The 104,585-nt window shown below is 37.2% G+C and overlaps 3 protein-coding genes and 1 long non-coding RNA gene across 5 annotated transcripts; 2 read left to right on the forward strand and 2 right to left on the reverse strand.

Annotated features, from left to right (window-relative positions):
• The first annotated feature begins 1,642 nt into the window (after positions 1–1,642).
• LOC122844695 lies at positions 1,643–14,444 on the forward strand. The gene is made up of 2 exons (XR_006372923.1): positions 1,643–1,778; positions 14,194–14,444. It is a non-coding gene; the product is annotated as an uncharacterized LOC122844695 (long non-coding RNA).
• On the reverse strand, positions 11,702–23,167 carry LOC122844687 (synaptotagmin-4). Its single transcript, XM_044140392.1, has 5 exons — positions 23,080–23,167; positions 17,626–18,629; positions 14,213–14,384; positions 12,452–12,618; positions 11,702–12,349 (listed from the first exon to the last, which is right to left on the reverse strand). Exons 1-5 carry the CDS (start codon positions 23,096–23,098, stop codon positions 12,200–12,202), a joined length of 1,512 nt encoding a protein of 503 aa, XP_043996327.1. The 5' UTR covers positions 23,099–23,167; the 3' UTR covers positions 11,702–12,199.
• A 2,044-nt stretch (positions 23,168–25,211) lies between these two features.
• LOC122846784 (semaphorin-7A) lies at positions 25,212–42,027 on the forward strand. Its single transcript, XM_044143950.1, has 14 exons — positions 25,212–25,351; positions 26,939–27,072; positions 27,173–27,211; positions 27,287–27,379; positions 27,604–27,688; positions 27,965–28,072; positions 28,849–28,991; positions 29,092–29,270; positions 29,840–29,939; positions 31,098–31,278; positions 33,437–33,552; positions 33,722–33,867; positions 36,584–36,666; positions 40,000–42,027. The coding sequence occupies exons 1-14, from the start codon at positions 25,267–25,269 to the stop codon at positions 40,332–40,334; spliced, it is 1,827 nt and encodes a 608-aa protein (XP_043999885.1). The 5' UTR covers positions 25,212–25,266; the 3' UTR covers positions 40,335–42,027.
• A 3,360-nt stretch (positions 42,028–45,387) lies between these two features.
• Positions 45,388–103,730, reverse strand: LOC122846791 (AT-rich interactive domain-containing protein 3B-like). Of its 2 annotated transcripts, none has more exons than XM_044143973.1 (9): positions 103,377–103,730; positions 100,708–101,340; positions 71,934–72,008; positions 71,725–71,797; positions 54,159–54,342; positions 52,246–52,505; positions 50,239–50,514; positions 48,399–48,491; positions 45,388–48,308 (listed from the first exon to the last, which is right to left on the reverse strand). In XM_044143973.1, exons 1-9 carry the CDS (start codon positions 103,410–103,412, stop codon positions 48,109–48,111), a joined length of 1,830 nt encoding a protein of 609 aa, XP_043999908.1. In that variant the 5' UTR covers positions 103,413–103,730; the 3' UTR covers positions 45,388–48,108. The 2 variants fall into 2 exon arrangements, with proteins under 2 accessions (XP_043999908.1, XP_043999898.1); XM_044143963.1 differs by having other exon boundaries at positions 50,224–50,514.
• Between the last annotated feature and the right edge of the window lie 855 nt (positions 103,731–104,585).

Consider the following 104,585-nt stretch of genomic DNA (forward strand, 5'->3'; position numbering starts at 1 on the left):
CGTAATTCAGACTGCACTGCACAGCTGTGTGGCCTGGGAGAAATATTGCAACAGACAGTAAGTCACACTCAGAAATGTTGATAGAGCACTCTTAATGGGAAATGCAGGCTTATTCAACATTTTATTTCAACACACATTCAGAATCAGTGTCCACAGTGCTGCCAGCAATACTGATAAATCACTGTGCTTTAATTAAAAGTGCTTCCTACAGATCTGATGTTAATCATATCAGAGAAACCCACAAACAGCCAATTATAGCTGCACATTAAATCTCATGCCCCATGTGAGGTCTTTCTGCAACACAATGTGACCATGTGTTCTGTATGTGTGTGGCAGAGCAACGCAAACAAGGTAAAGTGCTGCAATAATCTGTAACTAGTGCGCTCGGACATTTTTGCAGTTTTTCCTGTCCAGATGTATTATAGAAACAATACTATGCCGTTATTCATAACTGCATTCTCAGATCAAAAGAAACGTGAAACTGAGCAGGATAGTATTTTGATTGAAAATTGAGAATCGTGTAACAGAAAAATAAATAAATAAATATTTGGTGAACTGAGTGCTAGTATAATAGCGTGACAGATTATCAACTAAAAACAATAACATTGAGAGCAAGCTGGAGATAAAAACATGTCCTGCTCTAGTTCTGACCAGCATTTTTACTGTGGTGTTCTCTGGAATCTATTGTGTTACCAACATAGTCTAGTTTAATTTAGAAAAAGATAATGGAACTCTCTGACATTAGCTAAAAGTTTTCACAGAGAGGTTGTAGGTAAATATTTGATGTTCCTCTAAAACCAAACTCCTTCCACACACCATAACAAAACACTGAGCATGTGTTATAGCATGTTCCCCCACATGCTGACATATAGTTACACAGATATACTACATTCCCATAGAGCTTTGCTTAAGGGCTAGAAAAGTAAATCAGTGGAAGATCCTCTGTTAAAGAATGTAGACATATTAGTTTATTTTTATCCAGTGAAATAAGGATACTTTCTTCGTTCAAGTTACAGTTCTTATCCATTCCTAAATTGAAAAATAATAAAAAGAATGAAGAAATAAAGTAAACTTAGCAAATCAATCAAAAAGGCAATCTTAATAAATCCATAAAATTAAATCTGGTCAATAAACATAAACCCAAAACCTTGTTCTAAAGTAGAGAACATAAATCTTCTATTTTTTTTTCAAATAGCAACTAAGATCACACCATGGTAGCTGTTTTACAAACCAACTCAGAATTTGTAGTTACCACACGATTTGACAAGAACTCCTTTTTCTTATTTATTAAGCAACACTAACCATGTTTATGAGGGATCAGCACTAAGACTGGAGCATGTCTTTAACCAATCAAAGTGCTTGTTTGAAACTTCCCGTTGTTTTACAGTTTCCTTTTACTTACACGGCAACCAGCACACATGCTAAACACAAGACAGACCAACAGTGTTCCCATGATCACTGACCCAAATAAAAGGCAGCTTCTCATATTTTTCTTGACAGCTAAGCATGGGTAACCACAGTGTCACAGGTCAGACCTGGTAGGTATGCCCACCACATGGAATGCAATTTAAACAAATACTAAGAACACAGAACCTATGGTAACACATAATGTGTGCATTAGTTTTAAAAAGGTTGTTTTTTTTGTTTTGTTTTGTTTTTTTGGTTAAAAATTGGCAGTTGGGTAATAGGAGGAAACATAAAATCATAAAGGTAAAATTAAGCAGGAGCAGAAGGGGACAAGAGACAAATCTGCCACGATGTGCAGGCCACAACAACATGTAAGTGTTTAGTTCTGCTCTTTGGCTGTTTCCACAGTTCTCTGCAAATGCCGTCATCACATTAAAACGAGGAATGCAAGTAACAAGGAAGTTGTGTCATTAGCAAACAAGTTTGGAATAGATTAAAACCAATCAATTTTCTTAATCAAAACCATAAGATGAGGAGCGACAGTCGGTCTGCTGCAGGGAAACAAAGCTGAGAAGGTGACTTTTAGCTTATGAAACCCAAAAGGCATAGTTTGTATTTCAACAGGACTTGCTTTCTGACTCATATCTTTGAAGTTAGAAAGGAGAAAACTCCCAACCAACCTCAAATTCTCTTACACTAAAAAAGATTTCATGATAATGACCATCAGATTCTATTGTGAAATAATTGTGTGTTTTTAAATAGTTTTCTGTACTCATACTTTCTGTATTTGTTAATCATTTATATGGCGGTGAACATCAGCTTTGTCATCATAAACATTTTAAGCTTAATTAGAATCAGTTATCAGAGTGTATCAGTTCATATTAACGCTAGTTTTGTTGAGTTAATCTCATGAGATATATTTGGGAATACCACTATTTAAAATTAATCAAACTATGAAGTCGATTACACATCTTCAAAAAAGAAAGTAGGCTGGTAATAAACATTAATTATTACTAAAACAGTAAAAAAAAAAAATAGGCTGACTGGCTACTGCTTAATCTGAAATAATGTGTATTTAAAACAAAAAGTCCATTGAGTTAGTCTCCAGGTGGCTGCAAATGTCTGGATCTGTTTTTAAGGCTCACTCTTTGTTACAATGCTAATTAGCTTGGATTCAAATCAGGAAAATGTGTCCATTTTCAACTGCATTCCAAATATGTGCATGTAAGCACCACATGGCTTATAAAGCTTGTTTTATTGATTTAAAATTGTGCGTTGGTCACTAAACCAGGTATTAAAAATAGCAGTTTCTCATATCAGTGGTTGTTTGTGTCCCTGTTTTCACTCCAAATTAAATTTAGCACCACTAAAAGGTCTTGCTTTTGTCAAACAAACCAGAGAAAAATTACCCGATCAGCGAAACTGAGATAAAATTATCAAGTGTGGATTGCTGTTGTGTGAAGTTTCCAGCATAAACATAGTTTGTGATGAGAATGGGGAGTGCATGTGGTTAAAAATTTGTGTTTCTGTGTTCAACAGACCTGTATGTTATGGTATTCTGGTCCTGTGATGCTGCTCTTTGTTATGGTAATAGATACTGGCTAACTTGTTTAGCAGAGCAGTTCATTAGGATTAAAGCATCTTGAACTTTCTCACACACTGTTTGATACAACCACAAACTTTAGGGCGTTTTATTGGGATTTTATGTGATAAACCAAATCAAACTAGTGCAAAAATAATGAAGTGGAATAAATACTGCATTTGAAATAATATATTTACATACACTGAGTAAAAAGACACAGTGGCGTGTTTTTCTCACTAGTTAAATCTCACCAAACCTCTCTTGGTCAGAAATACCAAAATTATATCTGTTTCCTAAATGCCAGAAAACTTAGCAAGAACATTTTTTTGGAAAATTGTTGGCAACTTTTCTTGAATTCAAAAGAACATACAATGCACACCATTCTGAACCAACCCCAACTGTCAAATATGGTGGTGGCAGCATCATGCTCTGGGAATGCTTCTTTTCTTCAGGAAAGGGGGGCGATGGTCAGAGATGGTTGGAGCCAAATACAGGACAGTCTGGGAAGAAAACCTGATGTAGTCTGTAGAAGACCTGAGACTGGGACAGAGATTCAGCTTCCAGCAAAACAACGACCCTAAACATGAAGCCAGGGATAGAATGGAATGGATTAAAGCAAAATGTATTAGTGTTAGAATCGCCCAGTCAAACATAAAGATCTGAAAACTGCTTTTCAAAACGCTCTCCATCTAAAGTGATGTTGCAAAGAAGATGGGCACAAATTTTAGACACCAGATTTGCAAAGCTGGTAGAGAGAAACCCTAAAAGATTAGCAGCTGTAATTGGAGCAAAAGCAGTTTCCACGTAGTATTGAGTCAGGGGGCAGAATACTTTGGTTGAACTCCTGTATAATTTTCTTTCCAGTTCACAACTGTATACCATTTTGTGTTGATCTTTCACATTGAATTCCAATGTAATACATTTATGTTTGTGGTTGTAATGCGACAAAATGGAAAAGTCCAAGGGCTATGGATACTTTTGCAAGCCACCGCATGTAAAAACACTATGTGACCCAAAAAGCTATTGATGTGTGTCAACTGGAACATAACTTCCCAACACTGAAGCATAGTGATGGCAGCGTCATGCTGTTGGGTTTCTTTTACAGTGATGATAATCTCTAAACTGCATTGGAGGTTCATATTTCTGGATGATTGCAACCTTAAACATTCACCCATCCCCACTTTTTAAAAATAATGGAATGTTGTCCTGGAAATATGAAAAACCTTAAATGGTATAAAAATCTTTGCAAGGCATCCAGTTTTCTGTCTTTGAAATTCAGCCTCTGCGTGTTTTACATTAATTTGGAAGGCAGGAAACCTGTCACAGGTTTGAACAAATTAAAAACATATTGTGGTCAAACTTCATGAACCCTTTAGAGTTATGATTCTAATTTAAATTCAAAGTAATACCGGGGGACTCTACAACATAAAATATCTATTTCCTGCAAACTGGAACTGTTTTGTTCAAAGATTTCAAATCTAGAGGTTTTATTTTCTCCTCCCAAATCAACGCATAATGCTCCCATCCAACTTGAAATGTTTCCTTTAACATCATTGTCACATAATCATCTGACCTGTATTAAAGGTTTGGACCCGTTTGTTTTATTCTGTCCCCTGGCAGTCGAGCAGAGCTGAAGTGACGCAGAGTCAACAAGGTCTGCAGAGTCAGAGTGTTGTGTAAATATAAACAGCAGGCTGTTTGCCTTAATTCAGCAGTTTGGAAACAATATATTAATCAAACAAGCTGTAGACACAATATATTTGCTCCAACAAAGAGGAGTTAATAAATCTATTGCTGTAATTTGTATTTCCTTTAGGTTAAAAGTTTATTCTAAAATGTAATAATTGCACTTGAAAAAAAGGTTGATTAGGTTCTTTTAGGATTAAGAACAAACACAACATTTTGCATATATTTTTAAGGAAAAGCAATACATGGTTTTCATTTATGTCACAAATAAAACTTAAAAATTGTGGCTTGCATACTTTTGTATCATACTTTTATTGTGATACGCTTCAGTACAATTTGATGCAACTGATTGTTTTGAGAGGTGACCAAACATATAATTAAACATTTGTGATTAATAATAATAGATCAGAAAAAGTTGTCCACATGGTCATTCTCCTATAGACTGACTGTCAGTTTCCTCTGTAAAGTCAAATCTTTTGATGTTTTTATGGATTTCCAACAAACAAATAAATGGGAAAACAGCAGAGAAAAAAGGAGAGAGGAGAAAATAAGTCATATTCAAACAGCACTTTATAAGAGGAGTTCTAGTTCTGCATTACACTCCCCATTTTCACAACCAGCTAAAGAGAAACTTGCTGACAAATACTCAACTATTGTTTATTTTTAGGGAGGAGGGGCGCCACACAGCATTTGGGCTTAAGGCACCCAAATGAACCGGGTTTGTATGAGAGTACATTAAAAGGTTCAAAGGCTTGTGAATTGCTTAGAAAAACACTGATGTTCAACCCAAGAAAAAAAGTCTGAGAATATCTGCCCAAATAATATTTTCTAAAAACTTTGTAGTCACACTCTGGTGTGCCCTTATATTTCTTCTGTAAATCCGCACAATGTGGTCTTTTTCTATTGAAATGTGGTCTTCAAAGCATTTGATATTCTCTGGGGGGGAAACACCACTAATGGCACCCTTTCACATTGTTCTCAAAATTTCACAAGATTCTTTGAGGTTCGATAATGTGTTTCACGCTGATGGGCTTGTCAGAAAACACAATAGCTTTGGGTGAAAGAATCTCATGTGTTTTTGATTATGTGCTGCCTGGTCCATTGTTTACGCTGCGAGCAGAGAAACACACTGAGTCCAGCTGTTGTGGAATATTTCTGCAGCTGTAACCATGCACCATGCCGTCCCACAGGTTGCACAGCAGGGGTCATCCACGACTGATTTGTTGCCTTTTCCATCGTCCTATTCTACATTTAGAAGTCAAAATGTCGAAAGGTAATAAAATTATATTTTTAGATTTTTTTAAAGCTAAACTAAAATGATAGTAGCATTAAGTTTTAAGGAACATCCCCAAAGAACTGTCAATATGCTTTCATGTTTGGCATAAAGAAAACGGAAACTGGATGGTTTTGAATGCTAAAATTTAAAGAAGCTCAATTTATTGATACCTACCATTGGAGGCAGGCATCAACCCCGCAACCCTGCAAGGACAATCAGAAATAGATCATGGATGGATGAATTAAGAGTGAAGTTTAAGCATTTGTCTCCTATTTTGTATGCACAAATAGTGCTTATTCTTAGGCATATGCATAAACCATAAATTTAATGAAAGTTTATTTTTAAAAATAGAGAATGAGTTAGCACGTATTAGGTTGGCTTCAACTGCTCCTTGTTAATGATATGTGGATGTTCCTTAAGGCTCCCTAAAATCCCACACGAGTAAAAGTGGCAACATGTTTATATGTTACCTCCACCTGCCGGCCTAGGTCTCGGTCAACTTAGTTGCACTCTGTCCACTTTCATCAGGCTGACATTTGATCCAGCGCAGTTGAACCCGAGACCTCTGACCGGGCTGCAGTATCAAGGGCAACAGCAACCTGAGCCATTAAGACGGGAGGGTGAAAACTTGCCAGATGATGATGACAGAGCAACCATTTATCACAGTCACAGAAACATCTGATAATGGGAAGTAGGAAGACTGATTTTGCTTGTGGTTCTCTGAACCTCTTTAAGTCTGCTGTGGTCTACAGATGTGGAGTCTGACTGTGAAGTTAATCACTCACACACACTCAAACATCTCAACAAAACTTCACTAAAATACAATAGTAAAACCCCCTGCTACTGAAAGGCTTCTGCCTTTCAGTAGCAGGGGGCACAGTGATGCATATGTGCCTATGTCTTTTAATCAAAAGTGAACAAATGTAAATAATTACCGGTATTTGCTCACCTGGAAATGCCTATTAGCAGTTTCCTCTGTCTACAAACTTTTTCACAGAGACACATGCACACAGATGTACCTAATTTTGACTCAAGCTGATGCAATCTCTAACTTAAAGACAAAGTCATACATCTCAAGTATGGTCATATTGCATAAAGTAAAGTGTTATTTAAAACCTTATTTATTCCGGTAACTCATTTCACTAAGTGAAACACATTCTATGGAGTAATTAAACACAGGTACAAAGAAATGTGGGTTTAAAAAAGTGCTGTTTTTTTTACATAAATAAAGGCTTCTGTTTGTAAAAGCTACTTTTAATCTGACTAACAAGATTCAGATGCATAATCTGACTTTTTGAATATGACCTCAGTTTCGGTCCATAGATGCTATGTCTTTGATATCCACTAGATGTCAGCATTGAAATGCAGTATGAGTACACAATGATTCAAAGATTAATGTTAGTGTTGAAGAAAATATTTGCCTTTTCAGTTTGTAGGATAAAAGTAAATATTTATGGAAATAATATAGAAAGTATTTATGTGCATACAGAGTGGATAAGTGGATAAGCTCTCAGAGAAATAAATAAGCTTTATGGGCGACAGCCTCTTAACAGGTATATTTTGTCTGATCCTCCTTTGTGGAGAACCTCTGAGGATTCCTCTGTAAAGTCAGCAATCATTTTAACCCTATGATACAAAATGATATTTCAAACAATCAATATAGCTTCTAACACCTCTGCTTTTCTCACCATTTTCTCAACTAAAAAACATGTATCAATGTTGTTGCTGCTTCAGAGCAAATTGTTGACAGAGCACAGTGTGTCTGAATTAGAGATGAAATTAAACTGATATGCTCACTTTTAATTATTTTTGCTTTGCTAGACAGAAATGGCTGCATCTTATGCGAGGCAGAAACTATGGCTTTCCAAAGGTTTCCCCTTGAACTTTCTTACATGCTGCAACCAGAAATGTTCATGTTTTATTGGGCTTTTAGGTGGCAAGCCAAAACAAATTAGAAAATTTCTTATTTGTACTCAATTGTCTTTAATCTGTCATCCCTATAAAGAAAAAGTTAACAAATTGACTTTGCACATCTCTAAACTCTGCAAAGCTATCACAGCTGCTGTTGACCTGAACAGGCTGGGTGACATGGACAGCACTGATCAGAGAAGCAGCAAAAATGTCCACTCCAACTCTAATGGAGCTTCAGAGATCCAGTGGGAGAATATGATTACATGAAAACTTAATGGGGAAGCTTGGAAACTGCAGCTCAGAGGAGGAGCTGCACCATCAAAGGCCTGTTAGGTCCACTCAGACGTTTCGTACAGCTCACCGGCTGCCACATCAGGTAAAGGATTTCTCAGAAAGAGTGAAGACAACACTCCAGGTGTGTTTTTGATGAGGGGACAACATTGTAACATAATGTAAAGCTCATTAAGGTACTTTTTTCATAATACTGTTCCATTAAAGGAAGATGGATGCAGTTAAACTCATGGGGGGAGGGGGGTTAAGAAAACAGTTGGAGACTATCCACAATGTTTGATTTTATTTCTTTTCAAGTGTTGTTGGTTTTTTTTTTTAAATCTTTTACAACATTTCTAAAATGCCTGCGTTTCTCATTTTCCTTTTTGGTATTTGGGGCTAAAGTCTGACGAAAATCCTATGATCCTATGCTAACATGTTTGCCACCCCAAATTGGGTCCTGGCCCCTAACTTTGAGAACAACTGGTTTAAATAAAGGAGAGCTGTAAACAAATAGATTTTACAGTTGTCAGATGATTATTTTTGTTGGACTATCCCATAAAGCCTCAGAAAAAGGCTTTATGGGATAGCCTAGAGCCTAGGGATAGATTAGAGAAAAGCTCTTGACCTCAAAGGTTAATGCTTTAATTGCTTTAATGAGTTCATTTTAAAGTAAACCTTGTTATTTTTCCTAAGAGCAAAGCAAATCAGAAGGCTTCCTGTCTAAACATAAACTCACAGCAATTAAAAATGTGTTTTAACATCAAGAAGTTCACAGTGTCAGCCAAAAGATACCGAGTTCAAAATGTCAGACTAAGACAACTTGAGTAAATACAAGCTTAAAAAAAAAAAAAAAAGCTAAAGAAAAAATTTGACATTCAGGTCAAATAAGGCCAAAATTGAATGTGTGATGGATACACACACATACCATTTTTACTGCAAACCAGCCAACTGCAGTATCATAATTCAATTGGAAACCTGTATCTAAGTAAATATGGAGGACAAAAATGCTAGTTGCTAATGTGACAAAATGTAAATAAAATCAAATGTAAATAAAATCAAATGGCCAAGTTTTATTTTGGTTTGGACAAACTTCCGAACACATTTTTATGTCTTGTCTTTTTCTCATGGTCAAGTTGACACAAAAACACACACAAAAAATATTTAAGACTGTTGGGAGAAGTCTGACATGCAATTTTGTGCATTACTACAGAGAACAACATGTCCCCCCTTTCTTGAATAGAAAAACCCTGCTGTCTCTTCAGATGAAAGCACGTATCCACTGACAGTCAGAAAAAGAAATGAAACAAAGGAGTGAGTCACTACCATATATGCCCTGCAGTATAGAGTAGAAGATGTTATTAAAGCTGTGAAACTGCAGATAATTTTTGATCAATGATCAAAAATAGTGATAGATTTCCCATCCTTGGCACAATCTTCCACCAAATTATGATTTTTTCCTACCATGTTGTGCATTTTGAAATACCAATAAATACTTGGAGTTCAGTTAGATGATAAACAAGTTGTGGATCAATACAGCTAATGTGGATGATGTGGTGGCCTGAGATACAGACTGCTCTTGTGATTTGAACCTGACATAGCTGGATGTTGGATGTTGTTTATTTTCTTGAGTCCAACAGAGTAAATGTAGGGTTTTTTCTAAATTTCCTATAGTTTTTCTTTCTTTTTTTTTTCTATCTCAAGACAGAACTTCTGAGGGACAGAATAACGTTTTCATTTTGGATTTATGATATTTGGGGCTTTCATTTAGGCACACAAAACAACCGTTAAAGGATGTGCAACATTACATTTTTAATAAGAAAACTTTCTTGTTCTTTTCTTTGATGTTTTCAGTGAGAAACTTTAATGTTTATCCTCAGAGAAAATTATGGAGTGATCTGAAATGATTGTAGCAGCAGCCCCACTGCAGGGCCACACAGACAAAAGACTGCAGAGGCATCAGCAACATCTCATTTAGTTTGTCTCCCACAGAAGAGTGGGAACATCTGAGGAGTCAAAACAGAGAGGAATGCTAGTATCAAATGCTTTACAGCCTTATGCCAAGACCACAGCAATTTTATGTAATGACCCATGGATAGGGAGGCTCTCATTAGCGAGAACATGTTTAATATAACTAAATATGGTTTCGTCAGTTATTAAATTAAATTGCACCACTAATGTTGGCAGCCTGGAGTAGCTCTGTTAAGGAAGTTCTGATTACTTACTTTTGCAGACTTCATCTCTTAGTCTTTTTTTTTTTTTGGTTGAAGCATTGAATGTTTCCTCTGGTTTTGGATGTTGTGCAGCTAGAAAGTTTTTTCTCTTGTTTTTGTGCTTTTAGACAGTTTTTAAAATGTGTACCCGTGGCAATAATGCATTGTTTTTACAACAAAGAACAGCTGATTCTTTGTTGGGAATAAGCATCCCAAATGTCAGAGGCTTATTCAGATTTGTTGCAATACTGAGTGCTACCAAAGATCCTTTCTCCTCACAGCATCACCATAAACAGCTAATTTTTAAATCTTCTTGGATGATATGAGTTATGACAAAATTTTATTTGCCTTTGGGATAAATGAAGTAATATATTTGAATATGGAGATTTGAAGACACAAATACAAGGATGTAATGTAACAGGGCACGTACATCATGGATGTGCAGCACACAAATCTGCAGCAACTGTATGACACTGTCATGTAAATATGAACTTTCTAAGACATGTTTCTAACTCCTTCTTAAATCTCTGGCAGGAATAGTGAAGGCAGTTCTGAAGGCAGTAAAGGGTCCAACCTAGTATTAATGAGGTGTACCTAATAAAGTGGACAATGACTTTGAAATTAGTAACTACTTTTGCTTTCTTGCAATTTATAGTTATTTAATTTCAACTTGTCAAAATAATATGTTACATAGTGTAAATCCAAATTATTTCCTAAGTTTTTCATCAGCTGTCATTTGTCAAGTGATTTCAATAAAAAGAACAGAGCATCATCTCTATTCCAAATGGATAGAGAGGTGGTTCTACTGACACCTGTTGGCCCACTGCAGTAATGACATAAAAAAATATGCTCTTTCTCAAGATTTTAAAAAAAATCTTTGCAATAAGCAATCTGGGACCAACGTGACTTTTCTGTTTGAGGAAATTTACTATTTTATGTCTGCTGTAATTTTTTTTTTGCTGTCCATATTTAAGAAACAAATCCAATCAATGTCAGACATTTTGGCTTTCAGTGAACCTTTTCTTTAACGTAAAATATTTAACCTGTAGACACTTGTAGAGTAGAGATCTCCATGTGCTGTGTAATAATGTATCTTTAATTATTCCCATTATCAAAATCTTTTAGGACCCTAAAAGTACAAGGTTTCTTGCAATTCCATTAAAAAATAATCAAAATGTGGATGATTCCTCCAGTTTATGGAGAATAAAAATTTCCTAAATGCTGAGTACATGCACACACCTTCTGAGATGACATAGTGGTAGTTTGTTATTCCTTCTCATATGCAGTGTCCTCTGACAGATTAAAATCATTGTGCAGAATAGTAGTCTGTACAGAAATCCTCCTGACCAACATGTTGTAGAAGTAGAATTTTATTTATTTATTTATTTATTTTCCCCAGGTAAAGAATAAAATGATGAAGAATTAGCAGGCATCCCAACCACAACAATTAAATTTTAACAGCTCTGTACAGAATGACAGATATAAGAGTGTGAAAGAGGGGCATTGGTACAGTTGCAGATGAAAGAAAAAAGTCACACACTGTCAAAGATGTAAAATACACACATGCATGTTAGCCTTTTTGTCCAAGCTTTGAAATGTGTAGTTTCTTGGCATAAAATAAACAGTTCTACCACGTTAGTATAAGTTTCACAGTTTCACAGTACATCCAGGTTGTTACAATGCTACAGTATTAAGGAATCACAGTGAAGTAATGTGAGGGGGTGGGATGACTGCTATACTTGACAAACTTGTTACACATCATTCCTACCACCTGAGTGTGATCAGCGTTTCACCTTCTATAGTCCAAAAGATAAATGTGATCCTATTCCACCTACATTTTACATATAGTTAGTTCTACACTACATCTGACTGGATGGCGTGCCAGCGGGTGGTTTCTGTTTGTCCTGGACCACAGATTTCCCTCCAGTGCTCCTGTCCTACATCTGAAGCATTGCCGCCAATCAGTACGCGCCCCAGAATACTGTTCTTAGTGTAGAGTCGGCCCTGTAACAATGAATCCGGATTCAGTTACTGGATGGAGTATCACAGCTTTCATCGATAAAGTGTAATTTTAAAGCACACGTTTCATTTGTCTAAAACTCAAACCTGCATCACGATGAATTCGAGTGCCAGTGGCAGCTGGGTGATGTCACCAGGTGGAAGGTCGAACAGGAAGGGAGCATTCCAGGTGGGGTTTGGTCCACTGGCCACTTTGGTCTCCTTCGTGTCAATTATTTTACCATCCTGATGTAAGTTGATGACCACATAGTGATCTGTTAAAAGAAAAAAAAAAAGGCAATGTTTTTGCTTGCTAGTGACACACACCTCTTTAATTTGACCTTTGAGTTAAATTTTATTTTCACCTGCCAGTTTGAGGTGACTAGCTAGATTATATGATCTAGCTAAAAACTAGTTCCTCCAAATGGAAATCAAAATTGGGTATATTTCCTCCTCAGTGCACTTGTCACAAAAAATTGCTTCTGATTGGCTCATCATTTCCATGTGACGACTTAGAGTACATTTGATCTTTTATTCAGTTGCACATGGCAGTGCCTGATACAAAGTTTATTAGTTTTTCAACAGTCTAATGGGTCTTAAATTATTTTTACTTGAATTATTTTATGTGCTTATAGTTTCAGATGTACTTTTTCTGAGTTGATTTAAGAAAATTGTTAATTTTTTATTAGCCTTGCATTGCTCATATACTATAAAACAAAAGAGTGCATCTTCTTTGGGCGGACAAACTGTTTTAATATTGTTTTCAATGTTAGAACTTATTTAAAAAGATAAATTAGATTGCATTGTTTCTATCTATAGTTTTCTTCTACAGTAATCAAATGCAATTATTTATCTTATTATTTGCAGCGAATGTTTATTTACAGAAATCTTCCGTTGCTACACTCCCATAATCTAAACAAACTTGTTTATTTTCCTGTAGTTCCTGCTTTTCCATATCTCCAACATGACCTGTAATATATAATCACTGTTGATAATCCATTTAAGAAACCTGATTAAATTTACTGTAATAGAAAAACACTATGTCTCTAGTACATATGTTTTGAAAAAAAATTTCTTTGTACATATTTTTCTGCTTCCTCCAATCCTAACCAGCAGAAAATCAGATGCAGCAAGATATGGCATAGACAGGAGGGGAAATGACTTCTGGGCTGATCAGTTTCTGATTTAATTATGCCACAACGCCAAACAAGGAACTGGTCTGCCTGTCTGCAGCTGGACTAAGCAGGAGACTGACACACATTCTGACAAATTTTATTGTTAATATTAGCCTTACCAATTAAGGGAATGAACCCAACTTCAAACTAATAGCGGACTAAAGGGATGCAGGCCGATTTAGCTCTAAAGTGAATGTTCCTTGCCGATAACTTGAAACTGACAAAGAAACATTAGTGGGAGAAAAGATTATGTTGAAGCCTTCCAACCTCACAAACTTGAAGCTCATTATCAAAGCTAAATCAGTAAAATACAATGTTTCAGATTTATACTGCAGTATTTTATCTTTTGAAAGACCTTTGTCACATTTTTTATGCGAAACAAATTTTTTGGGTGAATGAAAATAATTTTAAATCCAGATTTGTCAAGAGCTTGAATAATTATGAGTTATTATGAGTTATCAATAGACTTAAAAGGTCTATCAATTATGTTTTCAATGGACTTTGTGGAGGCCATTAGATATTATACAAAAAGGTCAGATCTGGTATGTTCATTAAACTAAGCAAGTCAAAAATTGTTTGATTTTATTTCTCTCATTAATCTTCCCTACAAAGTAACTAAGCATTTGGATATTTACCCAGTTAAAGTGTAAATAACTTATGCATTTTCTTGTTTAGATGTGAATTGGATCTTCACCTGGAGTTCCTGGGATTCGTGTCAACTTGATCAAATTTTCAGCTTTTCGAACCATCACTTTGATTCGCTGAGCCAGGGTCTGGTACTGCAGCAAGATCAACAGGTGGCCCAAAGTCCGTGGCACGCAGACTGAGCTTTTCCTGCATCCCAGAGTCTCCTGAGAATTGAAACTCTGAGGACAAGTAATAGGGAAGATCAAGTTAAAAAAATAAAAATGTCATGACTCTCCTGGGAGGAAGAACTTTTTTTTTTCTCCACAGATGTGCAATTTATATTCTTTGACAACAGAAAATATATAAACGACAAGCAATATCTGATTCAAGTCATAAATAATAAAATCTTCCCATTCTTAGCATATCTACATTCAGTTGTGAGCCACTTAAAGCTAACAGCCATTATTTTTTCATTGTTCTTGTTTTCATTTGACTACCTATCAAAAATAATAGATGTTTATGTTCTTAGTCACTTTAGATAAAAACAACAACTGATGTGTGCTTCTCAGTATAATTTCCATCTGATTTTATGTCAACTCTGATCAGCTTGAACTGTGAAAGGTCCAGTGAGTCACTTTCTGCTGTCAGATGAATGAGCTTATGCCCAACAGGGACTGCTTGTCTGCTTGGCGATTTTATTCAACAAGTGTTTTTCAGCTCACTGCTGCTGTCACTATCATTTCATCTCAGATAATTTCACTCCAATGAACAACAACTTTATGAGTAACAGTTCTAACTCAGCATGGGCATGCTTACTTTTCACTGTGAATGTAAATTCACTTAGTGTGTTGATCTCAACAGTTACAGCATTTACATAGCTGTCACTGAAATAGTGGAGCAATGGCTAAAAAATAAGTGCAGGCAATATTATGCAAACACTCTACTGCTGAAGATCCACTCACCTTAGCATGTGGAATGCTTGAAAATGAATTTGACTGCATATCCTACTTTTAGATAAATAAATGGTTATCTGCATTCTTGGAGGCAGTCAGAGCATTGAAATTTAATTTCCAGAGTGTAAGTTAAATATGCAAAAAATAAATAAAAAGCAAAGTTTCAAAAGTAACTTTTACATTCATATTATGCAAAGCATTGTGATTATCTAGCATATAAAATTTTAATAATCTGTCATCTGTGTTGAAAGCTAACTGTGGTTTTGCTAAAACTGTGACTCTATATGTGGACAGTACAACTCCCTGTATGTAAGCGGGTGTTTTTTTTTTTTTTAGATAAATAACTGATTGTTTAATTTTCAAAAAATGCAAATTTTTTTCTCTGCTGACTGAGATAAACATGACATTTGCAGCAAACCATCACAGGAAATTAACAATTATTGATTGGCCTCTTCTCAAAATGCCTGTAATCTCAAAACCTTTTATTCCAACAAAATGTCAAAACAAGAAATGGTAGATGAATTATTGCCAGCAACCTCACCGGTTACATTACAATGATTACAAAAGTGATGTAGTAGTTCATATTCAGAATGGGCAGACATCAAAGCTGGAGCCACAGAGCCTTGACCAAATTACACATCACTCTTTCTCTATTTTCCAGGAGGCAAAGTAACCTTTCTTTTTCTATAGCCAGCCCACATGCACCTGTTTACATTCAGCAGCTGCTCTTACCGAGACTGTGGAAGATGATGCTGTGGAATGGAATCAATAATCTATAACGGGGAAGGGGACAGGAAATGGACTTTCCAAAAAAGAACAGTGGTGCTCGTGAGTGAATACAGTCCATTGAAGCCTCAGGCTCACCCCCCACCAAAAGGCTGTTATTAATGCCTTTTGGCAGCGTTGCAACTGAGTCACAGAGAGCACTGCGTGGGCGCTCATCCAATTTGTTTCACTCGGCCTGTTTGTTCTGCAGTCACTATCAACAAAATCCCCATGACTAACATCTATGGAAAACTGGCTAATGGCCTAGCTGATTAGATGCTGGATGTGACCTTAGATTAAATATGTTATATTACAGGGTGCGAGAAAACTTTTCCTATCCATTAAAGCAGCTGAGAAGACTTTGCAAAGACCTTGGGAAGATTTTATTTTATTTTTTTCAATTAATCCATGATGCCTTCACTGGTACACAAAGTAAACAAAAGCAAGAATCAAACAAAAACCACAGCAACTCACAAATATTTTTCATACATCTGTTCAAATTATAGCTTTTTATTGTATAAAAAATATGGCAATGAAAAATCATTTTATAAATCATTTTGTTACACTATTTATAATAATGTGATATTTAAATTGTGTAATTTAGTTGAAAAGAAATATGTTAGATATGTTTTTTAAAACTGCGTCTAATTTCATTTCAGCATTCAGTCTATTTTTGTGAGGGCATCAGAATCTTTTTGTTGATTTGTCAGAAAATTAACAGGATTGTCCTCCAAAGTTGTTTTTCCCACTGGGAAAGTGGGAGCAACTCTGACTATCCCAGTTACGACTTGTAAGGTGGATTTTGTGTTTCAATATGGCCACTCCATGCATCAACAGTAGGAAGATGTAGTGAAAACGTGTTTATGTTACAAAACACACACATGCGTCTATGACTCTAAACTGAACAAATTAAAAGTGGTGTCTGTTTAAGGAAAGTAAAACTTAAAATTTTGTTTGTAAGAGCTACTGCAAACTATATTTATGGGTCTCTCCATGTTGAAATTCTGATTTCTGAAGAAAGCTGTTACTTCAGATCTGACATCAAACCCAGCTCCATGTTCCCACTTCCCAAGCAACTTGATGCAGCATATTTTCCTTTCACTTCTCAATAATAAACAAGTTCAATCAGAAAAAAACAGTAAAATATATTGATGTTTGCAATCATACAGTTCAGGAGATATAAAAAACGTTTTCAAAGTGTTCTGTTGCTCTGAGTAACAGAATCAATATATAAGCAAAGTACTTTTTTATTTTTTCACTTTTGTGAGAGAAAACGACTTTTTTGTAACAGTATAGGACTCAGAAACATTACAGCAAAAACACAAAATCTTAGTATTTTTGTGTAGTTTCTAGTGCAAATATCTTAAATCACTTAAAATAAGACAATATTAACTTATAAGTATCTTTTCAAAAAGAAATAGGATCTTGTTTAGACATCAATATTTATGAAAAAGTACTGAAATAATCTGTCTGTGGAATATGACATCTTTCCCATGTTACAAGTGAAATAATCTGCTAGTGGAAAAGTACAGTTATTTTCATTAATATTAAGAAATTACTGACTTAAAACAAGCTAATTTCTTGCTGAGAAGTTATTTGAAAGTTAATTTTGTCTCATGTCAAGTGTTGTAAGAGTTCCACCAGAAACTAGACCAAAAATACTAGGATTTTGTGTTTTTGCAGTATGTAGGAAACTTGTAATTTTGATATCTGTCTCTAACACACGTTTAGGACAGTTTTTTAAAGCTATTTTTCTATGTACCTTTTTCAGCTTGATTTTGCTTGGGACGAGCTGCTTGGAGTAGGTAGTCTTGGAGTCAGGCTCCCACTCAATCTCTTCACAGGGTAACTCCACTTCCCCCAGAGCGGCCTCTCTCAGCCCAGAGAAGTCCCTGCTGTAGACAGCCAGCCTCAGGGTACAGGTGCAGAGCTCCTCCACAGAGCCCACCTGCAGCACAAAGGTCTGGCTGACGAGGTCTGGGCAAAGGCTGCGCCGGCGTGGGGCTGTCTGATGGAGAGAGGGATGTAGTGGAGCGAGGCTGGCGCGAACAAATACCCCACTGCGTCTTCTAGTGTCCCCAGAAAGACCCAGGATGTTGACCACCAAGGTGCCAGAGCTGGAGCTAAAGAGCAGGGAAAAGTGCAGAAGAGGAGCTGGTTTGGGTGAGGCAGAGATGGAGTTGGAGCCATACTGAGGGTGACATGGCTCCCCCTGCTGGCTGTTAACGCTGGGAGCACCTGCTGTAAGCCGACTGCTCTCGCTGAGAGCAAAACTTTCTCCACTAACAGTTCTGCGTCTGCCTATCACCCGGCAGGATTTGGATACAAAGCTGAGTTTGGTGAGGGAGGGCAAGGAAGCCCTGCCATGACTAGCAGCTTTACTGGGAGAGCAGGGTAGAGCAGAAGTACTAAGGCGCCGCATTGGGAAAGTAGCACTGGAAGACTGCGCCAGCTCAGCTGCTCTGGAAGGGTTGTTTTTGAATGGGAGAGTGCTGAGGTCATCTTCAGATGGAGAAGGGCTACTTTTAGAAGAAGGGCACTCCAACACATTACCATCCAGCTCTTCGTACTGCTGTTTCACAGGCTGAGTACACGGAGAGTGACTTAATGTCACAGTCACACTCTCAGTGGGTTGAGGGGACAGAAAAGCTGCTTCTTTGTCTTCAGAGGAAAGGCTTTTCTGTTTGCGACAGCAAAGGATGCAGCCAAGAACCAGACAGTAGCAGAACACAGCCAGACCCACAGCCAGCACAACCTGCAGGTGGACTAGAAAACAAAAAGTCACAAATAGGCATGATAAAGGAGGCTAAATATTTATTTGGTTTAACAAGTTAAAAGTATTACAGTATTATTTGGCACCAATTAATAAATAAACATAACACTTATATTAGAAAAATTGTGGTTCCTAATGAAACAGACGTGAGAATGCAAATCTGCAGAATGATTGCTGAAGAATATGCAAGAAAAAGCAGAACAAAGCATAAGAAGTAGAGAAAAAGTAGAAGCTACATTTTGATATATGAATTAGCACAATTTAGTAGAAGTAGTTAAACGCAGTATAACGCACAAACATTGAATAATAAGAAGAAAGAGAAAAAGGAACTTAAAAAGTGAGAATGCATTCATGCACTCTCACTGATAGTGTGACCTAATTTATGTCACAGAAAATCCAGCATGATAAAACACTAACTGTTGTTTGTACGATTGAGGCTGCAGGAAAGGAAACACAAGCATTAGGATGGGCATAGACTAACAAATGAAATTGTCTCCAAATGAAGATGAACTCATTGTAAGAGGATCTTGCTGAAAACCATTATCTTGTTTCATCTGCAATCTGTGTGCTTGATGAAATCAAAGAGGAAATGTTGAAATAATTAAAATGATATAGTTGACCACTCTACAAGACATCTGCGCTTGTTTTTTGTTTTGATTTATTGATTTTTTGTAGTTTCAGTTTACATTTTCAAAATCATGGTTGAGTCATCCATGAGGTGTCAAATTAAAAACCGTTTAAAAACTAAGAATAAAGACCAATATAGCATTGATGTGTTTTGCATCACAATCCCTGAATTTATTTTACGCATTTTCACAGTCATCTCTATTAGCATGTAATTGTAAATTTCTGTTTTAGACTGAAAAGAGTTTGGAGCCACATAAGCTGCTGCGGTTATTTAACGTCACACAGCGGGGGTGTATGACTCATCCTCCATAATTGGATTTTTGTGAGAATCACATCAGCCAGCGACCATGCCGAGATCAACAAATACTAAAATGTTTTCTCTGTCAACAGTAAAGTTAAGAAACCTCTCCATGAGGACAAAAAGATTAGCTGTAAGCTGTTGTAACCTGAAGTGTGTTCCTACTATAAAAAGATCATCGCATCAGACCGTAAAAGCTCTTGAGAATGAAATCAATCAACATCCATAAAGATGAGATCACTATTCAACAAGAGAGCGTTAACTCTCCCAGCACAGCCCCAACAGCCCCATCAGAGAGAGTAACTGGAAGCTCCTCTCCATTAAGAGATGAATCTACTGAGAAGCAATGAATCACACTAATAAAACATAGTTTGAATCTAAATTAGCTGTTAGAATGATAATAAAATAATACAATTGGTGTACAAATTTGAAATCGTTTTATTTAGGAAGACTTGAAACATACCCTTGAGAAACTAAACTATCTAAAGCTTTATGTGAATTTAAGCACGTTACTTTAAAAAATAATTAAACTGATTTTACATTTAGTTTATATTTAAAAAAAAAGTAAATAGAATATTCAGCATCTCAGTTTGTTTTGTTGATTTTATTATAAATGATTAAGTAACTGGATAAAATTAAACCTGAAAAAATTCTTCTGAAGGCTCTTAGTTTTTAGTGGTGCATCTAGAGTGCTCAAAGTACATTTTAGTACAAATACAAGTACACCTGTTTGTTTGATTTTTGGTGTCTTGCTTCACATGTTGTTCTTCAGTGGTAAGCAGAAAAACATATAGTCAAAACACAAAGGTTTCTAGATTATCTGACAACAAAAAATATGTAGGAGTTTATGAAGAGAACCAGGATTTTCCTCCTCTCATGACTTGTAAACCAGCTGCATCATCTGCATACAAAGCCAGGAATGACCATAAAGCATAAATGCTCATGATGTCTCCAGTTTAACCAGTTAACAACAAATAAAATGCTTTCATTTGAATGATCAGAAAATGTATAAAATTAAGACTGAGATACAGGTATGTGACAAATGCAACATTTAAAAGGTAGCATCCCATTCAGCATCCCATGTACAAGTGATAAAATTGACTCCTCCAATATTTTTATGCACTTTATAGAGTATTTTATATGTTCTACATTAGATTTACATGGCATGGTAAGAGTATGACTCCAGTTGATGTGACAACAGCGAAATGTGGTTCTCATGAAAACAAATTAAGAATTTCCAAAAAGGAAAACAGGCTAAGAATTTGTGGGCTAACATCTATATCACCATTTGTTCAGCCTCGACATCCATATCAAAATCCACAAATTCTTGCGAATTCTGAGTCATATTCTGCCTGAAGCGTAAAAGGCTGAACTCCTGTCTGACCGTTGTTCTGCTCTTAGGATTACTCCTCAAGGAAACTATTTATCAGGATAAGAATAAGTCAGAACGCATGCCTGATTCTATCATGGAGGGCTCATCCAGTATGAAAGTCCAAATAGATCCCCCTGAAAGATTTCAAGACAATACTAGTTGTTTATTACAATTCTTGGAGTTTAGTAACAATCTTTGCAAATACCATTGACACGAGGTGGCTCAGATGCTCACTACAGTTGTACTGCTTTATAAATTATAATTAAAAGCATCATATTTTTGTTCAGTTCTGTTGTGGAAATGGTTGTTTTTTTGTTGTAATTGTACAGGTTTTGAAAATAAAATGCATCATTGGCCTGTTCTTTTACATTCTTGTACAACCAGATCATTATTTCTTAAGCAGTTTCAACCATACAAACACAGAGTCATCATTACTGATGAGGTTTGTGCACAAAGAATTTGATTTCACACACTCAGAATACAGATATAGAGTCTGCAATAAAAATGAATTTTGTAATAAAAGAAAAGTACTTGTTTTTAATATTTTTAAGAAATATTGAAGCTAATATTCACTTTACTGCAAAATGTATTTTTTGTAAATTTTGTGCTATATATACTTTTAGTCTACAGCTACTATATTCAATATTATATTGATAATTGCCTGTAGATGGGTGGCAGTGCGGCACACACCCTAATCACCATTAAATGTACCGTATCATGCCAAACAGTTTTTTCAGTCCGATCCCTGGAGAGAGTTTTGAACTTAATTCCCTGTGATCAAGACCAAAGACTTTAATCTTGAGTTTATCTTTGTGCCTTGTAAGTGCTGAGATCTTTTCAGTTACATGTTGTTCTACTTTGAAGTTCTAAATTAAAGTATAAGGGTAGTTGTCGGTCTTGAGTTTAACAAATAAAATGCTTATATTATAAATTCAAGACCTGCTTATAAGTGAAGTGTGCATTAAGTGTGTGCAGGCTGGTGTGAATATTTCCACCAAAACATAATCGGTGAATGTGAAGTGAACATCATAGAAGCAGATAATGTTTGTGCTAATATTGTTGGTAATTCGGTGAAAATAAAATGTGTTTCATATGTTTAATAACCAGTGATTGTGGTATGATCACATGGTTTCTGGTGAAAGATGATTTCCCATAATACCTTAAAAGGTTAGTCATTTACTCCTATCTATAATGTGCAGCAACAAATGTGATGATGATGTATGTGTGTATATATCAGATATAAACCATGTGATCAGAGGGAGGAATCAGCAGCAGATCTGAGCAATTAGGTAGCTGCTTTATTATAAAAATCTTTACATTCTTAACAGATGTTCTTCATATTCATTCCACATTAATACCTTGGTATGTGATTAGTTTAATAACTCCTTGTTAAATTTTAAATAAACAAGAAAATACAACAGCTGATCACTTTGTTTGCAGATGTTGATATAGCAAGGCTAATATTTCCCCTCTTGTCCTTATTTGCAGAGACTCCAGTTAAAAGGTTTCCATTGCGTGAACAAAATTTGCCAGTTCAGATTCTCTTGGGAGAATGGCCGGCTGATGTTACATCTATTGAAAAGACCAACCTGACTTTCTACAACTTTAATGACACTGGGGAGGTACATCTGAATAAAACTGAGAAACTTAAACCGTTCAAGAACTATTCTATCAGTGAAATTAATTTGGAAACATATCATCCTTCACAAGATCCTAAACACATGAAGATCCAGTGGAATGGTTGCTCCGGCAATGTGAGGATCACAAAAGTTAATCTTTGGGAGAATGGGAGAATTTTGTCAATTTTGTGCTCTAAATCAGTGATGTACAAAAACAAACTGCTATCAGGGCCAGTCAATGAACATTACAGTAATTTCTAATCTGAGCAGTGCCAATTCAATCAGTATGGATACAGGCATTTACTTTAAGAGATTAATTAAGAAGTTGCAATAGCTATTATGTTAACGAAATAACATAGTTATTAATTATATTTATTTACCCACTGAAGTTTATTTTTCCATCCATCCATGCATGGATGGATGGAAAAATAAACTTGATTATATAGTTGGAATAGTCTCCTTTCTATGCTTTAGAATCCGATATTAAGTAACACGTGATAAAGTCTTACATGGAAAACATATCTTACCTCCCAGAGAATACGACATTTTCAGCGTCTGAGGAAAGCTGGGTCAGAGTCAGCGGAGCATCCCGAGTGCGCAGCGATCTGAAAGCGATCTGACAACCATCCAGTAGCTGCTTCATCTTCTGAGGGAACCTGCGTCGGAAGGATGCGAAGAAGCCCCACCTTCTTTCATTTTAACCTCACAACTCTTCTACAAAATCCTGTCGGGAACGCGCATCGCTTCCTCGGAAAAACGATTCAGGTCAATGTTCAGTTTAAGTGACATTTGCTGTTAAAAACAACAACAACACTCTATGTTAAGTAAATAAGTAAACCTGGTCTTGTGTGGTGTTCTGCATTTATTTTTTAAATTGCATTTATGTTCAACATAGTTCTTCTTCGTATCGTACTTCTCTTTTCTCCTTTCCAAAGAAAAAAAAAATACTTGTAAAACCATTGGATATAGAATAACCAATCATCTTGAAATTTAGCAGATCACTCTTGCTCTTTAACCTCAAAATTATCCACCAAATATTTCAGCTTTTTAAAAATAATTTATTCCCCCTCCATAATACGGAAATAAATTCGTTTACCTGTCTACTACTTACTCATACAACCACACAATTCATTTTATTTTATTATGACTTTTTGCAACACAAAGTGAAAAAAAAAATAACTGTGAAGTGGAAGGAAATGAACACAATTTTTAAATATGTTACTCAATGGAAACAATTGTCATTGCAAGTCACCTAATTAGTAAACGTTCTATACTTGTGTGTAATGTGGGCAACAGAATAGGGTTGTGGAGATGTTTATAATACATCATTTTTTTAAACTGAAACTGCTGATTAATTTCCCCAAATTTAGAAAATTTAACAAAGGTCATCTAAAAACAGGAAAAAATATGACACAACTGCAAAACAAGATATCTTTGTCCACCTAAATTTACTGGCTGACCAAGGAGATCAGTTATCAGATAAGGATTAAAGAGGCCCAAGCTAACTCTGGGGGTGCTGCAGATATTCACCGCTCAGGTGGAAATATCTGTCAACTGGACAACTACTATATGTGCGCTCCACAAATCTAGACTTTAATTGAGGCCATTTTTAAAAAAGTTTAATAAGTAAAACCACATAGGAACTATATATAGGAACACTATAAAGGTGGGGAAAAAGAGGAACCAAAACTAAACTTTATAGTTTATATGCAAAACATTGTGTAGAGAGACAAACTGACACTGCACATCGCTCTAAGCACCATCCACAAGGTGAAACATGGAGGTTTTATCCACCTAGATATTGAGAAGTAGGTCAGAGTAGATAAAAAGATTAACTGAGGTAAATGAAAAGTAATATTGGAGAAAAAAAACCTTTTGAAAGATTGAAATGATTTGAAACTGGAATCAAGTTTAAGCAAAAATATTTATCCTGAGATGGTTCACTTGTCAGCAGGACAATAACATCTTATTACCACAGGTGCAGTAAAAGGCTTTAGATCAAATCATACTTGTGTCAGGATGGCCAAGTCAAAGTCTAGATCTAAATTCAGCTTTGAGCTGAAACACAATTTATTATTTCTTAATTAATCAAGGGTATGAAGAATACTTATAAACATGAACAAGGTGTTTAATTCAAAAAAAAAAAATTCGGCATTCAAGCCACATTCTTGTCATTAGTTCATTGGCCTTAGAAGTTTATATCTCACTAGACTGAAGTTTGTTGCCCCAGTTAATTATCTCAGTGAATCCTTTTATGTTCCAATTTGGATGTAGTATCTCTAAAAATAAACTCATCATTTTAGGTTCAAAATAGTTGAATTGTTCAGTGGTTTAAATTAAAACAGACTGAGATTAATGTTTCATTCTAAACAAGCGATAAGTAGAATCTGTTTGCTAAACTTCCAATTGCCACCAGATGGCAGAACTTGAACCAGGTTTTAATCCGGAGTTTTAATATAAACTGTGTCTAGTAAACTTTAACTTTACAGTTTGTATGCCCTTGAAAGGATCTTAAAGATTAGGATCTTAAACATTGTAAATGAGCACAGTTTAGTAAGAAAATAAATAAATGTAGTTGAACTGATAGTGGTTTTGTTTTGAACCAACTCTTATCTTATTGGAGCTTAGTGGGGTTTTTGACAACCCCTCCCACCTCAGTTAGTACAAATGTGACCGACGGACGGGCTGTTTATTGACTTAATTGCTTTGACAGAATGTTCACTTTACTGCTACTACTTTTCGCTCATTGTTTAAGCGAAGCGAACTTACATTCACCGAGGATGATATTCAAATACAAAGGTAAGACATATTTCTATTTCTGTTTTCTATCCCGTAAATGGACTAAGTTTATCTACTTATGTCAGCCATTCACACGAGACCACGATGAACATCTAACTATACGAACTATAAAAGATTATAGTTTTACACTTCGAACTATACAGATAGTTACGAACTATAAAAACATTGCAATTGAGAGGAGGAAGCTGGAATCGATCTCATAACTTTAGGATTTGTAGATTACTCTTCCCACTGAGCCTGTCGTAAAGAAAGACAAAAGCTAAAAAATTTTATATCCAATATAAAATTGGATTTAAAAATTGTATTGCTGGAACCGTATTGCAATATATATACTTTTAGTCTACAGCTACAATATTCAATGTTATATAGATAATTGCCTGTAGATGGGTGGCAGTGCGGTACACACCCATTAAATGTACCGTATCATGCCAAACAGTTTTTTCAGTCCGATCCCAGGAGAGAGTTTTGAACTTAATTCCCTGTGATCAAGAGCAAAGACTTTAATCTTGAGTTTATCTTTGTGCCTTGTAAGTGCTGAGATCTTTTCAGTTAAATGTTGTTCTACTTTGAAGTTCTAAATTAAAGTATAAGGGTAGTTGCCGGTCTTGAGTTTAACAAATAAAATGCTTATATCATAAATTCAAGACCTGCTTATAAGTGAAGTGTGCATTAAGTGTGTGCAGGCTGGTGTGGATATTTCCACCAAAACATAATCGGTGAATGTGAAGTGAACATCATAGAAGCAGATAATGTTTGTGCTAATATTGTTGGTAATTTGGTGAAAATAAAATGTGTGTCATATGTTTAATAACATATGACACACAGAAACCATTGTGGTATGATCACATGGTTTCTGGTGAAAGATGAAAGCTTAGTCATGTACTCCTATCTATAATGTGCAGCAACAAATGTGATGATGATGTATGTGTGTATATATCAGATATAAACCGTGTGATCAGAGGGAGGAATCCAGCAGCTCTGAGCAATTAGGTAGCTGCTTTATTATAAAAATCTTTACATTCTTAACAGATGTTCTTCATATTCATTCCACATTAATAGCTTGGTATGTGATTAGTTTAATCACTCCTTGTTAAATTTTAAATAAACAAGAAAATACAACACACACTGTAGGGTGTCTGGGCTTTCCCTAAGAGATAGGGTGAGAAGCTCAGTCATCTGGGAGGGACTCAGAGTAGAGTCGCTGCTCCTTCACGTCGAGAGGGGCCAGTTGAGGTGGCTCGGGCATCTGGTCAGGATGCCTCCTGGACGCCTCCCTGGTGAGGTGTTCCGGGCACGTCTCACCGGGAGGAGGCCTCGGGGAAGACCCAGGACACGCTGGAGGGACTATGTCTCTCGGCTGGCCTGGGAACGCCTTGGGATTCCCCCGGAAGAGCTGGAAGAAGTTGAAGGAGAGGGAAGTCTGGGCCTCCCTTCTGAAGCTGCTTCCCCCGCGACCCAACCCCGGATAAGCGGAAGAAGACGGATAGATGGATGGATGGATGGAAGAAAATACAACAGCAGATCACTTTGTTTGCAGATATTGATATATAGCAATGCTAATATTTCCCCTCTTGTCCTTATTTGCAGAGACTCCAGTTAAAAGGTTTCCATTGCGTGAACAAAATTTACCAGTTCAGATTCTCTTGGGAGAATGGCCGGCTGATGTTACATCTGTTGAAAAGACCAACCTGACTTTCTACAACTTTAATGACACTGGGGAGGTAGTTATTGCATTTACATCTGAATAAAACTGAGAAACTTAAACCGTTCCAGAACTATCCTATCAGTGAGATTAATTTGGAAACATATCATCCTTCACAGGATCCCAAAGACATGAAGATCCACTGGAATGATTGCAATGTGAGGATCACAAAAGTTAATCTTTTCCCATTCTAGTTCCAAAGTAATAAAGAAAAATTTTCTTTTGTCATCTAGGACTGCAAAATTGCAATGGTTCATCAGAGGGAAGAAGGAAAGCCGCTGTTTGTTTGTGTGACCAAAGAAAGGACAACAGATTGCTGTGACCTGGTATGAAACTGCAGAAGTGTTAAGAATAATTTTGTAGAATAAGTTGTACTGTATTTCACATTCTAATAAGAAGACAGTAGCTTGGCTTATTGTAAAACAATTTCATCAAGACAAATAAAAAAAGGAAATGTTCCTGTATTTTGTTTCAAACTACTGGGGGGGAGTATTTATTGTTAAGTCACATCGTGTTGCAAGATTGATTTGTTATTCCTCTTTTTTTACAGGATTCATCAGGGTCACTCACATGTGCTAAAATTGACTATATTAAAGAATTTAACATTAAGGAAGGCGAAAAATCTGCTCTTGATGGTGAGTTTATTTTTACAATCTTTTTTGTTTCGCTCAGCTGTTTCTGCTATTTGCTTTATGTGTTTTCACATCCTGTCAGATTTAAATTCTCACAGGTAAATTTAATCTCCTCATCCTTTTAGGAGCTGCATTTCTACAATGTCTGTGCTATTACTTGATTCTTTCAGCTTGGATCTAATGGTATTCTCTTTTGCTGTGCTTCTACTTTGTATAGTATTTGTCAGATGGTACCTCAAATTTGAATCTGACCTATAATATGCACCTGTTCTGTTTCAGAAACTGATGCAAAAATACATCTCTACGTTACATCCTCTGGAGCGTACGAGAATGTTGGCATCCACAAGTTTGGAAGTAATAGAGTGGGACCAATCAATCATGAGAACGGTATTTACACACAATATAAAACTTTCTTTTAGCCCTTTAACATTATATATTTTTCAACATTACATCTGCAACATTAGCAAATATACAGAGTATATATGATGTTTAATTTTATCTCAGTATGAATCCAACTGTTTCATGAAGGCCTGTTGGAGAACATTAGTGCAAAAAAAGAGTATCAAGAAGATGAAGGAAAACAACAGGCGATGTGGAGAAAGTTAAAGGAGGGATAGGTCTCTGCAGAAGATTTGACACAGGGACGGATGTTCATCCTCCAGCAGAACAATGATCCTAAACCTACAACCAGTCCTGGAATAATTTAGATCAAATCACATTAATGTGTTGGAATGGTTCAGTCAAAGTTCTAACCGAAATTCAATTGTGAATCAGTTGGGGAAACTTGAAAAATGTTTTTTTCACAGATGCTCATCATCCAATCTGAATTGACCTTAAGCTACTTCCCACACAAGAATGGGAACAATATTCAACCTGTAGATGTGCAAATCAATTAGAGTTTTGACCAGATGCCCCACATCTGCTCACCTGAGCTTATAAAGGTCTTGTGACATCAGCAAGATGGCTTCCAGCACTATGAATGCTGGGAGATACAGTCTGATCTGTTCGTTTTGGAAAATGGGTTTCAACATCACAATTATGATTGATGTTTTATGTTGGGCAGTCACATACAATCCCATTAAAACACACTCAGTTTGGTGACTGATTGACAATCTTTGTTCTATTTAATCAAAGTCTACATTCTTTTGTTTCTCTGTCTGTAGAGCAGTACTATTTGGGATTGGTTCTGAGCAAAAGAAAAGACGAGCCATTGCAGAACAAAGTTTATTCTTTCTATAAGCAGAAAAACAAAGACATAAGCCCGGGCAGTAACATGTGGCTCCCCTTTGTCAGCCAAGTTTGCACGGTAAGCTACTCAGAATGAGAAAATGTAATCAGATTCACTGCTTATGCTAACCAAAATCTGTATCGGGATGAATGATCATTCATCTGGTGGCTGTTTCCAGGCTGATATGGGGGGTCCCAAGAACAAGCTGCAGTTTGGTTGGACGTCTCTGATGAATGCAAGGCTCTACTGTGGTAACCCAGGCAACAAACAACATTTCTTTGAGCTGGTGGATGTGGCTACTGTACATTCAGACCATTGGCAGGACACCAGAGTTTATGCACTGTTCAGAAATGAATGGTAAGATGTCAATGTGCAAGAAAAGACACATTGAAAACTGAAACTTTCTTATTGTTATCTTGACTTAAATCAAAGCTATGTAAAACGTTATATAAAATTTAAGTTGTTCACATTTTGACATGAACGTAAATTAAATACTGTGCTGTTTGTTAAAGCTGTGGACTGCGTAGAGTCCACAGCTTTAAAAAGCTGTAGCACTATTTAAAAAAAGTAGCACTTGTGGTATAACCAGAATAACTTGTCAGCTGTTGTTTGCATGATAAACATTTGCAAGAATCATGTGCAATCATGAGCAAACAAAGCGCAGCCGCATACACACATTGTGCAGAATTAAATTTGCAATATCAATTCTGAGCTAAAGTAAGAGGAATACTCTATATGATCTCTGTGCTTTGGTTTTTGAAAAGTTGTCAACATGGTCATTGCTAAGTCTTCCTCCATTTGTGCACTTGACTTTTCACATTGTTTCTTAACCACTTTCAGGTCTGCAATCTTTTTTAACCCAACAGCAGCTTCTTATTGCATCAGTGTCTCTGTGAAACTCTGCTGACTGTCATTTCTTTATGCAGGGGCATGAGCGCTGTGTGCATCTACACAATAGGAGACATTGAAAAAGTTTTCTCCACATCTCCCTTTATTGATTCAAAGAGCGATGATGACAGAAAAAAGGTATACAAGTGAAACTAATTTGAAAAAGGAAATGCTCCATCTAGTGTGCAGGCATATCTCAGGAACTCAGAATAATGTCCAAAGTTAATTTATTTTAATAATTAAATTCAATTGCTCCATTACATATAGAGTAATTCATTTTAAGTGTTTATTTATGTCTAAAAATGTTTAAAAAAGCATTTTAATGCTAAAATAGTGTCTTGTGTCCTACAAGATCACAGAGAAATCCGCTGACTTGACACTTATCCAGCAGACGGTCACTGACACCCTCCTTAAGTAGGACAAGCTATAAATGGTCATTGCTCAAGAAGCTGGTCATTCAGGATGTTGTTGCCACACATATTGACAGACAAAGAAAACGTGTTAGAAAATGTATACCAGCGACAGGAATAACTGCAGACGCAAGAGGGTTGAAAAAGGAAACATGTTTTAAGTGTTTGAGGGAAATTCTTAATGTATGAACTGCAGCTAAAACCACCACATAGTTATATTTAGGACACCAGCTACATATCAGTTCAGAACATCAGTTTCTTCCTTGAAACCGATGTTGCAAGTTGAGTTAACTCAATTATCAAATCAGAGACAATATCAGCAGAATCTGATCTTGACAAAGCAGAAAAAGGACTTGACTTTTTCTCAGGCCTAAAGTTCACTTTTCAGATGACAGCAAAACTTAGCATTTTGTTCCATTTTATGAAGTCCCTTGTCAGCGCAACAATCTTTCAGTAAATCTTAGAGCACTTCATGCTTCCTGTTGTAGTAGGGTTTTGTAACATTCAAATTTTCTGGGATACTTAAGTTTTTATTAATTAAAAGCCATCATTATCAAAATTACCACAATAAATGACAGAATTTCATCACTCTGTGTAATAAATGAGGTAAACAGTTTATGATATTCTTTCTTAGAACCTTTATTCTCTAGACATTATTCCATGTTTGCATCATATAGGAGTTGCAATTACTTCAAGTTATAAATTAAACTGGGAATATTTCCTTTCCTGTGACACCTTCTCAGTACAAGATATTGTATTTTGAATTGTAAATTAGTCTATCTGAATCTGTGGAAACAAAAAGCTTACCAGCACCTCAGGGAGTCACCTCTTAAATAGCATCAAGTTGATACAGGCTTTTTCTAATCTATGAACGTTGTGCCTTCAGTGTGTTCCTGACAGCACCAAGATTCCTACTGATATCCTGAGCAGAGTCGAAAAGGTTTCGGAGATGAAGGAGTGGGTGAACCCCACGTTGGGCCCAGTTCTCTTCAACCATCACAACTACACCCGAATCTTTGTTGATGCTTCCCAAGGGAATCAACACACAGTTATGTTTCTCTCTCTAAGTGAGTACAAGTTCCCTAAACTAGTTATGAAATGAGTGGAAGTTAGCAAACAACCTTAAGAACATTCAGATAAATATTTGTAAGGTTATAAGTTCAAAAAGTACAGATGAGTCAAGTAGAGTTGGGCTGAGCTGAATGAATAATGACCTGTGGAAGTTTAAGCTGGGCTTGTGGTGCAACATAATGATGAGTAAGTGGGCGGCTTGCTGTATTAGTTTATCTAATTTCACAGATTTGATTAGTTTCAGCTTAGTTGAACATTTTTTTCTTACATCTTGGACATTTTCTGCTTACTGGTACAACTCACTCTGATTAGTTTAAGATTTACGGTCATGACTTGAAAGCTTAAATATAACTTGTATTGTGTTAGCAAGTATATATTTTACCTCTTCCCCTTGTTGCTCACACGTCAGTTTTTTAAAACAGTGGAGAAACTTGTGCTTCTGAAATAATCTTATATAGGACCTAAAGTTAATTCAACATGTATTACTAACTCTCTCAGGGATTAGTATTGTTTGATTTTACCATAGGGGAAATCATTACATTCCCTACTGATTCATTTATATATAAAAAACAGTCAGTCACTTATTCCCATGGTGATTTCGTCATAACAGGGAAGGAAAGAGTGTCAACAAAAAGCCCGGAAAAACACATCGCATGACATTAGTTTTGCATGTGACTGAGATAAATAAGCACAAGCTCCTCTACCAATTCCTGTCTAAGAACATGTGGGTAAATGCATTTGCTGCCTGGTACATTCCTTGTCAGGAGGTACTATTGTTGAGTCCTCTAGTCTAGAAAACCCATCAAGAAAGTCTCTAAATGTTTTGCCTGTTTTGCCACTTAAAGCTTCAGCTCTCTCTGGGGTTTTCTGTAAGAGTTTTTCATGATCGTAATCTGACTACATGAGATCACCACTTTGAATATGTTTTGATCAGCAGAGGAAAAAGGATTCTCAAGTAAGATGTTTGGGGAAATGGCAGTGAAGTTGTGCTGAACGATCCAAAGCATGATGCTTCCACCTCTGGGCTTGATTGTTCAGATGGTGTTACATCCAACATTTCTCTGCTAAACTCAGAGAGCCAAGGCGATATCAAACAAATTGTGGCATTTTGTATCAAGCCTTTTCTCAATTACTTATATGTTCACCTGCAAACTTGATTGTTTTGTATTAGAGGTGGGCATTTATTGTGTTGTTTATCATTTATTGTGATTAATATGTTATCATAAGAAATTTTATTTATTGTTGTCACAATAAATTCAGTACAACAAAGCATTAGACAGGCAGACAGACAGATAGATTGTGAGCTTAAGGGTCATAAAACCGTGTCGTGCGAGGGGTTCAAGCACTCATTTATTTTTAGTAACATACAAATCAATTTGTTTTATGTAATTTTGGTTTTTATGGATTTCTGGTTAATATTCTTACTTTACATTAGCATTAAATAATAACTAAAAAAGCAGACTGGTTCTTTTGGGACAAGGATCTAACATGTATTTGACTTACAGTGTATGTTGGGCTCTGTTATCAGATTATTCAAAAATACACATTTAAATATATCATTGATGTGTAACTTCCAGTAAACATTTTGACATCATTGTGAAGTTGACTAATGATGGTTCCGGAATCGCCACAATAAGTAAAAACTACTGGGTATTAACACAAGATTATTCTATTCTTAGCACTGAATCCTACATTTGTATTTCCAGCTAATAAGAACCCAATATTTTAAGCTCAAACATTACATCATACCAATAAAAATAAAAAAACAAACATAAATGTGAATAAATGTAAAGTATGTTTACAAACTGCTAAAGGCTATTTTCAAAAATGTACTTATGATTAATGAGCCCAATTGACTGTAAAATAATTTATTTTGTCCAGTTTCTTCTATTACTACTGCCTACCAATAGGTTGTTCTTCATGACATGTACATCACTTTGGTTGCCTTAGGTTATTTTATAAATTACAAAATAACTGATTTGATGTAGCTGTGGGTTTACCTATGATTGTTTCCCAATTTCTTGTCTGGGAAGTGTTACAGAACATTGAAGTCAAAAGTTAAGATTCATTTACCCCCTCCGGGGACAAAAAACTTCTAGGTGTGAAGGCAGGTGTGTGTCATCATCTCCCCTTTGTCTTGTGCCCTTTAACCAGATAATGGTGCTATTCACAAGGCATTACAGATGGAAAATCATTCGTACATCATCGCTGAGTATCAACCTTTCAACTACTCAGCCCACATCCTCAACCTCGTCCTTGACTCCTCTACTGTGAGTAACAAGTGAACACTCACACAACAATCCATCCACACAAAAGTATGAGTTAGTGTTTGGAATTATTTTATTTAGCTATTAATACAAGTTTGAAAGAATTATGAAAAAAAAGTGTTTTACAATAGTTGTTTTTATAATTAAAATATGTGTCAACCCTTTGTTACAGAAAAAGCTGTACGTGAACTCAAAAACTGAGCTGGTCCAAATTGACGTGGGAAACTGCGGCCAGTATGGAAAGAACTGTCAGGATTGTGTTCTGTCCAGAGATCCATATTGTGGCTGGAAAAATGAACAATGCACCTCTGAGACGAGGTAAGACCTCAAGGCTTCATTCGACCACCTATCTCTGTCTTTTGGAGTAAAAATAAGCCAACACAGCGGCTTATCGACACCTCACAGACTCTCTACCAGAACAACACTGAATAAACTTTAACTATATTTGTTACCTAGAAACAAAAGTATTTTTCCTAATATTAACTTGACAACATTACCACAATTATCGTCTGGTTGACCCAATTTTTTTTTTTTAAAAGGAATAGATCAGATCGAATGCTTGAGGATAATGTACACTACAATATGCCATCAAGGGTTTGAATCCTATTATTTTGTGTATTTTATCCTTAATTCAAACTTGTATGAGTTATTCTATGCAATTTTCTGTAAAAGAAAAAAATGACTATAAGAAATGAAGTCAACTCCAGGATTTGAAGGTGCTGAACACCAAACACGTTTTCTAACTAGTATTTCTTCCACTTTGTCAGTGTCCATTGCTACAGGGCATGGCTTGCATAATGACTAAACCTTCTAACACATATCCGTGGTGATGAAAGACACAACAGTGTAGATTTCCACAGATTTGTCCAAACTTGCAGAGTTATTACTGGATGTTTATTTTGCAATTGGACCAACTGCTACATGAGTTACAAAAAAAGTTGCACCTACTGAAGGAAGCTCACGTCCTTTGTAGAGCAGTTGTTTGACACTGTACAATATTTCAATATCAGTGTTGATTAGGTGAATCTGATGACATTTTATGTTCCTTATCTAGCCAGTTGAAACAATTGTCTATTTGTGAACCACTTTGCTACTTAACTCTGTACCAATGCTGAAGCTTATTGGTCAGAATGCAGTGTAGCAGAAATCGTTACAGTTTATCTTTGCTTTGTTTGCAACCGCTTTGAATTCTGACCAGAACTTAGCAGCAACAATGATAAAATCAGGTGCACAACCTGCTTCTCTTTCTCCTGGCTGTAAATACATCATGGCATTTCCTAACATTCTCACTTTCTGCATGTTTCCGTAAACGGTTGGGAGCGGAAATATTTTATAGGGATCTGCGACCTCTCTGTGGAAGAACTGAATACTATGGACCACTTTATATTCAATCAAGGGTGTGCATTGGTTATTGTGGTTTACCTAAGTTTCCTACTATAGTAGGTTTTACAAGTCATTCAGCAACATTTTGTTTCACAGTACAGCTTTGAGGGGAAAACCCACGACTTGACACTTCTCCCCCGCCTAACTATTCCCATGGAGGTTTGAGTGGAGGTAGTGAAAGTGTCGTCATATATCAAGATGAAATTACAAACTTTTTTTTAGGAATGTATTCATTTCAGTTATTTATAAAACAGAGATTAACTTTAAATGTAATTACAAGATTCTGTAGAAGACCGGCCCATTAATGATTAAATAAATAATGGAATCCAACTGTGTCTAAAAACAGTTCAGATAAATTCAGTCCTTCCCAAAGTCATCCAATTAAAACGAATACTGTTGATCTAAGGTGACCCAGCAAACATAGAGTAAATGACTTTCCAGTCTTTGCTACTACTATAACACATTGTAATAACAAATTGTGAGACTAAATCCAACAAAATCTTTGCTCAACTCTTTATCAAAGTAATTTTTATTACATTAATTGAATTCTTGACATATTACTACTGCAAACTTTTTTTTCCTTATCATGTGGTAGTTTGGAATTACTAAACTACCACATGATAAGGTAGGTTGTGACTGCATGAAGACACATGCAACTAGCTTAGTTAGTTAGTTAGTTAGTTAGTTAGTTAGTTAGTTAGTTAGTTAGTTAGTTAGTTAGTTAGTTAGTTAGTTAGTTAGTTAGTTAGTTAGTTAGTTAGTTAGTTAATTGGTTAGTTAGTTAGTTAGTCTAAAGTTGAAAAGATGCAACAGACATTTGCTTACTCTTTGAACAGCTTAGTGAAAACTGAACTGAACTAAAGTTGCTGCATTGCTGAAGTGGTGCACATAAGGGGAAATGTAGTCATTTCCGACCTTTTGTTCTATTTAACATGAGACCCTCTGAAACCGCACAACAGCATCTGCATTCACAGTGTGACAGGTTGCATGCTTTGGATAGGAGAGCCAAGGGGGAGAGGTGATTATTGAGTTATAAGACTGCTTTCACAGCCTTGAGTTAGTTTATAGCCACTGACTGTGATCAAGGAAGGGCTGACAAAGGGTGATTAACAGAAGACAGTATGGGAAACATAGTAACTCTTTGAAGACTTTGAATTAATATCAGTTACATCCCATTTAATTCCCCATTTGGGATCCCTTTATTGATCATAGGGGATGATGAATAAGGGAAATTATTGATCATCCCCTATGAACTCTAGTCATAGAGTTTGAATAGAGTTTAAATTGCAGGACATTATAGTGCCTCACAATAAGCAGTGCCTTTTTGTAGAGCAATAGCTGACAGGTGTGCAGTTGAGATACAGTTTGCATTTTTTATTTCCGCCCCCACCAGGGGGTCTTTTTGTGGGCTCTAGTGTCCCTTATCTGTCAGTAGGCTGACAGGAAGGGGGGAAGGAAAGCGGGGAAGACATGTGGCAAATGTCTGCCGGGTCCGGGAATCGAACCCGTGACGGCCGCGTCGAGGATTCAAGGCCTCCAAATGTGGGTTGTGCTATCCCCTACGCCACCACAGCATACCCACAGTTTGCATTTCTAAAGATAGCAAGCCCTTCCTGTAGCATGACTAACTGACATGCCTTCTGTTTTACAGTGGTGAACGTCATGATGTGGTCCACAGGAACCTCACGATTTGTTTGAACAATCAAGCATCGTCACTTCCACTCTCTGCTGAAGGTACTGACATATTTTTGCATGTACTTGCCTGTTTTATTGAAAATCAAGACTGTCAAGTGTACATGTATAAAGAAAAAGGACTTTGCTTTGGGCTCAAGGTGACCAAGTTAACTACCTTTAACATCAATGCATTCAAAGTATGTTTATTGTTTCAAAATGTAAAAAACTAAGGAGCTTGTCAGAAATATGCCTGCTTGTGTTTTACATTCAGAAAACAGTAATTTTACCTTTTATAGCAAGATCTAACCAAATGCTCATTAACCAATAAACAAAAGCAAGCCAAAATTAAATTAACATGAGGTTAAGTCATGCAGGCTTCTGTTTTACTCATGATGTGATCAGCTGGCTTGTGACTTCTGCATTTCTTTGGTTCCTGTGTCATTTGACTTATCAGCATCTTCCCCCACTTGTTGATAATAGTAAACTTCCACTGAACCAGTTACTAAGTTGTAAAAGTTTTATACTGTATGGCTTTGCATGATATTGCCCTCCTGATAGTTTGATCATATACTGTACAGTTCATGGATACATGCAGGCAAGGACCCTTTTGTATAAATTACTGCATCAACATGGAGGTGATTCACCATTATTCCTAATCAACAGCAGTTTGTTATTGGTATACATCCTGTAGATATTGTAGATATTTTAAATAATCTATCTTGTTATCCATAGAATGAACTTTAGCATAATATAGCAGTTTTGTTTTCTTTATTTAGCTCTCATAGCTACCAACTCAGTCAGTCTGCTCTCTGCAGTTAGCTATGCAACACTTCCTTTATAATAAGCTGTCCACCAACCTCTATATAGTCTCTAAGGCCGTCCTTATCATCATCAGACACTGAAAGAAAAACCTTTTTAGCGTAGAGCCAAAGGTAATTGTTTATTTTCCTGGAGGAAGAAAGGCTGCTGTGAATGTGTACTGAGTCATTCTTCAACTTTCCTGAAGAATGAGGATAAAAGTAGCGCATGAGTAAGTAATATAAATCTTCCAGTCAGCACAGCTTGGGGCTTGTTATCAGAGAGATGCAGGACTGGCTTATCTACAGTGTGATAATAGGAATTTACTGACAGCTTCCTTGAGTCATTTACCCGGCTGGACAGTTTCCTCTGAAACAAACTAGGTGAAAACACATCTAACATAGCAAATTAGAGGACATTTCTGTTACATTTCTAACACTTGACTTTAACAAGTGCTAGACTTCCCTTATAAGTCTGTTCACCATTTAAAGCAGTTTCCTCCAAATTGTCTTTAACAAAATGACTATTGTTTTTGTTTTTGTAAATACTGTTATTTTGTCTTAAGGGAACTATTATCTTTGGATTTGTCACATTTCTGTTACTATGCAATCTTGTTCTCCTGTGGAAAAAAATTAGAAGTGCAACAAATATTTGGTCTCCGTTTAGACTACAACCTTTTCTGTCCTGAGTAAGATTACCTAATCTCACATCATCTGACTGCTTTATGGTGCCAAGAGAGCTTCCTGTGTGCAGAGCCACCAACTATAACGGCCAATTTCAGCCTCCAGAAAAATGCCCTCCATCTGGCTTTTGTTTGACCAACTTGCAAATATCCAAGTATTTGGATTAGGTCTGCCTTTTCTTCTTGTTAAACTGGTACTGTCCTTACCAAACACATCAGATCCAATGAAGATGTTTTATTAAGTTTCTCATCAGTATGCAACCCCTGGTTTTATGTTGCTCTTACTTAGATCCTATTCTTTCTTGTTCCACATTTTGATTTATTTCAGTTGTTTCTGGTTTCTGTTAAGTCTTTTTGGGTTTCCTTTTTATTTTTCAAAGAACTTTAGTTCCCACAGCTTGAAAACTGGACTCAATTTTGGTTCTGCAGCTCCTTAATATTTTGAGGTTTTATGATGTTTTACCAAAGGTTCATCTAAACTACTTAGAATATTCTCAAAGGTTTTTGACAGGAGAGTGGGCTACAATAGGTCATTGCTGAAAAGCTGGGTGTTAAGAAAAATACTGTAGTCAAGCATGTTACTGGAAAGTTTAATGCAAGAAAAACATGTTGGAGCAAAAATTCACAAGCAACAGTGAAAACTGTGGCATAAAGAAGCTTGTGCATGGATCAAACTGATCAAATTGTGAAGAGAATTTGATCAGCTAAGATACTTTTGCTTAGTAGACTCTCTTTTCAAAGTAAAGTACTGTTTTGTTTTGTTATTTGGAAATCAAAGTCCCACAGCTGGGAAATTAACAAACATGTCTAATCTAAAGGTGGTGATAACATAAGGAAGAAAGATCACTGTCAAAATAGTTAACCAGAGCATAGAACATAGAGAAACAGAGGACATATGAGAAAACATCTCTAAGTAGAAAAGAGGAACTCTTTTTTTTTTTTTTTGGCTTTTTTGCTGCAATAGGTGGTTCTGTACACAGACAGAGTCCTTATCGGTATAGCACACTTCATTACACACAATCTTTAGTGGCTTAACTTCCCAGTAACGATGTAGCCACAGTCTTCTCAGAATTTCTTTATGCATGCTAGGTTACAATATGATCTAAAGAGAAATTATATTTTAATCATGAAAAACAAATCCGCAAAAAAAGTCTTCCTGACCGAGGACCAGCTAGTAACGATTGATGAAGTGAAGGCATGAGAACTAGATAAGCAAGAGACTAATTGAAACAAAAATAATGTTACTTAAATAAAACATGGCAAACACAAACAGAAAATAACCTAAAGAAAAAAACCCCATCAGTTATGACATCAGGATAACTATAATCCACAAACAAAGAAGCAAAGAGTAAGAATAGCAGAAACCTGTGGAGCATAAAATACCATGACACACCCAGTCAACATGACACAGAATGATGCTGCCACCACCATATTTCACAGCAGATGTTCATCGCCACCAAAAATGTTTTCTTGTCTTAGCAGAGCAGCTGCTTACACATGTCTGGTGTTCTATAAAAAAAAACTCCACAATCTATACTTTAAAACTTATTTTATTAAAGTATTCTTTGATACACTTTTCACCTTCTTATTTAGAAAAAATGATCAACTATGCATCATTTTTAGTTCACCTCACAATTATGTGCTACTTTGAGTTTTTCTACCAATAAAATTCCAGTTAAATTTATTATAAGTTTATTGTTGTAATGTGACAAAGTAAAAGGGCAACATGCAAAATACCAGACTGATAAAACAAAGTTTCTTTCTTTCCACTGTCAGTAAAATTATCTTGTCCTTCCTGCTTTGAAGGAGAATGTTATATCACAAGCACGGTTTTGATCCAAGTTAAATAACAAATTAATCAAGGACACATTTTAGAAACAAAGATGCAATAAATTCTGTTTTGGTTTTTTTAGGCACCAATGGACACGCAGACAAGTTAGTGAAAAGGATCAAAGTTCCCTTTGAGTCCAGCTACTTCCTGCGATGTCCAGTATCATCTCATCGTGCCCAGTATACCTGGAAAACTCCTGAGGGCTCCAGTTCCTGTAACCCGAGGGACGACCAGTGTCTTCTGCTGATTGACAGCATGACTCTCAATCATCAGGGAACGTATAGTTGTGAGTCTGAGGAAATGGGCTATCGAAAAATCCTGGCAAAGTACGAGCTGACACTTTCATCTGCAGGACGGACATTTGGTCCGACTGTCTGGATCTCTGTTGCAGCTGTCTTCAAAAGTGTCTGGTTTTAGTTTTGAGCCTTTAAGCATATTTTTAATAGCAGCAAATTAATTCTTGAACAAGATCCAGCAGAGCTTGAAGTCGGTGTGGTCAAACAGACTCTCCAAAGTGCAAATATTGTTGCAAAAAAGAAGAAAAATAATCATGGTGAAAGAATGTGAAACAGACTCAAAGGTCACTTTAGCAGCAGCACAGTTCTTGTGTTTAGGTGTTCCTTTACATTATTTACTAGATATTTAAAAAATGTGTTATGGACATTTATTTCAAGATGGTCATTATTGATGTAACAGAGCTAAAATGTGCTTAGCAGTTGTTCTAATCTATAAAAGGACTTCCTTTTACAGGTCCTGTTGAAGGACTTCCTGAAAAAGTAAGTCCATATTTGGACTTCCTAGTATAGACTTTCTGAAATAAGAAGTCCATACTTCCTTTTTCAGTACAAAAGGAAGTATGCTACATCCCTTTGCCACAAAACTAAAACATAAACATAAACGTCAATTATTAATTTACATTCACCTGCAAATAACATCACCAATGTGTTGTTAGGTTGCAGGTTTCGTTTTGATGGCAGACATGATAAAATCTGATTGAGGTGTTTATGAAACGGAAGTGTAAACTTGCATTATGAATCAAGACAAATTTAGTGACATGCTACAGCAGCAGAACCAGGCAGGTGCAGAGAGGCCCAATGTTATCATCCTCCTGAGTAAATCTGATGAGGATCCAGTCATTTCTGCTACAGGGAACTGTCCAACACACACTTTCAATTCCTCACACAAATGCACCAGGATTAAAGTGAGTGCGGTTCTGCAGACCTAGCTGCATGTTAGGCCTAACATTGCACTTACACATACAGCTTCCAGATTCAGCTATATGTGTAGGTGACTAAGTGATATGGAAGGTGAAGTGCATGATTATCACAGAACTGTCTGAAAGTTGTTTTTAGTAATTAAGACTCAAAGTGTGCTCCCAACATCTGTAGTTCAGTCATATGAGCTGTTCTTTTACATATTTTATTAGTAGGAAAATGTAAATTGCTTTCCATATCTACTCCTAGCCATAAGGGATTTTGAAATTGTGCCAAAAGGAAATGTTGAAGAGATATGAATATTTTTGCAAAGTGTGGTTATTTCAGTTGGTGGGCTTTTTAAATATATGATGCTATTATTTTTGGAATGAGACATATTTACAGTCTGAGTGCTGTCATCAAGAGATGATTTCACAGGAGATATTTTAAAATTGTGCTTTTTTTGTATGAGAGATATGATGCAGAACTTTGCACATATGAACCTACGCTGGAACTACCTCATTGGCCATGACGTTTGTATTTCACCACATTGAGCCATTCTGTATTATTGAAGTCTTTTTCTAGAAAACTGAAAAGGACATTCTCATTTCTGAAATGTTGTTTATAAATACATTTTTCATGCATAGTGCAAGATAACTGGACTAACACTGTGTTCGTCAAGCAATGTTGCAATTTGATTAGTTTATTTGTCTTTATTATAAAGAGGTGGTGTAATTTTTTTAGTGTTGGAGTGTAAAAAAGTTTATTCTTTTACAAAGCCAAGAAATTAAAAAATACATATTTTTTAATATCACAATCATTTCTTGTTATATTCTCTGTTCGTCTACCATTTCATGAGTAAGAAGAGTGACTGAAAGAATTTGTTAATAAAACTTTTCTTCATTATTTAATCATTACTCTGTTGATAATTGTTTGTTATGAATCCTACTTAAATACTTAAAATATTTTCTTAATAAACAATCTTCACAATTTGCTGTTCTGAGTTGAATTGCCTCTGTGATACATAAAGAGAAGAAACGGTGGCAGAAATATCCCAAAAGAGTTTCAGCTCAATTTGCATTGAAAGACAGGTGGCTCTACAAAGTATTGACTCTGGGTGGCTGAATATAAATGTAGGTAACATTTTTCAGATTTCTGAATCATATTTTTTTTAAATATGCTCTTCTACTTTAAACATTTTAGTGTATTAATGCAAAACTCAATTGCATTAAATAATAGAAGTACTGCATGCAGGTACAGAATGCAGCTGCATTCCCTATTAGTTCAGGTATTTCCTGCAGTGAATGGTGTCGTATTGCCTTGCACATCTGGCTCCGCCTTCAAGGCTACCCAAATTTTAAATAACGGAAAACAATTGTTTTTCCTTCTGATTGCCAAAACGTCCCGTGCGGCTCCCCTGTCAGAGTTTATTTATTTAAAGGGCCTGAATTTCCAAAAAATGACAACTGAATCATTGTTTACAAAAGAATGCTTTTTTGTCAAAAAAGTGACAAAAAAAAAGAGAACTAAAAACAAAACAATAGGTGAGTTCCAGTTTAGGTGAAGTGATCTGAATTTCTTCTGAAATGGATAAAGGAGGTTTTTCCTGTTATAATTACATGCTTCCCATTTCTCTTTAAAGTGTTTCTGCTGTCTTGTTCATTTTAACGATACGATACATACTGGTTTGTGTTTACTATAAAATAGACCAACATTTTGAAACATCTGTCCCTTTGTTATTTTTCATATGAAACTGCACAGCATACGGGACTAGGTCTTGATCATAATTCAATTCAGTTCAGTTTATTTATATAGCGCCGATTCACAACAAATGTCACCTCAAGGCACTTTACAAAACACATCCAATTTATATACAGATATAGATTATATATTCAGATTAGATTTACATTATGTCCTATTATGGATAACCCCAGATTTAACAAGGGTGTACTTTCTTTTTCCCCATGACTCTATATTCTGCATGACACCCGATTACAGAAAAATGGATATGTAGCTTTAGCTGAAATTGATTAACAGCAGCAAGTGTAAATAATCTATAAAAAAAGAAACAAGTCTAATGATTTCAGAAGAAATGAAACAGACACACAAAATTACGATATAAAGTAAAACTTTATCATGACATACAAGTTTAAAGCCCTGAGAACCATATCTTTATATTAACTAATATGAACAAAACTGAATGTGTGAAAACCACTTTGGAAAAGTGCTCCTCTTAAATACAATCAGCACAAACCAGTTTTTACAAGCATTCTTGTGTTTTGTTCCATTTTTTGTTTGCATTAATCAAAGAGAAAACTATAATAATCAGTAATATTATTGTCATGTCCATAATAATAATTATAACAGTACAAAAATATGCACAAACCCCACAGTTGAATTAATATACGGAGCATTGTACAAGCCAAAACAACATAAAATTGATAAATGAGGTATTTGATAACCACTTGCATATGCACCTGTTTAACACAGATGAGGCCAGTCCTTAAACATTCAAAAAGTGTATTTTATTCCAAAATCAAGAGACCTAAAGGTTCCTCAGACTTCCAACTTCACAACTTCCTGAGTGACGAGACGTCGCCTTGCAGTTAGTGATGACAGAAAGCTTGGAATAAAACATAAAGCAACTCAAAATTGAAGAAGCAAAATGACAGGAGCTTTCGTCAGTACTCGCCGCAGCTTCATCCTGAGGTGCTGTTGAATGACAGACACGTCACACACAGCCAGGAAGGCTTAATTAAACCCACTGGAGAAGGGAAAATGACTAATCCACCCTCAACACTTCCCACTCTCTGATCAGACCTCAAGCAGCAAGTTCAGGACTGTAGTTGTGCCAGGAAGCTGCCAGTAAACCGGAACTGTGCCAGCCTCAGAAAAAGTTTCAATTAATTTTCAACAAGCTGACCATCATTTTAGGAATTAGCAGATAGAACATTGGCGCCATCTGCAGGCTCTTTAATGTTACTACAATAATGCTCACTGAATAATATACTAAACCTGCTTCCACACACTCCCACACACAAACACAGAAACATACAAAGGCAGTGAGGCTACTCTACCAAACAACCATTACAAACCAAAAACTAAGTAAATGAAACTGACAGTTTGGACTTATTAAAAATGTTTCAGTTATGTGGCATGGATGATTTAGCCAAACAATTTCAGCCAAGACAAATAAAACAATACAAATAAATATCAAAACTCATCTGGTAACAGTATGAATGGTGGAAAATATCTATCCAAACGGCAGGTGATAAACCCACCGGCATGAAACCTGCACTGACCAGATCTCACCAGCAACTACATTAAGGCAGCATCTATGATTCCCTCCTTTATGAGTTTGTTTTTGACCAAATAAAATGAACAGCATGGCCAAAAGCTGCTAGAGCTCACATTTACTGGCTAAGATACAGTCAAGCATCAAGACTGAGCCTCGCATTCAACACAGGAGAAGCTGGAAAATCTATTTTTAAACCTTATTGATATAATGTTTTAGAAAAAAATTACTTGAAGGAAAACATAACTTACACCATCTTTGTCTGAACCACCAGGAAGTGTGTTTGGCTGGAAGGAATTGAAACGGTGGGGCATTGCCTGAGCTTGCACACAGGTGGTTTGTTAAGTGCCCCCAAAAATATCTGATTATATAAGCTCAACGTGACATGAGATCTGGCTTTTGTTCTGTATAACACTTTAATCTCTCCTACACAGCCAGCGAATGACCATCCTTTCATATTACACGTTCAGATTTGATTTAATCTAGCTTAAACTGTGAGCAGGAAGTGAACACATGTCATAATATGTGGAGAAAGAAAGAACTTGAACCTCACCTGACATTAGTTTTCACAAATATTTCAAAGATTAGGTTGTAAGAGGTTAGGTGGGATTTTGTTTTGTAGTTCAACAGACTGTCGGATCTGTTTTTCGATCCACCTCAGCACATACAACCAGGATTGTACGAGGATGACCAGCTGGACTAGTCTTTGGTATCTAGCTGTGCAATAACCAGAAAATTAATGTGTTCTAACACTGGTCACATGATTGTACACATGCATTTCATTTCAAAACGGCCAAGAAAGAATTAACTGCAATTCCTCTGTTCGCAATCAAATCTCACAATCCTGCAAATCTGTACAAAAGTGAGGAACAAACATTTCTGTTCCTCTTCCCTGAAAAAAAAATAAAAAAAAATGCATATATCACTTCCCTTAGACGAAATCCCTCCACCCCACCCGCCCACCCCATGTCCCACCCACTGGGAAAAAATAGCAGGAAAAAAGAATGCATGAAACAGGGTCTATGAGTAAATACAGCAGAAAGAAAGCAAACCCCTCCCAACTCTTTAATATTTTTTTTCTCCCCAAAACCCACCCGCAGTGTGTCAGTACATCCATCTCAGTTTCAGTTCAGGCAGGATTTGGCTTCACAGCCGAGGTATGTAGTGTTGCTCTCGCTTTCAGAGAGTCTAATGAGGTATTTTCTTTTTTTTCTTTTTCGAAACAGTCACGTAGTCTTGTGCATTCTTCACGAATGAATCTTCTTTAAATTATCAGTGATTCCTTGCGGTTGTCACTTTGCTTCCTGAGAGAGACGCCCTCCAGAAGAGAGAGGCCAGTGTGAGGTCTGGGAACTACTTACTGATGAAGACGCCGTCCTACTGGACAGTCAGGTGGAAGGATGCAAACTAAAATACAGGGTGGGGGTGACGAAATGGGACCGTGTAGCTGGGTTTGGAATGCCACAGTAGGTCTGACTAGAGACAGGGGCTCAGGGTCTACTGGGCTTGTTGATGGACAAGAGCTGCTGTTCCCCCACAAACTTTGTGCGTTAAGTCGTTAAAAACAGGCCTGTGAGCAACTGAACTAAAAGTGCATCTCAACAGATAGAAATATATTCAAAAAGTACATTTATTTCAGCGCCTCAATTCAAAAAAGTTAAAATTATGTGATGTAGATTTCTTACACAAAGAATCAATTTATTTCAAGCAGTTACTTTCTGTTAGTTTTGATGATTGGGGTTAATGGGCAGGGATGAAGCCCAAAAATTCAGTTTCTCAGATAATTAGAACGTTAAATAAAATCTATTAATAAAGCTTTTAGTGCAGATATTTCATGTTATCGTATCATAATAATGGGGAAGACTGCTTACAGCACAGTTACTAACAGCCTTGCATTGTGAAAAAACTAAATCTTACCAATTATTTTTGGCCAAGTTTCTAGTGCAAATATCTTAGTACATGTACAATAAAACAAAACAAACTTAAAGGTAACTTTTCATCAAGACACCTGGCTTGTTTCAAGTAAATAATTCTTTAATACTGATAATAAATTATTAGTTCCACATGCAGATTATTTCACTTATAACAATTATAAGTGAAATAATCTGCCAGGAAAAATAAAGAAGTTATTTACTTAAATCAGCCTCCAATATTTTGCTGAAAAATTACCGGTAGCTTAGTTTTATATCATTTCAAATACACTGAATATATTTGCACTAGAAACTAGACCAATACTAATAGATATTGTGTTTTTGCAATGTGCTAGGAAAGTAAAAGCTCTTGATAAAGAAGCTGGCTGTGAACACAGTACAGAATTTCAGCATAATGTTAAGCATAGGGAAGACCAGAAGTAGGTAAAAAAATGTCCATTTAAAAACTTGGGGGAATTTAACAAAGCATAGACGGCAGCCTGAAGGATCCCCCGACACACAAAGACTTATTCAGGACATGAACAAGCCATCTACCAAGAAATTTTAACTTGGCAGGACTTGGTACCTTTTCAAAGTCCCAGTATGTGCCTTAATGAACATGGTATCACTGGGTTCGAATGGCCAGCAAACTGGCCTGACCTGAACTCCACTGAGACCCACCAGGGTGCCGTTACGTAAAAGATGAGAGACACGGGATCCAATAATAGAGACCAGCAGAGCCGCAGGCTGATCACCTCCCTGTCAGGTCGCATTGATGGGAGTAATTCCTGCGAAAGGAGCTTCAACTAGGTATTGAGTGAACATATTTTACAGTAGGCCTATATTTGTACATGAAATAATTATTTTTTCTAAGAAACTGAAATATGTTTTTTGTTTTCATTAGCTGTAAGCCCTAATCATTAAAATTAACAGATTAACACTTGAAATGCATGACTGAGGCGGTGGATTTCCATTCTTGAATCAAATTACATTTTCAAAGATACTTGAATTTATTGAGATGCTCGTGTATAGGTTAGTGCTTCCTACTGTTGTAAAGGTCTTTTACTGAGGGTAGTTGTGAAATGAGGTATTTAATCTGCCGATCTACAGCATCATCTTTATCATTCACCAGTCTGAGTTCAACACTACAGTGTGTTACAGACCTGAGTGGCCTGGGTTGGAGGCCTATTGCTGTGAGGTGAGTGCGCTGTACATGAGGTTGTGTTGGTGAGAGATACCCGACTTCCCCTGATTGCAACAAGTTTAAACAGAATACAAAAATAAAGTTGATTCAGGTTAAATATTCTACAGCTCCTGAGGTAAAGACACCACTGCAGGTTACTTGATTTGAGGTATGTAAAAAGAGAAAAACTGAAAAAGTCATTCTAAAAAAACAAAAATCAAAAAGAGAACAAAATGGCAACAAAACAAACAAAATGTCCTAAAATAAAACTATTCAAGTTCAGTTGTGAATACGCCTGTCAGTGGGTTTTGGCTGAGCTGATTGTGTTTAGCATCTACACTAGGATTAACAAGTGTATGAGTGTGTAGATTGTGTATTTTGATTTGTGTATATCTATGCATGTGATGAATTCAATGCAGAGAAGTGGGTTTATGTAATATTCTGGGGCTCTATGTTCATAATTGGACAGCCAAAAGGTTGACAGGGTTGTTGAGGTATTTGTTGTGCAACAGTTTCTTATTCTTATCGGTTTCTCATTGTACTGTATATTCATGCTGGGGCCTTGCTGTGGAGCAGCGGCCTAGGGAGCGGGTACAAAGGAAAGCTCGAGTTAGGGGGAACTGCTGGGCGCCAGCTCAGCGGAGCCGGAGCCCTTGGAGGAGGAGGTGGAGGAGGGTGTGGGGCTGAGGGTCTGGGCCTGGGGAGCAGAGAAGCCAAAGCTTGAGCTGGGTCCAGCAGGGGATGATGAGGCGGCACTAGCAGCAACAACAGGCCCTGGTGCCCCGCCAGACTTCTGGGCAAACAGGGTTCCTGAATAAAAGCAAGAATTTCCACAGACTGCTTTTATCTCTGCCGGAGCAAAAAGTACAAATTGAAGGTTCTGATCTTTTTCATACACACCTGAGTAGATTGTGCCATTAACCTCCACAGATACAGTGATGCTGGCATTCCCATTGGTGGAGATGCTAAGAGACATATCCTGCTGCTTCTCATCTAATCAAACACAGAAGCACTTATTATTCCATTTTCTGTTCACAGAACATGCTTATCACTTCAATCCCAACATTTTTTAAACAAATTTTGTGAAGTGTAGCGAATACTACAGCTACGTTCAAGCCAACGGTTGGTATCATCACACAATAACAACATGAAGGAAACTAATAAAAAGGAAGCACGACTAAAGCAACAACCTTTAGACTGCAACCTCTTTAGAGAAATCTGTTTGGATGTGTAGCCAGGAATATGATGCATTTCAGTGACACAGATTTTTTTTGTAAGTTCATAATAATCATTTTCAGCCTTTGTTTATGTCCTGGTTTACAGTGTCTGTGAATCAGATGGTCTCATGTCAATGACATGACAGATGGATAAAATGAGACATGCAGATGTTTTGAAAGCAACTGGATACGCAATCAAATTAGTACTACATATGGAAATGGCAGAGATCAGATTTTTTGGGGTGAAAAAATTAGGTTGTTCAGACTGCTGTGAAAAAGTTGGATATGGGTCACAAATGGGCAAAGAACGCACATTTGGGTCACATTTACATGCTGTCAGAGCAGAGCCTTACAAAACAACTTTTTAACTAATTTTGCACATTTTTCCTCCAAATATGCTGGCAGACCTTTAAAGTCACGTCACAATGACCTTCAAGTCTTATGCTCAAAAAAAAATTTGCCAATGCCTGTCACACATGTGGAAGTCATTCAAATGTAAACTATCTATTTTCGCTGATTTATTGGATTGGAGCTGGACAGTATATCAAATTGCAGTTGGTTTGGTGAAATCGCAAAGAACTGCTTGGAAGGTTGGGATTTTTTTTCCAATGCCATGCAAGCAAGTTCTACATGCTAATTATATTTTTGGCTTGCTAGATATTCTTTAACTACCCTTCACTCCCACACTGTAGACATTAATAGCCAACATGCTAATTCTTACATAGCATGGTGGGTGATCGTAATAATAAAGTCAATAACATCACAGAAATACCCAAAAGCTAGTGCTACCAGTACCAGAAGATAAAAACTGAATCTGAGATGAAATTAGAGCTAATGAAAAATCTGGAGCAGAAACATCGGTTGACTTTGAGGAAGCAAAACACCTTTTCTGAACCAAAAGGGCTCAGTTCCCCAGTCTATTCATATCAGTTCTGGTGTTGGACTCAAAAGTCAAATTTGTTTCTAAATTGTTCTGAATTCTTCCTGTTTTCTCTCTCTCTGATTGAAGACGTTCATAAGTTCAAAGCTTTTAAGCTTGTTTCTTTAATCTCCTAAGAGAATGGCAAACCACTGATGACTATTAGTTGTTTGATCAGTTTAATTAATATTCTTGATATTCAGTTTTCCAGCCATTAACTTCTTCTTTTAGCTTCCATTGGTAACGCATAGTGTAGAATCAACATCGTCAGTTTGTGTGTCTCTTTTTCCATTTTAAATTAAATCATTAGTAAACAGACTCTGTGATTAAAAAGGAAAATAAGTCTCAATTTCATAAATTAATTTCTGGAATATTTAAATTTTATTTATAATAAATGTGTAATTATTTTTGATTGACAATAAATAAATGGATTTTATGTTGTTGATATAAATGGTGCAATAGGGAGGAAAAATATTCATCCTTCAAACTAATTTTTGATAGATTGTGAGATAAATTAATTTATATCAACACAGGAAAAACAAAGTCAGTATTTACATAATTTCAAATAATATATTTATCTCTTCACAACCTTGGCAGCGCTGACCTCTGGTGGTGATGGTGGGAGCTCCCAAGCGCAGATTCATGGGCATCTGGGACGCCATGGCCAGCAGGTTATGTTGGAAAGCCTGCTGCATGAGGCGCTGCTGCTCCTCTGCCAGGCGGGCCATCTTTCTCTCTGGCCCCTCTCCGCCTCCGCTGGTCTCCAGTTTTTCTCTGAGCTGCTCCAGGGTGGCGGCTCTCGCCAAACCAGCCACCTGCTGCTGACCCAGAGAAAGCGCAAGGGGAGGTCTTGCAGCCATAATCGCAGGGGTCAGGTCTTCTAAAGAAAAAAAAAGTGTACATAAAACTGTGTTTAACAATCGTGTTGTAAAACTGAAACAGGAACAGAAATCAATTCAATGTGAACAGCTGCTTTGTGATCTGTTTCAAACTACCACAAAAAAAATATCCTGAATAAAATGATGCTTCAAGCTTAAAATGTTTTGCCATTGTTTTTATACTGCTTATCATGGCTTTAAATTTTTTTAGATTGACAGTTACCTCATGGAATCCAGACTTTAAGACTATGAGTATAAGACAATTCTGCACTGGTTTATGTCACAGAGCCTGACAGCGATTACAGAAGCTCAAATACTCATCATACAGAACCTGAACAGCTCATTACTCACGTCAAACCATAGACACTGTTAGAGGTCAACACCAGGGTCACATTCCAACCAAGGCTAAGCCACATCAGATAAAACAACAGCATAATGACAGTTATCAGCAGGAGTCCTCTTAATGTGAAACACAAGCTTCAAAGTTCATAAAGTGGCCTCTCCTGTGTGGGAAACATGTTATTTATCATTAAATAGGAGGGGGCTCCCAGTAGCCTTGGGCAGAAAAGGTTCACATGGACTCTTAAACACCTGGATGGATGACATGAACTTGCTCAGTTCGTATTCAAACAGCAAAAATGTACACACACGTTTAAAGGGTGATGCAGTATATAGAACAGCTGAAATGTGACAATGTTCATATGTTATGTCTTAAAACAGAAGGGATAGTGACATTATGAATTTTATTAATTTTGGTAGTTTGATGAGCTTAAGAATCCTTTCAGGAACACATTTTCTCACAAATTTACAGAGTCAGACTCCGAAATGCTCAGAGAATTGTCAAAAGGAACAACAATAAAAGAAATCTATCCAAGACTCTATTGGAGTTAGTTGATACTTAAAAACTACAGTGAAAAACAATACTGTACAACTGGAACATAATAATAATAATAATAATAATAATAATAATAATAATAATAATAATAATAATAATAATAATAATAATAATAATAATAATAATAATAATGTGTGGCTTTTTATGAAGGGTTGAACAACAAAAAGCACCACCTTTGGCAAAAATCAAAGAGTAGATAAGCAACACAGCACAGTGATTGGGAGGTCATGGTCTGAGCTTGTTTTACAATTGAGGAGCTCTACTGAGTGTAAAGAAAGAGATCAAGAGATTAAGCAGTAATCTAGCTATTCAACAGGAGAATGATGCCAAACACAGAACATTTATATCATAATGGTGGCAGAGGTGTGATGGCCAAATTTGGCAATGCAATTGTAAAAAGACTCAAAAGGCAAAAATTCTAACAAAAATGCACCGGTAAAAGAAAAGAATCAAGGTTCTTTGCAATTATGTGAAGGACTATATGGGCAAGATGTAGTTATCAAACACAGCGATAGAGGGCAGTATTTCTCTATCAATTAGCATCTTGGTACAAGACAGACTTGAACACTTTAGCCATTTTTTCCCACATCAAAGCAGCTAAACTCTCCCAAGTAGTAATTTACCCAACCTATAAAGTCATAATTGATTTGCATTTTCCCCTTCCAGCACCATTAAAAACTCTTTGGAAGCATGCATATTTTAAAGTGGAAAAATCTTAAGCACTTTACTTCCAAACCTTTTTCTTAAGTTTTCCAGATTCATATTACAGAAGTTGAACCACATTTGTCTTGTTCTAGAACTTAAATAACATTATTTTGTGCAAGTTGAAAGTGCTAACCTTTCTTCAGAGAGGGTCCTGGAGAAGCCTGCAGGCCATTGAGGGCGACCGAGGTCCCGGCGCCAAGGCCTGCCAGATGCATCTTGGGAGGAGAGAGGATGTGGGGCGCCGTGCTTGGAGAAGGAGAGAAGCGGAAGAGGCTGCTGCTGTAGCTAGGACGACGGCCCTCGCGCCGGTTACTGTCGATGGCGGCTTGCAGCTCGCCCGGGGAGCTGAGACCTTTCCTCTCACACTCATACGGGTACAGATATTTCATGTACCTTCACAAGAAAATGCAAAGTTATTGTTAGACTGAGAGAAAGCCTTCCATCCAAATCAATCATGTGAAAAATGCACTTATGAATGTAATGTGTTTGGAGCACAAGTATTTTATTTTATTTTTTCAAAGAATGTGTTTTGTGAGCACATAGAACTTTGTTTATTCAGTATAAAAATAATGCATTTTTCTTTAAATTAACTTTTCCAAATGTATTTCTAATAAGTCAGTTACTTCTAGAATAATATTGCTTTACATTCAGCTTTATAGAGTTATCTTTTTCAAACAAATCAGCGGAAATTCTTATGGAGTGTTTCTCTACCAGCTTTGGACAGCTAGAAATTTAAATGTTTGCCTTTTCCCATTTACATTTAAAGCACCAAACAATAAATTTTGAAGTCTTGCAGCAGATTACTAAGCAGCTTTAGCTTAGGACTTTGACTATCCCATTTTAAAAAGTGAAAATACTTTGATCTAAACCATCTTTTTGTAGCTACATCCATCTTCTCATCAAATCTAAACAACTTCCTTCTTCTGATTGAATAAAAGCATCTACATAGCATGATGGGACTAAAGAGATTCAGGATAATGTGGTGGGATAATTAATTTGGTCACAGAGGATTTTGCATGAAGATCAAAAGTTTGATGTTTGTTCGAGATCAAACCAAAGTTTGTGGCCATAATCTACAAAACATGGGAAAGTTTAAAAGGTGTCAGCATGTTTTTCTACTCTTCTTATTTGATTATCTAAATTAAACAAGATATCCAAAATATATCCAGCATAGTTTACAGACTTGGTTATCAAATTTTGAAAACTTATATTAGCTTTTTTTTCTTCCCTAATTTAATTTCCATATGCACTTAACTCTGTTTCTGATGAAGTGTGATTTTATTTTCCAGAACATCTGAATTTATAGCAACATCTGGCACAATAATGTTTGACAGGTTGAACTGGAAACATACTTGGATTACATCACTGCAGCTCTAGATATATTCTCTATTATGCTTTCCATCCCATAAAGGAAGGACGCCATAAGCCACAAGAGCAGCAGTTTCTATCATGTAAAGTAGGTGATAAATACTGTATAAGAACCTGTCAACATAAAAAATACATCATGTTTCTTAAAGTGTAAGACGATAAAGAGGTGTTACTTCTACTGATGGGTGTCTATAAAATACAGGAGGTTTAGTCTTGGCTAAATGTGTAAGCTGTCAGTCCAACCCCACCTTAGTCACTTTGTACTCTGACCCAAATGACATCGATAGATCACACAGATCAATGAGCTTTGGGTGTGATGTAATGTCAAGAAGATCCAAATAAACACAAAGACAGGAGATTATTTTCCCATATGTGTGTACAAACGCACATTTACTTCAACAGGGTGTAAACAGAGCTGTTACTTAGCTTTGCACACGACCATCAATTAACCCAGCCAAAGCATGGTTCCTTTTGTTGTCTGTAAAGACAGCTGCACTGATTAAAACGGGAGGAGATCTCATCTAAAAGACATGCGTCACACGTGAGTGCACCTTAAGACTGCACGCATACATGGGAAAGGTGTTTGCTTCCAGTTTGAAGGTTACTCGTTTGACGTTCTTAACTTAGTTCCAGCAGATGAAAGTAATTTGTTTCCTTTCCAAACAGACAAAGACTTACTGTGTGCGCAGAGTGAAAGCAGCGCTGGTGATGGATGTAGGCAGGTTGAGTCCCTTGGTGATTTCTCTCCAGATCTTCTTGTTGATAACCTCCACAAGGCCGCCTTTCTCCGTTACCAGCTTGTAGAGCATGTACAGATCCAGGACCTGCTTGGCCATGATGGGAATACGATTGACCGGGGTTCCTACAGAAAATATATAAACAAGGTACATCAATACAGTATCAATTATTAATGTGATTTAGAATATCTTGTGGAACGGTGACTGGTTTAGGAGCCATCTAGGCTTTTTCTACAGACGGAATGCCAGAACAAGAAGAATCCTGCCATTAGCTCATCAAACAATCAATGCTAAAACACCTAGGATTATTTTTGACCTCTAAATCCTGATCTAAGTGCTACTAGGATGATGACAAGACAGGAGTGGTGAGCTGGCTGCCCGCACATACATTAAAATTGGCTTGAAAACAAATTAGCTCTGTTAAGGCAATCTGGCTTGACCTGGAAAAGGGGATTCACAAACAACACAAAGCAAAGCTGCTCGAGACTTTTGATACAGATGCATTAATCTTGTGAGCAGCTTATCTGCAGTGAAGCTCGCAGGGAACGTGTGCAGTGGGAAAACTAGGTGGAGGCGGAGGAGGGAAGAGCACCGGCCACTTCCCATATATGACTGTATCAAATCAAAGTGCAATGGGCAATAGTGTAAGCATTAAATGGGAGGAGGGGACTGGGGATTGTGACAACCTAATAATCCTTAAGAACTAGTGGGGAGGAGGGAATGTGGGCTCCAGGATAGGCTGGTATAATGAAGCTCATTTAGAGGATTGTGCCGAGTAAATCCACACCCCTCTGTGTAAGTGCCAGACCCAGTGCATGGAGATGTGCCGATTTGCCCTCATAGGTAATGCCAACCAATCCTTTAGCCCCTCCTTGGATTGCTCTTAACCTGGGCTCATTAATGACTTTATAAAATAGCAGCGTGATCGGACCATACAGATTAGCCCTGGTTCATTTTCTTAAGTTAGTAACATGTCTTTAAGCCATGTCCAAGAGGCCAAGGTGAGCACATGGTCCTGTGGAGTGGAGATCAGGAAAGCGATTCTAACCCTCTGAACATGCCTTAGTCAATGCCAGTGTTTGGGAGACAAGCTAATTTCTAGTTAGAGAAACGTAGTAATCAAATGGGAGGTTGCTTATATTCAGAAAATATTTTATTGTTGAGTAACAACAAGTTGTTTTTTAATTAATAAAATTAACTTAAAAGTATTTTAAGCTCTAATATGGATATGTCAACATAGTTTTATTAGTGAATTAAATTTGATCAAATTCAGCAGCAAAATAATAGTTTGAAATCAAATAATATTTAGAAAGTGTGTTAATGTGGAATCAACTTTACAATAAATATTTTAATCTGTTAATGCCATCTTCTTTCGAACAATTTATTCCATCAGTGGCCAAGGAAGCTAGACAGATGACACAAATAGAAAGAACTACCACTTTTTGCTTCTGAGAATACACAAAATTTCCAGAACAAACCCAGCTTCAAGCTGCAAGTGCTTTGTCAGTTATCTAATGCAGCGTTGGACATCAATCCTGCATTAAACAATTAGTACAACTACAGGGGTCAGAGATCAGCCAGAGGTTATTGATGTGTGAATTAAACTGCAGGTCAGCAGGAAGCCATGTTTTCATACTGGCCCGCTCGTGAACAATGACAGAACAACAAATGAGACACAGGAGCGCTGGCCCCAGTGTGACAGGCCAGCAGTTAGTTAGCTTTTAATTCACGTCTGTGCCTTTGTCACCATCTGCTGTCAAATCAAAATCTGATTCTGTGTAGTAGCTGCAGCCATAGAAAAACTCAAAATATTTCATATTTTATGGAAAAACAGAACAAAGCTGCAAATATGGTCATCTTTATGCATCTTTATATCTAGAATAGTTTCAGTTTCATATTTCAAACTCTGATTACACCACATGAAAGCCCTGAGGAAAGCAGTTACAATAATATCATAATTGAACAGAAATTACATTCACAACACTTGGTCAATTACGGAGAGACTTCCCTTATTTGAAAGAGTCAGTGCACCGCCTGGCTTTGCTGTCCAACATCTGCTGTTTCAAACCCTGGAGACATTCAGCTCTAATTAGAGCAGCCCAAAACATGTCTTTTGATCAGTAAAACACACCACCTCTGCCCCATATCTGCTCTAAATGGCTGTTTTTATTCACACATAAAACCTATTGCCAAAAGCTGTAGAGAAAGCCGGAGATACAATATGATCATCGAGGCTTCTGGAAGGCAAACTGCTGGATACTTCATCTCTCTGTAAAGCACTGATTTGACCAGCCGCTTGCTATGAGCCAATCTGTAATTGGCTGCAGGCCTCACCTCCCATCATCCTTTGCCCCGGACTGATTTTCCCCTAGGGACAGGACCATCAGGAGCCTAGTGATTAATGGCACCAGAGGTTAGAGGTCGCTCTGGTGGGAAGTGCTGAGGCTGAGGGCCCCTGAACCACTCCCTAAGTCCTTCCTCAAATGTCCACAGCGAGCACCAGAGCCACACGGCTGATCTTCAAAAGGTTGGCCTTCAGGAAGAAAATAGGTAGCAGCCCCTTTGAAGGATTCATATTTGGAAGTGTGTGGGTGTGAGAATGATCAATACCTTCACCCTATGATGTACGCCTGCAAATTGCATTGTATAATGAATTTGTCTCTAAAAAACTGACAGTAAAACATGCAACCAGATGTAAACCCATTCTGTCAATCAGAAAATTAAGCGAATTATCAATCCACAAGAAAACTAATCAAAAGAGCTGCTAGTTTGACTAAAACAAATTTTATATAGTTAGCCAATCAACAACAAGGTCATTTCATCTGACCCTTACCCTATTTTTAGCTGGAAACAGCTGTTCACATTAAAATGGACTCTATAATAAATCAATTGGGCACCCCTGACGCCAGTGGTGGTAAATTAAATATTGCTGACTTCCTTTGATGGGCATTCTTTAAATAATTATGAGACGGGGCGACAGCCTTACAGCGGCCAACACACAGGAAATGAATTTTTTACTGAATGAGAGTGCTGGCCGGTGTGAGGTTTCACTGCTATCTACTGTGAAGAGCCACAAAAAAAAAAAACAACAACAAAAAAAAGATAGTGAATAAAATAAAACAAATTATCCCTTGCTGCTTGCTCGCTGAGATTAAATATTTTTGTCATAATCAAGACAAAAATCTTACAAAAAAAACCATAGAAATAGATAAGACATAAAGGAAAAAAATGGGGTAAAATATGTCCCTCTGCTGCCTTTATAAGGAAAAGAAGGACAGATGAAGGAAAAGGAAGGGGGAGGTGTAGTAGTTAGCCAGCTGGAGAAAGACTGGATTATGGCTGTAAGGAAGGTGTCAGCCAACACAAACAGCCCCTGGCCTCATGGCAGCGTCTGAGTCTGTAAGAGTACCGACACCCCACCACCCATCCACACCTTTCTCCTCGTTACCCCCAATAATGACAACAACAAGTAGAACAAACCCAACGGTAATTATATCAACATTCACATTCTCTTACAAATCCAACTCATGAAAAAAGGTTTGAAGTTTGCAACATTGTTTTTTTTTTTACATACAAATTGTGTCAGTCGCTGGGATTGATGCTAATGTAGAGTACATAATGGCAATAACATACTCTACGTTATTGCCATTGCGAGTATGTTACGTATTACAAAACTTTTTCTTGTCGGAGCAAATCAGACACATTTCTCTTCACTCACTTAACAGTCTGTTTGTTGGAAACACTTTTTCCCCCAGAATTATGAAACAACTAGAGCGCCAAGAGAATGTTTGACTGCAGATGCTATCTGAGTATTTTAGCTCCCAACCACTACATGTGTAGCATTAACTGGAAGGGATTTTTCTTTAGAAACAAATGGTATGTTGTAATGTGAATGCCTGTAAACTGGCTTACAGAGTTTGGATGTTATAAAAGGTGACCTTGGAAAAGTTTTTAACAGCTACTTAACAGCACTGCAGTTAAGTTCAAACACTGATTATGTGGAAGAAAATGAGACTTTCACAATCACAGCACTGCTCCCAAAAAGAGTATAAACTATTGTGGTGACAAGGTTGTATGGAGAAATGACAGTTATGGTTATTATATTTACTATTCCTGCTGCAATAAGTAATAAATTAGTAAATTGCATGATAAATTAAAACAAGCTCAATAATTTCCATTCGTATGATTTAGTGTATTTCCCTTTTTTCTCTCTCTCTCCTTCTACTAAAATCTAGATGACAATTGCAAAGTTATTGTCTTTCAAAAATCCTCTGCAATCAAACATGATTTTTTTTTAAATGTCATATCCATCCCATTGTCCTGCTGTCAATAAGCGAAAATGTTAAAGATGAATAAACGTTCATTCCTCTTAATAAAAGGCAAAAATATTCACAAAATTATTGGTTGATTTCTAGCACGTATCCACTGACAACTGTCCAAATTCTTCAACAACAAACACAGAGACGCTAACAAAAGAGACGAGCGTCTGGTTTCCACATGCTGGGAGTTTACTTTATGCATGCAGACCCCGGCTGTTAAGTTTATACGTTCTTATGTCGGGCCACCATATTGTCAGGACCTTGCTGTATGCCGGGGGCATGTTTGTTTTATTTTTAATGCACGGTTGAGTACATAAAAGGTAAAAAAGCTTTGAGTGCAAGGAATTTGCTATCTTTAGTGCAGGCAGAGCCACCACTTGAATGACAACCCAATTTATATCATGTGTTAAGATATCCACCCCTCCACATAAGGGAAGTTAAATGTAATGTAACACTATATAGATACATTGCTATTCTGAGCATGATTTAAAGCTACAGCTGGTTAACACACACACACACACACACACACAGAGTGACATACAGAGAAGGTGAGGGACTGCCTTCTCTTAAATTCTTCAATATAAGCCAGTCAATAATCTCCACAGATCTGGCTGTATGAGATAGAGGGCTCCTGTCATGTCAATATGTTCAAAAAATCTCTTCTAACACAGGGAGAAAGGTGGGTAAATGGAAAGAGGAACTACTGACAAGTGAAAAAAAAAGAATGAAATGTGTTGATGGTTGAATATGATCCACAATGAGATAAACCCTAAAAAATAGAGCAACTCCCTTACCTAATGATCTGCTATGTGCATTTAGAAAGGTCAAACAGGTTTAACAACCTCAGAAATGCTAAAGCTATGTGCATACATACATGTGAATTATAAAAGTATTGAAGTATTGGAACAAGAGGCCAGATTACTTCACAAAGACAAATATTTTTTTATACCCAAGCACTGTGCAATATCTGTCTATTTTATCAATCAATAAATTAATTCATTTCAGCGCCAGTCTGGCTTTCTTTCAGGAATAAAATCCAACAGATTCTTCTCTTCAAGTTGTGTCAACAAGCCCAATACTAAGGAGGAAAATGGTAAACAGTCAATAAGGAAGCTGTATTTACTAAAGAGAGGGCGAGTTATTACACTGAGCAGGCAGACGGTAAATAAAAGAGCTGTCTTTCAGGGTATGGAAAAAAAAACAACTAAGAAAATCTGACATCTCTCCAAAGGTCAACACTGGCGTCTTCTGACTGTATACATGGACAATAATACCTGAATTGCACGCATAAAAAAAATAAATAAATAAACAATTTACATAATTCTTAGAAATAAAGTTACCAGTTTAGGCAACTGTCATGAAAATGAATAACATATGTATTAATGTTACAACAAAAAAAAACTCGCTTTACAGTATGCGGTTCCACTTAACAATTTTACTCTGCTCCATTTTCCATTGTAGAGCTCCTTAATGGAGACAGAATCGATGTGTAATTTTTTTGTATGTGTGGGTTTACTAGATTGAACTAATTCAGCTGTGCAAAAATTACTTAGAAGTGAAGAAAATAAAGGACCAGACAGGCTTTTTAACAAGTTTGTGATAGATGTTTAACACATGAACCAAAGAAAATGTTTTGTAAGTGATTTATAATGTCTGAGTTTCGACAGAGTTCATCTCTGCACAGCGGAGGAAAAAAGAATTGATCTTAAAATCCATATTTGTAGTTAATAAACATGCTCATACTCATTAGTCATGCGGAAAATATTCAATTTCGGTGGACAAATGAGATACCTGTGATTTATGCTGTGAATTGTGTTGCAGATTTTCAGATGACTTCATTAAACAAGGAAGTGTTTCAGCATGACAGTTGTTAAAGTATTGATGATTTCAAGCAGCCTGCAGTGTTTCCATGTCACAATACAGAGCTTTGAAAAGTATGTGTGACTTTATCCACTTTGGGACACCATTCTGTGGATTCACAAAAATCTAATTTGGAATATGACACCAATCAGGGAATCATGATGGTGTCTGTGGCCTATGATTGCTTTTCTGGATTTCTTCAAGGCATGGACAACTATCTGTATTCAAAGAAACCACCAATTGTGTTGTCCAGAAAAAAAAATCCTGAAGGAGAAACTTGTCATTCCTCTTTCACTTATGCAAGAGAGGAATGACCAAGAACACAATTGCAAGTCCACTTCTAAACTTTAGCCTTTGTGTAAAAAAAACAATGTTTTATTGATTTTTTTTTTTTTTTTTGCCAAAAATCCCCTCTAAACAAGTACAACTTCACAGAAAATGTTAGTTAATTGTAATTTATATAGTTATTACAATTTTAATATTGGCTTTGTGCAGCAATAATTTAGATTATTTGAATAATCAATAAATTGAATAATTAGTAGACAGATTTCTTCACTAAGTTACTGTCTAGAAAAGGAGAACCAAACAAAGCCTTCTTGTGCCACAGCTTAAACCTTGTAATGAGAAAGCTCTAATGGAGTTTTAACAATGAGCTGACATTAATCCTAAAAATTGCTGTTGGCAAAGAATCTAAAAGTGAATTGTTCAACTGAGTGATGAGTCAGGGAGTTTCTTTCTGGGAGTTATTACAGCGAGCCAGCAGCCAGTAAATAAAAGAGCTGTCTTGTGCGGTGTAAAGGAGAGAAAAACTGGCGAGGCTCCAAACAAAGGTCAGCTGCTGCAAATCTCACTGTGTCTAGTCGAATCATTGGGAAGCCTGTCAGGCTGCACACAATGACACCATTAGCAACTGAATTGCATGATTAGAAGCTTTTCCGCTGCAATTTGGCAGTAAATCGTTCTTACCCATAAAGACGATAGATTTGTTTTCCATTTTTTAATGCTGTGAGCAGTGAAACCTTGACAAGCTTTCCAAGTACTTTAAAAATAGTGCTAGATGTCATTAGTTGCACAAAAAGGAGAAAGAAAGGGAGAAATATGACTCCTTCTCCATGGGTCATAACGATGGGTCACCTGGTGAAATAGGGGAGGAGGGGGATTGAAAAGGTTGGATGGCACGAAAAGTGAGATGGCCTCTCCAACTGTAACCCAAGTCCCGTCAGTCCCCTGAGACCCAGCAGATCAACTGACAAGACCCCAATCAACAGCAGAGGGTATGGAGCCAAATGAGAGATGGATGGGTGAATGCATGGCTGGATGGACATACTGAAGGATGGCCAAAGTGTAATCAGACACAAACAGCTACACAAACAAGTTGTAGAGTATTTTTATTGGACCAATTATCTCAGAAGAAAGTCCAGAGAAGCACTGAAAAGAAATTTTGCAACTAATCGCAGGTGCTGTATTAGGATGAAGAAAGGGAACCTACAAATAATAAATAATGCCTACCGCCATGAAATATTCTCCTGCCTCTGGTGTTTTTAAGTGTCGATAACCAACAGAAATAATCTATGCAAGTCATATTTATGTCCAACCTTAAATTTGGGGCTTGTGTTTAGTAGGGATATTGCTTCAATACAATCTTGCCTATTTTGTGAAGCCTACCAGTCCGTACTGCAGTAATACCCACACAGACTCCAAAGAAATTGCAAACAAATCTAACATAGGTCATTAAGGTCAAACACTTCAATTTTAGTTTCACAAGATATGTAATCAGAAATCATGGTTGTTGTCTCTACAGCTTTTTGAAAACTGTGATCTAGCTTTTTGTCTTGCTTTTGAAGTACTAACTTAATCTTCTGAGTGCATCTATTCATGGTGCTTAAAACACATTTTCTTGCCTCTTTTCTGTCTTCATCATACAATTTTCTGTGTGGCTTACGGTAGTATCTCAGACAATAAAAATTACAGCATCTATGATGTCCAAGAGCAATCAGAGAGCATTCAACTGGCCAAACATATTATTGCTTGCATGACACTTTAAATATGATATCCAACCAAATCTTGCATCTAAACAGTCCTTCGTATTTGAAGAAAGTGTGACCACTGATATTGCAATGGTCAGTGTGGTTCAATAAATACTGTGATGCAGTCCATAATTCTGATTTCTTTTCATTATGTTGCACAAAGAAGCAGAGTGTTTTGAGGTTTTGTCGTGGCATAAATTCAAGGGGGAATTTCAAATTTGAGTTCATAATGTGAGCTTTCCCAACTTGTTTACACGCAAAATGTCATGTGTGTAAAATTCTGAAATTAAAAAAGTGACAATTTCTCAAATGAAATTGAGAAAAAAACATATCATATTGTGTCATTTAACAAATAGAAATGAATTTTTGATTATCACACATTAACTAAAATTAGAAAACTGTAATTTGATTTAATTCCAGAGAGTGAGGGAAAAAAAGATTAGGGGTTTATTTGTAGACTTTGTAAACATCCTACTGTATGGTTTTATTTAGATCTTCTTTCCTACATATAACCAGAGATAATCTTGTGATTCCTTTTTGCTCAACTCAAACAGAGAGACATAAACAGGTAGCTTAGGTACAGTTTTCTCATCTCTTTTCAGTAGGGTTGCATAATACAATGCAAGTTGATCTTTTTCGCAATATCACTGTATGCAACATAGATATCGCAAACAACTTCCTGGTATGCAACATTAGTTGCCTAATTATTCAAATACCTAGCAACCGGGCTCTCTATATATGTAATATATTTGTTTAATGCTGCTTAAAAGGTTTCAGTCTCAAGAAACATGGATGTGAAATCAAAATAAAATTTTTATCTCCCCGCTCCCAAATAGCTTTATAGATTTACTGTTTTTGAGTCAGTGTCTGCTATGAACTCAAAGTAGACAGATGTTAGTACTTTAGTTATTTGTCAATTCATCCCAAGTTACATCATTATTGCAACATTCACCAATATAATCACACATAACATGTTTTCCTGATGTTGTGCAATCCTAGTTTTCAGCAGGCGAGGCAAAAATAAAAAAACCCACAAATTTAAACAAAACCAAAGAGCAATGACAGTGTTTCACTCAGTGTTTTGGTGTGTTTGCATGGATAAATATAGATTTTCAAAATACCTGGTTTCTCAGAAACATAAAAGATGACCTCTGCTCCATATTTACATGCAATGGAAAATTTAGAGAGGAAAAATAGCCCTTTAGCCTGACCCTGTAAACGGCCGTCTTTGATGATGGAACAGAAAATGTCGAGAATGCTTATGTGACAGCAACATAACAATGGATTATCAAGGGAGGAACTCTGGCAGCAGCTGCAGATTTTTTTTCTAATTTAAAAGAAACAAACAAAAAAAAAAAAAAAACACCTAACACCAGAGAGAATAAGACAATCTTGCACGAAGATAAATGTAAATATGAAGTCAAACAGAAAAATACATGTATAGGAATCTAACACAATTTGCCAACACTGGTGGTAGTTTACAAGTCCAACTGATTATTTTCAGTTTTAAAGGCAACGCAGGAAAGAGACATGTCGGTCCTTTAAAGCAAGCTTCATAAAACAGCTAACTGCTTCAGTCAATAACCACCCAGATTGACAAATAAAGCCATCAGCTTTATTTAGAGCAGTGATCAATACGAGAGAGACATCTGCAGCTATACGTCGAGGAGAAAGACAAATATATTTAAACAAAGGAAAGAGTGTGGGGGGTTACAGAGGCAACCAGCAAATTTTAACTCACATCAATGCAAATTACTTTTGGCTTCTGGAATCCATGACACTGTGTTAGGCATTTGTCTTTTAGGGCATTTAATGGACAGAGGCAAGTATAAGAGAAGTATGTCATTATATGAAGATCTTATTTTTTAAAATAAAACCTCAAAACAAAAAACAAACAAACATAGGAGCATGCATTGGGGCAGCCTTTAGAAATTGTATGCTACAATTACTAAAGGCAGCTACTGGATATCCACTATACACTGTTAAACAAACAAAATAATAATAAAAAAACCCACAACACATCAAGATAAATGTCACTGGCAGAGATTGTAGCATCTGTGCTTCACATCCACTTGGGCCCTCGTTTTCCATTAGGCCCCTTTGCACTCACATGTTGGTGTCTGTGCAGCTCATGGAACGTCGTTGCAGAGTCCGCACTGGAAGTGAGCTCAGGGCTATTGTATTGGTGTAGGGCTCCTCTGGGGGCTGTAATGCATTTCTATACCATCCATCACAGGGGTGTGGAGGGCAGGAAACATTGCTTTAAGAGCACACACAGGACACAGATGGAGAAGCAAGACATGCAGAGATAGCAGAAGTTTGGGAATTTGTTGATCAGAGGGGGGATTCTAGGGAAATAAGCTTGTGAAAGCCTTCAATTACACAATTTCTAGAAGATCTTCTAATGTACAGCACAATGAATAAAAGAGGACAATTAACTAAAAAGGTGTCATTATGATGTTGCTGCATGCAGGTATCTGTTTGCAGGTCTCCTCTCTGCAGTGCATGGCGATTAAGAATCTTTCAGCTCTGCAGCTTAAGTTCTCAAATCGTTGTACATTACAGCCATAATTAAAAATCAACAGCACTGAGGCAATCTGTGTATGTTGAAATGTCTTCCCAAATGAAAAAGGAAATAGCAAGGAGGTGCATGGGGTTGGGGGCTGGGAGCAGAGGAAAGGACATAAAGCGCAGCCTTGGCTGGAAAGAAACAGAAAATAAAGTCTTAAGATTTCCATTTAACCTCCCCCAACACAAGCATAAAAACAAAACCATCAGGAAAACTACTATTTCCTTTTGTTTTGAAGGAAGAGCGTAACCCTGAAGATGTAAGCTCCACAAAGACGGGGCTGTAATTTGCCAGCCACTGGGTGGAGTGCCATAGAGTTAAAGATAATGTCAGCACCCAAATATATCGAGATGGAAGCCGCAACATGTTTGATCGCAAATGCTGGGGGAGGATGTGTTCAAAAGAGAAGTTTTGCCTCTTTTTTGGAGTTTTCCTCAGAGCAATGATTAAAAAGCTGTGGTTGGCGTCAGTGTATCATTAAGGTTGCCACCCTTTCCTGAAAGTCGGACCCCTGTGCTCCAGCTTCTGGTTTTCTAATGTTTGCCTGATTATCTTACTGTCTGACTGGTGAGCTCAGGCAACTTCAGCTCCCTGACAAAGTGCCTTGAAAGGGAAATGAAAGCGCAAGGCCTCATTTCTGCTCAGACTGGCTGATGTCTCCTTTAACCTCTGCTTAGTCACCCTGGCACCCTGTCTGCCCTTGTCTCCTCCTGTGGTTTCCATGTCTGCCCTCTTCATCCCTTGTTCTTCGTTTTCTCTCTTTTCACACATTAAGATGCACAACGGTCTCTCCCTTGTCTACTGCCCATCAAGGGTTCCCTATCAAAAACGCTGGATCCCACTTATTTGGAGATCATTAATCATGCTGTGTAGGACAGGAGGCCCTTTAATCCAGTCACTCACCCGAACCTGACCAAGCAGGCCGCAGTGCGGCCCTCCACCCTTATCCCCCATGGTGTTATCAAGTTTCAGTGGTTGTAACTGTAGCACAATAAACAGAGAGGAAAGTAGCATTCGGAGGGGGTAGAAGAGGAAGGGGCTGGAGACACAAGGCAAGAAGAGAGGAAAAATTGTCCATTCTTCATATTACTTCTTTCCGAGTAAAACATGCTTACCAGGATTATCTTTATGGAAGAATACTGGATCCATCTAATAGCTGACTCCAACCAATCAAATTAATCTATCTGAAATAGAAAACCTTTTTAAATAACAAACCAACACTTCATTTAAAATATACTCACAATACCTTCTGCTTTTATTGTCAACCCAACCAGGTGCTGCCACTTTCCAGAAGTTGTGGGGTGTTAACTAAAGGAAAATGAGGCCGTATCAAAGAGCCAGCGAATGTTCCCATTGTGGTGTGGTGTTTGTACAGAAGGCCTGCATGTTACAAGCACCAGTGTGAGGCTGTCCAGGGGAGTAATATAATGCATACATGGATCCCCCCGAGCCCATTCATGGTGTAATTGGTGTGGACAGAGCTCTGGGTCTCTGGGTTACAGTTGGGGAACTTCCTTTAATGTCCTGCTGGGAAGCCACTTTTCCCACACTACAAATCCCATCGCAGCTGCAACAAAAAGCTAAATCTGGACTAAAGAATATATTTTTTTAATGTTGGAAAATTGGCAAAGGACGATTTGTGTTTATTTGCCCTTAAGGAATTTTGTTTTGTTTTTCAAACTGTGCATAGCATAAGTTAACCAACACATCATCATTTTCATTTCCCTCCTCATTTTCAAGAAACCTAATTTGCCATTCTGGCAACCTTGACCAGAGCAAGCAGGAGGTTTTACAACATTTCTCACAACCTTAATTGTTCATCTTTGTCATCTCTCATCATTTTTCCAGGTATTTTCTCATGTTCCCTTTAGCTTCTCCTAGGCCAATCAAGAACTTATGCTCAAACATACAAATCGTGCTTATGATTTTAAAATTTTGAACAAACCCAGATCTCCTAGCACCTCAAAAAACAAATGTTTTGTCTTTTGTTTTTTAAACTAATTTCACCCATTTAACCCAATAGTGTTTTTTTACATGTATATGCAGAGTGATGGTGCTTGAGCCTGTTTAGTGTAAAACTCTGCAGAAAATGCAACAAGAAATTACTTTTAAAAATTTATTGATTACAAGTTTGACAGTAAATTAAATAAAAAGTTGATATTAGCCTGACCTCAGAGTAAACTTTAAATCCATTTTGTGTGTGAAACTGACCTAAATTTAACTTCCCAAAAGTCAAAGCAAAACTTCATGATATATGTAGGCATTTTTCCAAATAAAATTCTTCAAAAACAATAATAATAATAATAATAATAATAATAATAATAATAATAATAATAATAATAATAATAAAAAATTTAAAAATCACTCTATGACTAGAAACTGACAATGTTACGCTCGAAGAGCTCTGATTGTCTATTAGCTAGTTGGAAACAAAAAAAAATCTGGTCCTTCTCCAATCAGTGAACTCTCCAAACATAAGCACAAACAGGACAATGACATTCTTTAGAGCAGGAGAAGTAACTGCAGGAAGAAGATTCAGCTAGCTATTTTCAGTGTTAATATAGGTGTTTAAAAATGACGTCAGAGGAAACACAAAACGGTTGTAAAAAGCTGTAAAAAGGAAACTGAATTTCCTTCAGCAGCCTGTTCATTCAGGCCAAGACAACGTGGAATGATGTCAGCAGATAAGTGAAAACTGAAATAATTATAGCAAAATCGCTTTTCCTTTTGGAGAATCTGATTCTCTTTGTCTCAGAGAAAGCATTATTAGACCCTCACTCTAACAGTGCTAATCAACAAATAACGACAGTTTAAAATGCCAACTCTGTAACCTTTTGAGTTTGCACTGAAATAATAGTGAAAACCCTCCATTAGCTGCAGAGCTGTGTAACGCTGACTGCTCTCTTGCTCACGCACACAGTGTTGCTGACTGTTCTAATATAAATAATGATTCATTATGAAAAAAGTTGTTTTATCGACTTACAGTTACAACCAATACATGAGGTTTTTTCCCAAAAACCCACAAAATGAATAAGTTTCCAATTTAAACATCCCAAATATTAATACCAGTAGTTTTTATTAAAGAACTACTAGTATTTACCGTATTCAGAATGAATCCTGTAGAAAAAAATGTTGAGGAAATCTTGTGAATTAGTAAATTACATTTTCTGTCATTATTTTTGGTTTTATTTTATGTGGACAGATGCCTCTTTTTTATAACCTGAAGTGTTTTTCAGTCGTTTTGATTTTCAGTGATGTAGAGACACATTTCTGCAGCTCTTGGGTGTTTTTAGAATTTTCTTTTTTGATTGTGAATTTAAATGAAGACCATAACTGTTTCAATGTATTCACCCGGTAGAAAGACAAGTATGTTATTTCTGATTTCTTAAGACGAAATCAAAAATGGATTAAATTGGCAGGTCTGAGCTTTACAAAACTCAAGCTGAATCTATACAATAAATACATGAAAATAAATAAAAAGGAAGAGAAATCACTTGCCCTTCTACACGGTGACATGCAAAGTTTTTTTTGATAGCTAGAGGAAAAGGAGGAACTTTTGTATTTAGTCCCTCCCCACACCCTTCTGTTCTTGACTGGTGATTTCAATAAACAGGAGCCTCTCTCTTTGGCTCTGTCCATCACAGTCTGTGGCCATTAATCATCTCGAGTGGACAGCGCTGAAAGGCAGTTGGCAGCATCAGTCTTTTTTCCCCTTCATCATGTAATCCAGTAGACTAATTTACACCACCCCTAATTCACAACCCCACTTTTTCTCCCCTCTTGCCCCTCCTTTCCGCGGTGACGCAGCAACTGGTTATCCAAGCATGACAATCCCTCTCCAGCTTAATCGAAATCCTTAAGGCGGTTAATGGTGACAAGCCAGATTGAGGCTTTTTCCTTCCCTACAGAGAGGAGAATCGAGACAAGAGAACCGTAATGGATCTAATGAACAGCTGTCGTAACTCATCAGGGCTATGTAGCCTCCTCCAATGTGGGCAGCTCTAATTCATTTATATTACATGTACATGTCAGGCCATTAGCTAATGTTTGCTCCTGCAACAAATAATTAATATATACATGAGGTTCTTGGGTTGATTAAGACTGAGATCATGCTCAATAATAACTAAACAACCAAACAACTGAGTTCAGCTGTGAATGCAAAATAAGCAGCCAGCAGAAGATGAGAACTATTATGAAAAGTTGGCAAAAAGTTAAAGGTTGAAGAGGCAGTTTGTGAGTAGCTTCTTCTTTATCTGTGATCCAGAGAGCATCAATGGGCCCCCTCACACGATTTAGGCCAGCTGCTGAAATTCCTCAACCATTAACAGACACACACACACAGGCATGTTTTTAAACTGCAGAGGCAGGAAATGGGAATCCCTCGTAATTTTTCCTTCCGCCGTTGCTTTCCTTTCAAGACTTAGAGGCCCCTTGCCAAGGTGGGAAAAATCACCTCACCATTTGTCTCTCCCGTCTCAAGAGTCTACTGAATTTTGCTGAACCTCACAAAATAAAATAGTATTTCTAAACTTTTTACTTAATAAATTAGATTTGTAAATCTAATTTTTGATAAAATTGAAAACAAAATGAAAACAAATAAAAAAAAACCTTTGTGAGACTTTCAAGTAAAAGATGTGATCTCAGAACTTGAAAAGTAACAGTTCAATCAAAAATTAGGATTAAAAGACAAATAAAACATTTTAGAGAAGAAAACCTAAAAAAAATCATCAAAGTATGAAGTTTGCCCACAAATTAATACAATTTTAGGTAATCTCCAGAAGCTGCAGTATTTGTTGCTAACTGTTGACCCTTGCACTCCCTCACTCAAATGTAAATATGGATAGAGCATCTGAGGACTAATGCTTGTAGAAAGTTTTAGAAATAAACTTGAAATGTTTCAACATTTAGGCGTCTCAGAAATAAGTAACACTCCTGCTTGAAAATGTAGCACACTAGCACCAAAACATACAAGTAGACATGAATGGACAAAAATCCACACAAGGTATTGGTAGTTATTTTTTGTTTCTTTGATGACAAATACTTGATTTTCTTTGCTAAGACTGAATGTGCCAGATTCACACATTTGTGTACAATTACAAAAAATTGAAGAAAAATTCTTCATTATTTTAAAAATGTTTCATCAACAAAACTTTGAAAATGTGGTGAGCATTTGTATTTACCCTCCCCCAAGTCAATGCTTTGTAGAGAAACCTGACAAGTACATTTCAAGTTCCTGTGGGATGCATCTTTACCAGCTTAGTACATATATAGACTGCAATTTCTGCCCATTTCTCCCCATCACTTCGGTTCACTCAGAATGAAAAAGAAGCATCTGTAAATAAATTTTAAGTCTTACAACAGATTCTCAATTGGTTCTAGGTCTGGGTGATTGCAACACACCAATACTCTTTGATCTAAACCAGGGGGCTTTAAATCCAGGCCTCAAGGGACGGTGTCCTGCAAGTTTTAGATGAACCAAATGCCTGAATCCCCTCCACAGTATGCAGTCAAGTTCTCTGTAGTCCTACTAATGACCTCATTATTTGACTCAAGTGTGCTGAAGCAAAGACACATCTAAAAGTTGCAGGATACCAGCCCTCGAGGCCTGGAGTTGAAGACCCCTGATCTAAACCGTCTCCATTGCAGCTCCGGATGTATCTTTAAGGTTGTTGTCCTGCTGAGATGTAAAGTGTCAGATCTTCAGGAGTCTATCTAATCTGAGATCAACTTCTAAACAAGTACTCTATTGACTATTACTTTTATATATATTTCAGAGTGATTGGGGTTAAACACAAATGCAAAGCAAATGTTTCAGATTTTTTTGTGAAAAGGTTTTAAAAAAAATAATCACTTGTAGCATTTGAAAATTATATACTCTGTTTTGCAAGTCTAGCAGCTTAATTTCTGATAAAATACATTGAAATGTATAGTTATAATGTGACAAAAGATGAAAATGTTCAAGGAGTATGAATACTTTTGCAAGATACATGTATTACTCACTAAATACAACTATCTCATAAACTACACACACATCCAGAGCACCACTGTAATCACATTAAGATTCACTGTGGGAGATATTACTTGAGCCAAATTCCTTTTTTGGCAGCAGGTTTGTATGATGAAAATCTTGCTCCATCAGCAGTGAGGATCTGAAGAGTCCTATAGTTTGTGCAGAAGCAGTTCATGGTCCCTGAATGCCTAACCTACAAACATTTAAGTGAGTTTTGCCAATGCCAGATCTACTTCACTCTACTAAGGATCAGCTGAGGCAGAGCTCACCTGCTGAGACCTTATGGCCAATAATCCTAGGACTGGTGGCCAGACATGTTTTTGCCTGTGTGGTGTATAAAATGTAACATGTTTTTGGAGCTGGTAAGTGACACTGCACACGTCTTAGACAAAACAGGCAGAAAACAAGGTGATAAATATTCAGTCCACACTGGAAATATGAAAAGAGAGCAAATCCCTCCTACTATGAGCCAGGGAAATACTCTTAATGCAAACACCACAAAGCATCCTCCTTTCAATGAACAAACCAGTCCTACATGTAAAGAACATTGTAAAGATTGTTGGACACTTCTCTTTTTTTCAGAATGACGAGGGTTCTTGTAAATTCTTAATCCTTGTTAACCAATCCAAACAAACCTCCACTTTCTTTAATAGTTTTGCCACAAAATATTCGATTCCATCTGTTGTTGCTGCATGCAACTAAAGATAATGTTTTGCTCTTACCTCGTTTCTGCATGAAGGTAAAGAGATCATCCAAAAATTCCTTCCTTTTCGGATCATTGTCCAGCTCATACAGCTGTAGGAGAACACAGAAACAAATCAGGGAATTAAATGCAAGTTTTGTGGCTGCTGAAAACAAGGATGTCTTAATGCAAAATTCTGTGAACCATGTCATTTTTAGGCCCAGATTTTGTTGACTTTAACAAGCTCACCTTAGCAAAGTCTCTGGATGCTTCTCCTCTTCCTCTGTTACTGTCAGCCTCATCTGTCCATCCAGCACTGCCATTCTGAAACATAACAATTAAAACAGAAAGCATAAAAATCAGAAAAAAACATGGAAAAAAAATATGCCAGTCAAACAGAGAATTTGTATGAACAGATAAAGTAGAACTAAAACAATGTATCCCAGAGATGTATCACATTTTAGTTGCTGTGAATGACCTCTGGACGCTATTTCCTCCAAAAATGTTCATTTGATTCTTTTTGTTTTACTGCAGGTCAAAACATTTGTGGTGGACTCAAGGGAATAGAAGTCAAAGCTATAAATTAGCTAAAAACAAACATCCAGCTATAAAAACCGGTGGAAAAAACCCCAAAAAAACTAATGTAAACTTGGAGCTAAATAATGCATTTATCCAGGGGTTGAAAGAGCAACTTCTGGAGTTATTGTACCCCCGATCTATTAAGTCCCCCTCCCCCTTCATCCTCAAACATCTCCATTTGACCTAAACCATCTGCATCTGGACCTGCCCTGCCCCCACCTATGTCTTCCGACCCAGCTGGATACACGGGCCCCCCATCCTTCAATCTTAACGCAGCTGTGACGGGTGGCCAAGTTCATAGAGTGTAGCTGGCTGTCAGGAGGGGCCAGAGGAGGGTGGGCTGGTCACTTGCCTTAGCGTGCATCTCTGCAGGCCTGCACAGACGCCCACATACATAGACACAAATGCGCAAAGGCTAATCATCAATGTGTGCATGTTTGTGAGTGCAGGAAGGGGGCGGGAGGGGGGCATAATGGCCCCACAAGACGGGAAGAAAGAAAATAAAGGCAGAAAGGAGTGCACGGTATGTGCAGACCAGGAATGTCTCTTAAAGACAAAACCTATAAAAGCATCAGGAATCAAAACAAGATCCTTTTGGAGGGAGACGTTAATAGCTGCAGCACGGGATCTAGTTTCAACCAGGAGCCTATTGGTCAGTGGCAATTACAGGCCCTGAAATGAGAGCCAGGAGGGCAAAGGTTGTCAAGGCCTCTGAGAGCAAGTCATTTTCACCCTCTCACTCTCGTGTGTCTAACTGTTGTCAACATTCATGCTCCCTAAACAAATATTCATCAACCATCAACCTGGACAACTGCTGCAGATGGTCTGTTTCAAGGTTACCAGATAAACGCATGAAGAGTTGTGAAAGAAATGCAGTCATACCTCCTAACACACACACACACACACACGCACACGCACACACATAAAGTGTTTTTATAAACAACATACATAAAATATATATATGTCAAACATATGTTTCTAATGCAAACGTTTTTAAGCCTTCAGTGTTAAAAAAGTGCTAATATAAAACTCATGTCATAGATTAAACTGCATAATCTATGACATGTGACGAAGATTACAACTGGTTAATCATGTGGACATAAAACATACATTGTGTGCAAAGGACTGTAAGGCCTCCAGATGCACTGTAATTTAAACGCTTTTGTTAAACTTTAACCTTTATGAATGATTATGACTGAAGATACATCAGATTTTAAATATGCATACTGTCATAGGTCTCTGACCTTGTGTAGGTAGGCTTTCAATTGTGCTATTTGAAAGCTAAAAGATTTTTGCATTGGAAAAACACATGATAAAAGTGCCACCTAAACAAAAAAATCTGCTCCTGCATACTCACATTACTAACCAAACAAGAAACCAGAACTTTATACTGAAAACTAAAGGTTGCCTTCATTCTGATAATTAGTGTGCTAATTATTACACACTACACGCTGCTGAGCATGAAAGTAACAGCTGATCAGATCATGACAAACTAATCTGAAATGCTGTTTCACAGCACTCTCCATTTGAGGAAGTGTATCCCACAGCATGGTGCTGCACCCACCAAGTTTTACCATTGAAATGGTGCATTTAGAGTGATGTGCAGAGTTAGTTTTCTGCCATACATGTTTGTTGTGTTCCTTTGGCTGCTTCTGTGATTAATGCTAAGTTTATAGTTGTTTTTTCAAACCCTAATTAACAAAAATAAGTATTAATATTTTTATTACAAAGCTAAAGGATATTTTTGTAAACCAATGACCTATTTCTAGCTTACAAACAAAGATATTTCCAGCATGCAACTAAGGATCAGAACCAAATAAAGGTCCAAAGGTGCAGGCGGTAGCCGGCGGGTCAATGGACTTGGAAATGTTAAGGAAACACAAATGTGTTTATACACAAACCACATGGACACTTTCACACACATACACAATCATTCTTCCCTGAGGGACACTGTTATGGGAGAGCCAGGGTCAAGGTGTTGTGACATCAAATGAGAACAAAGGTCTAAAATAACCGAGTATTATTGTGCAGTCAGTACGTTATACTGAAAACTAAAGGTTGCCTGAAAACTTTGTTTTTCAGGCAACTAAAGGCCTGAAAACCTTTAGTTACCTGACTCAGGTTTTTTCCTAGACTCAGACTTTCCAAGTTGTCTGTAAAAGTTAAATTTTGAAACTGACAAATTTGTTAAAAGGATAGCAAAGAAGAACCTGGTGTAAAAAACAGAAAGATATTTAGGGAAACAGAAGTTTAGGTCAGTATACAACTCAGTGCATAAATATTTATTCCACTTTAAATTCCATAAAGGGCTGCACAGTGGCGCAGTTGGTAGAACTGTTGCCTTCCAGCAAGAAGGTCCTGGGTTCGATTCCCGGCCCGGGGTCTTTCTGCATGGAGTTTGCATGTTCTCCCTGTGCATGTGTGGGTTCTCTCCGGCTTCCTCCCACAGTCCAAAAGGAAAAAAAACATGACTGTCAGGTTAATTGGTCTCTCTAAATTCTCCCTAGGAGTGAGTGTGTGTGTGCATGGTTGTTTGTCCTGTATGTCTCTGTGTTGCCCTGCGACAGACTGGCGAAGCAACTTTTTAGTTAATTTCAACCGCCACCTTAAATGCAGCCAATCATTAAAATGGAAACCCAGTTAAAGCCCTGTCAAATACGAGATTATGAAGGTTAACCGTTTTATTTTCTTTCAATTATTACAATCCAGAGTTAATCATAAGTCTCCATGGTAAATGTTTCTCATTTCAATGTGAAACGGCTTTTATTAAATAAAATACTTTAAATGTGCAAAGCAGCCCAAACAGTTTGTTTATATCAGGAAATATTTTAGATCAAATGACACATTTCTGAAACAGAAGAAGAAATAACTTCTATAATTGGCTTCATTCAGACTCCCTTAATGTCAATGTCAAGACATCTGATCCAACACCCTCAACACCCAAACGTTTTGTGGCTGATCGGTCTTGGATGACCTAGTCTGGCTGGAGGTGCAAGTCCTGCTGTGGAGGGATCCGAAGAACCGAACAAACAAAGAGCTTTTGTTTAACAAAGAGGCCGGACACAACTGAGTCAATAAGAATCACCCTGTTCGGACTCCAAATAAATACTTGTTTTACATTTTATACTACATTGTTTATTTGGAGGAAAGCTCTGTTGGAAATTAGTCTCATAGCATGCAATTTTTGCATCAATATCCCTGTTCAAAATCCAAAATTGAAAACCTCAGGACATCCAAAGCTGGGGATAAAAGACACCACTGTTGTTATCATTTCTGAAAGGGATCACTCCTGGCTGATTGGAGCAGGTCTGTCAAAAAGTGTTTCGAAGCCAAAGAGATGTGAGCAACTAAAACTTCACCACATGATGGACGCAATCAGCACTTTCTACTCTTGTCCAGAGCTGACAGTGATGTGAATGCTGCCAGATTTTTACAAATCTCCTACTTATTATAACAAAACTCATAATTAGATCAGCAAAAATTATTTATTTTGATGAGAAATAACCAAACCTGTTGAAAAAGATCTATTTTTTTTACCTCTAATTAACAGTTAAAACTAGTCTCCTACAAGTGAAAGCCAACTTTTGCTTCTTGCTCATCCAGGAGAAATGAATGGTGCAAGACTGTGACTTGCACTCTGTTAGGTTTCCTGTTAGGTTTGTGACGAATAAACTGAAGTCAACTGAATTTGTTTGATAACTATGATCAATTTGAATATATGTGCTTGACTTTCAATCTGTCTGAGTGCATTATATTGACATTTGTTGGTAATTGGTGCTGTGTACTAAGATGACACCTAGGTTGAGTTTCAGATTGAATTTACTTTCCTGATAAATGATTAAATTGAATTTATAATAAGTCTGATTGGGTGATTTGTGGACATTAATGTCACTTAATGTGATTAATAGTTTGCCTCATTATAGATTTACTTATACTGTTTCTGGTGGAGAAAACGCTCCCATGCACACACGCACAAAGAAATTATAACAGGAGCCAATAACCAGGAGTAGACATGTTGGCTCTTGAAACGAGACCTTGGTCAGCTGAGGAATGTTAACACCATGTTGCTCCTTGTAAAGTTAAGAGTGGCTACTGATGTGTTTGGACCGTTCCTTATGATCAGTCACCTGAGCCCCCTCATCACGTCCACCACTCCACCCAGAAATGACTTTAAAAAAAAAAAATTCCCACACCTTCCCACATTTTATGGAAGATGTGTACATGACTTGACATGCCTAATGTATTTAATAACTGTTTTATTGAAAGTAGTGCAACACAAAAACTTTCTGTTACAACTTTGCATGATGCAGGATTTGTCTGAAATCCATCACAACTAAAACTGTAAAGACATTTGTTTTGCTCTCAGCAGAACACAACCTCGCAGCTTAATGTACACACACAAAAATGCAGAGTTTCATATGGAGTCAGTATGGGTGTGACTAGTAAGAAGTGTTTGTGTTGAAAATACTGGTGGATACATGTACACACACATATGTAAGAAACACCTATCTGAGTAGTCCACAGGTCTTTACTACAGAAAATTACATTTACTTTATATTTTTGACTGACTTATCTGAGAAGTAAGGCTGCATACAGCAGTGGTTTAAAAAAGGGGGGAAGTATACCCTATGAATCAAGAGCTTGTTGAACTGCCTTTAGCAGGTAAAACCTGAAGTTTTCAATAAGACTAACTGTGGAAGAATGTCAGCCCCATGTTTTTAACAAAGTTGCATCAGTAGGTTGAGGTTTGCTGTCAGCACAGATCTTTTAATGAATGAGCTCAGTATTTATTTTAGATATGGGTTGGGTCAAACATATATTTTCTTTATTAATTTTTTTAGGTAATTCTGGTAGATATTCTGCTTCCTGTTGGAATCCTCTCTCTGGTAAGAGATGTGTGCAGGTGTTGGATCTCTGATATATTGCTTCACATTTAACTCTGACATAATTTGGCATAAAGAGAAGTTCATGCTTGGCTCAATGACCACAAGGTATCAAGTTCTTCTGGGTGCAAAACAAATCCACATCATCACCCACTCAGGTGGTATGATATGCATTGTAGCCAATCATCTCATTCTCTGGTCTCATCTGTTCAAAGGACATTATTCCATAATCAAGTGGTCCATTTAGTTTCACACTTGTAAAACTTCTCTTGCTGTTTTCTTCTTTGAGAGAACAGGTTTTAACCAGACAGTCTTTTAAAACAAGCTACATTTGTTTAATTGATTCTTAGTTTTCACAAGTAACATAAGTCCTGCTAGTTGCATTTTTTGAACACTGCAAGGTTTAACCTCTAGATGAAATTGCTAGTAATTCACAAGATAAACAGGAGGAATGTGAAATGTTTTCCAGTGGTAGATAATATTTTAGTAGTAGTCTATGACTTCATTAGCCTGGTAAAAACCAGCCTTGTACTACATTTTGCTTCGTACAGAGGGCAATGGCTAGGCTATGAATTGATGGAATGACTTAAAATTGTTGTTCCCAGGCTAAAGGGCAGCAATGGTTGCTTCTCCAAAGGCACTGCTGACAATGATTGAATAAATTGATGGTTGGTTAATCAGATGGATCTGATGAGCATCTTCTGGCCTCCATCTTCACTTTTAAGTCTCATGCGGGAAGCTACTGGACTGTGCGTAATTTTTTCAACATTCATGGAAACTTGAATTTGAACTTGAAATTCTATTAAGTAACTAAAATTGTTTTCAATTAAAATATGAAAAAAAAAAAAACCTGTCAAATTGTTGCTTCTAGAATAATTTCACCTGTCTCTCTGAAACATGCTGGTGCAGCCATATTGTATGTCAGTGAGTATTGCCTATTTTGTGTCTTCATTTGCTTAGGCTTATGAATATCACAACAATCAGTCACTCTGTTCTTTGTCTAGAATAAATGCAATGAGTTTCCATTTTGATTGTGCAAAACCAGTGTGATTGCGGTACAGTCCAAAATAAATAATAATTTAAAAAATGTGTACGTAGTCAAACAACCCTATACATAGCTGTAGCATTAGCTGAGCATGGGCTCTTTGTCTAGTAACCAAAACCAAGGCTTTAAATAAGTTATTTCTAAAATCATGAAGAATTTCCATTCTATATACATTCGTAAGGTTGATTTTACTTAAACGCAAGGGAAACTCAAGACCTCTCCAGTTTTATGCAGGTTAAAGTAATGCTACACTGACATTGCCACTTGTAGCAATGCAGTCAGGTGCATTTTTACTTTCCCTTTACTTAGTAGAAAATCAAATTTGCTCTTTGAAAATATTTGAATCCACATCATCACCCAAACACTGCAGACAGCCAGGGTGTCTGTGTTGTTCTGTGTCCAAAGAGATGCTATTCATCACTATCATTAAGGCAATAATAAAACCACAGATTTCCACAGTTAATCTATAAATAGAATAAAGACAAAAAGGTACAATAAGCCCTTGAAAATAACCAAGTCTTTCAAGTCTGTGTATTTGAATAAACATAACACAATGCTATATATAACATTATTTTAACAGCCACAACAATATGTTAGGTCATATTACCAGTGGTAGGAATAACTGTTCCCATTTTGTAAGCAGTTAGATTCAGTACCAAAGTATTGTTGTTTCTAATTGTTGAATAAAAACTGTAATACAGTGAAACTGTGGTATTTCTACACAAGATTATCATGTAAGAATCTCATAGCAGCTCATGCCTTTCATCTATGCATATGAATTATCTGCACAAGCTACCATATGCTCCAACAGCCACTGTGTCTGTTTCTCTTATGCTGTTAAAGGGTTTATTGGCCAGGCAGTGGGTGGCCTAATTACATTATGGCCATACGTGACCAACTGGTTCAGTGCCAAATCAGGGATAAGAATAACACAGCACTAAAAGTTAGCCAAAGATGGACATCAGTATGAGGAGAAGATGGAAAAAAAAGGATGCACTTCCACAAATGTCCTTCATGAAAGATCTCCTCTATTTAGTATCAGAAAGGAAAATACCAAAATGAATATTTTGCTAACATGCAAATGTTTTTAAATACACTTTGGATCATTTCTGTAGTTAAAGATGATCATGGATCAGCAAATCAAAATGTGAAGTAAAAATATGAAAAAGAAAATTTCTTGATTGGCTCAAACTTGTGATCCAATGGTGACGGATTGGATCACAATCCATCCACAATCCTTTCCAAAAGAAAGAAAACAATAACTAGAAAAACAAATTTTACCAAAATTGCAACCAGGAGTTAATACCTCAAATACAAATGGATGCCAAACTTAGCCTGATGGTTGCATCAAATGATTCAACAGCATGTCTGACTGCAAAAAAAGGCAAGACAGTGAAAACTTGGCAGAGTGTTGTCCTTAAAATATGTATGTGAAATGCAGACTGAATTATGTATTTATGTGGCATTATTGTGATGTTTTATGGAAAAAAGCAGGATGACATTCTTCATTGCACTCCATCAGACAATCTACACAATACTCTCCCACATGAATGCTAATGCATTTCTTGCAGGAAATTGTACTTCGACACCATAGAAAAATGTCCAGAGAAGAGCCACCATTTTATTGAGGCCAGGCATGCTGGAACGAGAGGGGTTAATGGCTGCTGCTTGGAGAGCGGGGGGTGGATGGCATTGATTGCTCAGGATGTTGACAGCACTTTTCCAATTTGATAGTGCAGCTGTTATTAGATGGAGAGGCTTACCCTTAATAAAAGCATCATGTGATTTCTCTTCACTCAACTAGCTCTTAAAGACTGAAATGAGAAGACATTCACTGTCCACTTTGGAAATACCAAAAATGTAATAAAAAAAAAAATGTAACTACTTTGTTGAAATAAAGATGACCCAATGTATAAATAGCAGAGAAGTTTCTTGCTACAGCTGAACTGGTGGAAACAAGTAGCACCACGTCTGATCTAAAACATCTGTTCAACCAGCCCACCACTTTAATCCTGTGAGGCCAACAAAAAACTTATGAAGAGTCAAAAACACATCTTTGCCATGTAAGGTCATGTTAGCCCTTAGCCATACCTCAAAAGCCCTCAAAGCTAACTGTCCCAGAGTACTGTCAGGGCTCTCTGTACCCCACCCTACAGAGGTACATGCCAAATCCCCAGGGCCATAGCTATTGAACACGCAGCTCAAATCAATAGCCCTGGATGTGCAAACACAGGGAAGTCCCCAGCCCCCCTCCGGACACAATCTCACTGCAAACGTCAATACTCATCATCCTCAGTCATCTACCACTACACCAGGGAAACTGAGATGAGGGTTGGATCATAGCTCCCAGGGTGACCTAACCGCCACGCCTCCAACAAGACATCCTAACTTCAAGTGACATGGTCAGGGTTTCCAAGGGAAACCTTCATCAAGTTGCAGCAATCTATAAGAAACTGTGTAAACAGCCACACCTATACTCAAAGAACACACAATTCATGCTCCTGCAAGCTAGATCGCTATAGCAACCTTGGGCAGTAAATCAAAGTTAACCAAATTCTGCAGTGTTCCCAGTGTGAGCTGTGGCAGAAAGGACTGAGGTGAGAGGGCAACTTTAGTGAAATTCACCAACATTCCTGTACCCCAGAAACAGGACCTAACAATAACAGGATAGCCCCTCTCATCCCACAGGTACTCTTAACATCTCATTCCTAGACTAATCTTTTTTAGCCAAATTGCTGCCTGTCAAAACAGCTCAGCAAGGAAAACCTTTCAAACAGACATGGCAGCAGTAATTTAATCACAATCTTGGCCTTCAGCGGAAATCTGGACCACAGCCAATAGCAATGCTGTGAATGAAAAGTAACATTTAGAGGGCAGATTACAATTAAAAGCCTATTCCTGGTCGAAGTTTAGAAAGTCATCACAAGATCCAAAATAAATCAGAAAATAAGTTTATACCGCTATTAAATAGATCTGTGGTTTAAGCCAAGTTCTCCGACTTTTGTAAATTAAACACAAAAAGGAAAGCAAAACACCATTAATTTCATCACCTTCAGTTATTTTCTTCAATATATTTGCACAATATATTGCAAATATACTGTCATTACAATAGCAGTGTCTGCAGCATTTATATCACAAAGGGCTATTTAGAGCAAAATAATTGTTGGCTAGTAAATTCCACGTGTTATGAACTTGAACATTTCATCCAAATGTAATATTTAGTCAGTTGGATGAAGTCTTATACCAGCAAATGCTCACAGTGAACACAAAAACTTGTAAATAGTCACAAGAGTTATGGGAGCACAGAAAGAAAGGAAAGAAGAAAATAAGCATACATGGTAACGGATATTGCCACTGCAATCTGAAGATGCTACACTGACATGTAGTTGTCTATCAAGAACCTGGGAGTTTTTTTTATTATTATAATTTTTACAGAAGGCTAAATGTACTACACTCACAGCAAGAAGTAGCTCATGATTTTAGTTCCTGTACATAAAAAGACAACTACATCACTAGTAGTTGCCTCACCAGTGAAACACAGTAAAAAGTCAAGTATATATCAACAATAAAAAGTCTACAAAAAAATAGCAATGATACAATTGGGAGTGGGGGGCTGGAGGATAAGAGGCAGTTGTCTTTTTGCTGTATGAGGGGGGACCAACTCTAATTCAGAAGACAATCTTTATGAAAAAAAAATTTCAAAGTTAAATCGATAGTAAAGGTTATAATAAAAATGCTGGATTATTTTAAGTATAAAAATAAGTGACAGCCCTGAAGCAAATCTGCTTTTTCTCCCAGCATGCCTGACAAAAGTAGCACAATTGGGGTCAGAAATAGTTCAACCACATGAAATAACTGGGGTTTGATCTCTCTGCAGAAATCCCTTATTGAGGCTCTTCCAACTGGGAAGTGTAAAAGGGAGGATGGCTGAGGGAATCACATCTTTTACCTGCCAACAACTGTAAAGGATTTCACAGTGAGCTGGCCATACGCTACCATCCACAAAGGCTCCGGAATATCGTGATCCCATGCACGACAAGGAGGAAGTAAATCTCACTGGCAGCTAGGAACATTTGGTGAAGTTTCTGCTGAAAGCCACGTCCACCAATGATTGCACGCTCTCATAAGAAAATATTAACAGCATTTCTCCAGATCCTATGAGATCAGACTGATGAGATCAGGGAGGAAGACAACCTAAAGACATTCCTGCCCCTGAGTGTCCAGTCATGTTTGTAGCTATGAAAGATTTCTGGCTTTAGAGGGAACAGACATCGTGGCGGGGACAAGGGGCTAAACGTCCAAGAGCGGAGCATGTTGCTACCTGCCTTGGCCTCAGCGGTGCTGCACCTCTAAATAGGCCACTGAAAAACAGGCCTCCAGGCAAGACCACCCCTCCCTCCATTAATCACTCCAATTACAAAGCTGAAAAAGAAAGACAGAGGAAAAAAGGAGGGGGCAGACAGGAGACACCTACAGGCAAATGGGCAGGTAGACGAACATACAAAAGAGAAAAATAACAAACGTGTGCATTTTTCAACAATTTGCCTTATTCAGTTTTTAAACCACAAACAGAAAGATGTTATGAATTCAATCACTCAGAAATACAAACAAAGAAAAAAAAGAAGTGGATCTTGATATTAGCTGCAGAGTAAACATGTCTGCTGGTATCCTGTAAGTCTGGTTTGCCAAATAAACTGAGTGCGTTTGTTCAGCTCCAGCCCTTTCACCAAGACACCACATTCCACAGGCAGAGGCCCCATCCCCCATTACACTAGATGGCCCCTTTCGTTGCCTCACACAAATGCAACGTTTATAGGGTGGTGTGGCCAGGAGTTCACACTCATTGGTTCAAAGAGCCTTTCACAGGCAGAGCAAATATTTTAGTGAATCACATCTGTGCCATCAAATACGGCGCTCTATAAGTTAACCCGTTACTCTGTGGTTTCAGGGCCATCAGAAACTAGACCGCAGAGACTACATTTTTCAACTATTAACAAGAAAGGAGCTTCATGGCCCCCACTTAAGGATAATTTGGTTTAGATATTTTGTTCCTGTTCTGTGAAGTCTATAGTGACAGATATAAAAATTTCTACTGAATGTTTAAGTAGTTATTTTACAAACAACTCAAATTTATGTTCCAACTGTGCATCAAAGCAGAAATTTTACAATATCCCAGATCCCTGCCGCTTTTCGCTAGGACTTATATTGCAAAATTTAAAGCAGCTATAAGACATTTCTCTTGCGTCAATAGCTTTGGCTGAAAATACCTTGCATATCTCACAGCTTTCAAATGGCAAGAATCCACCTCACCCCAAAGCTAATGGTGACGGGAGACATCGCACAAACCTGATAGGTCTTTATACGTTCTCAGTCTACTGCCAGAGCCAGTGACTTGATACATTCACAATCAACAAAAAAAACTTTTAATTACATATAAAATGACAAAGGTCATGGCGCCTGGAGTCAGATGGGTAAATGGCTTCTTTGTGAGACATGGTTAAGAAGTGTTGGGGGTGGGAGGACTTCCTCTGTCAGAAAAGTTACTGTTATGACCGCTTCTATGAATCCGGAGTATCAAATGTTCAAACCATAAGCGCAATTCACAGCTTTTCAGAGGAGTTTAAATCGATAGGGAGCGATTTCTCCGCTCAAAGCAAGAGGTATCTGTTTCCTCTCAGTGAGCGTTAAGTGTACAGGGGCATTCCAACCCTGACAGGCCAGCACCCCCCTGGGAACCAGATTTGGATGTTGCTTGTCGTCACGCATCTGGAGCTCATCTCCAGAGGCAGTGGGGAGCTACATCTCTACTGGATCCTCAGCAGATTAGAGCTGATCTGAATGAGTTTTGAGCTTTATACATCTGCTCATGACAGAGAATATAATGTGTGTAGAAGTGCAAACTATAGAGGAAAAAAAACCTCACAGACATATACTCTTACGCAATGCATAGCCTCCATTTTAAGGGAAGAAATTAAAAGCAGAGGTATGCCTTGAGGTGACAAGAAAGACATCAATCTCCTGAGGTAGTATTAACAACCATCTGTCAGAGATGAACCGATCAGGCTTTTCCTGACTGACGCCAATGTTCAGTTTAACGAACATTGATAGAAGTGGCAGTTTTACATCTAATGGAAAGTCAAAGAATTACAAGGTTACCAGCTATGCAGGGAGGATTTGTTTTTAGTTTTTGCGATATTTGACCTGCCAATCCGTCAGAGTCGATCAAGAAAAAGACTGGCAGAATTTGGCTGACTTGTCCCTTTTGAACTTAACAAATTAATATTTTTAGAAATTCTGCAGTTGGTTGTGGAAAGTTTATAGCTCTGAATGTAGCACTGCACTACGTCTAAAAAGGAAAAACAGTATTCATAGAGTTATTACAGCAGCAAGGAATGTAAAATAGGAGAAAATAAACTGGATTAAGAGAATGTGCTTTAACAGCAGCAAAAGGTGTGCGTTAACCAAACTCATAAAATGTTGAAATTTGTGTATTCAAATCATGCACAAAGCTATCAAACTGCAAAAGACACTATTAAGGGGGAGGAGCATATTATTTTCTATGACGATGGTGTATTTAAAGTGTGACAGCACATAAGAATAATTTTACATTTAAGTCCCTTTCATCAAAGGAAACAAAAGATCCATGTTTTTGGCATGAGTTATTCCACCTACCTTTGAAACAACCAATCTTATTATATTTCCTATTTATGTTGAAAGAAATGTGCAGTCTTAGGTTTTTCTAATCACATTTATAGAGCAGGAAAACCCGAGCCGTCTTTGTTTGACCAGATGGCTGACTAATCAAGGCCGGCTCCACTAGCAGTGGGTGTGTGTTAATGTGTGTGTGGGGGGGGACATTGAAATCTGCTTCAGACATTATCAGACAAAGCTTAATATGAATCATCATATCAGAGTTTTAGCATCTGGTGAGCATTTGTAACATAGATTACTTTTTATTGCTTAACATCTGGACAGTAAACACTAACATTTATTTTTGTCAAAAGCATGAACTCTGTGTTGAATCTCAAGTTCATATTTGAAATTTCTATGTCATGCTTTAATCATTTACTACTTTGGCTTTGAAATTATTGACTAAAGTTTACGTAGTTCATAGTTCCATCCAATGTGATTGTCTATTAACCAGAACGGCTGCAGGTCAAATAAACTTGACTTTGCAAATCTGCAACATAAAATTGTAAATTTGCAACATAGATCTATATAGGCATTTTTTAAAAACAACAACATAAGATCGCTTTCTAATTTCCAGATGATATTAGCACTTTTGGAAGTTATTTTTAAGATTCACCATAAAGGGTAATTAAAAAGAAAAGGAAACCTATTGGAAAACATTATGCTTTGCAATAATGGAACTGAAAATAATCAGACTGAAAAAATACAAGACTTGGAAAACTGTGCTTATGTGATCCTCGTTTAGTAGAAATATAATGCTTAACAGACGAACCAGTTACAGTTCACTTCTTGTGGTTTTTCTTTTGGGATTCAGGAAGCAAGCCGTTTTAGAGTAAAGGGCAAATGAAAATATTAGAGGCTGAGCTGCAAACACATTGCTATTAGTGTAATGTGACGTTTCCTGGGTTGGAGCCAGGAGATTCTTTTTCTTCCTTCCTCCCATGGTGGTCTCTCCTGCTTACAAGACTTTGATTACGTTTAGTTTATGTATGAAGATAAACAACATAGCCACACGCTACTATAAACTGCAGGAAATTTTGGCAGCCAGTGCAATGCTGACTAAAAAGCAGGGAAGCAACAGTGTAAGGAAAGCCTTCTGAAGCACTTCCAACTGCTTCTATGTGTGGCTTTGTGCCAGGTTCCAGTCAGCTGCTGCGTTTACCCAAGCGCCTTGACACAGTGGCCCAGTTAGCGCTTACAAACCCCGGAAAGCAGCCTGGAGCTGAGCCAAAGCAGTAGCAGAAGAGGGCCTAGAAAGCCACTAACAATAGACAACTCTCACTGCACACCTCTATGTCAGCTGGCCCCGTTTTGCAGGGTCTTTTACCCACAAACAGAAGTTTTCTACTGAAAAACACTAAGGCTACAAAAAACATCTCAAATGTGTCTTTGCTCCCTGAAGTGGCCTTGATCTCAGGTGCGTTGTGTCTTTGAAACACTTGCTGTGATGGGTTTTTTGATTGGTTTGTTCAGTGCATCTTGACTTTTACAAATATACATTCAGCAGAAATGTCAAATACAGAGAACTTTGCACAGGTATTAAAAACCCCTTAGCATTTTCACAATCATGTACCACCCACGTAGTTTAATGTATCTTACTGTAGTTTTAGGTGACAGACAAGAAAGTAGTGCACAATTGTGAAGTGGACAGCAAAATAATGTAACAATCTGTTTTAGTGAGAAAAAAAAAGTGACACATTTGTGTCTGGCCCCAGCTTTGACTGCTTACAGAAATACAATTAATTTTTTTTGGGTTATGTTTCTACCATCTTTGCACATTTGGCTGATTGTGACACATAAATCTAACTTAGATCCAAATTAATGATTTGGGTTGTCCTGCTGAAGAGTGAATCTCTACTCCAGTCTCAAGTCTTTTTTCAATCACCAACAACTTTTCTTGAGTGATTATTATTATTATTATTAATAATAATAATAATCACTCAAATAATTATTTCCATCAATATTTCTACCCAGTCTGATCAGCTTCCCTGTTCCTACTGAAGATGTGTTGCTTTTTCACCACACGTTAAATTTTTCATATCAGCCAAAACTTCCATTTTAGGATGCTTTCACACTTTAATAATACAGGAAACTCGACATATTGACTCGGGAATGCAGACGTTATTTGGTTTGGTTTATTTTAAACCTACTTCTTTCAAAGTGGACTAAACTGAACTATGTCATGGAGTTACAAAAGCTGTTCACTTAGGGTCAAATCACAAGAATGTGCCCAGAATGAGCAGGCGAGGCAACAGACTATTGAGTGCATTACTCCACACATTCAAAGAAAGAAGTAAAACAGGAAAAGACACTGAAAAATTAGGAACTGTTACTGTTACATGGTTACGCAGAGCATAGAAAGGATATAAATGATATCCGCATCTCATGTACGTCTATATATCACTTGTCACTTCCTCCCTTTGGCTCACAGTCTCTCATTCACTGTCTACACAGATAGGCAGTTTCCTTTCCTTCTGCAGACAAACCGCACCAAGATTCACTTGCTTCGTCAGTATCAAACAACAGTTGAGCTTTTACACCCGACTATTCCAAATGAAGATGGCTGAGGGAACAAACGTAAAACAGACCAACCAGCTCTCTTACTGTGTAAAAGCTCTCTTAATCTCATCTGGACAGAGCACCATCTTCTATGCATTTGCTCTAGTCCCTACATGGGTTTTGGCCAGGTGCCACACGTCTTTTCGTTTTCTTTCAGCAATTCAACAATCTTGCTACTCTTACACAGACTAATGGCTTTCCCAACAGATTGTCCCCCCTTGAGCTGTGGATCTCTGCTGCTCCTCCAGAGTTACCTTGAGTCTCTCTGTCTCAAACTCTCCTTGTAGGTGGACCCCAGTCACATGGTAGGTATGGAGTTGCGACATATTCTTTATAGCTTTAGATGAAGAATAAACACAGTTACAGCCTGAATACCTAGCCTATCACTTTTCCCTTAATTCATCTGGTCTGTCAATGTAGACATTTAAAATATACACAGTTGATTGTGTTGAGGGCAGAAGAGTAAAGTGGGTAATGCAAATTTTGATTACAATTCCAGAGTTTTATCTGGTTAAAAAAAAAAATTAACACAATTTGATATTTCTTTCAGCTCACAATTGTAAATTATTGTATTGGCCTATTCAAAACAATCCCAATAAACTACACTGAGGTTTTTCCCATTCCAGCATGTAAAACACAAAAACTTAATACTTTGAAGGCATGGTACAGTTTGCACTAATAAAGTGTTAAGACTTTCAAATTTGTTCACTAAATGTGTAGTAAATCTCCTTATACAGCAAGAAGGCAAAAACAAGAAAGGCAATCACCTCCTTTCAGTTTTCCTTATTTAAACATAGTGTCAAATGTCGACAGCGGATTTCCAATTCAAATAAGATTTGGATAACTTGAGACTACCAAATCCAGCAAACATCTTCTATTATTTTTTGTTTTTCTTAAATTGTATTGCTATTTAATCTTAAAATTTGAAAAAGAAAGCAAACTTTATAATGTACTTCAAAGTAGTTCCTTCAAAAAGCAATTTAAGGCATCATTTAAATTGCTGGAAAATGAAAGTATCAAGACAAAAATTCAAAAGTGTAAAACATATAATTATTGTTTCAAAAACATACCTATATTATACTCTGAAAAATATCTAGCCTTCAGCACGTTAATTCCCAAAAAGCTCGCAACATTTTGTTTTTGCATTTAATAGTAATATAAGTCTAATTCCATATAAGACTCGAATACAAAATGAATCATGTGTAATGTTCTTGTCACCAACTTCATAAATACTTTACATTCCAGGAGTTTATTCTCTTCACAATAACTGATGGTGCATACAATAATTAAACTTGACCATGTATATCACAATGTTGTCTGAAAACTCATGGAAACTTTCAGCAACAATATCATAATGGGTAACATGACCTTGTCCATGTTTCACTGCAGCTGCTGAAGGCGTTGGTGGATGTCTTTTTCTCATTTGGCTTCCCCCCATGTTGTTCGCCTTCATTAAAGAGCAGGTGTTGAGATACGTTTTGTGGGAGTGGTTGTAAAGCATGAATGAAACTGGCAAAGCTGTTTGTGAGTGTGTTGAGGGGGGTGGATTTCAGGTTTACTACAAACTGATCAAATAACAATGGACCCGAGTATCTCAGTTTTCATTGAAGGGAAGACTATCTCCAAGGGTCTGTTTGGGAAAAAAACTAAACATTAAGTTCAAATCCACAACCTACAAAGTAAATGTTAATGTTTTTTAGCCTAATTAAAAAGGAAAAGGCAGTCTACCTATCAATAGGTATGCTTCTGAATGTTACATTTTTAAAATGCAGCCTTAAATCAAAGGATTGGCTTAACATTTATATAAAAAATAATTAATTAAAAAAACAACTAGGTTTCAGGGAAAGCCAAATATTTGTCAGAACCCATATATTAATGTGCTTTTTTTTGGGGGAAAAAAAAAAGAAATAAAGATAAAAATAACCCTTAAGCTTCTCTCAAAAATTAACTGTGCCCCATTTTTTGTTATTGTTCATGTCTCTTGAAATGATTCACTGCTGACTTTGTATTAGGGTTGAAAGGTAAATAAGTTATCTACATGCTGGATGGTTGGATTGCATTGCAAATCCCCTCCTCCACAACCTGACCAGGCATGAATAGGTTGGTTGCAACATCCATTTTGTTATGTGTAAAACTAAAAGTTCAATTCACACAAAATAGCAAAGGGTTGCACTTTACTTTCAGCTTTTTACCTGTCTGAATATAGAAAGCACTAAGAGAAATTTAAATTAATAATAGTTGCAGTGATTTCTAAGCAATAATAATCTCATTGATAATGAACATGTTAACTGATAAGACAGTGCACCCATCAGATAAAGCACAGTGGATGTGCTGCAACATATTGTTGCACAACCGCTCTTTATATATGGCAAGACTGCCATCGATTTCTCAAAAACGTGGAAAATGTCACCTGTCTTGTTTTGCTACCTGTATTCAATATGTCAACAAATCCTTAAGAAGAAAGTTGTGTGTCAATTGAAACATTCACTAACTAGCCGCCATACCATGATGCAAATGGTCTCTTGAAAAAAATAGACTAAATGTCCATTATATTACAATGCCAATTATGAACAAATCCACAAAATGAAAAAAAAGTACTTTTGCATTTGAATGCTACTGTAAGTTGATAAAAATCACCAACACTGATTTAGTACTGCATATTAAAAACCAGAAAATCAGCAAAGAGACTTAATAAATGGAAGAAAACCTTTTCATAAAAACACAACCAGCCAAAAATGCATTTGCATTGTAGTCTTACAAATGACTCATCCAGGTAGAAAAAATAGCTAACGCTAAATTTATGTCCATTTCATTTATTTAACTAGTGTAGCACAGAACAGATTACTGGACTTCAGTTAATATAGAACAAATCTGCAAAAGACTGACTGAAAGAAAAAAAAAAAGAAAAAAAAGAGAGAGAGAGAATCACGTTGTAGTTCAGTCAAAGTCCAGACTTTAACCTGATTTAAATGATGTGGCAGAGCGGAACCTTAAGCAAATGCCTGTAAATCATGTAGCAACTGAAGCAATGTTGTAAAGAAGTGTGGGGCCAAATCTTCACCACAACATAGTGAGTCTGATAATGTCATGCACAAGACAATTAGTATAAGTTATAGCTGCTAAAAGTGTTTCTACAAGTCACTGAATCATGACGTGGGTTTAAGTTTAGTGTTTTCCCCCCACAGTTTGCCTTTTCCTCATGGTTCAGATTTTGTTAAATCGATAATTGCATGGTGTAATGTAACGTATGGTGCATTTTAAACCAAACTACAGTCTTTTTTCTATTCACAATTATTGCATTTTGCAATTCTTGTATATTTATTAGGTCTGATTTGTCAATATATAGATTCAACCAATATATATTATACTGGTTGAATCTAGCATAATGATAGTGCAGGAGATTCTTTTGTTTGTTTCCTTTAGTAAGTCAGGGCACAGTTGTAAAATGTCTGGGAAATCCCCTATGTGCTGCTTTACATTTTGTGGTATTTATACTCGGTCATAGACTATGAGAGTTGAGCTGCAGGTCTTATGTTGCCCTAGTCCTGGTTGAGACTGAATATTTTTGGCTTTGTATTTATATAGAGCTATCCCTTATTTGCACTCAGAGGCATCACTGCAAGGTTCAAGTGTGTGTCACATCAGTATACCAACAACAACCCAATTAAAAACCCTGGTGTAGTAACTATGGCATCCACTGATTAAACAGAATAAGATCACATTTTCAGTAAATTATCAAATAAAAGCAAGGACAATTATCTACATCACATTATGTAAGCATGGTTCCATCCAAATCCTGTTGTATCATGTAGATGTTTTTAGGGCATTTGGAAACTGGTATTTATGTACTGTGCATAAATACCACAGCACAAAGCAAATGCTGCAGGAGTCAGTGTCAAACATAAAGGCTGTGGGCAAAAACAAGCAAAGTTGTTTGGCGAAGAGGGAGAAATATGATTACACCTGAATTCCCCACTGAGCAACAATAAAGGATATTTCTAACTCTTTTCTAAATCTCTGTTCAGAGAAATGAATTTAATGACTTTGAATAAGTGAGCATGATTCACAGGTGCATCATACTCACTTGTTATCATTTATCACTTATGAAAGGCAAATAAGTGAACAGAACTTTTTTTTTTTTACATAATATCAAAACCGTAAAAGATAAAGTTGCTATTGATGCTAAAATAATCTAACATACTGGTTATTAGTTATAATAATTTTACACTTGACATTACCCTTTTTAATTTTGATGTTCATAATTTTTCTTAGATATAGAGTGGGCAAAGCAAACTCAGTAGTAATAATCATTGAGCAGAATATTATACCGATTTGCCCTGTATTAACAAAGACAGGAAGAATAATTTGATAATAGCTGATTAACTAAATTGCTGTCTAACAGACATGTCGCCCCGAAGTTGTAAAACACTGTTTTAAAAAGGGTTATGTTAATAAGAGCAGTGGATAGCTCGCCTTTAGTTTTCAAGTCATCAGACAGGGAGGGAAAAGTGTAGCTGTCTTCTTTAAGCCAGCTGTCTCGCAGTGCACAGCAACAGGTGTTTTGTTTTTTTTTTCCCCCAATGTGTAGTCAGATGTACAATTAAACAATATATCCCCATTACAGAGGTGAAATGAAACAAAGATTGAAAATATGATGATTATTTTTTGCTATAAACAATTAATTATTTACAAATAATATTGGCATATTTTTCAAGAACCAACACAGCTCGTCACTTCGGTCCTAAAACCTTAACCAGCATGAATCCTGACGTTTTGTGTACAGATGGCAGAGTCATCACTGACAAACAGACGCCGCCAATAAGTAGGGAGCTTGACCAGGGCATGGCGTGACAGAGGTTAAAGGACTGCGGCCACTCTGAGAAGCCTCCCCCTGTCTGTGAGCAGATGTGTGCTTTAGAACTCAGACAAATAAAAAACCCCAACTGTCTCTGCCCTCAGCAGTGGGGTACTCCCCTCCAGCTCCTCCCTTTGGGGCACTTTGGCTTTTTTCCTCCCTTTTACAGCCCCTGCAATACTGGGTGAAATGAATTGAAAGATCACCAATGAGAGGCTCAACAACCACATGGACATGCACCCAACCACCCTCATCAAACCCCCTGTCTCTTGTTGGGAGCCCCCAGTGGGAATGTTCACTGTTTGAAGAGCTAACTCTTTAATTCTGTCTGGAATGTTTCCTCTGGGTGGGGCAGTGTAGCGTGCAGAGCCAGACCACTAACCACTCTCCTACAGCCCCTCTACCCCCTTCATCTTCCTACTAAATTCAATACCTCTATTTCTGGGAGGGGGGAGTGGAGCCACACTTAGCTGTTAAGAGGTCAGCACAAGATAAAGCTGTTTAATGTCAGAGAGATTACAATTTTGTTTTTCTTTTTTTAGAAAATTGGCACTTAAAAATAACAATTAGGGGCATTTATTTCAATTTGATACACACCACTATCAGCAGCTTTTGAATCAAAAAGTTCAAGTATCAGATCAGTGAACTATAAACTGTGGCTACAAGTGATTTTGAATATCTTTAGCTAAAAATAGAAAATAACTAACAAATAGTTTTTAAGCAGAGATTGAATAACAAATGCAAGTTTTAGTAGTTTCTCGTTTTTTTATGGAATCACGGCATTGAAGTCCTACAACAGAACAACAATTATTCTGTCATTACTTTGTATAAATTATTACATCCCAGATAGATCGCAGTTTAAATGATGATTAAAACATGGCGACATCCACATAAAGATTAATCAAATCTAAATGTAGTTGAAGGGCGGTTGGGGGTTGGTGGTATGGGCCAACCAAGCCTGACTTTCAACGCCTTTGTTTAGGCTAACTTTGGCATAACCTGTGGGCTAAAAAATATTTACTGGGCTAAATAAAAGGCAGGTCAAACTTAAATAGCAGTCAAAAAGATGCCTATGGACTCCATAGGCTCCATAGACTTAAGTCTCATCGCTTTCCATTGTAATGCATGGGTTGAAGTTATATTATAGTATAAATTCTAAAAAGAAGAAATGAACAAATTTGTAAACACTAACAATGCTTTGTATACCTACCTCTTTTACATGCATATACGGTCTTCTGTTCCGTTTTTGTACTTTAAGTAAACTGTGTGGATTGAGATTTTCAATTCCCTGTGTGGTTCAGCAGATTGTGCAAAGAAAGATATTCCAGGCCTCACACATTATAGTCGCTCTTTGTTCTGAACAAGCACTGCAACAGGTTTTAATGGACCGCAGCCCTCCTCATTATTTCTCATCTGAATGGCCTCCATTTGCAGGCAATTTGTACAAGCAGAGGTCAGACAGTAATTCCAGTCTTATTACATCAACATAACAGGAAGTGCAGTAAACGGAGTAATACTAAGTACTCCATTTAAAAGCCACTGACAGTAATGGCATCTGAGACAACATTCGGAAGGAGAGAAACCAGGTCAAGTTGGCACATGAAGTGGGGCACATCGACTCATGCTGCACAACTACAGAGACTGTGCTTCCAAAAAAAATACAATGCTCTAGCCAAATATAGTGTTTTTGCACACTGATTGCCTAACTGTTCCACTTTCTATTGTCAAAATAACAGCATTGAGTCCATCTGCTAAATGCAATTTCCTCCCCATTTGTGGAAAACGAGCTGAAAACAATGCCAAACATTCCTGCCTCTTAAAGCGTGCACACAATCCTTATCGATCTACTTGCTGCAGCCGTGCAGCTCCCCACTTCCTGACTGATGCGTTGCTGGGGCGACAGCTAAATTATGCAACGCTGCTGCCTCAACAGACAGGCTTCAGTGCATGAGTAGGAAAAGCAAGGCTCAAGAGTGGCAAGTGTTCCCGCGCTTCGTCAATAGCAGATGCCCAATTACAGAGAGGAAACAGATTTAGTCCAACATGGCCAATACTGGTCAAGCAGCTTTCTTCATTTAAATGAATTCTTCGCCTGAGTTGTGGACAAATCTGTCCTGGAAAAAGTTTTCCATGTTGCACTCAATAATTCAACAGTTATAAATTACTAGTTGACTTTTTCAGTGTTCTCATAGAAAATAAAAAAAATTATTTCTAGAAAGCCAGGAATACAGATATTATCTGAAAAGCTAGCACTACGCCTGCTAACAGGATACAAGGCAAGAATGAAATTGTGTAATGTCTTCATAAGAAGAACAACCTGTCTTAATGTTTCCAGATATTACATCATATAATGTAAAAAAAAAAGCACAATTTAAAATTAACTTACTAAATTTTAAATGTGAAATAAACCTATGTAACTCTTAAGACTGTGAATGACATGAGATTTACTAATATCAGTTTGAGATTGAGACGCAGTCAGTCAGGCTTTTAGCAATCAATACAGATTTCAAATCCAATACAGATTTATAGTGTGTGAACTTAGCAGTAAAACGTAATTAGAAACTCAACATAAGAAAGAAAATAGAATATGCTGTGATTTTACTATAAAAGAAAATAAGATAAGGGAAGAATATTGCATCACCAACCCCAATCCTAATTTTTATCAGATTTTTTGCTAACCTCAAAGCAGCACATCAAAGAATATGCAGTTTTTACTGTGTTTACAGGCTGAAAGAAATGTTAGAGTTTAAGTTTTGATTAATTAAGTAGGGGGCTCATCCATCTGAGCCAAAAAGAGAAAAATTTGTCTGAAAGTCAAAATACTGCCCTAAACTACAGCATTTTCTGTTATTATTATGGTACCCAGCAAATAGAAATAAACTTGGTAACACTAACTGACCTAAAAGGGGAAAGCTTTAGTCTGATTAATTAACAGTGAAAAGGTAAAGGAGAAGTTTGGTTTTTTTTATGTGTGTAAACATCTGGTTCCAGCATTATGTGTAAAAAGTCAAAATAAAACTATCTATAACCACAAACGCATTACAGTAAGGAGAGGTGGGGTTTATTCATAAGTGGATGCTAAATGACAGAGGTCACATAGTCTTCATCCTATTGCAGAGGAGACCTGGGTGCTGTGGCTGCCCAGCCCATCTCTCGCTCCACACGGCACCTTTGTGCATCCTCTTGTTTGACATTCATTTACTCTGCTGTTTAGGAGAGGGCCGAGGTCACCATGCATACATCACTGACACGAAAACACTGGTTAACATGTCTGTCCACACCCATCTGCCCTGTATAAGACATTCACATTCATTCAAATAGGCAGGAGTACTTTGCTGCAAGATGGATTATTTGTAATGCCTGTCAGTCAAATTGTTTCAAGGAATTAGGGAAATCTCATTCAGTTAAAAACTATATCTTGTCACACAAAAACTGCTACATATGAGGGGAAAAATGGGGAGAAAATTCATCAACCTTAGTTAGAAAAATCATATTTTAGAGTCGTAAAATCTAACTATTACAAGTTATAGTTAATGAAACACTAATAAATCGAACTTGGCTATTTCTCAAAAGCCTGTGTAGTCATGGCATTTTACAGGAATTGAGTGCCTCATATAGATGATGTGGTTCCGTTACTGCATTATCTGTTCCATGACAGTCGTATAAAGCAGATGGGCTGTTTTCATAAAGAAAAAAAAAATATTAAACAGAAATGTGGCAAATGGCTGTTTTAAAGCTTATCAGGAGCAACAAAAACACAATGTTGTGAGGACTTTTGTTACAAAAAAACCATTGCAAGCATCATGGGGTTAGCTCTATTAGGTGATTCCACCTGACCTACATAAGAGTTTTCCATTGATGACACTTTGAATCTTTTCTGTACCCTTATAAAAAGCAAAATAACTGCAATTTAAGGGAAGACGAAACACAGTTTACGCCACAGGTAGCGCAACTTTCATCTTGGTTGGTCATTGTCTTTGTACTGATGCCTGAGTTTGTTATTAAAAATATCCCAGTATCACTCTTCACAAACTTCAGAGTTGTGCCTTCTTTTTTCTTCTTACACACTTCCCCATTCACTCATTTCTTAATTTTGGTCATGGAAATGAATAAGGTCATCATAAGACAATTAAAATTTGTGCACAATTAAAGAAGAAAAGTTGTGGGGAGAAGGCACTATGCACTTTGTTAAATAGGCATAACCAATTTTAATACCCTAATTGTTCTGGATAACATCAGGACCTAAACTTTTTCTAATTATGGGTTGCGAGGCTTCAGCACCATGGTGATATCTCTTGACAGCATTCATCAACCAAGTGCTTTAGATAAAAGTCTCCATCCAGTGTGACAGGTTACATGAGACACACACCGACATGTTAAAGAGTTAATCTATAGAAATCTCTCCTTACTGAGTCATTCTATCTCTTCTTTGTCTTTCAGAATACTGCAAATGTCTTTTTCTAAAATTTTAGATACTCGGTATTTGTGGCATCTGTCAGGCTTGACTCTCGTCCTTTGAAGACAATAACAAAAAAAAAAACAAAAAAAAAAACACACACACACACTTCTCCTGCCTACACGGATCCCCTCCCCCTACAGCGGTGCAACCTGAAACTGCCTGAAGAGATGAGCCGTCATTAAATACTGCAGAGCTGACATAATGACAGGAAAGATAAAAGAGAGGAAACAAAAAAAGGCCAGACCAATTCTCTTCCCATAATACAGCTCCCAACCCCCAGGCTCTGGCCACCTCTCCTAATAAAAGACACCAGGCCACACATAGGACACTGGTCAGCTACAAGTTGGCTGCTACAATCTACTGTTCAGGAGACGCTCAAAGCCTGGACAGCGAAATACCCTAGTATTTGACCTCAACCAGTCCGACCAATTTGGTGGAACTCGGTTTCCTTTAAACTCTCTGAACTGAAGGAGTACCATGACCTGTTTTCTATTGTCCAAAGCTAAATTTGGAAATGTGGTTAAGAGCAGTTGTTATCTTTAGCCTTAAGACCTCTACTTGCATTCATAAATATTAATCTCCCTGTGCCTACCACCAAGTATGCATGGACAACATGCCCACATGGATGAACACACCACAAGTAACTGGCCCAAAAATAATAGTTTGCAAAACTGGGGCCATGGATCAGATGCCAGGGCTAAAGTTTGTGACAGCTTTTATTTTTATGTTAACAGAAGTCACAAAAGGTACATTAGTTGAATTATCTAAAATTTTTCATTTTACTAGTCTAGATAGAACAATTCAAAAATGTTAAAATCTTCTGCTCTGAAAGATATTTCTTGCTTTTATACAAGTAAATTTCTTTAAAAAAGTTCAAATTTTTGTTGCAAGTCCAAGATTTGTGTCTACTTTGACAAGCATTTCTAAAAAGGAGACACACTAATCAGTCTGCCAGTAAACAAAATTGAGTAATTTCCCCATTACTTGGCTCTGACTGGCAATATGTTGCATAAAAAAGTGCCCTGCTTACTGAATGCAAAAAAAAAACAAAAAAAAAAAAAAAAAAACATTTTTCTTTGTTTTTAAAGAAAAAACAAAACACAGAAATTACTATTATCGAATGGAAGCCTGACTGGTCTATTCTTAGTCTCTAGCCAATTTGTGCAAAACAGAATGCCATTGTTTCCAGGATGCTTCATTTTACACTCATCATCGGCTGTTTTGTTCCTTTGTAAAAAAGAAAGTGTTGACAGAGTAGAATTTTTTTTAAATTAAAAACAATGTATATATGTGTGGTATTGTAGCTTATTTCTGCAAAGAATTTTTCTTTTACACACAATAAAAAAAGTGCAGTCTTTCTTGTTATTATTATTATTCAGTTGTGACAGGAGTGCAAACCTGCAATTATCCATGGGATAAGATCTAGTTCACATCAAATATCCAAAATCCAGGTCAAAGAATTCAGAAAACACACAATTGCTGGCTTATGAGTGAAGCAAAAAGTTTTATTTGACTTTCACATCGATTGAACACCTGCATGAAACTGCAAAGTTTGCATCTCATCCTCGGACGAACTGGCATTAGAGAAGCAACAAATGACAGTAATATGGATATAGTGAAATGTTCATGCAGTCCCCTACTTCACACATACTCGTCAACTTAGCTCTGTGACTACCTTCATTGGGAGCGCAGAGCCAATGAAGACTCAGTTCTTTAACGAGTCACACTGAGATGACAAGGAGTGATCGCTGGCAAAGCTTGAATGCGTCTTTTTGTAAAGTGGCATAAAAAAAGCTTGGATGTAATATTTTTGGGGGAGGATGAGACACATGGGACATTCCCCTGTGAAAAATTTGAGTAAAAAAAAAATACTAGTTTCATCATATTTACACAAACATTCATCTTTGTGGAAATATTAGAAACATTTATTTTAACTTCTTTATATAAATCATATAAAGATCTGTGTCTTTATATGATTTATATAAATATTTTGTGTGACTTATGTTGTGCCTAATGTGAAGAATATTACAATTCTGTCGTATTATAGAGCAACACTGGGTATTAGCTGGTTTTCAAAATATGACTGCATGCCTTTTAAAAAATCAGGAAACATGTCAAAACCTAACATGAGAATTACTGCATCTTTTTTTACCAAAACAGTAACAATTTGGATCACCAAATGTTTTTTGGTGATCCCTAAAAACATTTAAAATTAGGATTGTTACTTTATATACTTTTTCGCACCACTGATTCAGTGAGAATATTAAACATATTTGAAACTGTGATTGAATTTATTGTCTTTCTCTTTAGTAACACAATTGTCCTATTTAATGTAACTAGTGCCTTAAAGTAGCCTACATGATAATGAATGGCTTCCATTTTAAAATAATTACTTTTGTTTGTTGGTATTTGACCTAGAATGATTCTCCTCCTGTATGTAAGGGTTTGAAATCTTGTTAATGCAAGGTGTGTCAGAATGGCCAGAGTTTTCTCTGGGTGCACGGAGTGAAGTGCCGCTGCGATGTCCAGCACTCACTTGTTTTCATGCACAGTTTATCAACCTACTGAAAAAAAAAGGCTACTATATGTTCACCAAACTAACAAAAAAGGCACATTTAGCCATTTGGACATAATTCTTTTGCAGAACCAACCAGCAAAACGTATATCAGTTGATTAACTGTAGGCTTGCTAACCAAGCAGGAAGGTCAACTAATTAACGAGCTAATATAAACTTGTTATACTTCAACTGTTATAAAAATAGCAGAATAGAAAATGTACATTTCACATTATATGAACAATAATAAGTGCTTGTTTTATGTTTTTCCTCAAGTATTGAAATAGCAGTAATAAATGTAAAAGATTTGTTAGATTATTTTAAGAACAGTTGGAATAATTCTATCTTTTTGTTTTAAATCAAACTCAGATTGCTAATGGAGTGTTCCAAATTTGTGTGTAAATATTAAGACAACATGATGTTTTTACCGAGTTATCATGCACTTAAGACATGATTCCAGGCGCTGCGTCCCTGAAAACATCTGTTTCCCAAGTGCAATAAACGGCCACTGCCTTTAAATAGATAATAAAATAAAGTATATGAGAGCCAAATCATCCTATCCCACTGTCCAATCACATGTCTTGTTACACTGTCCACTTCTGCAGAGCTACAGCTTTTTATTTCACTTACAGGCTCGTGCGCTCCGTGTTTAACCTGCTCCGTCTGCAGCTACGATGTTAAACCACATGGCGCTTGGCTCGGTTCCCTCCTGACATGTCAGTGTTCTGTAACACGGTGCCGAGGCAATATTTATCTTCAAGGGAAAGTTCACTTGGCACACAGCCGAACCTCTTGGGGTGGCTGCTACTGTGTACTACATCCAACCTTTCTACCCACCCAAAATCATCAAGCTGACCCAGGCAGCCACCCACAGCCTCACAGCAGCAGCGCTGCCCCGCCTGACTCCGCTGCTTGGACCAGAGCCAAACCAGAGCCTGAGCAAAACGCCAAGAGGGACAAAGAGCAAGATACACACACTCAAAATCTGAGTGCAGCAGGAGAAAACTGGCGAGCGTGAACACATTGCACCTCGGCCTGGCAGTCTGCCAAGACACACTCAAGAGGCTCTTTTTTTTTTTTTTTTACCCACCACAAAAGCCAATCGGCGGTCAACCCCCTGTAGAGATTTGAAGTGTTTTACAAAGATACTCCCGGAGCAGTGCACGACACAGTCAAGATTAAGTCGTCTTTCCCAGCAGGGGGGTAAGCAGAGAAATCGCACTAAGCTCACAAAATTTAACAAAAGACAAGAACATGTTCAGAGAGCTAATATTATCAGAGGAAACTCAATATTTAGAGGACATTACTAGGAAAAGAGAAAAATACAATTTGCAATCAATAAAGATTAAGTAGAAAAATGCATCATAGCATCAGGAGCCACACAGAGGAAGGAACTAACCTGTCTGAAGTGGTCATCAAATCCCCAGTCGGCCTGTCCATTAGGAGAGGCAGATAAGTTTGGCCCTGCAGGGGACATGCCCTCATCAGGTTCCTGCTTCACTCTAACAGGTGGGGAGGCAGCTCTCTGGGGGGCCGACATGGAGTAGCCTGCGAACGGACGGGCTGGGATGCGGGAGGCGTTCTGTTGCAGAGCCAGGGTCTGCTTGCGGAGAAACTCCAGGCCGCTGGCGTTTCCCTCATCCTCGTCGCTGCCCTCGTCCCCCTCCATCATCTCGTTGTCGTCATCCTCATCCCCTGAATCCCGGCCTCTGTCCTCATCCTCTTCTCTTTCCGAGTCCACGCTGCTCTGATTGGACACCCGAGGAGGCAAGCCGGCCGCAGGAACGCCTCCGGCCATGCCTTTGCCCATGAAGCTTGCCCCAGAAGCCCGGGCTGCAGCCAGAATGGCCTGCTGGGCTGCAACCTGCTGAGCGTACATGATGTGGGCCTCTCGCAGCTTCCGTTCCTTCCTCTCCATTTCCAGACGGGCCTGCTGCTGGCGCTGGAGCTGCTCCATCACTGCCTCCAGCTTCATTCCCCCTGTAGAGGTGCTCTGTGGAAAAGCCACACTGGGCTCCTGAGACATGCTTGGCTGTGGAGGGAAGAGAAAGAACCATAAAATACAGATAAGGAAAGCTACTCTCTTTGTAAAAATACTTTAGCAACACATTTGCATACATAAAACAAATTTCTAAATAACCAAACATGTTTTCAGTGGTAGGGACATTATTAAACCGGGATCAAAATAAATTTTAAAAAATATATAAAGGAATAATAAATCCAGGACATTATGCACTAGATTCAATACTAAAATATTTCCACTCTTATCCTTTTTAATATATACACTAAAATAGTTTAAATGCGCACACACACTCTAAATAAAGGAAACTAACAACTAAGCACATTACAATATAACCATGTGTTAAAATGACTGATACAGGCAACAAATTCATTTTTAAATAGAAAACAGCATATAGACGGCAGATAAATATTGACTGCTATGACTCTTAGGACACAAGCTCCAGGTAAATTTGTCGGCAAATCTTTACCCATGAACAATTTCTCTTAGTTACTTGGGAGAACAAGTCTGACATGTAATTTTATTTTATTAAAATGGTATTTTAAGATTCTATTTTCACTTATTGTGGGTTATTTATTATCCCGCTGTGAAGCACTTTATGAAGTGCTTCTTCGACTGTAATTTGACGACAATGGAGTTTTTTTATTATGTAGTTCAGCATTTTCACAAATTCTAAACATGAAAAAGGTCATGACTGCTAAAATCTTAAATTAATTAAATTTTTTGTGATACACTCCATCTTATTTATTTGGGTTCCGATCCCTGTTGACTTTTGGAAATTTGATAGATTATGATCCTTGATCAAACCAAGACAATGCTAAGTGACGTCCTGCTGATATTTATCGAATTCATAACCACATTACCCTACATATATGAGCAGATATTAGAAAATGACTGTACTGGTTTTGAAAAATTGTTTTCCAATCACAGGGTTGACACTTGACAAGGGTGCTGGTCATTTTTCCCTCTTACCCACTCACCATTGGCTTTTTTTTTAATTATCTCAAATTCATACAAGGAGGTGTTTTGTACCTGTTTTGACAACAAAGGATTTCCGATGCGTTTTATGCAAATTGGAAGGTCTTCTGAAAGAAAAGACCTGCTGCCAGAAAATGCCAACATTTTCTAGCAGCAGAAGGTCACACAGGTTTACTATTTGGATTTGGTCAGTTGCTGCGTTTCCACAGTCATCTGGTCCAAATTGAGAATAGAACCAAAACTAAGAAGAAATAGGAAGTAATAAAATATTATAAAATCCAACTGAATTAAACTACAGGTGAGCCCAATAAACCACACACTTAACGTAAATACTCATATGTAATACAATAAATACACAATATATAGGTACGCAATTTCTTCAAAGACAAGGAGGAAAAATGGGGGTACAAAGTGGCAAAGAGGTCAACTTACAGAACGCCCACATTTTCGAGCCTAAATAGTCAAGCAAAATTTGAAACGTAGGAAATGGCAAGAAGGTAAAATGACCAGAACCCGGACTGGTATTGGAAGTAGACGATCGTTAAAGAGAAGGATGGACACAAATTTGACATAATAAATGTAACTATAATCATGCTATATCAATGTGAAAACTGTCGCCAATTAAGTTCTAGCTGATCTACTGATCAACATTACTTTTAATAGCAAACAACCACACAAGTGGGGAAAAAACAGACAGTTAAAGCACCTCCTCCGTATTAGAGCGAGTTAGCTGCCACATCCTCAAAATAACGTGGATAACATAAGAGATAAGGAGGAGATAACATGCAAACATGCCAAGTCAGCCAACTTACGCCTTTTTTTAAGAATACAAAAAATTTTTTTGCCCCAGCAGCAATAATAAAAATGAATGAAAAGTAACCAGCTCTAAAGGTCATGTTACCTCTCCAAACTTTGCTCTCCTTTTTCTTTGGGAAACTACGCGATCAGCAGCCACCTCCTCCTCTCGGCAGCGTGAATAAAAGCGTAAAAACGAACTCTCGGAGGGCTTTTTCAGCTCGCTGCCAGGTCAGAGAAGAGCAGAGCCACAAACAAGCACAGCCACCACTCACCATTTGCGCCTTGCTACTGCTGGAGTTGTCCACCATCCCTCTTTCCTTGGGGTTTTATCCTCCTTCCCTCGTTTCTGGCTCTAGTTCAAACACTTGTAAACACACACGCATGCGCGCGTGCACGCCCCTCAGATTCCGACTGATCCGCCGGGAGAAGGAGAAAAAGGAGCTATCCGACGTTTTCTCCTGGGCCAGTTCTCCAGGTTTGCCCGTGTTTCTGTCCGTTTTCCACCGCTTTCGTAAAATTCGTGATTTCCTCCTTTAATAGATAAGGGAGCAGGGTGGTAAATGACCCAATCTCATACCTCGGAAAGCGCTGAGGTAACTCCCTGTCGTTTTTTTTTTTTCTCCGGTGGAGTTGACACCCCCCTCGCATGGCGCACACCAGCGTTAGGCCCGCCCAACGACAGCAACAAGTATTTCGATTTAATTAAATTAATACATGCTTTTGACTTACAGTAATTTTATTATTCCTCAACCGTTTGAGGTTATTGCGAAAACATCATAATTATGCTTTATTTTTAACTAAATCGAAATAAAAACACAGGAGTTGATGCAGCTGCGTGTATATTTTTTAAAGCCAACGTGTACAGATTTTTACATTTTAGGGCGTATACTATAGATGCACAACTTATACATTTTGCTTCTGTAGCATAAAATTCTTTCAAAAGAGATTTTGCAAAAACTTGGTGGAAAATGTTTACCTCAACAGGTAGTTCAAGCAGCACAGCTCTATGCTGCCCCCTTCCGGAAATTAATGTCGATAATTCGATTTAAAAAGTGAAACTCATGTTTGTGTCAAACTCCAGTCCTCGAGGGTCACTGTCCTGCAGTTTTTAGATGTGCCACAGGTACAAAACACTGGAATGAGATGGCTTAATTACCTACTTCTCGTGTAGAGATCTGCTAATGACCAAATTATTCTATTCAGGTATGGTGCAGCAGAGGCACATCTAAATGTTGCAAGGTAGTTGCCCTTCAGGACTGGAGTTTGACAATTGTGCAGATCTGAAACGTTTATTTGTTTTAATTGTAATGGTTATGATTTAGAGCTAACGCAAAATTAATTTGATTAGAAAAGTACAATTACATAAGACCAATAAAAATACAATTTAGTAGAGAAATGTCAAACTGCCCAACATACCTTGCAGTAGATACACTTAACATATTTGAAAACCTAATAAATTAGGATTTTAGGCTTAGTGGAGA

Source organism: Gambusia affinis, linkage group LG02 (genome assembly GCF_019740435.1).
Source record: "Gambusia affinis linkage group LG02, SWU_Gaff_1.0, whole genome shotgun sequence".
Taxonomy (NCBI): domain Eukaryota; kingdom Metazoa; phylum Chordata; class Actinopteri; order Cyprinodontiformes; family Poeciliidae; genus Gambusia; species Gambusia affinis.

What these genes read in the sequence shown, in the direction of transcription:
- LOC122844687 (XM_044140392.1), bottom strand. An exon ending in GCAAAATCAAGCTGAAAAAG is followed by an intron (nt 14,385 to 17,625) that starts GTACATAGAAAA and finishes ACTTGTCCTCAG; the next exon opens with AGTTTCAATTCTCAGGAGAC. An exon ending in TCGAATTCATCGTGATGCAG is followed by an intron (nt 12,350 to 12,451) that starts GTTTGAGTTTTA and finishes TCATTGTTACAG; the next exon opens with GGCCGACTCTACACTAAGAA.
- LOC122846784 (XM_044143950.1), top strand. Translation starts at nt 25,267, where the DNA reads ATGTTCACTTTACTGCTACTACTTTTCGCTCATTGTTTAAGCGAAGCG. An exon ending in ACTTTAATGACACTGGGGAG is followed by an intron (nt 27,073 to 27,172) that starts GTAGTTATTGCA and finishes CATCCTTCACAG; the next exon opens with GATCCCAAAGACATGAAGAT. An exon ending in ACCAATCAATCATGAGAACG is followed by an intron (nt 28,073 to 28,848) that starts GTATTTACACAC and finishes CTCTGTCTGTAG; the next exon opens with AGCAGTACTATTTGGGATTG.
- LOC122846791 (XM_044143963.1), bottom strand. Translation starts at nt 103,412, where the DNA reads ATGGTGGACAACTCCAGCAGTAGCAAGGCGCAAATG. An exon ending in GCTTTCACTCTGCGCACACA is followed by an intron (nt 52,506 to 54,158) that starts GTAAGTCTTTGT and finishes TTTCTTGTGAAG; the next exon opens with GTACATGAAATATCTGTACC. An exon ending in CAGAGGTCAGCGCTGCCAAG is followed by an intron (nt 48,492 to 50,223) that starts GTTGTGAAGAGA and finishes GTGTTTGATTAG; the next exon opens with ATGAGAAGCAGCAGGATATG.